Source organism: Corythoichthys intestinalis, chromosome 5 (genome assembly GCF_030265065.1).
Source record: "Corythoichthys intestinalis isolate RoL2023-P3 chromosome 5, ASM3026506v1, whole genome shotgun sequence".
Classification (NCBI taxonomy): Eukaryota; Metazoa; Chordata; class Actinopteri; order Syngnathiformes; family Syngnathidae; genus Corythoichthys; species Corythoichthys intestinalis.
The window spans coordinates 59,735,913-59,857,395 of record NC_080399.1 but is presented as its reverse complement, the minus strand read 5'-3'; the positions used below and the strand labels follow the sequence as shown (position 1 = coordinate 59,857,395).

Here is a 121,483-nt window from a genome sequence, read left to right as displayed (position 1 = left end):
ACTGTATCCCACCTTGATCTCGCTGATACAAGCTCAAAATGCCCACTATATAACTAGTTCAAGTCCTGTATATTTGCACCCCAATAGTTAAAAAGACGCCAAGGTTTTGCGGTGTGTGTGGTTTTTTTAAATAGTATACAGTAGACTTGAGTGTGCAGACTTTACATGAGTTCAGTGAGCTTAACCTAACTTTCCTCACATTAGTGCTTTGAAAAATAATGAACAAATCTTAAAAAAAAAAAAAAAAAAAAAATCTGGCTGTACACTTGAAGTTCCAATATACTGTATATACTGTCACACTGGTGATTTTCCAGATTGGAAAGAATTTCCAGCCAAAGTCCACAATAAAGCTCACCAAATTCAATAAAAAGCAATCAAAATGACAACCTCCCGTTCAAGATAAGATGTTTCCCTCATGCAACTGAATCTATAATTTGATATTAAACCACAAAAAAATTTTGACCAGAAAACAAAAAAACACATTCACGGAAAGCTGCAACACATGTCCATGAAATAATTAATTGAATAGTGAGATAATTATGTTTTATTTTTAAACAATAAATGGATGATTATTTAATAAATAGCTGTAAAATAATTAAAGTATTCATTTAATAATGTATTTATATATTTAATTCTGTCCCATTTGGTCCCCCGTAGTTTTATTTTTTTCGTTGGGGAATAACAGTGAATGTTTTTGCAATTTCGCAGGCAGGGGTGAAAGTGGGCCAGAACCGTCCGGTACTCTGTACCGATAAAAGCTTGAAAACAGGAACGATCCAGTAAGATGCTTCGATCCCGAAGGTCTTCAACGGTCAAAACTTCATGCTAAACCCACTGCCCGCAAGCTGCTACCCTATAAATTCTAACAAGTTAAGTTTACTTAATGAAATTCAGGAAACCGATTACCTTGGGAAATATAAGTAAACAAACTTATTGTGTTAAGTAGTGTCAAATTATTAAATTTAAGTGAGTGGTACTTTTTTTCAAATTGTGAGAACTTAATGTATCTTAGTAAAGTTAAATTCAAATCAAATTGTTACAACTCTATTACTTTGAGTCAAATTAACTTAATACATTCTGCCAAACCAAGTGGGCATCACTTGAAATTTGTGTTATCCTTTACTTGAGGTATCTTAGTGTAATCCACTTCAATAAAATTGACAGGAACTTAATAAAGATATGTCACATTAACTTAATATACTATGCCAAAATTCGTGGGCACGAGTCGCGTTGATGTGCACTTGAGTAGCATGGTGCAGATAAATTAAAAAGATTGAGTCTTTGCAACACATTTAATTGAATTTTGTTCCTTTTCTGTTGCGCCTGAAACACTCAAAAAGTTTTTACACTCGGTGTCTGTTTGGCATGGCTGCACAGACGTGACTGTCATTACCTGATCTGGTAGCCAGTCAGGATCGGGTAATGACAAGCATCACGCCACCATGCCCGCCAAGCAGCGAACGCTGCACCCTGCTGGTTCAAAACCGTCATTAGATATTGTTTCTGGATGAGACTTGTATATTTTTGCCAACAAGGACACAATAAATGGAATGAAAGGGAGACAAACTCAAATGTAGGCTGGAGAAAAACTCGCAGACAAATATCTGTGGATGCGACATAATACTATATTATTATCATTTGGAACTGTGTGCCATGCACATGTGTTTTGTGCAACAATAAAAAAGAACAAACCAGAGAGGTAAGAAACAAGTTGTTGAGTTAATGCAATAAATAAGGACAATGCAATGGAAAATCGATCACAAAAAAATAAGTGGCTTATTTTATTTGCTTTGATGGAAGGTTCAGAACATCTTCCATGTTAATGTGTACATTTGGACTATTTTTGTTCACTTATGTTGGCTACTTATTTAGTTCCTTATAATTTTAAAAAGTCAATGTTGGCGTCATCTTCAAAATATATTCTATTTAAATGTTGAGCTCAGTTTATTTACACATCATTCAAATTACACAATACATGTATTATACAACCAGATAGAGTATACACAGGAGTTAATTTGCGCTGGATCCTGCTGGAATAAGATCCGGCACCTTTTGATTTGGCCTCCCTGTGTTCCGGGACTTATTTGGGCAGATCCGGCACCTGTCGTGTATAGAAAATCATAATAATATGTGGACTGGTGATTTCCATGGCTCGTTCTTCGTCGTTCTTACGTCCGGTTCTTCTTCCAGGGAGGTGGTGTAGTGTATAAAAACACAGAGACGCCTGGGATGGCTGTTGCATGGAGACTTTTATTAGCCAAACAAAAAACAGAGGCCAGTAACAATGTTGTTTATAAAAATTTAACTTCAAGAGTTGGAGACTTGTTGATGCACTGACAAGCTGGACCAACAAATCAAGCCCCTGACATAAAAACAAACAAAAAAACTTTAGAAATTTGCAGCATCTGGTGAGCAAGCAGCCAGGATCAAACGGTATTCCAACATGCCAAAAAGACAGTTGCTTTACGCTTTTTTCATAAAGAAAGAAGATGTATTAAAACCAGTCAGAAAAGCAACAACCAGCGATGAGGGCAGCTGCAGCGATCATGCTAACGGGCGGGACCAGGGGCAGGATGAGGCTAGCGCTGCAGCAGCTAAGCAGGTTCACGGACAGCCAGCCAAGTCGGGGCTAGAGGTTGCTACCATGGCAGCAGCTTGTCAGGTTCAGCACCACACGGAGTGGGGGCCAGCTACAGCGCCAGCAGTCAGCTGGAGCAACAGGCCCTTATGGGAAATTCGGGTTTGGGCTGCACAATTTGTAAGGCGGTGGGAACTTTGGGGCCAGAGAAGACGGGGGCGGGGTGGGGGGGTTGAACAACGCAAAGAATGACTTTGCGTTATGTATTGTAATCGCAGATTTTTTTTTTTATGTTTTACAAGTTAGACCTGTTGAGAAACTAATTGCTGCTTGTGTACTGTAAGTCCCACCTGAGGTTATGTGGAAAATTGCTCGTGCTGTGCAGAGTATAGCCTAAATAATTGTAAATTGTTGTCATAACATTTATACCATGGATATTATTCGAAATTGAGGCTTGTAAGTGGGCATTTATTGTTTTCAGCACCATTTTCTGCTTATGTTCCGGGACCTGCACTAACTACAGGTTTGCTTTCCAACCAATGAAGAGGACACTTTTCACCAGTCAGATCTTTTACATGTGTAATCAGTTAAACTTTGTCAGGTGCTGCTTGTTTCAGCAGGAAGTTCATTAGTTAAACTCTCTGCACGGTATCGGTTGGAACAAAATCCAGCACCCACTTGGCCCTTTCTGGAATCGGTTTGACACCTGTGCTTTAAAGGGTAGAACGAATAGAAAGACATGTAGTTCTTAAAAGATGAATGTTAGTATCAGTTATAATAATTTTATGTAAAACCCCTTTTAATGTTTTCGTTTTAATAAAATTTGTAAAATTAGTTTAACTAGTAGGTCGCCATTGTTGATGACGACGCAATGCACTCTGGGCGCTGACGTCACTGGGCCCCGCTGCCGGGCTTCTACAGTTTCAGTCTTTAACTACATAAACATGTCGTTGGTTCTGACCTTCCAATTTGAACCCAAGCGGAACATTAACGAGTAGGACAGCCCTGTCGATATTCCACACAACGAGCAGCAAAAGCAAAATGAACATGAAAGACAGGATGAGATGAGAACTGCACAAAACCGGTGTGTCAAGTTCGCTAGTGATAGCACTCTTCTGCTCTCGTGACAAAGCAGGATAGTGTTTGATGTCAAAAAATGTTTGCAGACCTTCACATTATTATGGAGATAGTTAGCATCCAGAGCTGTTGTGTGCTTTACGTATGATTAGGGTATAGCCAACAGTAAAACACGGCAGTTTAATTATTTTTGCAGATAGCCCGTGTATCACAGGACACAAAAATGTTAATGCAGATTGTCTCTAATGAAACTGTGAGCGAGAGCATGCAGCCTTACCTTATTTTTGTCACATAAAAGCGCTACGCTGTCCAGATTGCTGATCATTCTGTTCTTGGATTTATTAGACCTATCAGATGTTGCTCCAGGGTGGTCTATAGGGTGGCCAGGACTCAACGTGATGTCACAACAACACCCCCACCCCTTGATCGTACTTGATGGTCCTGCTGCCTTTAAGCAGCAGGACCATCAAGTGATGGACAATTCCCATAAAGGAAGTGGTTGTAACCGATGGTTCGTCTTTACCTGGGGGTTGCCTAACATGGCGCTAGTCCAGTACTCTTGTGTACAGAGCATGTTGGCTGCATTTGACTTGGGGTAGTGTCATACCATCCCATCTTCTTGGGCAAGTCAAGGTCAGAAGAAAATATTACATTACAAAGATGGGAAACCAACCCGTTGGTGGCAAAATCCAAGGTTTTGAGACTAGATTTTTTTTATATAGGCATTCTCACAAGACCTGCCAAATAACTAGAAAATGAAATTTCTGCGAAATTGCATGGTAGCATTGCTGTGATGGTTTGTATATTAGGTCACTTCCTGTTGATTTTGAGGCATCTCAGACTTCCTAGTGATAACAGTTCACTTCCTGTTGATTTGGGGCCATTTTGGGGTTCACTTTCTGTCAATTTTGAGGCATTTCAGGGTCACTCCCTGTTGATTTGGGGGCATTTCAAAGTCACTTCTTTAGAATTTTGGTTCACTTGGGTTGGAAATTAATTCAAGTGAATGGAAGTTTTTGTGCTATTGAAAAGAAAGGGAAATGTTGGTCATTAGAAATAAACGGGAAAGTTTTCTGCAAATTTTGGCCAAACTGTACGTTTTTAGCAAAAACTGTATAGCCCTGTCTAGCGCTTTTGTGCCCCTTAGATTCAGTTTTTTTTGGTGTATAAATGATGTGATTTGGATAAAAAATGTAGGACAAGTTGCGTTTTGGGACCCAGATCCTCATGGGCCTCTCGAGCCCAAACAAAAGTAACCGTGCAATCAGATTCGTTTATTTGCGTGACGTGATCTTAACGAGCAACATCACTCCTGCGCGTCAGAAGTTGTCTCTGCAATAACACAGATGGCGAACGGGAGAGCCGAAAGTATGTTCCAAAAACACATCGAGTCGTTAAAACCAACAGTCTGTCTCGCGCTAGCCATGTTTAATAAACTTCTCCGTTCTCCACTCTCCTTGTGTGTTTATTTCCTCGCGCTAGAGTTTCTTGTCGCCTTACCAACGTCACGTCTGCCCGGGCTGATTGGTCCACTCCGCTGTCTGTTTGCTGTGGCTTGCTCCGTCTTGGAAATTTGATCAGCGGAACGGTCGCCGGACTCTATCGCTGGAACAGCCTTGAGTCTGGAGTTCCAGGTAAGCGTTTTGAAATGTCACTTTTTTCAAAAAACCTGCGTTTTTGGGGGAACTGTGATTTTTGGGGTGTCAGATAAAAGAGCCTGCATCACATGGAAATTTTGGTCGTTTCTGTGTATGAACAGTGTTGGTGGGCCAAACGAATTTGGCTGGCTGCACGCTAAAGTAACACCATTGAAATAAAGGAATGTTATAGATGGTAGCTTTTGCATTACAGCACATGCAAAGCTACCATCATTTAGTAAGTGAGTAATGATCAACCCCTTGTGAAGAATATGAGAGAACATTACAGGCAATCCTTGCTCTTAGTCCAAAGGGCTCTATTTAGCATGGAAGATCCATTCATGACAGGAAACTATCACAATGATGAGAGATTAATAGTATGTCTGATTATTATTAGACCTTGGACATATCGGTGCAAATACAGTGGATTAAAAGCAAGGTTGTTTATTTTAAGCAACAGACATAATCCCAACAGTGATTGCCTAAAAGAAGCCAGTGTCTTCTTTCCTTGAATGATCGTTTTAAATCCTGTGGCTGGAGGTTTGAATCTGTTAAGCCTTTCAAAATGATTGAACTATGAGACACATGTTTAGGCACTTTGGCAATGTAACGACTAAGACACCCGTTGAGACAGAAGACAGAAGTAGTATCTGATTATATTGGAGTTTATTTTAGTATATTGACCTTTTCATTTCATATTTAGGTAGCTGTATATCTCCAGGGCTTCTAATGACACCATTCGAATAGCAGAGATCTTTGGCGGACTTAATCAGGACGGTGTTTTATAAATCTGTCCTAAATTTCATAAATTAATTATAGGCTAAGTACTGAAGGAGATTCTCGTGGCACCTTCTAACTGTTTGCATTATTCAAACACAATATAATCAAACGGAATAGTATCGTTTCTCGTATTTAGTGTTTGACTTTGTATCACTCTAACACACCCATTATAATATAAGTAGCACTCATACCATAGTTTAAGGAAAACAAGCAGAATATAGGGCATAAAAGATACATGACACCTTCTTGGCACGGAAGCCCAACGTGTGCGTCATGAGCAGGATTGACGCTGACAAGCCCGCATCTGCGCCACCAACTCTCACAATCAGTTCTCCCGGACAGTCCAGAACAAATGTCGGGACGCCTTGTCCCAACACAAGGAACACCGGAGAACGGCCAATGATAAGATTCGAGGAGCCCCTTTGACGCTGATTTGGCAAAATCCACAACCCTCGTTGCCCTGACAACAGTAAATCTCGAATCCTTCTGTCCAATCCACAAACAGACAATAATCCCAAACACACCCTTCCTCCTTGCCTCCCGGCCTGAGAGTTTGTTTCGCCTTGCCGTTTTGATCTCTGTTCGCCTGAATAAATTGTCAACTTGTTTTAAGTGAGCCTTTTTTAAACCTTTCAAAATGGAGTCAGTAAAAAGGGTTAAGACGCGTGGAGTTTGGCCTTCTGGCCGGTTTGTTAGAATCTTGCCGGCCCGGGTCGTTGGAGCTGCGCCAGCGCGGGTCCGGTGGTTCAGCTGGTGCGATTCCGGCGGTCTGGCCAGAAGGTCAAACTCCACGTGTTCACCTTAGTCTTAACCCTTTTTACTGACACAAGCACTGTCGGTAGGAAAAATAAAAAAAAAATATTATAGCTTAATATTTAGTCATGTGTTTGCATTTTTAATACTGCTGCTAAACAAAAACTAATAAGAATTTTAATGTGGCAACAGTACAGTAAATAATAAAACAACAGTACAGCAGGCTCCTGAGAAGCGCGACCACTATCACCAGTTCCCAGCCTGTTCTCTGTCACTTTACTGACTCGCTTCCCCCTACGTCACAGCCTACAAGTCGCGAGGGTCTCTTAAAGGGGTTGCACATAGTTACAGACATTGCAATATGTACGAATGTTTGAAACTCACCTGGAAGAAGTGAAACTAAAACCCTTTTCACACACATATGCAGAGAAATTCCCGTCAGGCATGAAAATCTCTGTTTTCGGTGAAATTCGCCGTTTTGAAGTCAAAAAGGGTGACCTTCCTTGTGTAGATCTGTGGAGAAAATTTATAAGGGGTGGGGGGGGGGCTCGTAAGTCGATCTAACTCACTAACGACATGCTTTATTGAAGTTGCTAAGCCTGTCGCGATATGCAATGAGTCCATTTATCACAAGTTGAATAAAAATGAGGGCGGTCATTTTCACGGCTGCGTTTTATCACCGCGTGCGTGCGCGCATGCATACATTTGTGCGTGCGTGTAGATGACTTATGAGACTCCAGTTCTTTTCGCAGATGTTTATTCGTCATCAACACGCCGTAGAATTACAGTTCAGACATACAAAAAAAGGAAACACAACTATATTAAACGCTGTACGTTAGCATTGCTACATTGAGACTAATGGGGGGAAAAAGACAATCTACTTTAGCCTGCTATAAAACATTGGCAGTCTTCTCCAAAACGCAAACTTGCGGTTAAAAGGTGACACTTCAAACGTAAAAAATTGGCGGTTAATAGCATCTGCAAACGAAAAAATGAAAAAAAAAAAAAAAAAAAAATTCCACTAGTGCTATAACAAGCAAAGACGAAAAGCGCTTTTTTGCAGACTGTAAAGCTAACGGTTAGCGGTTTAGCGAATGTACTTCCGGTAAACATTTCAAAATAAAAACACGTCATGTTCAACATATAAATAACGACTTCTGGAGTTAATCCCACATACTTCAGCATTAATTCTATAATATGTAAATACTATAATCAGAGGTGAAAGTGGGCCAGAACGGTCAGGAACGCAGTTCCGGTACAAGTTTCAGGGCCAGAACGCAGTTCCGTTATAAGATTCAGGGCCGGAACTCTGTTCCGGTATACGGATTCTGACAATATGACGTCAACTGTCAAAACGCTATGAAAAATAAAAATATACAAAGCTGCCACACATGCATTTCATCTCCAAGAAGAAAACAATCTACCAACATCAGATTTACATACACAAGTGTTAACAACAAGCATAATAGGGCTTGTGTAGCGTAATCCGTTTCCACCAATATTTATTATTTATTTTATTCCACGGACGGCATGGAGGTTTCCCCTGCTGCTGCAGTTATCTGAGTCTGACGATGACGAGTCACATCAATGTGCGAATGCACGCAGCAAAGCAAAACGCCTGGACTCATTTATCCATTCAGTTGGCTGACATACTGACATGTGATCACCAGAGATAGTTAACTCTGATTGGTTCAAATATGCATGTTTTCTCAAACATTAAAAAAAAAGTTTGTTGAATTAATGCGACAAAAAAAATGCAACAAAATGGATCAAATCTTTAAGAGCAAGGCCAGCGTTAAGGAGTCTTATTTATCATATTTAGTTTTATTTGCTCTGATGGGGAGGTTCAGAACATCTTAGCTGTCAATGTGCACTTTGGACTTATATTTGTCCTTTTATGTTAGGCTACTTATTCATTTCCTTATGATTTAAAAAATTCAATGTTTGCGCGATCTTCGAAATATATTTTATTTAACTCTGCATAATATAAGTCATTTGTACTTATTTTTCTGAATGTATGTTACTTATATCTTTATTATTAAAAATCACAACAAAAAGTAAATGTTTACATTAACTTCAATTTTAATATACATCCTCTGTTCTAAAGTAGTTAAGATTTGGCATTTAGTATGTGATGAAATGAGGGAAAATAAAAATTAGGAGATGGAGGTTGGGGTTATTGCTGTTTTTGTCAACTTTTATTCTGCAAATCATTGAAAAAATGCAATTTTGAATGAAAATCAGTTTTTGTATGTGTTATAGAAATAACAAAACAGTTTTCTTTGCATTTCAGTAGTTTTGACCCCCCCCCCCCCACACACACACACCAAAAAAAAAAAATAATAATAATAATAATAATAAGCCTAAATAAAATTTCTGGCTCTGTGGCGACCTCCACATCGGGGAGTTCCAGAAAGAAATTCCACTTTCACCCCTGACGAAATACTACAGAATTCAGATTCTACACTAAGAATAGCTTTAAAATGACACCCTTTATGAAAATTATGATTGGCAATTAATAATTATTATAATTATTATAATATTATTATATTTAGTAGTATAGCTACTATAATAATAATGCTATATTTTTTAAAGAATTGTTTTAAATAATGTTGGAAAGGCGAAGTCACTGTTCTGAATCTGTTGGCATTTCATTCTTTTGCACTATGCTATCAGCATTTTACCTCATTGTTTATGTGTGATTAATTATTGCTATTTGTTTATTTGCACTTTAATAAAGAATTTAAGTGTTCCAAAATGTTTTTCTGAACTAATAAGCGTTAACAAAAATTTCATTGCTAAATTATTAAAAAAAAAAAAAAAAAAAAAAAATTATTAGATTAGCCGACTAAATTAGTCGGCTGACTAATCGGGAGAAAAATGGTAATTTTGGACAGCCCTAGTGTCCCGGAACATATTTCCTCCACACCCTTCTCACCTTTTTTAACCGCTGACCCATTTTCATGCCTGCCCGTGGAAGGTAACGCGGGATTGACTCGCGTCATTGCTTTCACGCATGTAGAGCTGTCCCGAGAATGACGCGGGTTGGACACTTTCACAGACTTGTCCTGTGTTGCCCACTGCCGGTCTCTGTGCAGGGAGGACATTACATCATTTTTGGTCGGCACCGGCTGTCACAAGGTTGTTTAAATCGTGTTTTGTTCCAGACTGATCTTTCCCAAAGTCGTAACTGCAGCCAATTCAAGCTCATCGATCGCGTGTATTTTTGTATGTGGGGCAGTGGCGGGGAGAGGCTCACTCTCTCCCGGCGCCTCAGGCCTCTCCGTGTAGGAAGGCCGCCGCAGTGCACACAGAAGTTCACAATGTTCTGTTGTTGACAATGACAATACAGACCTATTCTATTCTATTCTATTCTAGTAGCAAATATGTATCGAAAAGGTTCAGATACTTTTTCTTACCACTGTATAACGTCACCTCTGATGGGGGGGCCAACATTACGGAGGTAATGCAGTATCGTGATGGGCATGCGGCATTCAAAAGAAGAGTGCTGTTTGGATAGGCTGTTCATGCAGGCGAGCATAGCTCTTTAATCCTTATTTTAAAACCATACGTAACTTAATTTCATGTATTTTGCCAAGGATCCTGTGAAGACAATCACAATGAGCAAAGCTCAGATACATAGGGAAACAACTCACTTTAAACATCTTTACTCAGCTCTGTACTTTGCTGTGACTGTGTCCAAGCTGACCCACATGCCATTTTATCTAATCCATTTGAATAGGATCCAGTTCAAGTGATGAAGTACAAGTATTTTCAGTCAGGACTGAGTTACACTAAAGTCTATTTAAAGCGAAAGCAACTGTATCTTGCTGGCACTGACTTCTATAAATGAGTGGAAACAAGGAGAACATTGAAAAAAAAAAGTGTGACAATCTATTTCAGTATCAATTCAAACGTTCATAACAGGCTAAGTTAAAATTGAAAAGATCTCCACAAAGGAGCACCTGATGAAACACTGGCCTGCAATGGCCAATGAAACCTATTTGAAATGAAAATATGTGCTTTGAGCATCCTAAGGTCCTAGTGACTTCTTTTGATTTGTTTAACTTTCCTGATTTCTTGGATGATCAAAAACCTTAGACCTGTGTGGTAAGTCATGTGTCCATGCAAAGAGGCAACCTCCTGCAAAAACATCTGTGTAGCCCCTTTCAGACATATAAAGTCCCGTAACGTACCGGTATTTACCCGGCACGTTCTAAGCGTAAATGCAATTTGCTGGCTCAGCTGACATGGACATTAGCCAGAACATGACTGGCTCGCGACCTACACTGCTGGCCAAAAGTATTGGCACCTCTGGAATTCTGTCAGATAATTCTCAATTTCTCCCAGAAAATTGATTGCAATTACAAATGCTTTGGTAGTAATATCTTCATTTATTTTGCTTGCAATGAAAAAACACAAAAGCGAATGAATTTGTTAAAAAAAAAAAAAAAAATCATTATCATTTTACACAAAACTCCAAAAATGGGCCGGAAAAAGTATTGGCACACTCAGCCTAATACTTTGTAGCACAACCTTTAGACGAAACAACTGCAAACAACCGCTTCCGGTATCCAATCAATGAGTTTCTCACAATGCTCTGCTGGAATGTTAGATTTTTGGAGCCAACTGTTCCAGGTCTCTGAGATTTGAAGGGTGCCTTCTCCAAACTGCCATTTTCAGATCTCTCCTCAGGTGTTCTATGGGATTCAGGTCTGGACTCGTTGCTGGCCACTTTAAAAGTCTCCAGTGCTTTCTCTCAAACCATTTTCTCGTGTTTTGAGTCATTGTCCTGCTGGAAGACCCATGAGCTCTGAGGGAGACCCAGCGTTGTCACACAGGGCCCTACATTATGCTGCAAAATTTGTTGGTCGTCTTCAGACTTCATCATGCCATGCTAAGCAGTCCAGTGCCTAAGGCAACAAAGCAACCCCAAACATCAGGGAACCGCTGGCATGTTTGACTGTGCGGACCGTGTTCTTTTCGTTGAAGCCCCCCCCCCTTATAAACTGTATGTTGATGCCTTTTCCCAAAAAGCTCTACTTTTGTCTCATCCGACCAGAGAACATTCTTCCAAAACGTTTTTGGCAAACTCCAACCTGGCTTTTATATGTCTCTGGGTCAGAAGTGGGGTCTTCCTGGGTATCCTACATTAGAGTCCTTTTCATTCAGACGCCAACAGATAGTACAGTTTGACACTGTTGGACCCTTGGACTGCAGGACAGCTTGAACTTGTTTGGATGTTAGTCAAGGTTCTTTATCTACCAGTCGCACAACCTTTTGTTGAAATCTCTCGTCAATTTTTCTTTTCCGTCCACATCAAGGGAGGTTAGCCACAGTGCCATGGTGTTTACACTTATTAATGACACTGCGCACGGTAGACACAGGAACACTCAGCTCAATGAAGATGGACTTGTAGCCTTGAGATTGCCCATGCGTCCTCACAATTTTGCTTCTCAAGTCTCAGACAGTTCTTTGGTCTTCTTTCTTTTCTCCATGTTCAATGCTGTACACACAAGGACACAGGACAGGTTGAGTCAACCTTTATCCATTTTAACTGGCTGCAAGTGTTATTTAGTTATTGCCACCACCTGTTATGTGCCACAGGTAAGTAACAGGTGCTTTTAATTACACAAATTAGAGAAGCGTCACATAACTTTCAAAGGGTGCCAATGCTTTTGTCCGGTCCATTTTTGGAGTTTTGTGTAAAATGATAATGATTTATTTTTTTCCCATTCTTTTTTGTGTTTTTTCATTGCAAGCAAAATGAATGAAGATATTACTACCAAAGCATTTGTAATTGCAGTCACTTTCTGGGAGAAATAGAGCACTATCTGACAGAATTGCAGGGGTGCCAATACTTTTGGCCAGCAGTGTATAAGGATGAGCGAGTACACCATTATCTGTGTCTGTATCTGTTCAACTGTCTAAAATATATGTACCCTTGTCTGTACTCAGAGGGGGAGGGGAATGGCCTAAACCAGACATGTCCAAAGTGCGGCCCAGGGCCAAATGCGGCCCGTGGTCATGGTCTGTCATAAGATCAATATTTGACTGGAGAAATCATTGAAAGTGAGTCCGGTGGTCTTCAGACATGGTTGTGGTCACAGATTTGACTGGTGCCATTAGATTGACAATTTCTTTAGCACCACAAAAGTCTTCGTCTGTTATAGGGTTCACCTCTCCTCTTTTTCTGAGATCCCTGGACAGGAGTGTAGCAGAGATGGCAGAGTGTTGCCCCAAAAAGGGTTCCCGAATGTCGTATGAGCTGTTCCATCGAGTTGGCACATCTTGGATCAGCTTGTGGGAGGCCAAGGCCAGCTGTTTCTGTTTGTCTTGTAGAATGTCTGCTATCCTAGCAGTGTAGTGAAAAAAAAACAACAACTTTCCTCCCTCTGGCCAGCAATCTTGCAACAGTGTCCACTTTGGCGGCTTTCTGTGTGACGAGATAGATAGTGTGTGCAAAGCACATGAGGTGAGGGGTCATCTCGGTTTCTCCTCCAACTAACACCTTATTACTGACATTGTCAGTAACCAGGGCTGAATCCTTATCAAGGAGGTCCCAGTCAACACATGGCTGTTTAAGCAGGGCTCCTATGTTCTTCCCAGTGTGTGATCCTTTAAACACCCTTGTCTGTAAAAAATGGACCGTTAACTGCCATTCTGAAGTGATGTGGTGGGCCATGATTGCCACATTGGACTCGGTTGCACGTGATGTCCAAGCATCAGTCGTTATTGCAACTCGCTTTGCATTTTCTAGTATATGAACGTGGCTCTTCATTTATGCATACAACGCTGGCTTACATGTGTTGGTGATATGCTTTCGGGACGGAACTGTATAGAGTGGCTCTAAGGTACGCATCAAATCCTGAAATCCTTCCCACTCAACTATACTGTACAGGCATAAGCCCTTGACAATGAAACGGGTTATAGCTGCTGTTATTTCCTTAGCTCGTGCTGAATTGTGGTCAAGTTGCCCAAAATAGTGTGAAAGTTTACCCGTTTTCTTGTTGCATGGAAGTTAAGATTTGTTGTACTACCAGTGTACTTCAGAGCTGCTCGGCACAGCTTGCAAATGGCATGGCTTTTATCGAGTTGTCCATCGTTGTTGAAGAATCCAAACACGCTCCAAAGTTTTGACTTTTGTTTTCCTGGTGCGTTGAAAATCGGTCGCTGTGATTCACCACTTCCGCGAGCCAGCTGGCGTCAGAGCTCATGCTGTTTTTCCATTGTTTTAGCATGCTGCTTTGTTGACAATACTACATTTAGCTTTGGGCTGTGAAGAGAATGCAACGGAGCATGTGCGACTGTCGTTTCGTCAGCTCTCAAGTTATTTTTTTAGAGATAAAACATGTAAAGCCTTGGGTAACCAAATGTTATTGTCGCGATAGCCGGTTCATAGCTCTACAATTGATTCATGCAAGGATTTGTGGCCGTTTACTGCCGAATGGTTAGTCTGCTACCAATACAGCTGTGTTCAAGGCAAGATAGGCGCTAACAGACAAGTGCACCGCTACCGTAGTGCGCGTCTCTCTCGCTCTTTGATGACGTAATTGCTGCATGATTTGGGAGACTTGCCAGTTCAGACCGCCACAACGTTCTGGAAAAATGTGGCCCAGATCGGATTTAAACCACATACAAAAGTGACCCAGATCGGATTTGAAATGGTCCACTTCCATCCGACTTGTCCCGTTCAGACCGTCAAGTTAATGCCTCACTAAAGTCGGAAAAACAGGAAAAAGTCGGATTCTTGCATTAAGACCTTCAGTATGAACGTAGCCTTAGAGTCTCGAGCCTTTGTGTGTGTGTGTGAGCAATTCATTGCTACACATTGAGATGGCATGACGAATTTCGCGAGTAAAACTCAGGAAATGTATGCAAAATGGTGAGCATAGCGAGGTGCTATACTTTCGTATTAGAGTGCTGGCGGGGTCCTCTAGAATTGACGTCGTCGGGTAACGGCCGGCAGCGAGGCGCATCCCTTGTTGCTAAGGTGTTGTTATGGACCCCTTAGTAACTTGAGGCCATAGGCAACTGTCTCGTTTTGCCTAATGAGAAGTCTGGGCGAGCGGAATGCAGCCTCATAGTGTGCAGTGATAAGCAGAGCGACTTCAGGTGCGATGTACTCGATGCATGAGAGTCGAGAACCCTGTAATGACCGCTGCCAAAAAAGTATAGCTAAAGCAGCGGGCAAGCAATAGTCTGTGTGGATGTGGGGTTGTCTGTGCATACGTACAGTATGTGTGCACTGTGCATATGTTACCGGTGCCAAACCTAAGTACTTAGCTATTAATCCTCCGTGAATGAATCCTACCACTGAATATAGTTTGCTCTGCAGCTGCCCCACTGGTCTTGTCAAGCCTTTTTTTAGTGGCAGACCTCTCAACACCACTGCACAAATGTTTTCTAGAGCTCTTTATCCTGGAGGGATAGAGTTACATATGCACATGCATGCGTGTGGACCGTGACGGACGACGCACGTTCAATCGACATGGTCACGGTCGTCGAAATTCCGAAATATAACGGCTCTTTATACACGTTATAAACATGCACTTACGGGTTAGCACTGCTGCTTAATGCTCATAAATAATTGTAGCCTCCTTCTTGATTACAGTATTCCCACTCACTCATGTCTGGAAGAGCTGCCCTGTATATGTCTGCATCTCTCTCTCTCTCTCGCTCGCTCTTTCTCACTCCCTCTCTGAAAAACTACAGACAAATGCTTTATGTCCGTCAGTTGTGTTTGACTGTGGACACACATCGGATTTCCACCACGTACCACTTTGATTACCTCGTTTCTTGGTGCCGTTTGCAAAGCTGTCGTTTTTGTTTGTTTTGAATTTTCCAACACCTGTCTGTTCCCATTTTTATCCTGCTGTTTGATGACGGGCACAGAGCAGGGTCAACCAAGAATGTCAGTCTCTCAAAACTCCTCCAGTGGCTTTGAAGCCATTTTTTCAACTCTACAGGTAAGGGACCTGCGGTGCAAGTTATGATATGCTATTGTAGTGCTTCAAAAAAATTGTTTTTCATATAATTGATTGATCCCATTCATAAATGTAATATTAAATCTTTCAATGTTTGAGTTCTTCCAATTTTGACAATATTTTTTCATCCAAATCCAATTGATGGAAATGTTTGAACCATTGTTTTTTCAAAATGTCATCTTTTTAGTAGTCTTCATAGCTGCTGAATTGACCAAACACTGGGGCATAGCAAATTAAACAATTTGGAACATCATGAAAACAAAACAAACAAAAAAATCTACCGGTTTAATGACCAGCATGTAACAGGTTGGCTTAGAGTATCAAAAGCAGTTGGTGACAGAAACATTTTGAGATCTTTGAAGAAACACCAAAAAGACTGTCAGTGACATCACTGCAGGTAGAATTATAACAGTACACTGTTCAAAGAAGACTGTGACATGAGGAATAAGAAAGGCAAATTACAGAGATGAACCACAAAGGTTCCCTTCAAACCAAAGGTGCTCTTACCCTGAGTTATTGGTCACACCAGGATGTAAATACTAAAGGATTAATGTGATGAAAATTTCACCCTTGATCTGTAAGCTGAGCAAATCAAGCCTTTGATCAATTATGACGATTAGTATTGATGCATATGTAGCAGAGAACCTGAAAAGTGAAGGCTTATTTTCCAAGAGTTTGAAGCTAAAATGTCCTCCAATTCTGAATTGACACATACGCTAAAATAAAGAAACAGATCAATGAATAAATGGTCCCTCGCAGCCAGAGTTGGGTAAGTAGCTAAAAATTGTACGCAGGTAAGGCAGCGTTACTTCAAAATAACATTACACAAGTAAAAGTAAGTCATCCAAAAAACCCAAGTACAAGTAAATATGTATTTTGTGTCAAAACATCGTGAGTAACTGCTTACGATGTTTGAATTTTTTTTTTTTTTTTTAAATTATTAAACAATGGTATTTTTCTTCTCAGCACAAAGTTATAAATATGAACTGTTATTGTTATACTGTACGATAAGCCACATTAAGCCCCAAAAATACAACAACAAAAATTCCGGTGAGGGAAAAAAATCAACAGAACTGAAGCATCATTCGTCCAAAGAGAATTAGTGCCCTCTAGTGATAAAAACATTTCCTTGTTTAAATATTTGAATAGTGAATAGTTTATTCATATTTCCTATAATGAAATTAAAAGGATCATATCTCCGGTTTTCCATGGTCAATCGGTGCCAAATAAAAACTAGGAGAGGGACATAGACTTCATATTGATATTGACGGGTCAGATTCGACCTTCAGTGTGCCATGCCTTCAAGTAGGGGGCCATCCCATAATCCGTTTCAGTTATTCGCAAATGGTTGCAGCAACAAATGCAGCGATCCAACGTTGGATTTTTGTTGAAAAAGTATAAATCTAAAAATATATTTAACAAACTTTTCCAGCATTATTTCCTTGTGTAAATGCATTCATAATGATCATAAAAATATGTAGACTATTTAAACATTGAGAAAAAATTTATCTGATAACTTGAAGAGATTAAATTAAACGTCAAATCCACTATTTGCCTAATGGAACAGAAACACAAATATAAAAGATATAAATGTTTATTGAATATCCATCTTACAGTCTTGTTTAACTGGGAGAATTTGTTACAAAAGACAGGCTTTAATTGGTTATCATTATGCATATATGCACCAGCATCGTCACAAACGTGATCACAGAAAACACAACCACGCATCGCATCCCCGCATTTTCTCCTTTTCCTGAGTCCTCACAAATAAAACATAAAATTTCGTTTTTTTTTTTTTTTTCTCGGGCTCGTGCCTACAAATAAAACATAAAATTTGTTGTTTTTCATGCTTGAAGCAAACAAATCAAGTTAACTGAATGGGCTCGGGCTGGGTCTGGCTTTAATACCCGCGGGCCGGTCGGGTCGGGCTGGATTTTTTAGGCCCGGTCTAACTTCTAGCCTCATGTATTGTTAGCATACCGTATACCTATTCAGCCTGTTGTTCTTTATTGTATTTTAAAGTGCCTTTCAAGATGACATGTCTGTTTTTGGTGCTGGATTCTATCAAATAAATTTCCCCCCCAGTGCGACTTACACTCCAGTGCGACTTACAGTGGCGCCACCAGAGGGTGGCCAGGGGTGGCCACAGCCCCCCTATAAAATTGTTTGGCCACCCCACTGACCACCCCACTTTTGCTAAATTTTCACTTTATGCTTAATATATACATAAAACAATAAAACAGAATTCTTGTGGAACTCAAAATGTTGACTGGACTGTTATGGACTATGCACATGAAATCATTAGTAACATTAAATTAGGGCTGCAGTTATCGATGATTTTAGTAGTCGATGAATCGATGAACTAGTTAGTTCGAATAATCGAGTAATCGGATAAGGAACATAAAAAATTAAAATAACTGAGCTGAGCGTCAAACGGTATGAAAAAAATAAATGAATGAGGATATAAGTACAACAAGAGAACCCCTAGCCAACTTTCATAGCAAAAGTCTGCTAGCTTCAATGCTATAAAAGACTAACTTTTTTTTTTTTTACAGTGCTCTTAACAAATGGTTCAAACACATATTCCCACAAAAATGGATATACCTATCAACTAAATTACAAATGGATTAAAAAAAAAAACAGCTCAAACAAAAAGTTAGCTTATGTTGGTCTTAACAGAGAGCATCTAGATTCAGCCATGTGAAATGAGTTATGTCATAATTACTGTTGCCGCTGGAGGGTAATTTATCCACCCAAATCAATAAAACTAAATGCAAACACTTTACTATCGAATACTCGAAGCAGCAAAATTTAATTTGAATCGATCAATTAATCGATTAACTTGAGTAATTGTTGCAGCACTACATTAAATATAACACAATACACCAAAGTATATCAGTAGGCGTGTCCTTAAGCCTTTCTGATAATTTTCTTCTGGCCTTTTTACTGCAACAACATAATAAAAACCTGAAACTATGGCTTTTTGTTTTGGTGTGCCACCCCAAGATTTTAAGTGGCACTATCTGGCCACCCCTATGAAACATTTCTGGAGGCGCCACTGACGACTTATCGTCCAAAAAATATGGTACTTAATTTTAGTATGGTGTGTTAGAGACACGACGTGATTGAACAGGCCAGCGTGATCATAGAACGGCAAGTTTGAGTCTGATTGGTATAATGAGTCATGTGATTATTGTTGCCATGACTCATTAGTGAAACTGGTAACGCTACTGTTGGCGTCATTTATTATTAAAAAAAAAAAAAAATTCTGAAATACTTAAGTTATCAACATACCCTTAAATCAACTGAAACACTGTACACCCGAAAGCAGGGGTGGAAAGTCTGCAGCTCCGGGCCGCATGCGACTCTTTGAACACTTGGATGCGGCTCAGTTCAATATTAAATACATAAATATTGGCTCAAATTTATTAAAGTTATTCTTCCATTCTGTAACTTTCCTTTAGTAGGCAGATCAAGTCAGGCTTATCATTATATGCGCTTGTTAACACAAATCACAGGCACAAAGATTTGTGGGTACACCTTCCGAGTTGCAACCATGACTTTATAGTTGGTGAATTCATGAGTTGTTCTGTGCATAAGTGAATAAATAGTGAGCACCTTTTCTGCTCACTAAAAGGAGGCTAAGTTAGCACCTTTCAACAGCCAAATGGTGTACAAAGTGCTTCACAGAGTAAAAACAAGAACAACAATTAAAAAAAACAAACATACAAGAAAGCAAGTTCAAAGGATCAGGACAGAGCTAAGTGAAAAATGCTAGCTTGAAAAAATAAGTTTTAAGATGTGACCAGTGGCATTCCTATACTACATGGTGCCCTGGGTGACATTACGCTTTGATAACAATTAACCAACGATAGTGAAAATTTGTCCGCTATTTCGCCAATAAAAAACAAGCAAACAACTATGAATTTTTTTGTGTGAACGATAGAAAAAAACGTTTAACACAACTATTCCTCCACCTACCATTGTGAGGAATGTTCACGATCGATGCGAAGCACCTCTAATTAACTTTACAAGGCATACTCACATTATTATTGAAGAAGCAGACACATCAACTGGGAAACGCACAACTGGAAATAAAAGCAAGAGCAGTTTCCAAAATTAAAGTGCCGCTCTAAATTGAAAGTAAATTAGTTTAACGGCTAAACTATTAAATGACTTGAAGAATTTCTGAACAGAAAGAATACATACATCATACAGTTAGGTAAAATATTAAAGTTTGAAAAAAAAATCTTTGAATATTGAGAATCAACGTCAACCCTAGGTGAGTTAACTGGTAACTGATCCCATCCGTGCTCCCACCTCCTTCTCCTTGTGGCGTTGCATGCATACAGTGATTGCGGTCTGCAGGGGGCATCATTGCAACACTAGCGGCAAAAAATGTGTTCGTGCACCTCGCATGCATGTGCCCCAACAATTTGCCGCTAAGGGCGACCGCCCGACCCGACCATGCCAGGTATCACAATTGGATGTGAATTACATACCTGTCAAGTTGAACAGTTTCGGCGTAATTTGTACAAGTGAGCACAGATTTTTAAATGTGTACGTTCAAAATCTGTACGTTTTTCGAGCATTATGTGTTTTTCCTCCGTTCGGATTTTGTCACCGTTTCGGCAACGGGACAATGTGCGTTACTATGCATTGCTACATTGGTTGAATGACGCGGGAAAAGTCAGAGACGGAGAGGGAAGAAGGAGGAAAGAGTGTTGTGGCGCTGTTGCAAACGCGATGCTAGGCTAGGTGGCTCCAATATTTCCTGACTGTAGCTGACAGCCTACAATCCTCGCCCACTTGATGCTACACTAGATATCACATGCATATAGAACTACAAGCGAAAGTACAGACTCGGCGACGTTAGTAAAAAGCCGCCATTTTAAAGCAGTAGACTTCTCAGAAAGGCTCTGTTGTAGTGAACCTTCCTAGTGAACCTAAATACTTTTTATCTAAAATACTTCTAAATCGGCAAAATCTTGCATTGAATCCATCTTTAAATTATGAAACAGTTTTAAACTTAGACATGTCGGAAGTAGGCAGAAGGGTACTAATGCAAAAACGGCAGCAATTCTAACAACTTTAACAGTTGATTCACAACATTAAATGACTTCCAAGCATAGCAAAGGTTACTATGTTTTTTTTGTTTTTTTTTTTTTAAATGAAAGAAAGAAAAAAAGAAAGGTAACACCAGCTACTTTGCCAGATAACTAATTACTCTTACATTCAGGTAACTGGGTTACTAACTCAGTTACTTTTTGGGAGAAGTAATTTGTAACTGAAATTACTTTTTTAAAGTAAGATTAACAACACTGGTCATAAAGATGAAGTTTGCAGAATGAAAAGTGACAAAAGTGGAGATTTTATTCTGCCAATTTGTTGCCGAACACAGTTTGCCTGCAACTATGATGACTTCTCAGAATTAGCAAAAGAAATGTTCCCTGACTCAAAGATTGCATCGGTAAGTTCATTTTATCAATAGACCTTTTTAATTTATAATTTGACACACTAACGAACTTCCTTCAAGTCAAACTGAATTGCGAGCTGAAGTGCCATGAAGTGCAGCCATCAAAAGACATGATAGAAATTGCCATAAGTGCTTCATACAATTATAACAAAAGTCACTGTTAAATTTTAGTAAGCATGATGTAGCTGAAAATATTGTTCTTTGATTGCACCAGGTTATATGTGACACCAATAAATTCATATTATTTTAAAAATCAAGTTTTATTCTTGTTTCATATTGCACGCTATACAAAACGTAAGATTAGTCACCAATGTGTAAGGGCATACGTCACTATTTGTAAGATTGCCAACGGCCTCGGGTTGACAGGTATGGAATTATAACAACTCAGACTACACTGACAGTCACTGATGTGTGTCAATCACTGAGTGTTGTCACTCATGTTCTTGGTAAAAGACCTTGCAGGGCTTATCTCTCATGCAATTTACTGTCAAAAATTTTGTGGCCTGTCTGGCAACTGGATGTAGTCACCTTACACGGCATATTTTGAGATCAGAGTGGCACTTTTCTTTATTTTTCCAGAATGCAGGAGATGCCGACAGCACCTTGAATGTCCTCAATATCCTGGATGAACTATTGTCAGCAGGTAAGATTGGGCAAAAATGAGACTTCGGTTCCCACAAAGTCCTCCAACCAATTTTTGTGAAGGAGCAATACAGTGATCCCTCGCTACGTTGCGCTTCAAACTTCCCGCCCTCAGTCCAACGCGGATTTTTTTTCAATTAATAAAAAAAAAAAAATACAGATGAGCGGTCCCGAACCGATCACGTAGTCTCACTCTCCTTCCCTCTCCCTGCGCTTTGTTGGTCAGATAGTAAGTGCACTGTAGTTGCTTATTAAGGTAAATGATGATTGCCAGATGTTTAATGTTTGAAGTTTGGTTCTCTGGCAAGATCAAAGCGCAGCATGCGTCAATCATTGTTTAACTTGTTAAAAAGTTGCCGCGGCAACTCCTTGTGTGTAAGTAAGCAGCTGGGAGAGGTAAGAGTGTCTGTAGGGCTGACCACTGCTTTCTTCAATGAAGCATGTAATAAAGCCAAGTCTTTTTCTGCTTTATTCTTGTTTAAAAATAATTCGGTGGGACAGTAACATATACTGTATATATGTATGTATGTATGTATATATATATGAATGTATGTATATGTATGTATGTATGTATATGTATGTATGTATATATATTAGGGCTGTCAAACGATTAAAATTTTTAATCGGGTTAATTACAGCTTAAAAATTAATTAATCGTAATTAATCGCAATTAATCGCAATTCAAACCATCTATAAAATATGCCATATTTTTCTGTAAATTATATATAGATTCTGTAAAATAATTTGTTGGATTGGAAAGATAAGACACAAGATGGATATATACATTTAACATTCGGTACATAAGGACTGTAGTGGGCATTTCACTCTACTGTCATTTAAATCTGTCTATGCTGTCCTCACTCCGAAGCGTCTACTTTTTCCAAAGCTAGACAGCTAGTGAACGACGCCTTAATAATCAGACTTCTTCCTTTTTCATCTGATTTATTAATAAAATGGCCTCAAACCATTGTCCTCTTTCGACTGTAGTGAAACTACAAAAAAAAAGTACACAAGCATTGCATTAGCAACAACGTTAGCTTAGCACGCTATACAGGTTCACTAAACATAAACAAAAAGCGTCTCATACAAAAAATATAACATTTCGCTTACTAACATAATATGTACATTCTTTACAACAACCATACTTACGGACAAATCTTGTCCAAGGATCATATAAGCACAACATTACAACGTAGGCGTCAGCTCGAGACGTCGTGCAGCCATATTGAACTGGCAAGAAAGCAATAAACCATGTCGCAAAGCGACCACAAGAGTTCGCTGTTAGACAGCACAAAAAACCTTGCTGTAAAACTTACCAAAAGGCAGAATACTGTCTGAGCGGGACATGTGCGTTAATTGCGTCAAATATTTTAACGTGATTAATTTAAAAAATTAATTACCGCGCGTTAACGCGATAATTCTGACATATATATATATATATATATATATATATATATACATATACATATATACACACACACACACATATATATATATATATATATATATATATATATGTATATATATATTTATACATACACACATACATACAAAAGTTTTGTTTTAAATTATACTTTGGGGGAAAAAAAGTGAAAAACATGTCTTGCATATATATCTCTTTCCAACGGTGAACCTGAATAAATACATTGAAAAAAAAAATAAAATATATATATATATATATATATACATACACACATACATACAAAAGTTTTGTTTTAAATTATACTTTGGGAAAAAAAAGTGAAAAACATGTCTTACATATATATCTCTTTCCAACGCTGAACCTGAATAAATACATTGAACAAAAAAAAAAAAAAAAAAAAAAAAAAAAAAAATATATATATATATATATATATATATATATATATATATATATATATATATATATGTGTGTAGATAGATAGATAGATAGATAGATAGATAGATAGATAGAAATATAAAATATATTAGGGCTGTCAAAATTATAGCGTTAACGCACGGTAATTATTTTTTGTAATTAATCGCGTGAAAATATTTGACTCAATTAATGCACATGTCCCGTTCAAACAGATTAAAATGACAGTACAGTGTAATGGACACTTGTTACTTGTGTTTTTTGTCTCCCTCTGCTGGCACTTTTCTGCGACTGATTTTTATGGGTTTAAGCATCATGAGAATTGTATAATTATTGACATCAACAATGGCGAACTACTAGTTTATTTTTTGATTGAAAATTTTACAAATTTTATTAAAACGAAAACTTTAAGAGGGGTTTTAATATAAAATTTCTATAACTTGTACTAACATTTATCATTTAAGAACCAAAAGTCTTTCTATTCATGGATCGCTTTAACAGAATGTTAATGTTAATGCCATCTTGTTGATTTATTGTTACAATAAACAAATACAGTACTTATGTACAATATGTTGAATGTTTATATCCGCCTTGTGTCTTATCTTTCCATTCCAATAATAATTTAGAAAAAATATGGCATATTTTATAGATGATTTGAATTGCGATTAATTGCGATTATTTACGATTAATTACTTTTTAAGCTGTGATTAACTCAATTAAAAATTGACAGCCCTAATATATATATATATATATATATATATATATATATATATATATATATATATACATACAGGGGTGCACATATTTTTTTTGCCCAGGTCCTCAGAGGAGGACCTGGAGATGTGACTTGGTCCTCATTGAGCTTGAGAGCCGACCCGCCTGATGCGATAAAATTATGACAAGCTTTAGTTAGAGCCAAATACCTTTTATTAATTATATTAACAATTAATGCCTGATTAACATCAACTGGCACAACAAATTTGCCATTACTTTGAAGTGAAATGTAAAGAAATCAACATAAAAGCAGTACTAATTCAAAATAAAGGGCATTATGCGGCACCCACATTAACTCCAAGCCTTTGTAAAAGTGGGATGTCCTCCTCCTCATAAGAGCTCATTGAACGTGCATGTTTAGCTTTGTGAAATGCGAGCAAAAACAAATTTGTCAGTGCATGGCGCTGCTCTTCATTAACTTTATTCCGCCCCTTGTCCATAGGGCGAGTGGGGTGCTGCCTGACATCGATAGTTTGCTTAATTGTCACATGCTCTGTTTTTTTCGTGCATTTCAAAGTTTGGATGGCTGAAATTCTTGGACCCAACATAAAATCCACTGCCGTTATCAGCGATTCTCACGGCAAATTTTGTACCACATATCCGTGCGAGCATCATTTGCTTCTAGCTATGGTACCTCCTGCAGCCACTTTTCAGCAAAAGTCCTTTTTTCGGTAGCTCCGGTGACGTCTCTGTCGTCTGTCTGTCCTTTGACGGGGGTGTGGGAACACGGAAATAATTACTCAGTAGGGCCTGCCTCCGACATTTTGAGAAGTGATTATCTTGTGTCCGCCGCAAATACAGTGGTCAGCCATCGGTACGCAAAAGCGTATGGAAGCCGTTGAGGGCCAGCGCGTTTGTATACGTGCAGTACGCATGCGCGCATGCGGACCACTTATGTGCACCCCTGCATATACATATATATATATATATATATATATATATACACAGTGGTACCTCTACATACGATCGCTTCGACACACGAACTTTTCGACATCCGACGTAAAATTTGACTCGCCATTTGTTTCTACATCCGACGACATGCTGGAAATACGACGACAATGGCAGCACCGCAGACGAATGCACGGCGGAATTTCTTGTGTGACAAATCAACACAGGTTTCAGAAAAGGTTGGTACAGGTGGTGAAACAAGGAAAAAGTTGATGCTTACCTTCGAAATGAAGATGCAAATGACAGAAAAATATGAGCGTGGGGTGGGCATCCGTGAAATGGCTCAACAATACATCTCCACGGTCCTCCTCCGACCATCGTTCGCCAGTCTTTATAAATTAAGCTGACAATTCTTATTGTCTCCAAAGAAATCGCCAGCTTTCATCATTTCTTTCACAACTTATTCAACACAAAACGCCTGCTGTCTGCCGCAATTGACGGTGTTCTCAAGAGAACATTCAAAGTGAAAGTGAAACTCAAGCTCACCGGTCCGTCTCTGGCACGCGAGCCCCGCGGTGCGTTCAGGTACACAAAAAAACGTCCGCCTTATTAGAACCCGATTCGTTACACTATTACAGGAATTATTATTATTCTTTTTATTACATTATTCCAATTTTGATTTATAATTTATTTGTTTTGCTACGTGTAATTGCCATTTGTAATAGCACCAGCAGTATTTTTTAAGGATTTAGTGCAGGTTTTGGGGCTGTGGAACGAATTAATGGAATTATAATGTATTCCAATGGGAAAATCCTGCTCGACATACGACCATTTCGACTTACAAACAAGGTCCTGGAACGGATTAACTTCGTATGTAGAGGTACCACTGTATATATATATATATATATATATATATATATACTACTTCCTGGTTTTTCATGTATCGCGGCAGGTTCTGGTCTCCATTAGCTGCGAAAAACAAAGCATCACTGCATAAAAGATTTGCCGTTTGATTATCCATTAAATGGCCCAAATGTTTCAATAGACATTAAACTTTTAAATTTTAAAAGTTGATTTTCAGCCCGTAAAAGTTATTGTTTTGATTCTATGTTCACAACGCCAATTACGAGATAAGTAAGATAGGCTCCATAACTAAGGTTGCAGAAATAAGACAAGATACTACAAGTACACTTACTTATATTACGAGAATATGCACCTAATTTCACTCAACTATGGTTACTTTTACTACAAATATGTGTTTTCCATCTACTTACAAGTATGTGTTCTTGTAGTACATGCACGGGTACTTGCGTGTACTTGTACTACAATTACATTTACTTGAGTGTACTTGTACTGCGAGTACGTGTACTACAAGTATGTGTGCTTGTACTAAAAGTATGTGTACAATTATATGTACATGCGTGTACTAGCATTGCATGCGCGTGTACCTACGTATACTTGTACCAACTACAAGTATGTGTACTTGTTAAATTGTACAGTATTTTCAAATTTATGATTGAAATGCAACATTGGTATGATAACGCAGCTATATAACACTTGACATGCTTGGTTTGATTAAATTTATTCAGGTTGTGATTGCCAGTTCAGTTCATTTGGTCAAATGTGAACAGTCATTTAAACCCAGCTTAGCATCAAACAAGAGGACCAATTTCACTTGAAGGAGTGATGTTGGTCCCTCTGCAACTCTGGTTTGGTTCAGGTTACATGCGTGCAAATGTGAACGCTTCATGGACCAACGTTAAAATCAGAGCAGAAGACAAAGTCTCACCTTTGAAATTAAAGCTCAGCAAGTATATCAACACTAAAGTGCTTACCTGTAGATAAAGCATATGCAAAGCTGTACTGTTTTGTTCATACTTTTTAACCAAGGTTTATAATTTAGAAGGAAAAAGTACAATTGAGCAACATTATTTTTTTGTGTTTTGAAAAAAATCAAAATCTTCACATTGTGCATCATTGCGGTGTGGTGGTTCGGGTTCTTCCGATGAAGCTTGTTATATTAATTGAGATGTTGGAGAGGTGCTATGGTTCGTAGTTCGCAAATCTGGCTGACCACCTGTCCTCCAATTTGCTGGTGACGAGTATAGGGTACAGCCATTAAAAAATTAGGACACCCCATTAAATATTTAGTTCTTTGTTCAGAAATGTTAATATATCAATTTCTGATCTTGTTTTTCTCTATCTCTGAAAAAGAAATAGATTAATTGCAGGTAAACAACAAAAATTAACGTTGTTTTACTCAATAAACCAAATATATCAACAAAAATGGATATTCTAACTGAAAAAAAGGTTAGGACACTCAAACACCCAATAGCTAGTGTTACCCCCTTTTACCCCCTTAACATCAGTAAGATGCTTTTTGTAGCCATCTACCAGTCTTTGACATCAGTCTGAAGAAAGTTTGCCTCACTCCTCAACGCAGAATACTTTTAACAGTGACCGACTGTTGACACGAGAAAGAAAATCATGGTGAGATCAAAGGAGCTGTCTGAGGCCTTCATAAATCAGCCATTCCACTGTCCGTAAAATAGTCTACAAGTGAAGGACATTCAAAACAACTGCCAACATGCCCAGGTCTGACTGTCCAAGCAAGTTCACCCTCAGAGAAGACCGCAAGATGTTAAAAGAAGTCTCCAAAAACCCTAAAATGTCATCACGGGACCTACAGCAGGCTCTTGCTACTGGTAATGTGAAAGTGCATGCCTCTACAATCAGAAACAGACTTCACAAGTTTAACCTTCATGGGAGGTGTGCAAAGAGGAAACCTTTGCTCTCCAAGAAGAACATGAAGGCCAGACTGAAGCTGGCAACAGCGAATGTTGACAAAGACCAGGAGTTCTGGAAGAATGTTCTTTGGACAGATGAATCTAAAATCGATATTTGGTCACCAGAGCATAGGACGTGTTTGGCGTCAACCCAATACAGCATTTGAGGAAAAGAACCACATACCAACTGTGATGCCTGGAGGTGGAAATGTCATGGTTTGGGGATGCTTTGCTACAGCAGGACCTGGCCAGCTCACCATCATAGAATCCACCATGAATTTGTATCGTGCATCAGAGGGTGCTTGAGGAACATGTGAGACCATCTGTGAAAAAATTAAAGCTGAAAGTGAAACTGGACCCTGCAACTTGACAATTAGCCAAAAAATACCAGTAAATCCACCAAGGACTGGCTGATAAGAAATGGAGAGTCCTGGAATGGCCGAGTCAAAGCCCAGATCTTAATCCCATTGAGAGGCTGTGGAGTGACTTGAAACGGGCTGTACATGCAAGAAACCTGTCAAACATATCACAGCTGAAAGTATTCTGCATTGAGAAGTGGTGAAAACTTTCTTCAAACCAATGTTAAAGACTGGTAGATGGCTACAGAAAGTGTCTCACTGAAGTTAAGGGGGTAAAGGGGGTAACACTAACCATTAGGTGGTAGGGTCTCTTAACTTTTTTCTCATTTTGAATATGCATTTTTGTTGATGCATTTAATTTATCCATCTTCTGCAAGTAAAGCAGTAGTGCCCAATTAACGATGACGCTTTTGTTTCAGGTACAGATCGGCGTATTGACCACATGATCAGTAAAGGTGGAAGCGAGGCCTTGCTAAATGCACTTGTCAAAAATGGCAGCAGGTCCAGTCCAGATTTCACCATTCTGTTGCCTATACTATACCTGGTGGCCAAAGTTGGACACAAAGGTAACACCATGTGAAAATGCTGTACATTGGAACCCCCACAGAAAACAGGCACCGTGATCCCATCCTCCATATGTAACTAATGATCCCATGAAATTTGATCACAGTTGCTTAATTAGTTAATAGTTTCAGTTTAGTACAGATGTAGTGTCCTTTTTGCCGAAGTCAGCTGGAATAGGCTCCAATATCCCGCGCCCCTGACAAGGATAAGCAGTGTAGAAGATGGATGGATGAATTTCTGAAATGTGCGAATATACATGAGGAAAAGTGCGCTGTTGTCTATTTTTTAAGAACATGGGTTATAGGTGTGTGTGTGTGTTTTTTCTTAATAGACGGTGCCATAGGCAAAAAAGCTGAGGAGGCTGGAGCAGTCATTCTGATTCTAAACCTGCTCAAAAACAACATTCAACATGCCAGGAGGGCTGAAGCATGCCTATTAGTCATACAAGTTTTTGCAGCATCAGGTAAACCTACTTATTTTACTTTGTATTAATTTCTTGGAACATTTCCGAAAAATAATCGCTGATGTTGTGCTCAGTAGCCACGTTTACATGCTGACTTTTATTCATACCGATTCAAATCATTCCGAATGGAAATTTCACATCAGCTGTTTACATGTCACTTCATCTATTCCGATCCAGCGTTTACACGTGACTGCCTTTATTCCGAAAGGACGTTTGACAACTGCCGTCTGACATGCGCAGATTAATCAAAACAAAGCGTCACGTTGCAAAACATGGAGATCGATCGTCAGATCAGCTGCTGTTTTAACTTTTCGAGTGGAAACAAAACTTCAGAATGATACGCCGTTCATTTAAAAAGTTGTGTGGGTGCGCTGTGCGTGTGCTTGGAAGCCATGTTGCAAGTGACGTTACTTATATCACCAAGTGTCGTCACCACGTCAGTACGGAGCATGCGCAGAAAGAACGCAACCAGACACCATTCCGCTTCCCTGTTTACATGATATAATTTTACTTCTAATCGGTTTGGGAAAAGGAATATTCCACCCCTGTGAATCGGAATGAAATTCCATTCGGTTTGGGCCTGTTCATTCCGAATGAGGTGTTTATATGGAACACATTTATTCGGTTTGAACAAATATTCTGATTGTAATTGGAATATTTGGCTCCATGTAAACGTGGCAAGTGTTGCCATATTGGACGGGTTCCTCAAAGAAATTAGATCCAAAATAGACTTCCCTTCTCAGCTCCGTTGGCTCCGCCCACTAACAAATCTCCAAACAGAAGATGATGTCACACCCAGAGTGAGCTGCAGATGTTTGTCGTCTGTTAGCATGCTATCCATAGGCTTTCTATTTTCCTGTTGCCATGTGACTGTTCTATCTGTACACATGTGCTAGCTCATGCATCGCTAGAAAGCTAGACATAATACTGTGACATCACAACCAGAATTGCTGAATAAAATGGGCGTTCCATTGCTTAGGGTTTAATTAATGGTACAAAACAGCCTCATTTTTAAACTTTCGGTTAAAGGACCGAAGGTTTATCACCGGATAGGGTGAAGAACTGTAATCTTCTTGTGATGACGCAATCAAAACAAGACAAGAATCAACGTTGCTTCTAGTCCCGCGTCACCTCGAGTACAGTGCAGTGCATTTGAGGTCGTGTGTGAGTAGTTTGGTGTTTAAACAAGCGAGTAGTATACAAATAAAGTAGTATATCAATGTGCATTTGCTGTGGTTTAGTACAATAAATAAAGGCCGAGTTATACTTCCGCGTCAGACCTGCGCCGTCAAGGAAGACCCTGCGCCGTAGCCTGACGCGCTCCTCTCGAATTTTCAAACCTTCGCGTTGCGTAGACGCGTATGACGTGGCAGAAACGGACTGTGATTGGTCCGCTCAGACTGTTGTTTCCGGTTCAGCACAAGATCGCCACCATTGTCAAAAATCAAACATTATTTTCTACACGCAAAAATGGACCAAGCCTACGCGAGTATCATCGAAGAGCAAGTCTCGTCAAGACATTATTGTGATTGCCAAATGGCAAGGTCGGCGATTAAAAAAAAAAAAAAAAAAAAAGTGGAAGAACCACCGAGACGTGTGTGTTCGGAATCGAGTGGCCACACGAAGCGGTGACCCACTTTTTATCACTTTATGTCGGATTTTTGCTTGGTGCACTTCATCATTTATTGTGTACATGTTTGCTATGAGTCTGTGACTTATTTACGTGTCACACTTCAAGTATATTAAGAAAAATACAGCACAGATTTGGTGTCAAAAGAGTTGTTTTGATCTTTAATTTTCAATAACAGACAGTTCACACACGATACATCATCACTGATTGAGAGTGCCTCGGCGCATTTTTATGATAACGTTAAGATCAAGGCTCCCAACGCAGTTTGGAAAGTTCCATAGATGCCAGAAATCTGCTACGGCTTCCCACTGGCTGGTTGTAGGACACAGCAAACAAATTGGGCTGGAGGGCTTTGCAGACCTTGAACGCAGTGCTCGACGCCAGTTTGAAGCTAGCCGCCACAGCTAGCTCTCTCCACCCGAGTCTAAAACTCTCTGTGTGGCATCAAAAGTCGGCCAGACCGCCTCGAAACAGTTTTCTGCGGCGCCTGCCCCTCAACATTAGTATGTTCAATATTTATTCAATGTTGATGAGCAGAATATTTACTTTCAAGAGTTCCATCTTGCATTGTTTATTTTTTCTCCCTTAAACTAGACTAGCGGAAGTCAACAAGCATGCCCCAAAACCGTACAAACATAACGCCTAGTGGCTTGGCGGTGAATTACAGAGCAACGCGTTCCCTCACCGCAGAACTATCGAATGTCAAATGACGCCGTAGTCACTGCCGCCGTCACCGCAACGCGGGAGTATAACTCAGGCTAAGAGCGACTTCGCTCGGCTTTGACGCCGCAAGGACTCGTCCCACTCGCCTGACTCTCGATCGATTCCACTTCCACAAGAAATCAGTGAATCTTATTTTAAGGAGCACAAGGGATTGTAATAACCTTGTAAAGAGCGTTACTAGTTTCGTCGAGAACAGAATCGTTTTTTTGTTGTGTTTGTAAACTACAGTTCCACACAACGTACATCAAGATCTCATTTAGCTTTGCAATTGAAGGCATGAGACCAATTTTTTGAGTGTCCCAAACGTCCAAGAAAGCACATTTATCAAGGTTTCATCAACCGTGAAGCCAACCAAACAGAATGCTACGACGACGCCGGCACCTCTGCTATAGGACGTGATCAGAGTTTGCCACAAAAAGGCTCATTGATGCCGGGAAAGGACCCTCCCAAGGTGTTTCAATCTATACCTTTCAAACTAAATTTCTCGAGCCTCGGGGGTCGTAGAACCTTTTGGAAGATGTTTGCGTACATTTGAGAAGGGACCATATTTTATTTCCGCCTGATTGTAAAAACAACAACAAAATAAAACAGAAAAACAAAAGGCTGGGCAAAGGGCTTTAATCATAAAATAAAGATTTTTCTTTTTTTTAATGAAATTTTAAAAATATTATTCGGCCTTTCATTTTTTCGGGCAAGAATTTTGTTTTCGGTACATTTGTTATGGATACCAGTATCTTTTGTTTGTTTGTGTGCTATATTTTGTTACAGTTTCCACAGCAAAACTTATCGGATCATTAAATGGACAGGATATCATCTACCATTTCATCCCTCATTATACCACAATGAATCTGCAAGTGATTAAGTAAGTATTGATTTAATGAGTTGTGCATTCACGGTATTGAATTGAAACACTAATTCGATGAGATCAGTAACCAACAATGGAGATCGGTAACCAACAATGATGCCCTCTGAACTGAAGTGAACTCGGCAGTGCGACTCTAATATATGTGTGTATGTATATACTGTATATGTACAGTGGTATGAAAAAGTATCTGAACCTTTTGGAATTTCTCACATTTCTGCATAAAATCCCCATCAAATGAGATTTGATGTTTGCCAAAATCACACAGATGAAAAAACAGTGTCTGCCTTAACTAAAACCACCCAAACATTTATAGGTTTTCATATTTTAATGAGGATAGTATGCAAACAATGACATAAAGGGGATATAAGTAAGTGAACCATCACTTTTAATATTTTGTGGCCCCGCTTTGGCAGCAATAACTTCAACCAGACGCTTGATGTAGCTGCAAATCAGTCTGGCACATCGATCAGGACTAATCTTGGCCCATTCTTCTCTACAAAACGGCTGTAGTTCAGTCAGATTCCAGTGATGTCTGGCATGAATCACTGTCTTTAGGTCATGGCACAGCATCTCAATGGGGTTCATGTCTGGACTTTGACTTGGCCACTCCAGAACGTGTATTTTGTTCTTCTGAAACCATTCTGGAGTTGATGTACTTCTTTGTTTTGGATCATTGTCTTGCATCCATCCTCTTTTTAGCTTCAACTGTCTGACAGACGGCCTCAGGTTTTCCTGCAAAACATCCTGATAAACTTTTGAATTCATTCTTCCATTAATGGTTGCAAGTTGTCCAGGCCCTGAGGCAGCAAAACAGCCCCAAATCATGATGCTCCCTAAACCATGCTTTATGGTGAGGATGAGGTGTTGATGTTGGTGAGCTGTTCCATTTTTTCTCCACACATGACGTTGTGTGTCACTCCCAAAACATTTAACTTTGGTTTCATCAGTCTGCAAAATATTTTGACTAAACTTCTGTGGAGTTTCCAAACGCCTTTCTGCGAACATTAAACGAGCAGCAATGTTTTTTTTTCAGATAGCAGTGATTTCTCTAAGTCTTTAGCAAACACTTTAGGGTTCTTTTTTTACTCTCTGAGTAGTCCGTGCTGAACTCTTGGCGTCATCTTTGGTGGACGGCCACTCCTTGAGGGAGAAGCAACAGTGCCAAAATCTTTGCATTTGTAGACAACTTCTCTGACTGTCGATTGATGAACATTTAACTTTATACAAATCAACAATCCTGGTTGCTTTTTTTAACGCTTCCCCTGTGGCTCTTACGCCCGCCAGGTTTTCCCCGTGGTCCTAGCGCCCTTCCCATTACATAATGGAACTTTTTTTTTTTTAATAATTGAAGATTTGTTTGCGAGCCAGATGCAGCTGTCTAAAGAGCTATATCTGGCTCGCGAGACATAGGCTCCCGACCCCTGCTCTAGCCACATAAGGTCTGGCATTGTCGTGGACCAGGAGGAACCCACACCCAAGTGTGATACACTTGTAGTCAATCCGCAGAAAATACCGTTTCTATCTTGTTCCGCATGAGAAGCTATCAGATTTTAAAATGTTGGGTACTGTAGCATTAATCCTTGCAGTTGCCAAAAAATAGTGTCGACAGAGAGACCATGGATATCATATAGCCTATTTATGGTTAGACATCTGATGCACACTGGGAGCCAATGGGCACGGATGTTGACACTTGTTGGCCATTTTGCATCGAGGCCATTCCATAAACATTATATAAATAATGGATTTTTGAGTGCAATGAACAGAATATATAATGAGGAAGAAGATGAAAGTAACCATTCAACGAGACAAAGCCGAGAAATCATCATTCACCAAATAAAATATTCTTTCCATTGTATGAATTAAAAAAACATCAATTATTTTATAATATCACCTCTGAAAATAGAGAGATTGATACAGCTAGCTACAACAACATAGATGCTAGTGCATAGATAGTGCTGAGCGCATGATTGTTGCATGCGTGCTGCAAATACAGGACAACCCCAAAAAAACAGGAATTTATGAAGTGGCAGACATGAGCGGAGAGGGAGAGGAAATGTCAGTGTTGGGAAGCGCCAGGTGCCAGAGCGGATCATGACTATAAGGAACTAGGGTGGAAGCGCCGCCATTGTTATCAGTTGGGCCATTATAACGAGCACCTTGGGTGTCTTTGAAGTCGGGAACATGTAAGACGAGTCAAAGATCCTGAGAAGGTGCGTTTTGAGCACCGTATACTTGTTCCCCTTCGTATTGTACAAGCAACGCTGGTGTTCTAAAGACCTTTTCACATTAGCGGAAGCCTAGTGTGAAAGGGTTCCGCGGCCCGTTGTGGTAGTAGGTGGTAATAGTACTGCTCTCATCCCACGCACGGAAGTGTTGAACTTTCCAATGCATGACATTTCTCATTTTCAGGAGGAAGAGAAGGTTATAGCAGCCATAAAAAGGGGCTATACTAGCTTTGACGAGAGCATAGTTTGTCATTGTTGTCGGCTACATCAGCACTCCTATACCCAGCCCATACCTTAAAGTTGTGAAAATGCACATTGGCAAGCGTGCCCGTACGCTCCCCCCACCCCAAATGGTGACCAGTTATTTACGCTGCCAAATCCGCCTTTAGATATCTAGCCTTATATATGCAATATCTATGGCAGAGACCCCCTGAAGAGACTATAGGTTCTTCCGTAAACAGGTGGCAGGTGCGTATGACATCTGTTCACACTGCGTTGAGTTTTGCAATTGTAACCAGTCTCAATGGTGCTGACGACGCAATCCAACCCCCACTACCAGGGGGCCGGAGAGCATGAAAGCACACTAACCACTAGGCTAAAAGCCCAGACTAGCAGCTCTAGCCACCAGCATGCATTGAAGGTATCAGGAATGGGGTTTTCTCAGCATGCACAGCACCTGCTCTCATCTATTACACAATATGAACCCACACATTTTGGACACATAATCTACACCACAGTAACAAGGAATTAAGGGCTACAACTACATTTCCACATCTTCAAGTTAAGTTTAATATTAAATCATTTCAAAATGATGTTTGTCTGTAAGGGAGCAAGATTTGGACAGTTTTTTTTTCTGTTTTGCAGGGCATCCATTCATGCATTTGCTGCTCTGCTTTCCTCAAGTAAGTTTGACTGTCATTTTCCAGCTGACAATACAATGTATGACTTACACAGTACTATATGGTCATGAGCAAAGTAATCAACCTTATGCACTTTATTTTTTTTATGGTTTATCAAACCAAAGATGTCTACACAGCATGGTGTTGATAAGTAATGCAAGATATGCAAACTTTTTTATTTGATTATATGTAATCATCCATAGCAAACGTGTGCGACTAATTTGAGCTTCTCATTTGTTCATTTGTTGATCATTTGTTTCTAAATTACTTTTCCTAATGGTACCTTAGGATCAAGAGATGAGTTAAAATAGAGACAAGACATCATTGAGACAAATACGATGGATTTGAGAAAACCACATTTGAGTAGCAGGAGAAACAGATGAGACCTCATTGTCTTACTGCTGAGACAAATGAGATGGATTGGGCAAAACCAGATTTGACCAACACTTGAGAAGTGGTAGAAACTGATGAGATATCTGTGTCTCCTACTGCTCAAAACTGGTTGTGTCAAATCTAGCTCATTTATCTCAGTGGCTATGTTTAAATGGACAAAATTTTCTTAATCCGATCAGTTGGGGGATTAAATTTATGATCGGTTGCACTGTGGTTTTTAACAAGCGGCGCAAATCATCAATTTAATAACAATACCATACCATATACTGTAGATTCTGAGGGAAATGATTCAGTAATTGGCTAGTTTAAAATATCTGCCATGATTCAATGGCATATGGCATATGGCATATGGTGTTATACTTATATAGCGCTTTTCCATGAGTGAATAAGCTTTCGATAGATGTATCAGTCCTTGTCACGTGTGGACTCGAAACTGTCAACAAGACAAGACAGGATTTTGTAACCGTTCATGCATAATTCAAGGGCCTCAAATGCTTATTCTGTGTGGGGGGTTGTGGCCCGTCCCCTCATCCTTTCAGGGGACCGCCCCGTGTCCCAAGGCCCTTTTGACGAAGCTGCGGGAGGTGAAGTGGGCCGCGCTGATTTGAACAGTTTTAATGTATCACATAGGAGTATGACATACATCCATTGTGATCATTCAACGTACCTCGCTTATTATGAGAAAGCAGCAAACAGGAAGGGGTATGGGGGAACAAAAGAAAAGAGGGAGAGAGAGAAAAAGCACAAACAGCAACAAGAAATACATTAAACGCCTACTTCAACTAATTATGATATGTGAGTGCTATCATTAGCTAGTTGATAACCAAGGAAAGAGGGGGAGGAGTGGGGTCTGAGAGACAAGTGATTGGGAAGGGGTGAAGTGTACCTAAATCAGCCATGTGGTCTTTGTGTGAATCCCTTGCGAGCGTGAGTAAGTTGGCATCCTATTCTATGCTATCTCATCGCTATTCCTGACAAAGAGGTTTTCTACTTGAGTGTGTCTAATTTCACCAAGTCATTCGGGAGTCGCATCTAACATGTGATAGTTCCAGAGATGAGTGGAGATGCCGCGTGGGTGCCACCCCAGGGTCATTCCCAAGCCAGTCTGGGGGGTCAGCGCAGCCTATACCTCCTCCCGCAGCCCAGCAAAGGGGCTATCGTCATCCCCCTAGGATCCAGGGTGGTCCCACGGGCCACCCTCGCCCCCATCAACAGGCCTTCAGGGATGGGATGGGATGAGGGGAATCACCACCAACCCCCACGCCTACCATCACCCCCGCCCGCCCACTCTGCCCACGGGCCACACCCGCAGCACCCCAACCGGTACGGCATATCGCGACCCCCAACGGCCCACCAAGCCCGGGTCCGGGCCCCCCGCCGGCGCACGCGACATCCAGCTGACCTACCGGCATCCAGCCAGCGACCCGTGCCGGAGTGTAGCTCGGATACCCAGGCAGAGAAGAGAGGGGAAGACAGAAGCAGGAGAACGCCGAGGAGCCACCGAGGGGTGATGCGAGATCGGAGCCCCGACCTCCCCCCACTCCCGCGGCCTGCAGTTCAGGCAGAGAGGAGGCCACGCCCCGGGAGCCATGCCATAGTGAAAAAATGTGGGACTCATCTACCACCTTGTTACTGTGGCTGCCAGGTCCCCGACTGGCAGCCATTACCCTGCACTGTGATGGGATTGTGTGGGGAGGGTTGTATGCATTAAAATTAGGAGAGCTCGGCTTGGGGCAGTGGGAGTGCTGCATGAAAATTCTACCCAATCGCCCTTCCCACTGCCCCTTGCTAGAGCTCCCTCTTGGAGTATGATGTGTGTGATGCTTTACAAGAGGTGCGGGAATGGCGGGGCCTGCCATGAGGAGGTAACCGTGATATCACCCCTTCCCCTACCCCCATCCATCCCACAACCTTGATGTGTGATGCATTAAAATCAAGGGGGAGCCGGCACAGGACTGTAGGCCCTGGCCCGACTCTCCCCAGAGGCATGAATGGGTGTATCGGTGCCAGGGTGAAAGATATTCACAGTGCAAAGTGAAGAGTGCATAAAATTTGAGGCAGGCTCCTGCTGGCGTGGCCCCACTGCAATGGGAGTATATTCAACTCTCATTTGATACATTAAAACTGTTCAGACAATAAGGACACAGATTCCTATTCTCCATTTCTAAGCAGCTGAACAAGACAGGCTTAAAAGGAAAAGAAAAAAGTTTGTGTAATGTTGAGTAATTTACCTGACAAGACGAGATTTCCAGTAGGACTAACAACATTCATTTGTAAGTTTCAAACAAGTGTATTGCTGGAAAACAATAATATTTACAATGTCGTATTTCTCCGTTTCTGTCCTCAACAGAAGATAACATCTCCTCAGCAGTGTCCAAGGGTTATGTGTCTGGCCTCTTACTGCTGTATGAGGAATGGCACAGCAAGGACACTAAACATTCTGCCATTGACGTCCTCCTGGCACTGCTTCATTGCTTTTATAAAATTACACGTAGTGCTGTTGGCAGAGACACTTTTGTGTCACAAGGAGGCATCCAACTTCTTTATCATACAACTCAGGTATTGTTTTTGCTGCTGCTGCTACTACTACTAAAACTACAACAGACATGTTAAATTTTACTCATTGCCTCAAAGGTCCTATGAAATGGTGACCATGTAAAAAAATGAAAATAACTGCAATAGTGTAGTTTTAAATGCAGAAAACAAAACTGGCACTAATATCTGACTGTCTTTTACCAATTCATGATGATTCCATCCAAATCAATGCATCAGGGAACGCCCACATTTTTTTCAGTAATCCTGGGTGTGACATCACTACCAAAATTCATGATCATGGCTAGCTTTCCAGTGATGCGCTAGCTAGTACATGTTGACAGAATGACAGAATGGTCACACGGCATCATACTAGCAGTGTAGGTGTGACATCTTCTGTTTGGAGATTTTTTTTTTTTTGTAGGCAGGGCCAAGGCACCTCAGAAAGTAAGACTAAATATGATCTACTTTCATTATTAAGACTTTTCTATCCATTTTTTATATATTTGTGTCAATAAAATGGGCTTCTTTCGTTCTAACGTCACTTGTAGCATTTCATAGCATCTTAATTAAGATATCATTTTTCACACAATGAATCGTCTTGAGACATAGGCTCTTACCAAGACAGAATTACACAACCCTACAATGAACTCAAAGATAGGGACAATAAACTGATTCGACTGGATTCTACGGGATGTCCTTTCATAAAGGTTGGAAATACAAACATACAGTGGTATGAAAAGGATCTGAACCTTTTGGAATTTCTCACATTTATGCATAAAAACACCATCAGATGTGATTTGGTCTTTTTCAAAATCACACAGATGAAAAAAACTGTCTGCTTTAACTAAAACCACCCAAACATTTATAGGTTTTCATATTTTAATGAGTATAGTATGCAAACAGTGACATAAGGGCGAAAAATAAGTAAGTGAACCTTCACATTTAATATTTTGTGGCTCCTCCTTTGGCAGCAATAACTTCAACCAGACGCTTCCTGTAGCTGCAGATCAGTTCGGCACATCGATCGGGACTAATATTGGCCCATTCTTCTTCACAAAACTGCTGTAGTTCAGTCAGATTCCTGGGATGCCTGGCATGAATCACTGTCTTTAGGTCATGCCACAGCATCTCAATGGGGTTAAAATATGGACTTTGACTTGGCCACTCCAGAACGTACATTTTTTTCTTCTGGAACCATTCTGAAGTTGATTTACTTCTGTGTTTTGGATCATTGTCTTGTTGCAGCATCCAACCTTTTTTTAGCAGGCGGCCTCAGGTTTTCCTGCAAAACATCCTGATTAAGTTTTGAATTCATTCTTCCATTAATGTTTGCAAGTTGTCCAGGCCCTGAGGTAGCAAACAGCCCCAAATCATGATGCTCCCTCCACCATGCTTCATGGTGGGGATGAGGTGTAGATGTTGGTGAGCTGTTCCATTTTTCCTCCACACATGACGTTGTAAGTTACTCCCAAACAATTCAACTTTGGTTTCATCAGTCCACAAACATTTTTGCCAAAACTGTCCAAGTGCCTTTGTGCAAACATTAAATGAGCAACAATGGGGTTTTTTTAGAGGGCAGTGGCTTCCTCCATGGAGTCCTCCCATGAACACCATTTTGGCAATTGTTTTACATATAGTTGATGTGTGCACAAAGATATTCGACTGTGTCACTGATTTCTGTAAGTCTTTAGCAGACATGCTAAAGCACTGCACTGCACTGAACTCTTGGCATCATCTTTGGTGGACGGCCACTCCTTGGAGGAGAAGCAACAGTGCCAAACTCTCTCCATTTGCAGACAACTTCTCTGACTGTCGAATGATGAACATCCAGACTTTTAGAGATGGTTTTGTATCCTTTCCCAGCTTGAGACAAATCAACAATCCTTGATCGCAGGTCTTCAGAGAGCTCTTTTGACCAAGCCATGATGCACATCAGAAAATGCTTCTCATCAAGACAATTCTTACCAGGTGTGTGTTTTATAATGGGCATGGCAGCTTTAAACCACTCATCAGGGATTGGGCACACACCTGACTTAAATTGTTTGGTAAGAATTGGTTTCAATTGCTTTTTAAGTCTCCTTAGGCAGAGGGTTCACTTACTTAGTGTCCCCCCTTCTGTCCTTGTTTGCATGCTGTCCTCATTAAAATATGAAAACCTATAAATCTTTCACTTTTTGTAGTGTTAGAAGGTGCCAATTCCTGCTAAAAAAAAAACATAAGCATCACCATCACCATAGAGCTTGTCAGTAAAAGTGCACTTGAATTTCTTGTTTGATGTCTGCATTAAATTCAAATGTTAAAAACACAGTGCGCCAACATCTGTAGATGACAGGACACCCTAAATCATCACTGACCTTAGAAAATTCAAATCAGATTTTAACCAATCGAATTTATTCCTACCCATTCATCAACACTGTGGGACCTTGATTTCCACATTAACTTTCCAATATTTAGCTTTTTCCACACCATTGTTAATTATTGAGATGCTATCTATGAATTAAGGATGTCATCAATCTGGTTACGTAATAGGAAGTCGAATCACAAAATTTATAGAGGATCGGAATCGGATGAAAAAGATGTATTTTTATTTTTAAATTTTAACGGTTGCAAAGAAACAAAGTATTCCAGATGTACAAGTACATTGCCAAAAGAAGCAAAAATATGTATGTTTTATACTGCGTAATATCACAATAGACACGCCCCTTTAACATTGCGTGGAAGTTCGGGACACTACTGAAAGTGTGGCAGACTGGGGAGGTGGTTTCTCTTTTTGAAAAGGGAGACCAGAAGGTTTGTGCCAATTACAGGGGTATAACACTCCTCAGCCCTCCTGGGAAAGTCTACTCCAAGGTACTGGAAAGGAGGGTCCAGCCAGTTGTCAAGCCTCGGATTGAGGACGAACAACGGACCAGCTCTTTACTCTTGCTAGAATCCTGCTCATCCAGTCTACATGTGCATTGTGGAAAAGGCATATGGCCGAGTCCCCAGGTATATACTGTGGGAGGTACTGCAGGAGTATGGGATGAGGGGGCCACTCGTTAGGGGTATCCAATCCCTATACACCCAAAAGTGAGAGTTGTGTCCTTGTCCTCGGCAGTAAATCAGACTTGTTCCAAGTGGGTGTTGTCCTTCACCAGGGTTGCGCTTTGTCACCAATTCTGTTCGTGATTTTCATGGACAGGTACCGAGGCTTAGTCGTGGCGGAGAAGGTTTACAGTTTGGTGGACTGAGGATTGCATCACTGCTTTTTACAAATGATGTGGTCCTGTTTGCATCATCAGCCTGTGACTTGCAGCACTCACTGGACCGGTTTGCAGCCAAGTGTGACGCGGCGGGGATGAGGATCAGCACCTCTAAATCTGAACCGAAAGGCAAAGCTCTCTATCTACTATTCAATCTTCGTTCCTACCCTCACCTATGGTCATAAGTGATGGGTCATGACCGAAAGAACAAGATTGCGGGTACAAGAGGCTGAAATGGGTTCTCTCAGACGGATAGCTGGTGTCTCCCTTAGAGGCGGTGTGAGAAACACTGCTACTCTCTAGAGGTTCAGAGATGAATCGCTGTTCCTTCACGTAGAAAGGAGTCAGTTGAGGTGGTTCGGGCATCTGGTGCGGATGCCACCAGGGCGCCTCTTTTGGGAGGTGTTCCTGACATGTTCAGCTAGGAGGAGACCTTGAGGCAGGTCCAAGACCAGGTGGAAGGATTATATCTCGACACTGGCTTGGGAGCGCCTCGGGATCCCCCAGTCAGAGCTAGTTAAAGTGGCCAGGGACAGGGAAGTTTGGGGCTCCCTGCTGAAAGTGCTGCCCCCCCGACCCGACTTCGGATAAGCGGTTGAAGATGGATGGAACATGGCAACACAGTTGGAAACAGCGGAAGTGGATGTAAACAGAAGGCAAACGTTCTGGTAGCTGTCGTGGGAAGCTCCTGAAGATAGCATTGTGCAAGAGTGCTAAAATCTGCAGTATGGAAATATTTCGCATTTGTATGCATTTTTGTTTCCCTAGTATTTTGCCGAGGTATTAGATTGGGACTCTGTATCGACAAATCTTTAAAATCAAGTGACCCAGTATTCAGGATTCAGGTAAAAAAAATATGTGATTGGGACATCCCTGCTATGAACAATCAAAAATATTAGATTAAAAAATTTTAAATCAAAATATTTCAATGTGCTATGTAAGTAAGACTTTGGGTTGCAGACAACCATCTAAGCTACGCTGCCCAAATGTGAAAAAGTGCAATAAAAAAAAAAATCCTTTCCAAGAAGTTTGGTTGAATTGTACAGTTTAAAGTTCAACTGATATGAATTTGTTGGACACAGAGAAACCATTGTACTGTTGCATACAGTATGAGTATTAGTCACACATCACATAAATATGTACACAAAAAAAAACCATTTTAACACTGTTTCCAGTGTAAAAGGGGCTAATGGTGATATGACTTTAACAGAAACCTAGTAAACTGCCTAAATTTAAAATGAAATTTAATGTTGGCCTCTCCATACTGTTTGTTTTTTGAGTGTTTGTACTGTATTTTTGCAGATAAGTTTGTTGAATAAATGTTTGGAGTCATTGGTAGAGTCATCCATTCAGCTGATGAGATGTTGCCTGCCTAGAACCCCTCTACCACTGAAATCAGATCTATCCGCTTACTGCTTCCCCTTGCCAGGAAGACAACATGATGTTTTTATGGTTGCAACTTCAGGTAAAGCATGACAAGTACAGATAGTCCCCGGGTTACAAAAGAGTTCCGTTCCTCTGCTGGCGACACAACCCGAATTCCTGTGTAAACCGGAATTAACCATTTAAGTACCCCTACATACCCCTCAAATCTCAAATAATTATCCAAAAACATGTATTATACATCACTGTACAGTCCTCGCCAAGCCGTTGGAGCTAAGTCCTAGCTAGACAGCGAGCTAAGCTCCAAAATGACGATGACAGACGTCGGTTGGGTTTGCTGACTTTATTCAGCTGCTCATGACATCAACACTTGCAGAATGAAACTAAAATAAAAATGAATTGAAAACAGTTTCGTCTTCGATAACACGAATTCAAATGTGCATTTATAACTTCTAGCTCCTGATACAGCAATAACAATCCACACAAATGATGTATCAGTTAGCGTCCGCACATCATCAAAAACAATCACATAAACTTGCACAATGTAATTGAATTCAAAACGCACAATAACCAGTACAAAAGTTGGATGCTTCCCAAGCAACAAATGTGCACCCAGGCTTGCAGGCTTTCCCCTCTCGCCCTTACACGACTGCGCGACTTCTTTGTCGGAACAAATGCGCTCTTCCCTGTGTGTGCGTGTGCCTGTGCGTTCTTCTACTTGTGCGCCAATACGTTCTTCTTCTTTGTGTGAACATGCACTCCTAAGACCAATTTATACTTCTGCGTTGCGGGTTTAGGGTTAGGGTTTAGGGCCGTTAACGTAGACCCGACATACAACCTTACGCCGTAGCCTGACGTGCTATTCCAAAAAATCCTGACTACGCGTCAGGTCAACGCGCTGTGACGTGAAGATCAATGGACTGTGATTGGTCTGCTCAGAACGTTGTTTCGGTTCAGCCAACAACACTGCAATTTTCAAATCTTCAAACACTTCCACAAGCGTCTTCTGTGTCGCTAACGCCTCAACATTTATATTAACAACATTTGTTGTCGAATTTTAATTAGCTGCTGCTCAAAATACACGCATTCCATCTCCGTTGCCATTGCTGTCTATGGCCGGAGGAAAACTAAAGGAATTTGACAAAAGTTCTCCAAAACCATACAAAGACAAAGCCACACACCTCTAGTGGTTTGGTGGGGATTTTCAGAGCAATGCGTTCCTGCCGTGACGCAGAGCTTCGAATGCTCAATAACGACGTAAGGTAGGCCGTCAACGGAGCGCAGATGCATAAATCAGGCCATACTCGCGTGTCATTAGTACTACCTACTCTATGCTTGTAGCACCAAGATGAAAGCACGCATTACAAAACAAAAGTCAACATTATTAAAATAAAACAAACAAACAAAAAAAAAACGAGACTCGGGCGTCATAAAGTCTAAAATCTAAATCACGTAAGTTGGGTATGTCGTAAACCGGGGACTACCTGTATTGTAAAACCAATTAAATATGGTGACTGTTATTCTGATCATGGAAGAATTTTGTGGACATGATTAAAAAAAAACAAGACAATGCACTGCTTGCCAAAAGTATTGGCACTCCTGCAATTCTGTCAGATAATGCTCAATTTCTCCCAGAAAATAATTTCAACTACAAATGCTTTGGTAGTAATATCTTCATTTATTTTGCTTGCAAAGAAAAAAACAAAAGAGAATGAAAAAAAAATTTAAATCATGTAATTTTACAAAAAAACACCAAAAATGGGCCGGACAAAAGTATTGGCACCCTCAGCCTAATACTTGGTAGCACAACCTTTGGACAAAATAACTGCGAACAACCGCTTCCGGTATCCATCAGTGAGTTTCTTACAATGCTCTGCTGGGATTTTAGACCATTCTTCTTTGGCCAACTGCTCCAGGTCTCCGAGATTTGAAGGGTGTGTTCTCTGTTGGAATTCGCCCCCCGGCCAAGCCGCACGGAAATGGCAACAGCCGAACAGAAATGGTGCTCCGCTGCTTACCGCTTCCGTGCACTAACAGGGAAGGCGGATATTCCGCGTGTTCACCTCTTGTGTTAACCCTTTGTACTGACTCCATGTTCCAAAAGTTTGAAGAAGGCTCACCGAAAACAGGTTGACAATTTATTTGTCGACAATGGTCAAAAACAAGGCAAAAACAGACGACGGGGGAACAATGCTAAATCCAAAACAAGGCTACATAGAAAAGTTTCCGAGCCGCGAATCACTTGTTATCTCAGTGTCCTGTGTTTTTTAAAAGGCTAGGCGGTGTGGGTCAGGCCGAAGGTGTGGCTGAGTGTTGTTTCGGGACCATCCCTCTGTGTCCGGTTTTGGGTGGTTAGGTTCGTCCGTGGATGGGACGTGGTTGCCACAGTGACCGACGCTGGTCTTGACGTCCCAAGCGCCCGCTATCAACTTGTTATCCGGGAGACGCTACTTGTTTTAAGACAGAGCACCCTGGTTTTTGTCCTTGCAGTGGCCAGGAGTACTGATTGCGACAGTTAGTGCGTCAATCTTACTCGTGACACACACGTTGGGCTTCTGTGGTAAGATGGCGTTGTGTATCTATTCTGCTTCTTTTCATTAAACTATGGTGTGCTATTTACTTAGGTGTTTTAGAGTAGTACAAACAATCCTACAGTCCATATGAGAAATGATACTATTCCCTGATTGATTGTATTACGTGTGTTAGAGTAATGCAAACAGTTAAATGGTGCCTACGAGAAACGGTACCATTTTTCCAATTTCCCCCTCATGAGCCCCGATAAGGTGATTCACTTTACTGCGTCCAAGGGCATGGCGTGAAGTCTGGCTAAACTATAGTTAGATGAATGTGTTAGACTAATACAAACAATTATATGGTGTGCGATAACAGTACCTATTCCCTTCACCTCCAAACTGCCATTTTCAGATCTCTCCACAGGTGTTGCATGGGATTCAGGTCTGGACTCATTGCTGGCCACTTTAGAAGCCTCCAGTGCTTTTTCTCAAACCATTTTTTAGTGCTTTTTGAAGTGTGTTTTGGGTCATTGTCCTGCTGGAAGACCTCTGAGCTAGACCCAGCTTTCTCACACTGGGCCTTACATTATGCTGCAAAATTTGGTGGTAGTCTTCAGACTTCATAATGCAATGCACATGGTCAAGCAGTCCAGTGCAAGAGGTAGCAAAGCAACCCCAAAACATCAGGGAACCTCTGCCATGTTTGACTTTGGGGACCGTGTTCTTTTCTTTGAAGGCCTCGTTTATTTTGCTGTAAACTCTGTGTTGATGCCTTTTCCCGAAAAGCTCTACTTTTGTCTCATCTGACCAGAGAACATTCTTCCAAAACGTTTTTGGCTTTCTCGTCAATCCATTTTAACTGGCTGCAAGTGTGATTTAGTTATTGCCACCACCTGGTATGTGCCACAGGTAAGTAACAGGTGCTTTTAATTACACAAATTAGAGAAGCATCACATGATTTTTCAAAGGGTGGCAATACTTTTGTCCGGTCCATTATTGAAGTTTTGTGTAAAATGATAATAATTTAATTTTTTTTTTCCATTCACTTTCGTGTTTTTTCATTGCAAGCAAAATGAATGAAGATATTACTACCAAAGCATTTGAAATTGCAATCACTTTCTGGGAGAAATAGAGCATTATCTGACAGAACTGCAGGGTTGCCAATACTTTTGGCCAGCAGTGTATAGGGATGAGCGAGTACAACATTATCTGTGTCTGTATCGGTTCAACTGTCTAAAATATATGTATCCTTGTCTGCACTCGGAGGGGGAGGGGAATGGCCTAAACCTGTAAGTTGGGTTGGTTTTACCAGAAATGGGTGGGGCTTACATTGGGACCTTATTTATGATGACATTTAAATGAATTAATCAAAGGTTGCGGTATTTATTGTTTAATGGAAACCTTTGCAGAACAGCCTCTTTTGGATTCAAATGAATGTTTTTAATCATAAATTGTTTTGTAAATAGTCCTGTAGTACAGATAAAGAAAATTACTATTATTCTCAAGATATTTAAGCTCGTGAATAGAAAAAAGTCGTTGTTATATGGGCAAGACGTGTGGAAATTTTCACAAAAACTTTCTTTGCACAGGCTTGATTTAATGCACTATTGGCATCATAGGTTTGTAATGCAGTTCGGCATATCATTCAACATTTTCTTTTGATTGTTTTTTTTTTCTAGATGAGCGGAGTGGTGAGATTGTTGATGATGATGATGATGATGATGATGATAAGTTGGAGGAAGCTTACCAAGAGACTCAGAGTAAAGACAATGTACGTTTGGGGATTTACTATAATTGACTGTTTTCAATTCTATTATTTAAAAAAATAACTAAATAACACCTTACTTAGAATAACAGTCTCTAAAGAATGATTATTTTCACACTTTGTTATTGAACACACAGACATAGGTTAGAAAGTTGACTTGACCAACTTGTTTATTTGGACTTTGGCAGAAAACAAAAAAAAATCGCGAGTGCTTCTTTTCACTAGCCTTGTCTCACTTAACCTGGCACGCGAGACTGATTGTTCCACATATCTGCTATGAATGTTTTACACATATCAATCTGGGAAAGATCCAATCGAGACCTGTTGCATGGGACAAACCTTCAAAAATATGGCTGCTGATTGGATGATTGCTCTTCTCGTTTGTGTCAAAGTGTCATTTTGTCATTGTTGTCCCATGAAAAGATATACTTAAATATCTGCAGAAATGCTAGGGGTGTACTCACTTTTGTGACACACTGTAAATGATATATGATATATATATATATATATATAGAGAGAGAGAGAGAGAGAGAGAGAGAGAGAGAGAGAGAGAGAGAGAGAGAGAGAGAGAGATTTGAGCCAATATTCGAACAAAGAACCAGAAACTTCATTTGCAGCTGAATTTTATTTTAAACTGTGTAGAATGGAAAAAAAACAAGCAATAAAATTGACAAAAGCTTAACAAGTTAAAAAAAACTCCAAAACATAGCTTAATGGCAGGTGCATACCCCAGCCTACTGTACAAGAGTGTGCAGCACCCATCTTGGTCACTTGCGGCGGAGGCATTAATGATGAAAACAAAACTATCAATTCACAATGTCAAAATAAATACAATAATTGATAAATAAATAAATGAATAAATAATGTGTAACGCAGGCGACAATTTGAAAAGTAGTGGAGTAAATAGTACAGATACGTTCTATAAAATGTAGGGAAATAAAAGTAAAAACTACCACTTAAGTACAGTAACGAAGTACTTTTACTTGATTACATTCCACCATTGTCTGGTTGAGAAATCACGACCAGAATTAATGATCATTTCTAGCATTCTAGTGCTGCGCTAGCTCAGCCATGTTGACAGAAAGACAAAACGAATGACAAATCTGCAGCTATTTCTGAGTGTGACATCCAAGCTAAGATAATATCAAGGAATATGCCTATTTAATAAAAAATGTTCTTGTTGCAGGATGATGACTTGGAGACTGACCTGAACAAACTTTGTCTTCGTCCTGCTCCTGACAGACCCAAAGAGCTACTATTACAGTACAGCCGCCTCTGTCCTGAACTCGCACATGATTTCCTGGTACCGTTTATAACAGTGTGACATCTGGAAATCTATACAGTTACTGTGGGTCTTGAATTAGTTGTATAATGATAGGTTTTATGACACATTAGGTTCGAGTGACAATTATTTAAAAACGTAAAGATTTTAAGCTTTGAAATAATGACAATGCATTCAGGGTTTCCGACCATTTGAAATAACTACACTACCGTTCAAAAGTTTGAGGTCGCTTTGACCCCAAATTTTTGAACCGGATTGTACATAATGAAAAATCCTATATGATACACTATGGTTCAAAAGTTTGGGTCAAAGCGATCCCAAACTTTTGAACGGTAGTGTATCTTAATACCTGAACAAAATCCTTTGTTGTCAGTGAAAACCTGGAGAATGGAAACGGTAGACATTCAGTTTTTTTAAAATTTCCAAATCCGTTGTGGCAGCGTGTATAGGAATACCAATGTCAGGAAAACAAAAGAAAATTGCCTAACAGGACCTACAGTAGGTCTAACCCAATAGGATGTAATGGATTAATGTTAAGAAAAACTTTTTTATAATTTTAATCACGGGTTGCAAATCATATATTTTTTCTGAGCAAAAATAATAAATCATTAAAACCATTTAACTCAAAATACAATTATAGCAGAATGCACTAATTTGGGAACCCTTCATCATGTATAAGGTGGTACCTCGAGGTATGAAAGATTCAGTACATAAAGAATTCATTTTACAAAACGTTTTTGAAGCTTTTTTAGCTTCCTATTACAAAAAAATTATTCATCATGCGAAAGATAATACGTGAACAATGCGATAATGTAACTACGTTTCACTATAAATGTAAAGAAAGAAAAAATACAAAACACTATGTACTACACACTGCTAATGTGTATGAAACAATAGAAGAATATAATTTATAAGCGATGCTTTATCAAGGCGGAAATAGTGAGATGAAATAACAAGCAATGGCTGCCTAAGTTAGCTTGTCTTTTAGCACTTCGTGTTGCTATGAACTCGAGTAGTCATGTGATAGCGTCTGTAGAACGAGCCATACAAACTATTTCCACTTAAGCACCACAAAGGGGCGACAAATAAAGACAGGCAATCAGATGACAAGACAGTCACTCGGTGTTTGTACATGCTAATCATAAAATGCAGCAGTGAGTGATATTATAAGCCATTTTGAATATTAGTAGTTGTTTGTTGTAGTTTGTTTCATTTATTCATAATGTATTGACGGGGCGCGGGGCCGATAAATAGGGTGCATGCATTGTCGTGAGTGACCGAGTGGAATCACAGACAAAGAGCTTTTTTCGTTGAAAATTCTTGTGAGTAAATGCATAAATCCCTGAACTCTTTATAGATATGGACATAAAACAGTCTCGATTCTTGGTTAAAAGCAAAAAAAAAAAAAAAAAAACATGCAGTGAGCATTTATTTTACGTAAATATGTCGAAGTATAATGCCAGTCTGTTAGTAAATGTAGCTAGCGGCCGCCTTATGTTAACAGAGCTTTTCCGGTGAAAACGCATGTGCATAAATGCTTAGATGCCTGAATTATTTATAGATATGGACGTAAAATTGTCTTGATTCTTGGTTAAAAGCAACAAACAAAAAAAAAAGTGTATTTCAATTCAATTCAATTTTATTTTATTTGTATAGCCCTGGATCACAACAACATTGTCTCAAAGGGCTTTGCAGAGGCAATATGATACACAATCAGAAACAGGACCACTAATGGGAATTAGCAGGCAAAGTTACAGTTCGTAAAGATGCAGTGGAGTAAAGGAACAAGAAGCGGTCCATCTAGCCAGATAAGACGGGGGTAGTAACGAGGACATCCATCCAGCTTGGGGTCCGGACAGTCAGGAGTCTGCAGCTGAAAAATAGCCCCTCCCCAGAGGGGAGGGGGGAAAGGGGACACCGAGTGACTAGTGATGAAGAGACTAGACTACTAGATATTAACATTGGAAAATAGAAATAAAGTAAGATAAGTGGTAGGTAGCGTGAGAAACAGGAGATAGAACTCAGTGGCTGTACTTCCCCCAGCTTTATAGCTTCCAGTGCAGCTTAGACTAAACTTTGAGTCTACTCCGACTTCAACTAGCCTGACCATAAGCTTTGTTGAATAGGAACGTTTTTAATCTAATCTTAAATGTGCAGACTGTCTCGGCTTCTTTAATATTAGCTGGAAGCTGATTCCATAAGACAGGGGCTTGGTGGCTAAAGGCTCTAGCTCCGACAGTACTTTTAGAAACCCTGGGAACTACCAGTAGACCTGCATTCTGAGAGCGGAGTGTTCTGTTGGGGCGGTATGGAACAAGAGCATCGGTGAGATAAGATGGCCCCAACCCATTAATGGTCTTAAATGTAAGAAGGAGGATTTTAAATTTAATTCTACACTCGACTGCAAGCCAGTGAAGGGCCTGGAGCACAGGGGTGATGTGCTCTCTTCTATTGGTTCCTGTTAAAAGTCTTGCTGCTGCATTTTGGACAAGCTGAAGACCTTTTAGAGAACTTTTAGGACAAGCTGCATGTAGGGAGTTACAGTAATCCAATCTCGATGTAACGAACGCGTTAATTAATTTTTCTGCATCGCTTTTAGATAAAATATTTCTAATTTTGGCTATGTTGCACAGGTGAGAGAAGGCCGTTCTGCAGGTTTGTTTAATGTGAGCTTTAAACGATAAGTCAGGGTCGAATAAAACTCCTAGGCTACACTTACATTGTCCAGAGTGACTATCTGGGCAGCTAAAGAGTCTCTCACACTTTTCGGGCCTATTATAAGGACTTCTGTCTTTTCAGGATTAAGTAGAAGATAGTTAGTGCTCATCCAGGTATTTATATCTCGGACGCAGGTGCTTAGTTTGTCCACTTGCCTGATCTGCTCAGGTTTAATTGATAAATACAGTTGTGTGTCGTCAGCGTGACAATGAAAGTTAATGCTATGTTTTCTGATGATATTACCTAGAGGAAGCATATACAGCGTAAACAAGATGGGCCCGAGGACCGAACCATGCGGCACACCATAACTAACTCTAGAGTACGGTGATGATTGCTGGTTTACATTGACAAACTGGTACCTATTAGATAAATATGATTTAAACCAGCAGAGGGCTGCTCCTCTAATGCCATGTCACATTCTAATCTCTGCAATAAGATATTATGGTCGATTGTGTCAAAGGCTGCCCTCAGGTCCAACAGAACCAGGATTGAGACTAATCCAACGTTGGCGGCTAGTAACAAGTCATTAGTTACTTTGACTAATGCAGTTTCAGTGCTATGATGAGCTCGAAAGGCAGACTGGAAATGTTCAAATAAACTATTGTCCTGTAGGTGCTGACAGAGCTGTTTAATTACCACTCTTTCAAGGACTTTGGAGAGAAATGGTAAATTAGAGATAGGTCTATAATTGGCCAAAATATCAGGATCAAGAGTGGGTTTTTTCAAAAGCGGTTTAATAACTGCATATTTAAAGGACTGCGGCACGTGGCCAGTAACTAATGAGGTTCTTATTATATTTAAGATAATATCAATAGTTAGAGGCAGGGTCTCTTTAAAAAGTTTGGTCGGGATCGGGTCTAGGAGGAATGTTGATGGTTTGGAGGACATTATAATTGAAATGAGATCAATTTGGTTTACAGTGGGAAAGTTATTTAATATTTTAGAGGGGTTTATAAGAGATTCTGAATTTTTAGTCTGCACTTTATCAGACCTAATAGTTGGAAGTAATTCATTTATTTTATTCCTAATAGTTGCGATTTTATTGTTAAAATTTTTTAGGAAGTCATCACAGCTAAGGGTGGTTGGGATAAAAGGTTCTATTGAGCTGTGACTGTTTGTCAGCCTTGCTACAGTGCTGAACAGAAACCTAGGATTGTTTTTGTTTTCATCTATTAAGGATGAGTAATATCTGGTTTTAGCCATATGCAAGGCCTGTTTATAGGTCACTAAACTGTGTTTCCAGGCAGAGAGAGTGTGCTCTGTGTTGGAACAGCGCCAAAGTTTTTCTAATTTACGTGCCGGTTGTTTAAGAGAGCGTGTTTCAGCATTATACCAGGGAGAGGCTCGTCTCGGGTTGACAAACTTTAATTTGGGGGGAGCGACAACATCGAGCGTAGTACGAAGAGTAAACATAACACTATCAACAAACTCGTCATTAACAGCAGGGCCGGACATTGTTCCATTATAATCAGATGACATGGAGGCAAATATTGGCTGGATTATCTGTTTATATTCTGAAACAGAGAGATCACATAATGTCCTTTTCATCTGAGTTCTAGTCACTAGTGACGGATTATCTTGAAGCACAAACTGAAAGGTAATTAGAAAAATGATTAGACAGTACGGGGTTGTGGGGATGGACACTAAGATCACTAATCTCTGTACCGTAGGTTAAAATCAGGACCAGGGTGTGCTTGTGACTATGAGTTGGTTTATTTACATTTTGAATGAAGCCAGTCCCATCTAGTAGGTCATTAAAAGCCTTACCAAGCGAGTCACCATCATCATCAACATGTATATTAAAATCCCCTACAACTATAATTCTATCCCAGTTTAGCAAAATACTGGATAAAAAGTCAGAGAAATCTAACAAAAACTGTGAGTAGGGAACAGGGGGACGGTAAACCACTATGAAAAGAACTGGTTTTTGGTTCTTCGAGTAAGCATCTATAATTGATAGTACTAGACTTTCAAAGGAGTTATAAATGTAATTAGCTTTACTTTTTGGGCTCATACCTAAACATGAGTGTGATATTACTGCCACCCCCCCTCCGCGGCCCGTGCTTCTAGCTGTGTGAAAGTTCACGTGACTTGGGGGTGTGGATTCATTAAGCCTAACAAAGTCATCCTGCTGAAGCCAAGTTTCAGTCAGGGCCAAAATATGAATATTATAATCCCCAATTAAGTCATTAACTAACAGAGATTTGGGCGAGATTGACTTGATGTTTAATAATCCGCATTTTATATATTTATTAAGAGTTATTTTATTTTCACTGCTATCAGGGACTATATGTATTAAATTCTTTGGTCTCGTCCCTATAATACTCTGTTTTCTCCTGTTCACTATACGAGGCACGGACACAGTCTCTATCTTCTGTCCTAAATGTTGGATTTGTGACAGCTCGGAAAGAGGCGAGTGATCACTCCTAACAGAGATGTGTTTTACACTACAACACTGCGCCCGGGCCCCCACTCTGAAGAGTCACTTTGGGAGACTAAGTTTGGCGGCCAGGTTTCGAGTTAAGAGAGCAGCACCGTCCCAAGTCGGATGAATGCCGTCTCGGCGCATGAGCCAGGACTTCCCCCAAAATGCCCGCCAGTTATCAATAAAGACTATGTCGTTTTCTGGGCACCATCTAGACAACCAGCGGTTAAATGATGAGAACCTAGAGTACATCTCATCATTGACCAAATTAGGCAGAGGACCAGAGAAGGCTACGGTGTCCGCCATTGACTTAGCAAGCTTACACACCAAGGCTACGTTTAATTTAAGCACCTCAGACTGTCTCCGTCGGGCGTCGTTACCGCCTGCGTGAATCACGATACGGCGGAACCTCTTCCTACTCTGCTTTAAGAGCCTGAGGTTTCCTTCGATGTCACCGACTCTGGCCCCTGGGTAACACCTGACAGACACCGCCGGGTGCTTCACGTCTCTAACTATGGAGCTTCCAATTACGAGAGTGTCTGGTTCAGCCGGTGTGTCGCTGAGGGGGGCAAACCTATTGCTGACGTGAAGCTGCTGGTGCACTAAGGTTGTGCGTTTACCACTACGCTTCCCCCGTACAGTCACAAATCCGTCCTTAATTTCCCCCGGCTGCATGGGGCTTGCTGGGGGGCTAACTGCGGTAGCATTCCTACTACTGCAAGCACGACTTGCGGGCCCTGCTACTACCTGGCTATAGCTCGGATTAGCTTTCGTCTCTAGAGTGCAGAGCCGTGCTTCTAGCTCAGAAACCCTGGTCAGCAGCCCTGAGACTAAGCTACACTTCCTACAGCTACTACTGTCCTCGACGAAGGAGCCAGGGTGCTCGCTATACATACAGCACACTGAGCAGAAAAGGCGGGAGGGAGAAGGCAGAGGGCTAGCCATGGCTCGGATAAACTAGGATAGCAAGATAGCGCTACTGAGGAGAGTAGAGTTGTTTTAATCCACGAGCAGGCGTTTACGCTGTTAAATCGTGGGATAAAACAAACTGAGGAGCACTAGGAGAGCCGAACCTGCCTAGGATCGATTCTCCGATGTGTCCGTGGGATAAAACAAATTGAGGAGCACTAGGTGATTAGCGACTAGTAGCATTGCTAACAAACAATACACTCACCGGATGTGACGTCCCACCGGAAGAAGCCACTCTATAAATTATTTATTTATAGTGTATTTATTTTACGTAAATATGTCGAAGTATAATGCTAGTCTGTTAATGAATGTAGCTAGCTTATGTAAACAGAGCTTTTCCGGTGAAAATTCTTCTGAATAAATGCTTAAATCCAGAATTCTTAATACATATGGACTTAAAAAAACGGGCAGTTAGCATTTATTTTACGTAATTATTGCAAACTATTATGCCAATGCTGTAGCGGCTAATTTCTCCTATTGATTTTTTTCACGTGAATAGCTCCTCTTGATGTGGGCGACCCCCTACTTTAAGGCGAAGCGCAGTGCATGACCTATCTGACCTGTCAATACCATTATGAAGTCTATGCATTTATTGTTACTAGGGATGGGAATTGATAGGATATTTCCGATTCCGATTCCATTATCGATATTGCTTAACGATTCGATTCTTTATCGATTCTCTTATCGATTCTAATTTGAGGAAAAAGAAGAAAAAACGTTTTGATTGGCATCGAGTTTGTTTAATCAGAAGTCTCAACCTTACAAACTCACAACAAGATCAAAAGAGGCTCAAAGCCTCAATGTTAACTGTGGCAATAAGTGGCAAATACACAAGAATGTGTAACATTTTACTGAAACATTTATCTAATAGAAATAAAAAATATTGGTATATATTGGCAGATAGGTTGTTTTTCTGCCTTTGGCAATATGTGTTAAAGCAGGGGTCCCCAAAGTTTTTCCTGTGAGGGCCACATAACTTTTCCCTTCTCTGATGAGGGGCCGGGGTCAGTTTGTAACAGAAAAAGTGTGACGATTGCAGAAGTGCATAAATGTAAAAAATTATTGTTTTTCAGAAAGCCACAATCAAATAACCCTTTCTGGATTCTTCACGGAATGAAAGTAAATAAAATAAAAATAATAATATAATATAATAATAATAATAATAATTAATAATAAAAACACTATTAATTAAATAGATAATAACCAAATAACCCTCTGTGAATTCTTCAAGGAAAAGGCCAGGAAATAAATAACCGGATTGAGAAAAAAAAAAAAATTCAAAATGGCCGGACCAAATGTGGAGGCGGGCCGTATTTGGGCCGTGGGCCGCAGTTTGGGGACTGCTGGGTTAACGTGTATTATTTACCATTACATTAAAATGCATGCCTTTTAGTTTTTGTGGCGCTTACACGCTCAAGTGGGGGCGCCCTTGCACTTCCTCACGCGAAGAAGAACGCACTTACGTGAAGAAGAGCGCGCTTACACCCGAAGAAGAAATGCCGCATCCAAGCGAGTGAGCGAGTTAGTGAGAGAGGGAAAAACTTCTACGAGCCTACATTCTTTGTTAATGTTAATATCTACAGAGGCAACGCCTGTATGTATCATCTTTTGTGTTGTTGTTGTTGTGTTTCCACTCGCGATCGGACACTTAAATCCAGTTTTGTAGTGGTTTGAACGATGTGCTAATGCTAGCGAACGAATGCTAACCATTTGTTATTACTGTTATTAGCAGCTAATCATCGCTGATTTACGTTGATGCAAACCTGTTTGTTATTGGGGACGAAATTGATTTGTTTCATTTCTATTCTTAGTTTCACTCTTCAAGTGATGGTTGAATAAAGTCAGCAAATTATACCAACGTCTTCTGCATCGTCATTTGGGAGTTTAGCTAGCTGTATAGCCAGGACTGAGCCTTAGCCTCTCTGTGAGGACAGCGCAGTCGTATTCCCTCCCGATGCAGTTATCTCCACCTTGCAATGACTGCAAGTCGCTTTGTTGTAATTTTTCCTCGTGAAGTGAAGACACACTTTCGAGCGTTTGAACCTACGTGCTGTCATTGTTATGTTTATGGCTGCAATGCTCGTGCTTAAACGTCCAAACCTTTCATTTTCACACTCTTTCCTGGTGAATTGTAGTCAAACATTGGAGCGAGTGGTTCTTGGCGCCATGCTAGTTTGATGCGTCTGGACAACAAGACACGTCACGGCGCAATACGCGTCTTTAGGAATCGTTAAAGGGATCGTTAAGGCTTTTTCATTGTGATGTCGGGGCCTCGAAACACTCGGAACCGGTTCCGAATTGGAATCGGATTTCGATTCCCATCCCTAATTGTTACTAACAAAACCAAAACTTGATTTATTTAACCATGTAACCAATGAAACTAAATAGCAAACATCTGCCCCGCCCCCAGGAAGAGCTTGATTTGAGTTCACAAGAGAGTTCATCATCTTCATCAGATGACGATGAAGCAGAGAATTGCAACAGTTTACCTCCTCACTCTATGAGGGAAAAAAACAATAATGAGTTTATCTCCCGGACACAAAAAGGCATGCCGGGTCCGACCAAATCAGGTTAGGTTTTGATTACAGTTTGCACATACGTACCTTATTACAAAAAATGCCATACACTTTCATTTGTTCTTTGCCACCAGAATATTAATGTTACTGGACAACCACCAAATTTGGTATAGAAAATATAAGGATGTAATTTTTGTATTCCAGGAATCATAATGATCACATAATGGAAGTCAAAAATAAAATATGTCGCTATTACAAAGTTGTCCTTTGTTCAGAAGACTCAGTCCATGAAATTTTGATGAATTAAAATAAATTCCCTAACATCCTTTATTTTCTCTGTGACTATAAAGGTGCTTGCTTATTAAAGGCAAAAGATTTTAACAGTCGTTCTGGTATTCTAAACACCTGCTCTCCGGTTGGAAAGGAAGCGACTGTGGCAAGGTAAGATAATCATATTTGGCACATAAAAGTATATTTTTCTGATTGAAAGGGATTTGGTGGATGACCAACCCCGGATTTCACTGGTTGGGAAATACATGCGGTTTGCTCACCACGCGTCAAGGTGAAAAATGACTATAAATACAAGGATAAGAAATAAGATTTAAAGGTTAAAAATAAATATAGAAATACATAAATAAATTGAAGTGAAAATAAAAAATCTAAATCATTTTGAATTGGATTTACATCTCCATGTTTACGCTGACAATTTAATGAATACCAGAGCAAAGCGCTTTTGTTTATTGACATATAATTCAATGTATATTTTTTTAAACTGATTTCCACATATAATTTTTTATTTGCTTTATTTTTACTTTACATTATTTATTTCAATATTTATTTTCATCTTTGAATTTCTTACTTTTGTATTTATTGTATAGTCATCTTCATTTTTAAAATTATATTTATTTCTAATTTGGCAATTTTGGTCCTCCGTAGTTAAAAGGGGTCTCCAGTCCACAGGGGTACTGGCCCCCTCTCTAATTTGAATAGCCCCTGAAGTGCCCCGGTTCCCATTTTATTACAGAGCATGGCAATGGGCAAATCAATCTTTTCTGAAGTGAGAGAGAATGAGTGAATTTTTCTAGAGCATGGTAAATATCAATGCTATTGTATCCTGACTTGCACCCATTATGATTAAACTGAAATTATTACAAATATTACAAACTTAACTGGTTTTTACCAGTAGTAGTATTTCCTTGTTGACCAAAACCAACACTGAACAAAGATGGCAGCGACACTTGCACCTGGAGGGTTACATGGGGCCCCTTCTTGGCGATGGTTATAGAAAAATCCTAGAACCGCCACCTCACTCTCCCATGGGGTGTCCGAATCGGCGTCTTTCAAACTAAATTTCTCGAGCCTGCGGGGTTGTAGAACCAATGCCAAGGCAAAGGGCAGTAATTGGAAAATCATGGAGAAAAAAAAGAAATAAAAGTAGTTTCGGCCAATTATTTTGCTTTCAGTACATCTCTAATTTCTATATAAATTAGTAGGATAACAAAAAATATCTCAGGTCAAAATGTCATTTTAGGGCTTTTTTATTATTTTTTTTCTAGAACAGTATTGACTTTTAATGGTGAAAAGAAAACAAGTCTGAATGAAATGCACATGTTTCTTTTTTGGTAAAACAACCACAATTGAGCAATAATGCTAATTTAAAAAAAAACTAAACTAAAACTCCAAGTACTGATGTAATCAGTGTACAAGTAAATATACTGTAAAGTGATATATAGATAGGGAGAGCGACAGTCGGTTTTATTTAACACATTATATTTGGTTTTCAAAATTTGAGAATTTTTATTTGAATGATACTGTAGTTGTGAGCTCACCTGTTTTTGTAGACGTTCTGTTTTTGTGATCACTGCCACTTGGCGCTTGATTTCTTGTCCTAGGATGGAAGCCAAGTCAAGTCTGACAAATGATAAGCAGAAGGATAAGGAGGAGGGAAATGGAAAATGTTATAATGCTACCATATTAGACCATTTAATCGACATACACGGTGTTGCCATCCCCTACCATGAACCCAATATGTATCGTGCTGCAGCAATCAAAACAAAATCTGTTCCAGGATTCAGCACTCTTGCTTTTCCTGATATTTGGGGTCAGGTCTCACCATCAGGAAATGAACCCATGGAACCTCGCAAGCCCAATGTCCAAAGGTACCGTGGATTTTGCCGACATCAAGCCAAAAACTTCCCATGTTTTATTCGGTCAATTCCATATAGTGCATGGTTGTCTGTTTCTAGAGGTGGGTAGAGCAGCCGAAAAATGTTACTAAAGTAAAAGTGGTCAACGAAAAACTGAAGTACAAATAAAAAAAAGTATTGGTGAAAATAATTCCCTAATGAGTAACTGCTTTTAGTGTCTGATTTTTTTTTTTTTTTAAACAATGACTTTTTTTTTCTTAGCACAAGTGTTTTCCCATTTTTGTCAATTTTTCTCTTAGTCTTTTGGATGAAAATACTTATTAGTCTTAGTCATATTTTAGTCATTTCAAAATGTTTTCATCTTCGTCGAATTTTATTCGACGAAATTTCATACAAATTTCGTCTAGTTTTAGTCGACAGTTCATAGACTTCATAATGATATTGACGGGACACAGCGCCACACCTTCAAGTAGGGGGCCATCCCACACTCCGCTTCAATCAGTCATAATCAGTAGCAGTTATTCTCAAACACATGCAGCGATCCAACGCCAGATTTACGTTGAAAAACTATGAAATGTGTACCGCATACAAACAGGAAGGATTGTCTCAGGGGTGATTTGTTGAAGATTCAAGGTAATTATTATATTTTTGGTACCATGCATGCATTTTGAAATGTTGTGAAAAAAATAAATGGGAGAAATTTAGCACTGGCATTATCCTTCGCAATATTTACGTAAAATAAAATGGTACCTGCACGTTTTTTTGCTTTTAACCAAAAATCGAGACTCTTTTACGACCATATCTATGAAGAATTCAGGAATTTAACACATTTATTCACATGAATTTTCAACGGAAAAGCTCTGTTTACAAATGGCGGCCGCTAATTTCCTTACTGACGAGCCTCATCGTTCGCAATATTTACATTAAATAAATGCTACCTGCATGTTTTTTTTTTTTGTTTTTTTTTTTTAACCAAGAATCAAGACTCTTTTACGACCATATCTATAAAGAATTCAGGAATTTAAGCATTTATTCACATGAAATTTCAACGGAAAAAGCTCTTTGTCTGTGTTTCCACTCGGTCAGCTTTGACGGAGATTGGCCCAAAATGAATCGGCCCCGGTCAGCTTTGACGGAGAAAGGCCCAAAATGAATCAGCCCCATGCCCCGTGTCCCATCAATACGTTTTGAAGTCTATGTTTTGCTTTAGACTGGCCAGTGTTTTAAGAGAGCGCTCGCCATTCTGAAGCTAATGCAAATGTTACGCTAATGCAAGGATTCATATTTAGCATCTGATGATCACTCAGCACAGTCCATCAAAGGCTAAAGCAATATATTCTGTATATTCTTTCTTGCCAAGATAAGAAAACAAATCTTACCGTGTTTCCAAACAAGCTAGATGGAGCTCAGCCTAGCTTAAGGCAAGGCAAGGCAAGGCAAATTTATTTATATAGCATAATTCAACACAAGGCAATTCAAAGTGCTTTACATCACATGAAGATCATAAAAATCACATTTAAATCAACACAACGTAGAAACGAAGACAAAAGATCGCATTTAATCACAGAATAAAAATAAATAAATTAAATAAAAATAAAACAAAAACTAATAATAATAATAATAATTGAAATCAGCAATGGAGATAAAAACAAGAGGAATAGAAAGCAGGTAGATTGAAATATATAGACAGTTATAGATATGCAGTGCTAAACAAAAGCGTTTTTAGCCCTGATTTAAAAGAGCTAACAGTTTGAGCATACTTCAGACGTTCGGGTAACTTGTTCCAGAGGTGAGGAGCATAATAACTAAATGCTGCCTCACCCTGCTTGGTTCTTGTTCTTGGAACATGCAGAAGACCGGTTCCAGACGACCTTAGGGGTCTAGATGTCTCATAGGACTCTAACAAGTCAAGCATGTATTTTGGTCCAAGGCCATTAAGTGTTTTGTAGACGAGCAGTAGTATTTTATAGTCTATCCTTTGACTTACTGGAAGCCAGTGTAGCGATTTCAAAACTGGTGTAATGTGGTCCAGCTTCCTTGTATTTGTGAGGACTCTGGCTGCAGCATTCTGTACCAGCTGCAACTTCCTGACTGATTTTTTATCAAGACCTGTAAATATACCGTTGCAATAGTCCAATCTGCTGAAAATGAATGCATGCATAAGTTTTTCCATGTCTCGTTGAGTCAGAAGCCCCTTAATTCTGGTTATATTTTTTAGGTGGTAATAAGCGGATTTAGTGACGGACTTTAAATGGCTATCAAATTTTAGGTCTGAGTCAATAATTACGCCAAGGTTTCTGACTTGATTTGTAGCTGTAAGTGACATTGTGCTAAGTTGGCTGCTTATCTTTGACCTTTCTTTTTTTGGCCCAAAAATGATCACCTCTGTCTTCTGCACATTTAACTGGAGAAAATTCTGGCACATCCATTCATTGATTTGATGAATGCATTTGCTCAGGGTGACTAAGGGACTATAATCATGTGGGGACACAGAAATGTACAGTTGTGTGTCATCTGCATAGGCGTGATAGGAGATGTCATACTGTTCCATTATCTGAGCTAACGGAAGCATATAGATGTTAAATAAGAGTGGTCCAAGAATTGACCCTTGAGGGACTCCACACGTGAATTTGGTTCGTTCTGACTGATGGTTTCCGATTGACACAAAGAAATCCCTATCATGTAAATAGGATGTGAACCACTGAAGAATAGTGTCAGTAAGCCCTACCCACTGTTCCAATCTGCTGAGTAGTATGTTGTGATCAACCGTGTCAAATGCGGCGCTGAGATCCAATAGTAGCAGAACAGATTATTTGCCTGCATCGGTATTCCGACGAATATCATTTAGGACTTTGATAAGCACAGTCTCGGTGCTGTGTTGTGGTCGAAATCCAGACTGAAATGAGTTAAAAAGATTGTTTTGCATCATATAATTCTGGATCTGTTCGAACACAACCCTTTCGATAATTTTCCCCAGGAATGTCAGATTTGATATTGGCCTGTAATTACTAATGGTTGAGGCATCCAGATTAGGTTTTTTTAGGAGAGGTTTTATTACTGCAGTTTTTAAAGTCTGAGGAAACTCTCCTGTTTGGAGAGAAGTATTTATAATCTGAAGTATGTCTGGGGCTATGCAATGAAAAACAGTTTTGAAAAAGTTTGAAGGAAGGATGTCAAGGCAGCATGTTGTGGGCTTTAATTTCGACACAATTTCTGTTAAAGTGGCATAGTCCAAGAGGCTAAACTGTCTAAGATTGACGTGGGGGACATTTTGGGAGGCATTTAGTGTAACATTTGTTAATCTGGAGTTGCACACAGTCTGTCTAATCTTTAGTACTTTGTGTGTAAAGAATGCTGCGAAATTAGTACAGGACACCTCAGATGCCAATTCCTGAGGTATTGATGCTTGTGGGTTTGTCAGTTTGTCAACAACAGAAAATAGTGTGCGGGTATTGTTAGTGTTTCTACTAATGATCTCTGAAAAATATGACTGTCTAGCATTTTTCAGTTCCTGGTTGTATTTGCGAAGACTGTCTTTGTAGATATCATAAAAAACTAGGAGTTTGTTTTTTCGCCATCTGCGTTCTGCTCGTCTACAAACTTGCTTTTGTTTTATAGCTAGTATGGCATTTCTCCAGGGTGACCTCTTCTTTCTTGACAAGGATTTTGTCTTAATCGGGGCAATAGTGTCAATTACAGTCATCACACTGGAACTGAAACTATTTACTATTTAAATTTATAAGTTCTTCCACTGGAGCTATTGTAGGGGTTAATGGTGAGGCATAGGCCTGTGTGAATAACGCACAAGTGTTATCACTTATGTAACGCTTCCTAATCACCTCTGTTTCCCTTTTCAGAGGATGGACAGGGGTGGTCATTTTAAACATAATGCAATAGTGATCAGACAGAGCAACATCATTCACTGTGACCTCAGAGATGTTAAGACCTTTGGATATTATTAAATCCAGTATGTGCCCTCTGTTATGTGTTGGAACTGTGACATGCTGAGATAAACCAAATGTATCCAAAATATTTAAAAGCTCTATAGCACATCCTTCTTCAGGATTATCAACATGAATGTTAAAGTCACCCACTAGAACAACACAATCAAAGTCCATGCAGACAGAAGACAGCATTTTGGTAAGACACATCCTTAACTCCGGTGAGGAGCGTGGGGGAGAAGTGCAGCCACGCAGCACATATCACATGTGTACACGACCTAAAGACTGCCACGATGCAAGTTGCCATACTCCACATACAATATGAAAATGTCACGCATTGTGAACATATGACAGATACGTCGTCTCGTCAGAGGAAAACTGGCATTAGTCTCATTATGTTCTTGTCCCCCAAACCACGTTTTTAGCTCGTCATCGTCACGTCATCGTCCTATAGACTTCATAATGATATTGACGGGGCGCGGGGTCGATTAATAGGGGACCAGTATTGTTGGCGTGGCCGTCAAAGCTGACCGAGTAGAATCACAGACAAAGAGCTTTTTTCGTTGATAATTCTTGTGAATAGATGCTTAAATCCCTGAATTCTTTATAAAAATGGACGTAAAACAGTCTCAATTCTTGGTCAAAAGAAGAAAAAAAAAAACGTGCAGTTAGCATTTATTTTACATAAACATGTCGAAGTACGATGCTAGTCTGTCAGTCAACGTGGTGGCCGCCATGAGTAAACAGAGCTTTTCCGGTGAAAATTCTTGTGAATAAATGCTTAAATCCCTGAATTCTTTACAGATATGGACGTAAAACAGTCTCGATTCTTTGCTAAAAGCAAAAAAACGTGCAGTTAGCATTTATTTTACGTAAATATGTCAAATTTGATCCTAGTCTGTCAGTCAATGTGGCGCCCGCCGTATGTAAACAGAGCTTTTCCGGTGAAAATTCTTGTGAATAAATACTTAAATCCCTGAATTCCTTATAAATATGGACGTAAAACAGTCTCGATTCCTGGTTAAAAGCAAAAAATAAATAAATAAACGGGCATTTAGCATTTATTTCATGTAAATAGTCTGCAAGGCTGTTAGACAATGTGGCGGCAGCCTTACAACAAAGAGCTTTTACGTTGAAAATTCTTGTGAAAAAAACAAAAATGTAATAATTACCTTGAATTCTCGAACAAATCACTCCTGAGACAACCCTTCCTGTTTGTATGCGGTACAGGTTTCATACTTTTTCAACAAAAATCCGGCATTTGATCGCTGCATGTATCGCTTTGACCGACTGCGAATAACTGAAGTGGATTGTGGGATGGTTCCCTACATGAAGGCGTGGCGCAGTGAAGGTCGAATCTGACCCGTCAATATCATTATAAAGTCTATGATCATCATTAAAAAATTATTTGTCGACAAAATATTTTCTTTATCGTCATTGTTGACGAAAACAACACTGCTCAGCTAAATATGAATTGTTATTACACTGTATCATTCCCGATTACATGACCAAATTTGGCCAAAAGAATGCACAAAAATCATCGAAAGAATCTACAGGAATGAATCATCACCTGCCCAAAGAACATGCATGCCCTTTAATGGGGAAAACATTTTCTATCATGAAATTAAAATGAGCATATCTCCTGTTTTCCGTGGTCTATCAATAATAAAAACTTTCAGAGATGTTGAAATCGGCGCTTTCGAGTAATGTTGATGACACGGCCGTGTTCATAGGACTTCTAACTACAAGGATGTGTGTTGTCATGTGAATGTGATGTCATGTCTGAGTGGTATAATGGAAGAATGTGATTATTGTTGAGACATGTAATTGGTGAAACTGTGGGTATATCTGGAAAAAGTCAAATCTAATATGTCGAATAAAGCGGAAAAATGTATCGACTCTAGTGTTGCCCAAATTAGTGGATTAGGACTAGCGTTTCTCTTTCACAAATCTACACAAGTAAAAGTTAAAAGTAAGGCATGGTAGAATTACATTTTTCTCAAAAGAATTACTCAAGTAAGTGTAACAGAGTAAATGTAATGCGTTACTACCCACCTCTGGATTATACACATTTTATACAAGTAAATACAGTAAGTAAAATATGTCAAAGTAGGATTACTGGAAGCAAGTCTGTTCTTGATTTGCAGGATGTCTGCATGACATCATTCAAAGATTCTATTATAATTAATTCTAACATTGCAGAATGGGATCTCCCATCTTCATAAGAGGTGCTCTGATGAAGAAAGGAAATTCCTAATGAATTTATAACTCAATGTATAGACACAATGAATCTCTATGGATTATTTCAGAAGGACAGTTTGTTGACTTGTTCCTTCACACATGCATGTGAATCCAGATTAAAGCACACATTTTACATTTGAATTTGACTGCATAAAGACTGCCATCGTTTTGGAATCTTCAATTATTTACCTGGTTTTTCATTATTATTTTGGCAGACAGAAAGTGCTTGAAGATATTCGACGTTTCTTGACATATTCTGATATCATTAACCAGGTAGTTTTTGACCTGGAAAACAGCAGGTAGGTATGAAATGCACTGATGCAGGAAGTCATTTTATGTATACAGTGGTATGAAAAAGTATCTGAACCTTTTGGAATTTCTCACATTTCTGCATCAAATCCCCATCAAATGTAATCTGATCTTTGTTAAAATCATACTGATGAAAAAACTGTGATTTAACTAAAACCACCTAAACATTCATAGGTTTTCATATTTTAATGAGGATAGCATGCAAACAATGACAAAAGGGGGGAAAATTAGTCAGTTAACCCTCTGCCTAAGGAGATTTAAAGAGCAATTGAAACCAATTTTTACCAAACATTTTAAGTCAGGTGTGTGCCCAATCACTGATGAGTGGTTTAAAGCTGCCCTGCCCACTATAAATCACACACTTGTTTAGAATTGTCTTGATGAGAAGCATTGTCCGATGTGCATCATGGCTCGGTCAAAAGACTTATCTGAAGACCTGTGATCAAACAAAATATTAAAATGTGATGGTTCACTTATTTATTTATTTATTTATTTACTTTTACTTATTTTCCCCCATCTGTCATTGTTTGCATACTATCTTCATTAAAATATGAAAACCTATAAATTTTTGGGTGGTTTTAGTTAAAGCAGACAGTTTTTTCATCTGTGTGATTTTGACTAAGATCAGATCACATTTGATGGTGAATTTTTGCAGAAATGTGAGAAATTCCAAAAGGTTCAGATACTTTTTCATACCATTGTAGATGAGCTGAGTTGTCACTTGTACTGTGTATCACAATGTTTTTGTATATGTGACACATTTAAAAAGAATAATTTTTTTGTTCAACGCTTCATAAAATGTCTAAAAGTGTTTCTTTCTTTGTTAGTTTACAGTTTCCACATGACAAGCCAGGCCCATTGAGATTCTTTTCCAGTTTTGAATGTGGTAACCTCAGAAAGGCTATTCAGGTCCGCAGGTATGCCCACTTTTCAATGGTAATAAGGTTTAAAAAGCTAAGAGACCATCATGGGTAAGCAAAAAAGATGTGACTGAGGAACAAACATAATATAATTGATAGGAATGGGCATTCAAACGATTGATGAACATAAATGACATTAACCTTTAATTGTTAATTATTTTATTAATTTTGATACCTCATACCATGTCGGCGTAATCATTTTTTTTACCTTTTAAAAACACTCCAAATATGTGTTTTTAAATGACAGACGGAACAATGTTTAAAATGTAGTCAATCCTCTGAGTTTTCACTGAGCAGGCTTCAAAAATTGAAAGAAAGAAAGAAAGAAAAGAAAGAAAGAAAGAAAGAAAGAAAGAAAGAAAGAAAGAAAGAAAGAAAGAAAGAAAGAAAGAAAGAAAGAAAAACGGAGAGAGAGAGAGAAAGAGAAAGAAAGCACAGACTTCATAATGATAATGACGGGACACGGGGCGCTCGGCCAGCTAAAATGCTTAAATCCCTGAATTTTTTTTTAGATATGGACGTAAAACTGTCTCGATTCTTGGTTAAAAGCAAAAAAAAAACCTCGCAGTTAGCATTTATTTTCCATAAATATGTTGAAGAATGATGCTAGTCTGTTAAAAATTACAACAAAGAGCTTTTTACGTTGAAAATTCTTGTGAAAAAAACGAAAAATGTAATATTTACTTTGAATTCTCGAACAATTCACTCCTGAGACAATCCTTTCTGTTTGTATGTGCAGAGGCGTCGCGTTCCATTAGGCAAACCAGGCAATTGCATAGGGCCCCCAGCCAGCAGGGGTCCCCAGAGGGCCAACAGATTTAACACACGCAGCTTTACTGTACTGTCGCGGCAACTAGTGTAGGGAGTGTTTCAATACCATGGAATCCTTTGGCAGATTATCTAACGATTCTGTAATCAATCCCAATCAGCACTAACCATGTCACGTAGATTATACATGTTTAAAAAAGTCCAATCAACTATTAAAACCACATGATTGTTTAAAGAGTGACTCACCAAGTACTCTCTGGAAAGTCCTTGCCGAGTTGTTTTTTACGTTGATTTTCACACGCCACCTCAGTATTCAAGTGATTACTTAAAGAAATGGTGATTTTTCCAAAAAAGTCTATTAATTAATGGGTCTATCGTATTCCTCGTTGAATACTCTATAAGAAAAATATAACATATATGCATCTAAAATAATCCTAAACAATTATATTAGCAAATTTAATACTCATTTCGGTCGGTAGTCCACCAATCAGTGGTTTTTACGGAATAATTTGAATTTAGTGGGTCGTAGGGCCAATCTGACAACTGATTTCACACAAAGGTATATACCTCCGCATTCGATGGTGTTTTTTTTGTGTTGCTACCCTTTCTTCTTTTGCTCCAAGTGCAACTGTCCCCCTTACTTGCACAGGCTCGAAGGGCTCCATGTTGCTTGTTGCCTTGTTGCTGTCTGTGTATGCAGTACAGCTTTTATACTTTTTCCAACATAAATCCGTCGTTGGATCGCTGCACGTTTCGCTGCGACAGATTACAAATAACTTATGCGCATTGTGGGATGGCCCCCTACTTGAAGGCGGGGCACAGTGAAGGTCGAATCCGTCAATATCATTATGAAGTCTATGCACTTAAAAAAAAAAAAGCGAATGCAATAATTTCTAAATTCATGAACCACATTAAATTATGCATGACACTATGAAGTGAAGTGGGACGGTATACAGTAGTCTCATATAAATGGCTGAAATCGGAATTACAGTATGTGTAGGACATGACTATGGGTAGTCCCAGGGTTACGAAGGAGTTCCGTTCCTACACTGGCGATGTAACCTGAATTTTCCGCATAAATTGGAATGAACCCTTTAACTACCCCTAAATCCCAAAATAACTATCCAAAAACATGTATTATACGTCTTTGTACTGTCCTAGCTAGATAGTGAGCTAAGCTGTAATCTTTCCCCTCTCTCTGGACTCTCACTCAGCTTTGTGACTTTTTCGTGGGAGCAAATGCACTTTTCCTCGTGTGTGCTCGTGCACTCTTCTTCGTCCACGCAAATACGTTCTTCTTCGTGTGTACATGTGTTCTTACTCGCAAACGGAAGCACTACTTGGTCTACACTTCCTCCGCCAAAATAAAAGCATGCATCATAAAACAAAAGTCAACATTATAATCAAATACAAATTTCGCCAGAGGGCAGAACACTCATATTAATGAGATAGAGTAAAAAATAATATACTGTGAGGTACAAAAAGGTACAGTTTACACACACACACACACAAAAAAAAACCTAAACACTGGAGACAAAATGGCAGGGACGAGACTCCGGTGTTGTAACGTTGAAATCACCTAAGCCATGTACGTTATAACCCGGGGACTACCTCTACTCAAGAATTATTGTGGTCTAGTGGTTATTTTATTACTATTTGGTCAAAGACAACCCACGAACGAACCCTATTTTTACGTTTTTTTTTTTCAGATTCTATTGTCTAGTTATGTTTCCTTATTTTGGGTTAAGAAAAACAGTTATCCATAATGCCTTGAGTTTTGATTTTAACATAACTAAAGTTTAACCACTGCAGCCATAGCACAGTGAATGGAACAGCCGTTGAAAGCTGTGCGTGGTATTTGCTGTACAAACACCGTATGCTCGTAAGCCTTAGTACCCCTGTTTTAATGATTTGGCTGCCTTTGACAGCGAGAGACGTCCAATCAATTTTGACTGCGAGAGATAGCGGAGATCATTTGCCGCCAACCACTCCCACTTTAAATGGATTTGACATCTATTGTCGTTAATGGATGTACATTTTCTTATTCTTTTACTAACTACCGCAACACATACGGTACTTTTTGAATATATACATGTACTGTACCTGGTCTGACAGTGAACAAGTTCACCAAAAGAAGAAACCCCAGTAGTCAAAAATAACTCAAAACTTTTAAATATCAATGTCAGGAAAATTAATCCATTACAATCAGACATTGTTTGAGAATTTTGGTTCAACAATTACAAAATACCGTAGATAAAGAAATTAGTCAACCTCATGAAATAAGCTGCAACAAAAATGATGGTATACCGACAAAATGACGCTGATGTTCAACCAAGTTGTTCTTGAATTAGTCTCCAAACCTTTTATTAGCCACGCGGCCCTTTTAAAGGCTGCCAACAAGTCACTTTGCTCTTTTACTTTTTATATTATTTTATCTGTTTTTTATTTTATGACTGTCATGTTTTCTTTAATTGTTACCAACACTTTTGAGCACATGTTTAAAAGCTATTTTTAAATGTTTGAAATTAATTCTGATGTAAATGCAACTCCTGCAGTATAGTTGGGTAGCGTGTCTTTATTTCACAAGAGGCAACATTGGAATATTGCTTTATATATACTACATTTGGTGTGGGACCTACAGCTAAAACATTGAAATGGACATGACTGAGATGCTCGCGGCAAACTGCTGCATACTGTATATTTTTGTGTTTGACAGTCAATGGACAATGCTGAGTTGAGAATGTGATGGTCATTTTCATCAAAAATAATAAAACCATTGTATAATCACTGATTCTAATCTGTTCATAATGGGTAGTACTTCTCAGAGTAGTTTTGCATGCCATACTTTTTACTTTTACTTGAGGCAAAGGCAAAGGCAAATTTATTTATATAGCACAATTCAACACAAGGCAATTCAAAGTGCTTTACATCACATGAAGATCATAAAAATCACATTTAACAACGTAAAAACCAGGACAATCAAAATAGGAAATACAATTATACATAAAAATCGCATTTAATCACAAATAGAATAAAAATAAATAAATAAAAACAAAACAAAAACTACTAAATAATAATTGAAATCAGCAATGGAGATAAGCACAAGAGGAATAGAAAGCAAGTAGATTGAGATATATAGACAGTTATGGATATGCAGTGCTAAACAAAAGTGTTTTTAGCCCTGATTTAAAGGAGCTAACAGTTTGAGCATATTTCAGATGTTCATGTCACTTGTTCCAGAGGTGAGGAGCATAATAACTAAATGCTGCCTCACCCTGCTTGGTTCTTGTTCTTGGAACATGCAGGAGACCGGATCCAGACGACCTTAGGGGTCTAGATGTCTCATAGGAATCTAACAAATCAAGCATGTATTTTGGTCCAAGGCCATTAAGTGTTTTGTAGACGAGCAGTAGTAATTTAGTCTATCCTTTGACTCATTGGAAGCCAGTGTAGCGATTTCAAAACCGGTGTAAAGCTTCCTTGTATTTGTGAGGACTCTGGCTGCAGCATTCTGTACTAGCTGCAGCTTCCGGATTTTTTATCAAGACCTGTAAAAATACCGTTGCAATAGTCCAATCTGCTGAGAAGAATATGAAGAAGAAACGCTACTCTTACTCTGCTGATTTGGGCTAGTGTGACTAGTGACTAGTGTCCTTACATCTTCCCCCTTTATTGTACATATTAGACTTTTTTTTTGCCAGAGATGCCCACAGTTACTCCATCAGTTTCACCAATCAGATGTTGAAACAATATTCACATGACTCCATTATGCTAATTTAGATGGAACAATACAGTCACATGACCATGCACAATCTTGCAGTCAAAAGTCCCATGATCACGTCAGACTGTTCAATGATGTGGTACAAAAAAATAATACTAAAACTATTTTACATAGAGCGCTGCCTTCAACATTACTCAAAAGCTCTCTTCCAGTTTTTATTTGGCCCCGATAGACCATGGACAACCAGCGATATGCTTGTTTTTACTTCCATGGTAGAAAATATGATTTATCGATTTGAAAACACTCTCGGCTCTTTTTGACGAGTAATGCTTCAGGTCTGTAGATTTTCCCAGTTGGAATTCATGGATTTTTTTTAGCATTTGTTTGGCCAAATATTGTCATCTAATAGGTTATGTACAGTATAATACTAACAGTTCATATAGATAATGTTGTGCTGATGAAAAATATACCATTGTTTAAAAAAAAAAAATCGGACATTACTTGAGTATTTTTTTTCCTCTGAATATTTTTTTAATTGAACTTGAGTAAAATCTGTGGGTTACTACTTTTATTTAAGTAATATTGTTTTGAAACTACTACTACTCTTACTTGAGTAAAATCTTTGGCTACTCTACCCACCTGTTTATTACATAACACTTTCCTACTAAGTCATTTCATTTCTTTACCTTCAACTTTTATCTACTGCTCACTCTATCTATCTAGTCCTCCACTCCTCTATGCACTATAGTCTAATTTCACCTGTTTGCTTCCCACTCATTAATGCACATACAGTATCTTCTGATATACTTCAGCGAATATTCATTCATTCCTTCAAGTGCATACCCCCACCTTTCTAAAATTTCCTCCATCTGATTCCTGCTTTACCGGCAGTTATCTATGAACACCGTGATCCATAGAAATTCCAATCTGACCTTGACTGCCAGGCTACAGTGTGTATCACTACTGCAATGAAAAATGACCCTTGAACTGATCTTTCATGTAGTCCTACCTTAACCTTAAACTCTGTTCTGTTGCCCTCATACACTTCGTGTACAATTCTAACATGCACCATAGACTTCATAATGATATTGACGGGACAAATTCCCCAGACATTGCGCCACGCCTTCAAGTAGGGGGCCCTCCCACACTCGGTTTCACTCGGTCGAAGTCGGTCGCAGTTATTCTCAAACAGATGCAGCGATCTGACGCTGGATTTAGGTTGAACAAGTACAAAAGCTGTACCGCATAGAAACAGGAGTGATTTATTTGAGGATTCAGGGTAATTATTATGTTTTTTGTACCATGCATGTAATTTTGAAACGATGTGAAAAAAACAATGGGAGAAATTAACCACGGCATTGCCATAATTCGCAATGTTCACGTAAAATAAATGCTAACTGCCCAGTTTTTTGCTTTTAACCAAGAATCAAAACTATTTTACGTTTATATCTATAAAGAATTCAGGGATTTAAGCTTTTATTCACAAGAATTTTCAACGTAAAAAGCTCTTTGTGGTGATAAGGCGGCGCCACGGTGGCTTAAAGACTAGCTGCACATTCTATATATTTACGTAAAATAAATGCTAACCGCCCGTTTTTTTTTTTTTTTTTTTTTTTTTTTTTTTGCTTTTAACCAAGAATCGAGACTGTTTTACGTCCATATCTAGAAAGATTTCAGGGATTTAAGCATTTATTCACAAGAATTTTCTCCGTAAAAAGCACTTTGTGGCGATAAGGCGGCGCCACAGTGGCTTAAAAACTAGCAGCACATTCGACATATTTACATAAAATAAATGCTAACTGCCGTTTTTTTTTTTTTTTTTTTTTTTTCCTTTTAACCAAGAATCGAGACTATTTTACATCCATACCTTTAAAGAATTCAGGGATTAAGCATTTATTCGCAAGAATTTTCAACGTAAAAAGTAAGGTTGAGAACGATAAACCGATACGACCGGATATCCGGTTTTACAGGTGAGAGATACAGCTGTATCGATAGTAAAGTTACCATTCGACAGTAATTAGCCATTAAATATTCAGTGAACCGATAATAGAGATAGAATTCGGCTATTACAAGCACAAGAATCGGCTTCTAATGCCTAGTTCAATGCATTGCTTGATAGGATAATAATTTAGCTTTTACTTCACATGCTGCGCTTGTGTCATTCACCACACAGCGCACTTAGATTGAGACCGCATGCACGATATAATATGGACAAGCACAACTCACGGTCGTGGTTGCCTCAGAAAAAATGCTACTAGTCGCCGTCATTACCCGATCGTCACGGGCCTGTCATAACAACGCGGGAGCTAACAAAACCACTGTAACACACGCTCCGTAGCGTTTTTTCCACAGCCCAAAACAAAACTAGTAGTGGCAATGAAGCAACATGCTAAAACAATGGACAGTTTGCGCACCACGACAGCGACGAGCAGCGATTGATTTTCAACGCACCCCGGAAAACAAAAGTCGGACTTTGAAGTGACGAAGGCAGCCAGATCTGTTCGCATGGGACAGAGCTGGTGTGAAGTGGTACAGAGATCGTGAGTTTTTAACCCTGAAAAATAACCCACTACAATGGTGGAATGGTGGAAAGGGCAGCACGACCCTCTGAAGATTTTGTTTCCACGAAACACAGTCTACTTAAACATGAACATGTGGATTAGTTGATCTTCCTCAAGGAAAAATCTGCCCTTCAAAAAAGATATGAACAGTGATGAGGAATAAAAAATGTGGAAGTGCAGGCATAAGTGAATGACTTTAATGTGTATAAGGTTAAAGTAATGATTATTGACCTGTCTGTCTAAAATGCCATGTTTTTATTCTCCCCAATAATACCAGTGGTAAAGCATAATTTGTTATTTATTTATGGTAACATTGCAGGTTTATTTATTTTTTTCTTTTTTCTACAGCTGCTACATATAATTAATATTTTTTGTTTATAACATGTTTACGTTGAAAGTTTGCACTTACATTACTTACCTCTTTTGTTCAAAACACCAGGAAATACAGTAATTGAATTACTGCACTTTATTGTTGTCTGTCACTGGAGTTTTATTTTATTATCAATCCCATTCAACAAAATGGCAGTCATATAGTAAGTTTTTTTTTTTTTTTCATTAAAAAAAAAAAACATAACATTGGTATGAAATTTTGTTGTTTAATTTTGTTATTAGAAATGTGGTCTTTTTTATGTTTAAAATACTGTACGAACACACACAACAAATGTTTACTATCGTATCGTTTTCACTCTGTATTTAACCGTATCGTTCTTAAACTGTATCGAATCGAATTGCTCGGCCTAAAAAATGTATCATTTTTTTAATCGAATCGTAACCTGTGCATCTAGATACATATCGAATCGGCTTCATGCCAGAGATTCCCAACCCTAGTAAAAAGCTCTTTGTCTGTGTTTTCACTCGGTCAGTTTTGACGAAGATAGGCCCCCAATATATTAAGAAGTGAATGCAGTTTCTCTCCACATCTATGGAGACACAATACACCTCCTCCTCAGCATTTTTGTACATCTCCATTATCTTAGTTGTTACGTTCTACTTGAGCCTATCTGGTTCTTTTGTCTTAGATATTTGTTAATCTTCAGAGTCAAACGAGCACAAACATAGCATAAACGAATGACACCATTTCTGCTCCATTTTTCAATAAATGGGGGGGTCTGCGTGACATCATCACTTGAAATTAATATCTCAAAAACAATAGCAGCAGAAATGACAAACTTTATAGCATAAACCAGCACAAATGTAGCACAAACGATTGACACAAATTTTAGCCATTTTGAATCACAATGGGGGCTAGTTGACCTCAGATTGACCTATAAAAGAATTGTTAATAACTCAAAAACGATAGCACCACAAACGAAATTTTTTTCAGCAAAAATGAGCATAAACCTAACACGAATGAATGACACAATTTTTCTATAAAATTGCGTCGGATGGGGGGCCAACTTCACAGAGGTCCCATTGTTAATTGATTTATTGGTGGTTTTGAGACCGCCAACTGCCATAAAACTTAATGGAAGAAGACGAAAATGATTAAAAAGCTACGAACTTCTAAAATGGTGACGCGACACACCTATGAAAACTCTATATCGGACATGAGTTACCCATGAACTATATCAGTAAGAAGTATGAATGTGGTTATTTCCCTTCCCAAAGCTAAAAAAAAAAACAACTGGAATCCAAGGAATTTAAAAAGTATGGCATCACTCCCAGCTAAATGTCTCCAAAAAATCCTACATACATATTGTACATGTTCTCTTTAGGTAAGATTAAGCTAACGGCAAAGGTTAACAACGAGCTGCCTTGCTTATTAGGATTAGCAACTAAATATACAAGTAGCTGTTTAGTTAGCTAAAGTAGGTTATCTTCATTAGCACCCCGTTCCATGCGTGTGCTAACATTAAAGCGGTGCCTCCTCTATTTAGGTAAACAAAGCCTCAACTGCGTATTGTATACTCTTTTGCCTCAATCTGGAGTATGTTGCACTGGTATTGCTTCAAAATAAATCACTTAAAACACTTCGTTATACATCTGCCTGCAATGGCTTGTGTAATTAGAGTCATGAAGCTGGTCGGCCTAGCAACCGTATATAAGGGGGGTGAGGTGCAGCTTTTGTGAAAGCTCAATTCCGCATTTATCAAATTTAATACAGGAAAGATTCCAAAATGGCTTCCCAAATATATTCCCTCTCTTCAGCCAATCCCAGGACAGTGCGTTGACCATACATATAATTAGTTACTATGTGTGACCATATGCTCCCAATAGTGCATTGGCATAAAAGTGTACCGTCGCTCATTTTTAATTTATATTATATTAGGAAATACAAATATGGTTGTGTTGCTGATGTGTTTATTATTTGTGATGATTTAATCTCTTTCCTTCTGTAGATATGAATATGACCTAATATTGAACGCAGATGTCAACTGTTCCCAGCACACTCAGTGGTTTTATTTTGAAGTCAGTAACATGGTGCCTGATGTTTCCTACCGTTTCAATATCATCAACTGCGAGAAGAGCAACAGCCAATTCAACTATGGTGAGAACAGTTGTGATGCAAACACTTACAGTGAGGAGAATCTGCTGAACTGCACTTGCTAAATTGCTAATTAAGGGGGAAACTTAAAATTTTGATTTAGGGAAAAGGAGAATGGTGGCCAAATACTGCCCAATACGTGATACTGCAACTAGGATAAAAATATTCAAGCACACAACATCCCCTACCTCTTTGGTCTGACAGAAGTCAGAAGTGCTTTGCAATGGAGAATGAAGCTATTTATTCTGGTTATCATACCAATGTTCCGTTTCAATCAGAAACTACATAATGAATTGCATGGGTAGCTTTGCTGTGCTAGTCAGTTTACTTGTAGGACAAGTACACGCAATTCCACGTGCTTGTAGTACTAGTACACATATTTTTAGAACTAATACACATACTTGTAGTACAAGTACAGGTGCTTGTAGTATAAATACATGTACTTGTAGTAAAAGTACAGGTTTTTAGGAGGTGGGTGTTTGCAGTGCATATGTATTGGTTCAGGTGATACAGCATATATTCAAACCTTTGTTTTCAAAAACTACTAAAGAAACATTTTGAAAACTTCCAGAATAAATACCTGGATTTTATTAGCAAATTTAAGGGAATAACAAAATAACAAAACTAAATAAAATAAATTAAAATGGAGCCTTCCTTCAGGAAAAACACTACTGCTTTTGTGCACAAGCACAGCCAAACTCAGTAAAAATGAAATCCCCTTTGAGCTGCTTTAAGAACACATAAGCAAAATAAAAATGAAAACTGGGGAGAATGTGGGTAAAACCTTGGTTAACTATATTTCTTACAGCCAAGCAGAGTTCAATATATTTCTCACAGTTTAATTAACGTTAATATAGTAGAAAACACATACAGGAGGACACTTCCCCTAAGCAGCTTCCTACTCAGCAAGTTCCTAGTTAGCAAGTTCACACAGTATAATGTTATGGTAATGCTAAAAAGTGATGCGAGACGGACTTTCAGTAGCAAATGAATTAGTGGTGCGTTTCCCACCTTGACTACTAATATCCCTCCTCTTCAAAGCGGGCGGAGGATGCGGCATGTCGACATGTAACGTAAATCTTTACTGTGAGAGTGCGAGTGTGTGTGTGTGGAGGGGGGGGGGGCAAGTCATCAGCCAATCAAAGGTGTATTTGAGGAAAAAAACATAGAATGGCTCATTCAGCAAGTGAAAAAGGGGTATGTGTATGTAATGTGAGTATGAAAAAAAAATGAAAATAATTCACTTAATAATGGTAGGGTCAATTCTATCATTACAGCATATGGGAAGACAATCTAAATGACCTATATAACTGAACACATTATATAAACAACAAATAAGGTTGCTTAAAAGTTGGTGGGGACAATATGAGCATCTTGAAAAGTTGGTAGTGTTTTGTCCCTACCGTCCCTATGCAAACCTATGCCCTGGCTGAGAACATATTACTTAGAAAGATGCATGAGCCAATGTTGTGGCTTTAGCAGTGCAATGATTAACTTAGATCTATGACTTCTTTGTTGAGCTTCATGGTCGTGACACGTGCCTGTACAGATTAGTGTTCAAAATAACAAACAAACAAATGAATCTCTCACTTAGACAATTTCCCAGTTTAGTTTCTTCTTCTGTCTGCGTACTTTTAGGCCCACATCTTATATTTATGCCCAGTTTATCCTTGATCAGTCAGATACTCAGCTATACGTAGGCATACTTCTATATGTATACTTGTTGTTGACTGTGTAGCACAACAGCTTCACAAAAAATTCTGCCCTGGGTTTTCGGGCTTTCTGTTGAGCTTATGTTCTCTCCCTGTGTCTGCGATTGTTTTCACTGGGTACTACGGTTTTACTCCAACATGCCAAAAATTTGCAAGGTTTTGTTTTTAGCTCTGAAAGTTTTTTTTCCCCGTACGTGCCATTTGATTGGCTGGCAACCAGGGTACAACTTACCTCCTGCTCATAGTCCTCTGGGATATACTACAGCACCTCTGCGACTCTCGTGATGTACAGTACAGTTCAGTATATTAGTGTTGCCAGGATTAATGTTTCTATGTTTGTCTTACAGTCAACTCGGACTACATTTCACATATTTGACACATTTAAAGGGAACCTCGGATTTTTAAGACAAGTAATTCTTAATAGATATATGTTAGTATGAGTTATAATAATTTGATATTAAAAGCCCTCTTAATGTTTTTGTTTTAATAAAGTTTGTAAAATTATTTTAAGTGATAGGTCGCCGACTGTCTTGTTGTCCAAACGCATCAACCTAGCATGGCGCCAAGAACCACCCGCTCCAAAGTTTGGCTATACTTCACCAGGAAAGAGGGTGGAGATGAAAGGTTACGATGGTTTAGCACGAAGCACGAGCATTGCAGCCGTAAACATAACAATGACAGCACGTAGTTCAAATGCTCGAAAGTGTGTCTTCACTTCACAAGGAAAAATTACAACAAAACGACTTGCAATCATTGCAAGGTGAAGATAACTGCATCGGGAGAGAATAGACTGCACTGTCCTCACCGAGACCGCTAGCAGATAGCTAAACTCCGAAATGACGATACAGAAGACGTTGGTATAATTTGCTGACTTTATTCAACCATCACTTGAAGAGTGAAACTAAAAATAGAAATGAAACAAATAAATTTCGTCCCCAATAACAAACAGGTTTGCATCAATGTAAATCAGCGATGATTAGCTGCTAATTCAGTAATAACAAAACAGTTAGCATGCGTTTGCTAGCATTAGCACATCGTTCAAACCACTACACAACTGGATTTAAGTGTCCGATCGCGAGTGGAAACACACAACAACAACACAAAAGATGATACATACAGGCGTAGCCTCTGTAGATATTTTACAAGCATGAACAAAGAACGTAGGGTCGTAGCAGTGCTTCCCTCTCTCACTAACTCGCTCACTTGCTTGGATGCGGCATTTCTTCTCCTTCGCGTGTAAGCGCGCTCTTCTTCACGTGAGCGCGTTCTTCTTAGCGAGAGGAAGCGCAAGGGCGCCCCCACTTGAGCATGAAAGCACCATAAAAACTAAAAGGCATGCATTTCAATAAACTGGTAAATAATACACTTTAACACTGGTCCCAAAACTATGGCCCGCGGGCCGAATACGGCCCGCCCCAACATTTGGTCCGGCCCAAACAATACCAGGGAGCATTTTGATTTTTTTTTTTTTTTCTCAATAGTGTTATTTATTTTCTGGCCTTTTTCTGTGAAGAACTCAGAGAGGGTTATTTGGTTATTATCTATTTGATTAATAGTGTTATTATTATTAATTATTATTATATTATATTATTATTTTTATTTTTTTTACTTTTTTTCCGCGAAATATCCAAAAAGGGTTTTTTGATTGTGGCTTTCTGAAAAACAATAATTTTTTACATTTAGGCACTCCTGCAATCGTCACACTTTTTCTGTTACAAACTGACCCCGGCCCCTCATCAGAGAAGGGAAAAGTTATGCGGCCCTCACTGGAAAAAGTTTGGGGACCCCTGCAAGTTTAACACATATTGCTAATGGCAGACCAACGACCTATATGCCAATATATACCAATATTTTTTATTTCTATTAGAAAAATGTTTCAGTAAAATGTTAAACATTCTTATGCATTTGCCACTTATTGCCACAGTTAATATTGACGCTTTGGGCCTCTTTTGACCTTGGTGTGAGTTTGTAAGGTTGTGACTTCTGATTAAACAAACTCAATGCCGATCAAAACGTTTGTTCTTCTTTTTCCCCAAAATAGAATCGATAAGAGAATCGATAAAGAATCGAATCGTTAAGCAATATCGATAATGGAATCGGAATCGTAAAAATCCTATCAATTCCCATCCCTAGTCTTAAGGCATCTTTAGTATGTTCTATCTGTATGCATCTAAACAAAACAAGCTGAAAGCACACGGTAGTACTTTGGGTGTCAAATTCGCCTATTGTAGGACGTTTCATCGGTGTGGGACATTTTGGCAGAACAACACCGTTCTATTTTCTACCCTTGTCTCGTCTCATAACGTCTTTCCTGTTCATTTTGCTGCTTGTTTTGTGAAATATCGACAGTGCTGTCTTGCTCAATACTGTTCCTCTCGGGTTTAAATTGAAAGGGTTGAGCAGATGACATGTTTATGTCGCTCGAGTCATATTCTGGAAGCCCATGTGACGTCACCGCCCTGCAACGTCAACAACAATGCCGACCTACTGTATTAGTTAAACAAATTTTACAAAATGATACCAGCGTTGTCACGGGAGAAAATGAGTCTCATTATGAAAGCAAATGTCCACCCTACGGCATACTTTGTGTTGAAATTCGCTTCCCCAGTCAAGCCGCACGGAAACAGCGACAACCAAACAAAGTGCCGCTCTGCCGATGCTGCCTCACGCGCGCCAACCAGGAAGGCGGAATTTCGCGCGTTCATCTCTGATGTTTACCCTTTGTACTGACTCCATGTTCCAAAAGTTTGAAAAAGACTCGCCGAACGCAGGTTGACAATTTATTTGTCAACAATGGTCAAAAACAAGGCAAAAACAGACGCTGGAGGGATCATTCTGGATCCAAAGCAAGGCTACATAGAAAATATTTCCGAGCAGCAAATCTGTGTTATCTCAGTGTCCAGTGTTTTTTAAGTCCGTGGTGTAGGAGGGCCGGGCCGAAGGTGTGACTGCGTGTTGTTTCGGGACCATCCCTCTGTGGCCGGTCTTGGGCGGTTTTGGTTCGTGCGCGGATGGGACGTGATTACCACAGCGACCGACGCTGGTCTTGACGTCCCAAGCGCCCGCTATCAACTTTGTTATCCGGGCTGGCGCTACTTGTTTTAGAACAAAGCGCGCTGGTCTTTGTCCTTGTTCGTTGTCGGGAGAACTGATTGCCAGAGTTGGTGCATCAATCTTGCTCGTCACGCACACGTTGGGCTTCTGTGATAAGATGGCGTTGTGTATCTATTCTGTTTCTTTAAACTATGGTGTGCTATTTATTTTACATTAGGTGTGTTAGAGTAGTGCAGTCCTACAGTAAATATGAGAAATGGTACCATTCCCTGGTTAATTATATTACGTGTGTTCAAGTAATGCAAACAGTTAGACGGTGCCTACGAGAAATGGTACCATTTTTCATTTTCCCCCACAGGAGCCCCGATAAGGTGATTAACTTTACTGTGTCAAGGGCACTGAGGGAAGTCTGCCTAAACTATAGTTAGATGAATGTGTTAGACTAATGCAAACAATAATATGGTGTGTGCGAGAACGGTACCTTTTCCCTTCAATCCCCCTCAGTTCCCTTCAATCTCCCAGTGCCTTGGCATCCTGCCCGGTGGTATGCAAGCTCTCTCTTGCTTTCTCTCATCAAGTGTCTCAGCACTTCGCAAGGGAGCATACGAGCATGTGGCGTCAACAGAATCCCCTACCTGCCCACCTCTCGCTCATTCTCATTGTCTATTTTTTTATCGGAGTGCATTCGAATAATTTGCGCTTACAAGTGAACATTAACCATATCACCCAGGAAAATAGCATTTAAAGACAGTGGTGAGTAAAACAAAAGACAGCTTGAAATTGAGGCAAAACAAAACAATAATAATAAACCATGATGAGTGTGCGTGTTAGCGTTCTTTGTAAAAAAATATGAGTTCCAAGGTGTATAATCTGGTAAGTACTTGTATATAAATAACACTGTTTTTTGTAATGGAATTCAATTATTTATTATCGAGAAAATAGATTCATGATATGAGTACATTCCTATTACAAACTTGATCGTGGAATAGATTGTGCTTGTGTAATGAGGGTCCACTTCATACAGGGAGTCCTCGAGTTACAAACGGGTTCTGTTCCTACGCTAAATAAAAAATACATTAAATTAAATATAAGATGTTGTACTTACCATTATTGCTGAGAGGTAGATGGAAAGTTAGGGTTTTGAATTGGTTGTTTATGGTTGTTTCAATCCATTTTTAAGGAATATTAAGGAAAGTTGGCCAAACTGTTGTCTACAGTACAATCTGCGGCTTGAAATTCAAAGTTCGACATTGTGTATCCAATCTGTGGAGATGTTTCTGTAATACTGTTAATTATTCCTGGAGTTTCTGACCAAAGTACCTCAATGTTCACCTGTTTTCTCATTATTCTTAATATAGTAAAATGTACATTTTGTCCAAGTGTTTTTTGATTTAGTTGGTTATACCATAACACTTTCAGCGTGCTATGAACTAGTGACCATGTCAAAAAATGAAAATGACTGCACTAACACTAGAAGTCCCAGAGAATTCTGCTACTCCTAACAGTCCCAAGCGATGGCCAATTTGGCCTCTCCACCGAAAAAACCCAGAGGTGGCCTAAATGACCCAAGTGCTTTTGAATTAGCAAGTCGTTGTCCGACAGACAACAGCCGTTCATATGGAAATGCAACCACTTGTGTTGGTATGCGGCTCAAATGGAGGGGAACACACAACAGTAGTACTATTCATGTAATATTATGTGTCAGTTCAAGTCAAGCTACATTTATGGGGTTTTGCACATTTTAATAATGTGTATTGTTTTACGATTTTACTGTCGGAAAAAATATCTCTGACAGTGTATTTGTGGGGCCTTTATATGCTAGCAATATTTGTTATAACAGTATATTTGTGATGCCTGCAGAAAATAGAACATTGAATCAGTATCAAATGTAAAACTGAAATAAGAGTCTGACGAAGTTAATTTTTGTCTTTTCTTCCTGGTATTTATTGATGCACAGGATTCAAACATTCACAGCAAATCAAAACTATCAAGTCAAAACGATGAAATACTATAGAAAACACACATAAATGTACCTCTTATACACCCTCTATCCTCTATACTGGACTTTTTGAAAGGTTATCAAGATTTTTTTGTTTTCCTGGGACTTCTTGGTATACAATGGGGAGCAATTATTTGCACTCCTTGTGATTTTGCAAGTTCACTCACTTTGAAAAGAGGTGGAGGTCTGAAATTTCAATCATAGATGCATTTCCACTCATAGAGACAATCTATAAAAATCCAGAAATCACATTGTATGATTTTTAAAATGTATTTGTTATATATTTTTATCTACTGGGATTCAGTTCAGTATTTGCACCTGAGAATCAGCAATAATTATGACACTCAAAGAGTTGTCATTCTACCTTTAAAAAAGTCCACCTTTACCCCACCCGTTTGAGCTCATCATTGTCACCTGTGCACCCCACAGTCAGTTATAATCCACCCGCTACCATGGGCAATACCAGAGAGATTTCAAAAGGCACCAGATAAAAAAATTGATTAGCTCCACAAAGCTGGAAAAGGCTACGGGACAATTGGAAAGCAGCTTGGTGAGAATAAATCAACAGTTGCAGCAATTGTTAGAAAATGGAAAGGGCTAAACATGACAGATAATCTACCTTGGACTGGGGCTCCATGTAAAACCTCTCCTCGTGGGGCATCACTCATGATGGGAAAAGTGAGGGCTCAGCCTAGAACTACATGGCAGGAGTGAAACCTTGCTGAGTGAGGCTGCTTTCTCTTTCTCCCAACCCCCTCCTCAGCTAAAGTAGCCTGACTTGAGCCTTTTTCGCCCAACCCCCTCCTCAGCTAAACACTTCTTTCTTACTTGCCTACTGCAGGTTGATAAATTTGTAGGTAGATTTGTGTATGTCTTAGTCAATCCAAGAAAAAAGGTTCTTTCAATCAAAATATATATTTTCAATCGAGAAAAAAAGTAACTTGAATGAAAGCAAAATGTGTTTGAATGCAAACGTAAACAAGTCAGGCTGCTGTTTCTGTACTTGCAACCAGCCATTAGCTGTGGAAGGGAAGTTGGGGGAAAATTTTCAGCCATTATCTGTGGAAGGGGGTTGGGCGTCAGGCTACTTTCATACACTTTTTACTTGACAATAAACTGCTAAACTTTTGAGGATATTTTGACAGTATTTTGATCATTCTAATTTATTCGGATGTATTTGTTTGAATACCCTCTACATGTTAAAAAAACATTTTTGAAAAGATCAGTTAACAATTTGCTGTCGATATACATTGATATACATAGATATTCAGAAATACTACAACTAAGCACACCAAGCAACAGTGGTAACAAGAAAAACACCTCACATGAAATGGCTGGGAAAAAAAATATGCAAGACTAGTAAATACCACTCTTGGTTCAGAAACAAGCTATCATTCAGGCAACTTTTGCATTCAAACACATTTTGCTTTCGTTCAAGTGACTTTTGTTTTCGATTGAAAATATATACTTTGATTGAAGGAACCTTTTTTTTTGATTGACTAAGACATACACAAATCTACCTACAAATTTATCAACCTACAGTAGGCAAGTAAGAAATAAGTGTCTGAAGTAGCCTGACTAGTAGTCAGGCTACTTTAGCTGAGGAGGGGGTTGGGCAAAAGAGAAAGCAGCCTCACTCAGCAAGGTTTCGCCCAACCCCCTACTCAGCTAAAGTAGCTTGACTTGAGCCTTTTTCGAGTCTTGAGTCCTACTTATGAAGATGGTATGTCCTGTATCGGAATTTAAACAAATACATATAAAAACAAATTTCCCATTTATTTTCAATGGCAAGTAATCAAGGTCCCTGTGTTTTTTTTACCATTTATCATGACAGCCCAATGAGATTTTATACCGCTAACTCTCATATAGGTGAATTTAAAAAAAAAAAAGTAAAAAATCTGACCTACGTTTTTTGGGGGAGGAATGAAAAAATCAATTCAATCAGTTAACATAAACATCTTTGATGTGAAATGTTTTATATTGTATATTTGTAATAACGTGTAGAAGATGAAAAGTAACATCTGTTACTTTGCTGAGTAACAAATTACAATGAAGTAACTGAGTTACTTCTCCCAAAAAGTAATTTAGTTAGTAACTTGTAACTAATTACTTTTTGAAGTAAGATTGACAACACTGTGCAGTACATATTCCCTTCATAATAATTAGTAATATTAGAACATTCAGTCATTATTTCAGTGTGTTCAAAGAAACTGTTCAGGGCCGCTCCCTTCCACCTTCTCATGACACAAATTCTGTTTCTGTTTTTCTCAAAGGTTTTCACACGTTTTCTCGTACTAACTTCAGACAAAATGGCCACAATTCTTGCTCCATTAGATCCAGTCATTCTAAACTATATACATGATCTTGCTTTAAACTCAAATTGCAGTTCTAAAACATTTTTTTTGCAAAAACAATGTACACATTTGGGCCATTTTTTTCTGTTTTTCTGTGTGGAGTATAGGAGAAGTAAGTTAAAAGTTTGTAAAAAGCGTAAAACTCCATAAATAAATGTAAATTAATAAATGTAGCTTGACTTGAACTGACAAAAACTTTCACATGAAGTGTGCAACCGTGGTGTGTTCCCCTCCGTTAGGCCGCATTCTAACACAATGTATGTCTAGTGGTTGCATTTACATATGAATGGTTGCTGTCTGTCGGACAACGATTTGCTAATTCAAAAGCACTTGGGTCATTTGGGCCACCTCTGGGTTTTTTAGGAAGAGAGGCCAAATCGGCCATTGCTTGGGAATATTAGGAATATTTGTCTTGGGGAAGGGCCGAGTCGGCCTCTGCTGGGTTTTCTAGTGCTAATATCATTTTACATGTAGAAAACGAATTTGGCATTCAAATCTGACTGTTTTACCATTTCACAGTTATTCCATTCAAAACAATGCAACAGGGAATCACAACTAGAAATGATGATCAATCCTAGCTTTGTAATGCTGCGCTAGCGGGTACATGTTAATAGAATGACAGAACGGTCACATGGCAACAACAAAATAGAAAATAGAAATGGATAGCATCATAGCAAACTGCAAAAACTTGGTGTGAAATCATCTTCTGTTTGGAGATTTTTTGGGTTGGCGAGGCCAAGGCAAGGCAAGGCAAGGCAAGGCAAATTTATTTATATAGCACAATTCAACACAAGGCAATTCAAAGTGCTTTACATCACATGAAGATCATAAAAATCACATTTAAATCAACACAACGTAGAAACGAAGACAAAAGATCGCATTTAATCACAGAATAAAAATAAATAAATAAAATAAAAATAAAACAAAAACTACTACTAATAATAATAATTGAAATCAGCAATGGAGATAAAAACAAGAGGAATAGAAAGCAGGTAGATTGAAATATATAGACAGTTATAGATATGCAGTGCTAAACAAAAGCGTTTTTAGCCCTGATTTAAAAGAGCTAACAGTTTGAGCATACTTCAGACATTCGGGTAACTTGTTCCAGAGGTGAGGAGCATAATAACTAAATGCTGCCTCACCCTGCTTGGTTCTTGTTCTTGGAACATGCAGAAGACCGGTTCCAGACGACCTTAGGGGTCTAGATGTCTCATAGGACTCTAACAAGTCAAGCATGTATTTTGGTCCAAGGCCATTAAGTGTTTTGTAGACGAGCAGTAGTATTTTATAGTCTATCCTTTTACTTACTGGAAGCCAGTGTAGCGATTTCAAAACTGGTGTAATGTGGTCCAGCTTCCTTGTATTTGTGAGGACTCTGGCTGCAGCATTCTGTACCAGCTGCAACTTCCTGACTGATTTTTTATCAAGACCTGTAAATATACCGTTGCAATAGTCCAATCTGCTGAAAATGAATGCATGCATAAGTTTTTCCATGTCTTGTTGAGTCAGAAGCCCCTTAATTCTGGTTATATTTTTTAGGTGGTAATAAGCGGATTTAATGACGGACTTTAAATGGCTATCAAATTTTAGGTCTGAGTCAATAATTACGCCAAGGTTTCTGACTTGATTTGTAGCTGTAAGTGACATTGTGCTAAGTTGGCTGCTTATCTTTGACCTTTCCTTTTTTGGCCCAAAAATGATCACCTCTGTCTTCTGCACATTTAACTGGAGAAAATTCTGGCACATCCATTCATTGATTTGATGAATGCATTTGCTCAGGGTGACTAAGGGACTATAATCATGTGGGGACACAGAAATGTACAGTTGTGTGTCATCTGCATAGGCGTGATAGGAGATGTCATACTGTTCCGTTATCTGAGCTAACGGAAGCATATAGATGTTAAATAAGAGTGGTCCAAGAATTGACCCTTGAGGGACTCCACACGTGAATTTGGTTCGTTCTGACTGATGGTTTCCGATTGACACAAAGAAATCCCTATCATGTAAATAGGATGTGAACCACTGAAGAATAGTGTCAGTAAGCCCTACCCACTGTTCCAATCTGCTGAGTAGTATGTTGTGATCAATCGTGTCAAATGCGGCGCTGAGATCCAATAGTAGCAGAACAGATGATTTGCCTGCATCGGTATTCCGACGAATATCATTTAGGACTTTGATAAGCGCAGTCTCGGTGCTGTGTTGTGGCGAAATCCAGACTGAAATGAGTTAAAAAGATTGTTTTGCATCATATAATTCTGGATCTGTTCGAACACGACCCTTTCGATAATTTTCCCCAGGAATGTCAGATTTGATATTGGCCTGTAATTACTAATGGTTGAGGCATCCAGATTAGGTTTTTTTAGGAGAGGTTTTATTACTGCAGTTTTTAAAGTCTGAGGAAACTCTCCTGTTTGGAGAGAAGTATTTATAATCTGAAGTATGTCTGGGGCTATGCAATGAAAAACAGTTTTGAAAAAGTTTGAAGGAAGGATGTCAAGGCAGCATGTTGTGGGCTTTAATTTCGACACAATTTCTGTTAAAGTGGCATGGTCCAAGAGGCTAAACTGTCTAAGATTGACGTGGGGGACATTTTGGGAGGCATTTAGTGTAACATTTGTTAATCTGGAGTTGCACACAGTCTGTCTAATCTTTAGTACTTTGTGTGTAAAGAATGCTGCGAAATTATTACAGGACACCTCAGATGCCAATTCCTGAGGTATTGATGCTTGTGGGTTTGTCAGTTTGTCAACAACAGAAAATAGTGTGCGGGTATTGTTAGTGTTTCTACTAATGATCTCTGAAAAATATGACTGTCTAGCATTTTTCAGTTCCTGGTTGTAGGCAGCTAAGAAAGGAAGACAAATTAGGATTTATTTTCATTATTAGGCCTTTCTTTCACTTTTTGATGTATTTGATGTGAAAATATGGTCTGCTATCCTTTTAAAGACACTTGTAGAATTTCCTACCACATTTAAGTTTTTTCAGTGAGTCGAAGTATGAAAACGTTTACTGCCTTGGAAGCCAAATGCTTCAAGTCAAACCCTATAAGGCCTCTTTTTTCTTTGTGTACTACAGGAATGCAGCCAATGCTTTATTCTGTACGAGATGCACTAGATGGTAAGCCCCATTGGCAGAGATCTGGAACAGAAATTTGTTATTTCAGGTAAGACTGGACTCATTCATTGATCTTTATTTCTTCTATTTATCCCATGCAAATTGCTTGGAATTAACCCTATGCAAGAAAGGCAAAAATTAAATCAAAGGCTTTATGTAAAAACAAAGTCTGGCAGGTCCTTAAAAAGTCTTAGAATTTCTTAAAATCAAATTCATGTAATTACGTTCTTGAACTGGCTTAAATTTACTGTAAATTCATTGTATTACTTTTCAGGACTGTGCATTTACTGTAGGTATGTTACAAAAAAACCTCACAATGTTTGAATATGTTTTATTTAAGTTTGACAACCTTGGAAAGAACAAGACACACTGACACCAAGATTTTGAAAATCTGTTGGAAAACCCAAAAGTTCGACTGTAGTGATTTTACTGGCAGTTTTTGAGGGAATGACCAATCAACTGAGTTTTATTGTGTTCCAATTGAAAACTGTGACAGCATGCGCTTACTTGGAAAATAAGAGGTAATGAAAATATCATTGTCAATTCCGAATTTTTTGTCATCACTGTTTTTTGGCGTGCCCGTTCTGACTGCCTTTGTCCATTGAGCACGTTCAAGTATTACGCATGTGCATTAAGTCGCAGTCCGACACACGCGCTGGGCAAACTGACCCGCATGCGCAGAAGCATAAAAAAAGATGACATGCTGGCTCTGGATCATTCTAGGGTGATCATATTTTGGTCCTCAGTGTGCTCAGGGAGCTTGTGTGTCTGCTCAGACACATGAAAAAATTAAAGGGAACATTGCCTGTCGCCCTTACACAAGCAATTATCTTAGTTTTGTAAACCCATCGCACGACGAGAACAAAACGCAGCTGGTGTGAACGCAGCATTATGACACCATCTTAGGAAGCATTAAAATAGTGTTACCGATATTTCATGAATTTTTGCTCTATGCTACATACAAATGAACGTAAGAGTCCGTTGTTTCAGCACACGCCTTCACTAATTTTCTTCATTTTATCCCACAGAAACTATTTTGTCCCAGTTCGTGGAAGGCCAAGAACACCATTTTATACATTGACATTCACCATCACCTTCAAATACAATGAAGATGTCTGTTATCTGGCCTATCATTACCCTTATACATACTCTGCTTTAAGGGTCAGTGAACTCTGTTTTTTCCCTTATATTATTTATGATAAAAACATCAGCCACTTGTGATTTAGTTTCTTTAATAAGACGGAGCTTGAATCATGTTGAACTCATCCGAAATGTAGTCCTTCCTCCAGAGTGTTATATTTTGCCATTATTTGAAAGCTGTAAGGAAAAAGGCTTTCTAAATGGTTCATGATTTATGAACATTGTTCATATCATCCATTAATATGAAAAATATGTGTGTGCTTGAAAGAAATAACCAGTATTTATTACAGTATGATAACTTACACATTCCTTTTGTATTCATCAGGCTCATTTACGTTTGCTGCATCGATCAATTGATCCCCGCAAGGTGTATTTCCGGGAGCAGATTCTTTGTCCAACTCTTGCTGGAAACTCCTGCCCATTTGTCACCATTACTGCATGTCCTCCTAGCAAGTGCTATAAAGATATTCATCAGTTGCGTGAGTAATAACAATTGACAACAAAAATCTTTTCGTTGAGTTTTTCAGCTGTAACACTTACAGCAAAACTTGTTTGGTTGGGATGCTAGGGTGTCTTTTCACAAAACGTTACGTAAAGATTAAAAACAAGTAAAGGTTTTAAAACTAAGTTGAAGGTACCTGTTAGGTTATGTCGTTCTGGTAAAAGATTTGAGGCCTAAAGGGCGCGGAACGGTGCTTCGATCCCGAAAATATGACAGCATCTGTCAAAACCCCATGTTAAAAAAAACAAAAACTGACAGGCTGCCACACACACCTCCAAGAAGAAAAGCATCTACCAACATCATATTTAAATACTCAACTGTTAACAACAAGCATTTTGAAGTGCTTGTGTAGCGTAATCTGTTTCCACCTATATTTATTATTTATTTATTCTACGGATGGTACAGAGCACTCCACAGCTGCTGCAGTGATGCAATGAGACTGACGAGCAGTGTTGTTAATCTTACTTTAAAAAAGTAATTACTTACAGTTACAAATTACTTCTCCAAAAAAGTAGTTGTGATAGTAACTCAATTACCTGATTGTATTAGTAATTACTTACTCAGAAAAGTAACTGACGTTACCTTTCATTTTCTACACGTTATTTCATTATACATTCTATAACATCTTTCACATCAAATATGTTTATATTTACTGATTGAATTAATCTTTCCAATTAAAACAAGGTCAGATTTTTTTTTTCCTTCTTCTTTTTAATTTCACCTATAAAGGAATGTAACGGTATGCACACTTTAACTTTTAAGTGCTGTAAGAAAATTGCTTTTTTTTCCTGTTGTACTGAACCCACACCAAACCTTGACCCCCGTACCGAGATACATACTGATTTGTGACTTGTGTGTAATGTCACACACCTAATACATATAGATTAGGGCTGTAAAACGATTAAAAATTTTAATCGAGTTAATCACAGCTTAGAAATTAATTAATCGCAATTCAAACCATCTATAAAATATGCCATATTTTTCTGTAAATTATTGTTGGACTGGAAAGATAAGACAGAAGACATACTGTTATTGTTATGTTATATGTTATTGTTATACATATATTCAACATACTGTACATATGTACTGTATTTGTTTATTATAACAATAAATCAACAAGATGGCATTAACATTATTAACATTCTGTTAAAGCGATCCATGGATAGAAAGACTCGTAGTTCTTAAAAGATAAATGTTAGTACGAGTTATAGAAATTTTATATTAAAACCCCTCTTAATGTTTTCGTTTTAATAAAATTTGTAAAATTTTCAAACAAAAAATAAACTAGTAGCTCACCATTGTTGATGTCAATAATTACACAATGCTCATGGTGCTGAACCCCATAAAATCAGTTGCACCCAAGCGCCAGCAGAGGGCGACAAAACACAAAAAAACACAAGTAACAAGTGGACATGACACTGTGCTGTCATTTTAATCTGTTTGAGCGGGGCATGTGCGTTAAATACGTCAAATATTTTAACGTGATTAATTTAAAAAAGTAATTACCGCCTGTTAACGCGATAATTTTGACAACCCTAATATAGATATATTTTTCAATATGCGGGTGAGGCTCTGAATCTCTGAATCTCCTCTCAAAAAAAAAAAAATCACACTAGGTTCATGGATACGTCATTCAAAAAAGGTTTAGGGCAAGTGACTATTTTTAGTGATAAAAAAAAAAACAACAACAACAAAAACAAAGTATTATTATATTGTAGCGTCTACAATACAACTCCAACTTGGTGATGATAATGCACACTCATCATAAACACAGTACATTATTTTCAATCAATTGTACTCGCCTGAACGCCACAAAGTCTATGTAAAAAAAGTTGCCCAAGAGTTTCAGATGACACTCACCACGCTAAATGCTAATGCTAACAAGAACATGAATGCTATGCTAATGCTCCGAGCCATCTAGCCAATCATCATCACGTTTGCAACGGCACCCCCCCCACTCTGCTGTCACTAGGGCAGGCAAGCTGGCGAATGTGTGACATAATCACACATCCTCAGTAACGGTAACGACTCATTACTAAAAAAAAAAAACTGCTGTTATTAACAACACTGCTGACGAGTCGCGTCAATGTGCACATGCGCGCAGCAAACCGCCCTGGACTTAGTTGTCTGTTTAATTGGCTGACATACTGACTGGTGATCGGCACAGATAGTTAGCTCTAATTGGTTCCTCTGCATGTTTTCTGGAACAGCAAAAAAGGAAAAGAAAGGATAATCTGGTTTAATTAATTGGATAAAAAGGGTTGAAGAGGCTTATTTATTTTATTTACTCTGATGGGGAGGCTCAGAACATATTTCATATAAATGTGCACTTTGGACTTATTTTAATTCATTTATGTTAGGCTGCTTATTTATTTCCTTGTCTTTTACAAAAAGTCAATGTTTGCGTGATCTTCAAAATTCCATTTCACTCTGCATAATGTTTATGTATAATTAATGTTTGTGACTTATATCTGTATTATTTTAAATAATGAGTAAATGTTTACATAATCTTCCATTTTAATCTGCATCCTATGTTCTTAAGTTAAAATGTATGTTTTGCATTTACATGTAAGGAAAATAAAAACTAGGAGATGGAGGTTGGGGTTACTGCGGTTTTTGTTTTTGCTATTTTGCAAATTATTGAAAAACACAATTTTGAAGGAAAATACGTTTCTTGTGTATGCTTTGTGACAGTATATGTAATGCAGTATCTTAATGCATGTGTAAAACCAGTTTATTTTGTGTGTATGTGTTTTAGGTATAACTGTGCCAAAAGCATTTTTGTCTGCATTTCAGTGGTTTTAGATTTTTAGGAGTAAATGTAACGCTTTAGTACCCACCTCTGGCGAACACACATTTTAGCTAAAATGTTTCAGTCAAATTTTTTGCATAATTTGCACAGTAGATGCGTGAAGATAAAAAGCAGACACTGACACAAATGTCTCTCTTTAGGTAATCGCCCCTGCATTGTGCTGACATGTCGTGTCCATCCTGGTGAATCCAATGCAAGCTGGGTAATGAAAGGCACACTAGAGTTTCTGTGCAGCAGTGATCCAATAGCCCAGGCACTGAGAGAAACATTTGTCTTCAAGATCATCCCGATGTTAAACCCAGACGGAGTCATTAATGGAATGTGAGTTAATATTATGGCTCATCAACTAATGACAATTAAAATAGTTGGATTTGAGGTTTCTGTGTGATTGACTGGTGATCAGTCCAATGTGTACCCCTCCAACTCATAATGACCTGGAACAGGATTAATGATACTTAATGGATAGATAAAAGAATCAGTTGAATTTGAGTACCGTATTTTTGGGACTATAAGTCGCACCTGAGTGTAAGTCGCACCAGCCAAAAAATGCGCAATGAAAAGGAAAAAACATATATAAGTCGCATTTTTGGGGGGAAATTTATTTGATAGAATCCAGCACCAAGAACAGACATGTCATCTTTAAAGGCAATTTAAAATAAAAATACAATAGAGAACAACATGCCAAATAAGTGTACAGTATGCTAAAATGAAATGACGCTAGAAGTTAGATCGGCCTAAAAAATCCAGCCCGACCCGACTGGCCCGTGAGTATTAAAGTTCAACCCGGCGCGCCGATTAATTAACTTGATTTGCAGGCCCAAGCCCGAGAAAACCCTGCAATTTTATGTTTTATTTGTAGACACGAGCCCGAATCCCCCCCCCCCCCCTTAAATTCTATGTTTTATTTGAGAGGATTCAGGGGAAAGAGGAAATGCAGGGATGCGATGCGTGGTTGCGTTTTGTGTGATCACATTTGTGACGATGCCTGTGTATATAAGTATGCATAATGATAACAAATTAAAGCCTGTCTTTTGTAACGAATTCTCCCAGTTAAACAAGACTAAGATGGATATTCAATAAACATTTATATCTTTTATATTTGTGTGTCTGTTCTGATAGTGGATTTGACATTTATTTTAATTTCTTAGAGTTGGCAGAAAAAAACAAGTTTTCTCAATGTTTAAATGGTCTACATATTTTTATGATCATTATAAATGCAATTGCAAATGCAAATTTACACAACGAAATAACGCTGGAAAAGTTTGTTAAATATACAGTATTTCTCGTATGAGACCAAAGCGTCACATTCGTTTACATTCAGCGAAACCGACACAGGTTTCTGTATAGCATCTTCAACAATTTGAATCCTTTCCATACCCCACTCCTACTGCAGTTGTTTGCTTTTCAATTCCCCCGTCTTTAGTTTGTTTTTCACTCCTAGCTGATGCATATCGAAAAGGAAATACCAGGATGGACTCGCGGAGGGTGCCATGGTGGTAGGAGAAGATTGAAAAGACAGCTGGGCCACGGCATTCACGTACGCAGGCATACACAGCGCCTTCTCTGTTTTATCCAAATTATTATTTTATTTAACATCCATACATCGTTTTAGTATAAACATATGAATATATATTTATTTTCTTAAAAAGTTAGCGAGTGAGAAGTCCGGCCCGACCCGACCGTAAATCATCACACATAAGTCGCTCCAGAGTATAAGACGCACCCTCTGCCAAACTATGAAAAAAAACTGCGACTCATAGTCCGAAAAATACGGTAAGCAAATGAGATGCTTTTCCTGCTGGTTGGTGTTTCATTCATTAGTGCATCAGCAAGGATCAGGGCGTCCCGTCCCTGTGCATTGAGCTGACCAAATTAACCAGGTTTTTCCAATGCTGGCGTGTTGTTGGAGGTCCCCCTCCACGATGTCGAGCTATCGGGTGCGGGGCTTTCCTCGTGGTTGTCTCCGGCCTGTGGCCTTTAGGTAAACTGGAGGCTCATGTCTGATGGTCAGAAGGCAGACAGAGGACATGGCCAAACCACTGGGTGCGTCGTTGTTCGACCAAGGAAGATGCTTGGAGCTGGCGTGTGCATTCTCTAAGCATTTCAGAATATGTTCACCTCACTCCTGGGAGATGTCAACAGTCTCAGCTATGAAGCAATCATCCATCACCATTTATTGCACGCAAAAAAAATTGGCTGTTGAAGAGAAGTCATATTATATCTCAACTAGAGTTCGCTAAAAAAAAAAAAAAAGTAAGAAGAAGTAGAATAAGATTCTTTGGTCTGATGACACCAAATTTGAACATTTTTTTTAATGTTATGTTTAGCGGAAACCAAACACTGCACATCACCAAAAACACCAAGATAGAAAGCAGAATGTATGCTTCAAAATACACTGAAATCCTGGGGGGCAATCTTCAGAGTTGTGAGAGAACTACAGCTTAGGAGAAGATTTATTTTCCAGCAAGACAATGGTCCAAAGCATACTGGAATAGCTACACTGGAATGTTTAAAAAAAGAACCAAGTAAATGTTCTGGAGTGGCCGAGTCAAAGCTCAGACCTCAACCCTGTAGAGAATTTGTGGCTAGACTTGAAAAGAACTGTTCATGCACAATTCCCGTGCAACCTGACAGTTTGAGCAGTTTTGCAGAGAAAAATGGAGCAAAATTGCAGTGGGCAGATGTACAAGACCAAATGAGACTTATCCACACAGACTCAGTGCTGTGAGTGCAGCCAAAGGTGCATCTACAAAATACTGACTTCAAGGGGGTGAATTTGTATTTCATTAACATGACTCTGTAGAAATCTGTTTTCACTTTGACAGTCGAACATTTTTCCAATAAATTGTTTTGTTAAAAATGACAAATTGTTTTGACCATGATTGATTTATGAATGCAATAAAAGGGAAAAACATCAAAAGGGGTGAATATTTACGATAGGCACTGTATATTTATTTTCTCCATCAAGGAGCAATCAATATAACCTCATCCCCGTTTCAACACTTTGTTTTACTGCAGGAATCGCTGCGACCTGAACGGAGAGGATTTGAATCGTCAGTGGTGTCAACCAGACCCGATTCTCTGTCCAACCATCTACCATACCAAAGGTTTCCTCTACTACCTCAACAGTATTAAACGAACTCCTTTGGTAAGATGAAAATATTCCTACATGTGTCCTTGAACAGACATGGGACACATATAGGCGTTGAATCAATTAGTCGACGCTTCGACTTTGCCACGCCACCACGCCGGTTACTGTGTGATAATTGCCCATCACGCCAAACACGTGGTTAGAGCAGCTTTAAGCCAGACCTCCAATATTGTCCGATTGATGGGTGTTTGGAGAAGAGTGCATTTCAATATTAAAACTACACTGGGAATGCTTTAGATCAGGGGTGTCCAAACTTTTTGCAAAGGGGGCCAGATTTGGTGTGGTAAAAATGTGGGGGGCCGACCTTGGCTGACGTCATTTACGTAGAACAATATATTTAAGCAAATGTTAGCAAGCCATTCTGTATATCACATTTGCTTTATTATTTTTTTTAATTAATAATTTCAACAATCTCGCAACTATCCTTTGTGGCGTTCTCTTTCGATTCTCGAGCTCTTGCGAAATACTGCTGCTGTGAAATTAAACTAGCTTCAAGTTGCTTCAATTTCTCGCTGCGTATCTTCCCTGTAATCTTGTTGTACACGTCAGAATGTCTTGTTTGGCCTCACATTTAACTCTTTAAAAACAGCGACTGTCTTTTTGCAAGTGAGGCAGACATAGTTGTTGCGTATTTTAGTGAAGAAATAGTCCAATTTCCACCTGTCCTTGAAGCGTCGACCGCCGCAGTCAACTTTCTTTTTTTAGTTGATTGTCGCCATTTTCGGAAATTGGAAGTAAAAGGTCACACGGGGTAATGTTGCTTAGAGTGCTGCTACCTTTTAATGGGTAAATAAGGAGCAACATTTAGTGTGTAAACTACTTCATATGCTGGTAGCAATCCTGCTGACCAATTTAATAAGTCTGTGTGCGGGCCAGACGTTATTGATTTTATGACAGAGGCTGGGGGCCAGATGAAATTTGACCACGGGCCGCATTTGGCCCCCGGGCCGGACTTTGGACATGTCTGCTTTAGATTAAGCTCCTAGTAATAAGCGTATAGGCAAAGACATAGGGACGGTAGGGACATAACATTCCCAACTTTTCAGGATGCTCAAATTGTCTCACCAAATTTTAAGCATCCTTATTCGCATTATATAATGACTTCGGTTATATAGGTAATTTAAATTGTCTTGCCATACATTCATTCATTCATTCATTTTCCATGCCGCTTCTTCCTCACAAGGGTCACGGAGGTGCTGGAGCCTATCCCAGCTAACTACGGGCAGTAGTCAGGGTCACCCTGAACTGGTTGCCAGCCAATCGCAGGGCACAAGGAGACATACAACCGTTCACGCACACACTCTTAGCTACGGACAATTTAGAGTGTTCAATCAGCCTACCATGCATGTTTTTGGGATGTGGGAGGAAACCGGAGAAAACCCACGCAGGCACGGGGAGAACATGCAAACTCCACACAGGAAGCTCGGGATTGAACCCTTGATCTCAGAACTGTGAGGCAGACGTGCTAACCACTCAGCCACCGTGCCACCATCTTGGCATACAGTCATGGATAAAATTATTGACACCCCTGAAATTTTTCCAGAAAATCCAGCATTTCTCACAGAAATTAATGCAATTACAAATGTGTTCAGTATGAATCTGTTTATTTCTTGGATTTGCAGTGGAAAAACACAAAGCAGCTGAGGAAAAAAGTCAAAATTGACACTATTTTAGACAAAACTAAAAAAAATAGGCAAGACAAAATTATTGGCACCCTCAACTCAATACTTGGTTGCACATCCTTTAGAAGAAATAACAGAAGCATTCGCTTCCTATAACCAACAAGTTCTGTGTAATTGACGCAGTGGAGCACTTGAAACCAAGTTTTACCAAACAGTTTAAGTCATGTGTGTGCCCAATCACTGATGAGTGGTTTAAAGCTGCCCTGCCCACTATAAAAAACACACCTTGTAAGAATTGCCTTGATGAGAAACATTGTCAAAAGAGCTGTCTGAAGACCTGCGATTAAGGATTGTTGATTTGTATAAAGCTGGGAAAGGATACAAAACCATCTCTAAAAGTCTGAATGTTCATCAATCGACAGTCAGAGAAGTTGTCTACAAATGGAGAGAATTTGGCACTGTTGCTTCTCTCCCAAGGAGTGGCGGTTCACCAAAGATAAGGCCAAGAGTTCAGCGCAGAATACTCAGAGAGGTAAATAGGAACCCGAGAGTGTCTGCTAAAGAAATCACTGGCACAGTTCAATATCTCGGTGCATACATAAACTATAATTAAAACTATGGTCAAGAATGGTGTTCATGGGAGGATTCCACCTAGGAAGCCACTGCTGTCTAAAAGACATTGTTGCTCATTTAATGATTGCAAAAAGGCACTTGGCAAAATATTTTGTGGACTGATGAAACCAAAGTTGAATTGTTGAGAGTAACACAAAACGTCATGTGTGGAGGCAAAATGGAACAGCTCACCAACATCAACACCTCATTCCCACCGTGAAGCATGGTGGCGGGAGCATCATGATTTGGGGCTGTTTTGCTACCTCAGGGCCTAGACAACTTGCAATCATTAATTGAAGGATAAATTTAAAAAATTATCAGGATGTTTTGCAGGAAAACCTGAGGCTGTCTGTCAGACAGTTGAAGCTAAAAAGAGGATGGATGCTGCAACAAGTCAATGATCCAAAACACAGAAGTAAATCAACTTCAGAATGGTTTCAGAAGAACAAAATGCACTTTCTGGAGTGGCCAAGTCAAACTCCGGACTTGAATCCCATTGAGATGCTGTGAAATGACCTAAAGACAGTGGTTCATGCCAGACATCCCAGGAATATGACTGAACTACAATAGTTTTGTAGAGAAGAACGGGCCAAGATTAGTCCTGATTGATGTACAAGACTGATCTGCAGCTACAGGATGCGTCTGGTTGAAGTTATTGCTCCCAATGGGGTCGGGGGGCACAAAATAATAAATGTGATGGTTCACTTACTTATTTTTCCCCCTTCTGTCATTGTTTGCATACTGTCCTCAATAAAATATGAAAAGCTATACATTTTTGGGTGGTTTTAGTTAAAGCAGACACTTCATTTCATCTGTGTGATTTTGACAAAGATCAGATCAGATTTGATAGTGATTTTATGCAGAAATGTGAGAAATTCCAAAAGGTTCAGATACTTTTTCACACCACTGTAGTATAGGTGAGAGCTCTACTGAGTGCAGCTGTTGACAAACCAGTTAAACCAGTTTTTGAATTTGTAAAGCCTGTATGCAATTTAGGGAGCGACAGCCAGAGGGAGAAGGGCATACGCAGGAATTGGTAGGAAGATGGGTAGAGGTTGAATTGCATTGACCTGCCCTACTGGTATGGGGGTACGGGTCATTTGACCCACCTTGGCTGAAAATGACAATTATCTCACCCAGAGCGCCGTGGGTGTTACAGCTATTGTGAACCCTTATGTAGACTTATAAACACATATTAAAGTTAATAAGTATCATATATAGGACTTATTAAAACTTTATAACTCTCTTTAATGGTTATTACTAGGACCTTAATTTAAAGTGTTACCAAAACTCTTATTAAATGTTGCTTCAATGTTGGTTTATTCTTTATTATTTCTTCCAGGTCTTCTGTGACTATCACGGACACTCTCGAAAAAAGAATGTTTTTCTGTATGGCTGTAGTGTTAAGGAAACCTTATGGCAATCAGGGTCTACTGTTGACACTGCAAGACTGAAAGAGGATCCTGGATATAGGGTAAGACGTGCATGCGGCCAAGATAGTTCGGCAACTACTATATAACCGAGTGGGGGTCATCTGTGTCACCATTGACTTTATAGAGGGATGTTAAATTAAAGGGAAATTATTATTTAAGTGTTTGAGTTCAATTCAATTCAATTTTATTTGTATAGCCCTCAATCACAACAGAAGTCTCAAAGGGCTTTACAGAGGCAATATGATACATAATTAGAAATGAAGCAACAAAGATGAATAGATACAGTTCAAGTCCTGGGTATCCCCTATCCTTAAGACCCTCCATGCCGGCAAGGAAAAACTCCAAAATCTCCAGAGTCAATTGGGAGAAAATGAGAAACCTCGGGGAGTACCACAGTCAGGAGAGATCCACTCCCAGGACAGATAGACAGGAACCCCAGAACTGCTAATGGGAATTAGCAAGCGAAGTTACAGTCCGTATACAGTGCCTTGCAAAAGTATTCGGCCCCCTTGAACCTTGCAACCTTTCACCACATTTCAGGCTTCAAACATAAAGATATAAAATTTTAATTTTTTGTCAAGAATCAACAACAAGTGGGACACAATCGTGAAGTGGAACAACATTTATTGGATAATTTAAACTTTTTTAACAAATAAAAAACTGAAAAGTGGGGCGTGCAATATTATTCGGCCCCCTTGCGTTAATACTTTGTAGCGCCACCTTTTGCTCCAATTACAGCTGCAAGTCGCTTGGGGTATGTTTCTATCAGTTTTGCACATCGAGAGACTGACATTCTTGCCCATTCTTCCTTGCAAAACAGCTCGAGCTCAGTGAGGTTGGATGGAGAGTGTTTGTGAACAGCAGTCTTCAGCTCTTTCCACAGATTCTCGATTGGATTCAGGTCTGGACTTTGACTTGGCCATTCTAACACCTGGATACGTTTATTTTTAACCATTCCATTGTAGATTTGGCTTTATGTTTTGGATCATTGTCCTGTTGGAAGATAAATCTCCGTCCCAGTCTCAGATCTTGTGCAGATACCAACAGGTTTTCTTCCAGAATGTTCCTGTATTTGGCTGCATCCATCTTCCCATCAATTTTAACCATCTTCCCTGTCCCTGCTGAAGAAAAGCAGGCCCAAACCATGATGCTGCCACCACCATGTTTGACAGTGGGGATGGTGTGTTCAGGGTGATGAGCTGTGTTGCTTTTACGCCAAACATATCATTTTGCATTGTGGCCAAAACGTTCAATTTTGGTTTCATCTGACCAGAGCACCTTCTTCCACATGTTTGGTGTGTCTCCCAGGTGGCTTGTGGCAAACTTTAAACGAGACTTTTTATGGATATCTTTGAGAAATGACTTTCTTCTTGCCACTCTTCCATAAAGGCCAGATTTGTGCAGTGTACGACTGATTGTTGTTAAGGCAAACTTGGAAAAGTCGATGCGGACCAAAGTGCGACCAGGAAACAGAAGTGGAGTGAAGGGTTTTTATTAAACAATGGCTGTGGCTGTGGCTGCGGCTGTGGCTCAGACTGTGGCTGCGAGGGCTTGGAGTGTGGGTGTCCTGATGGCAAAAACAAGATTAGTCAACAGTTCAATGAAAGATCGTCAAAAACTACAGACTAGTTGGCCGATGTACCAATGGTCACTGACCGAATCATCTGGCACCTGCTTGCTGCCCAGGCAGCGCCTTACAAGCAGGGTTAATTGCGATGAGCTGCAGGTGCACTCCCAGGTCTGCCACACCCAGCCTGCCAAGGTTGAACTCATGCCACATAACAGGAAGTGTAACAACAATAAAAGCCAGTAGAGGGGAGTGTGGGCTAGGACCACCACAGTACCCCCCCCTCAACGGACGCCACCGGGCGGCCTGCCCGGTTTCCCAGGGTTAGCAGCATAGAAGTCCCTCAAGAGGGACGGGTCTAAAATGAGACCACGGGAGATCCACGACCTCTCCTCGGGCCCATAGCCCACCCAGTCCACCAGAAACGAACCCACGGCCACGAGGCCGAACATCCAGGATCTTCGAGACCGCAAACGCGGGATGGCCGTCGATGAGAAGGGGTGGGGGAGGGGCAACAGCCGGAGGGGAGAGGTCACTGGAAGAAACAGGCTTGAGCAGGGAAACATGAAAGGTGGGGTGCACGTTCATGGATGCCGGGAGGTCCAACCGAACAGCGGAAGGGTTAATGATTTTCGTGATCTTGTAAGGGCCCACGAACCGGGGGGCTAATTTGCGCGACTCTACCTGCAGGGGAAGGTCCCGGGCAGACAACCAGACCTCCTGTCCCACCTTGTATTCAGGGGCTGGTAAACGGTGGAGATCAGCTAGCTTCTTGTTTTTCTCGGCGGTACGAGTGAGGGCAGCCCTTACAGTCCTCCAGATGTTCCTAATCCTGCTGACGTGGTCCTTCACAGCAGGGACAGCAACTTCCTTTTCCTGCTCTGGGAACAAAGGAGGTTGAAAACCATTACAGGCCATGAAAGGTGACATACCGGTGGCAGAGCAGATGAGTGAGTTATGAGCATATTCCACCCAGGGAAGGAAAGTGCTCCAGGAGACTGGATGATGGGCGGTGACACAGCGCAGGGCGGCCTCCAGGTCTTGGTTGGCCCTCTCGGTCTGGCCGTTGGTCTGAGGATGGTATCCCGAGGAGAGACTGGCAGCCGCTCCCACCACCTTCCAGAACTCTTTCCACACCAATGAAGAGAACTGAGGACCACGGTCTGAAACAATATCTAGGGGGAGGCCGTGAAGCCGGAACACGTGCTTGACTAAGAGGTTGGTGGTCTCAAGAGCAGATGGCAGTTTGGGAAGGGGAACATAGTGAACAGATTTTGAAAAACGATCGATGACTGTAAGGATAACTGTGTTACCTTCAGAGGGAGGCAGACCAGTTATGAAATCAACTGCAATGTGTGACCAAGGTCGACTGGGAATCGGAAGGGGACATAGCAAACCAGCAGGAGGCTGATGTGAGGCCTTCCCTCGAGCACAGATTGCGCAGGCTTTGACGAAGTTACGGGCATCTTTGGCCATGCCTGGCCACCAGAATGATTGGCGGAGGAAACCGAGGGTCCTATGTATACCAGGGTGACATGTTAGTTTGGACGAGTGGCTCCATTCCAGGACTTGAGAGCGTGCAACAGATGGGACAAATAGGCGATTCGGGGGACCGTTTCCCGGGTCTGGATCAGTTTCTTGAGCTTCCCTGACCATTGATGTAATTTCCCATCTGGCTGCACCGACCACGCAGGCCGAGGGAAGAATAGTTCCAGGGTCTACAGAGCTTGGACATGGTGAATGGAGCCGTGACAGTGCATCAGCCTTGCCATTGCGTGAACCTGGGCGATACGACAACGAAAAATTAGGAAAAGGAACAGTGACCAGCGGGCTTGTCGGGGGTTAAGACGTGGTGCAGATTGGATGTAGGAGAGGTTTTTGTGATCTGTCCAGATAAGGAACGGGATCTTAGCACCTTCCAGCCAGTGACGCCATTCCTGCAGGGCCAAAACAACCGCCAGCAATTCCCGGTTGCCCACATCATAATTTCTCTCGGCAGGGCTCAGCCGCCGGGAAAAAAAGGCACATGGATGCAATTTCTGGGTAGTGGGATCCCGCTGGGACAAAATGGCCCCTACTCCAGCGTCGGATGCATCCACTTCCACCACAAATTGGCGTGAGGTGTCAGGGTGTTTGAGGATAGGGGCAGAGGTGAAGAGGGACTTCAAACGTGAAAACGCGTTACCTGCGGCTTCAGACCAGGTAAAGGGGTGTTTGGTGGAAGTGAGTTGGGTCAGAGGGAGTGCCACCTTGCTGTAGTCCCTAATGAAGCGACGATAGAAATTGGCAAAACCCAAGAATCTCTGTAGTTCTTTGCGGGTACTGGGAGTAGGCCAGTCAACGACTGCCTTTATCTTTATGGGGTCTGGTTTGAGTTGGCCCTGGGCGATGATGTAGCCCAAAAAGCTTACTGATGACACGTGGAACTCGCACTTCACCGGTTTAACGAAAAGGCGGTTCTCCAAAAGTCGCTGCAGGACCATCCTGACGTGATGGCGATGGTCCTCTAGGGAACGGGAAAACACAAGTATATCATCAAGGTAAATAAACACAAAGCGATTCAGAACGTCTCTGAACAGGTCGTTCATGAGTCTCTGAAAGACAGCGGGGGCATTTGTTAGCCCAAAGGGCATTACTAAATATTCAAAATGACCAAGGGGAGTATTGAACGCCGTCTTCAACTCATCCCCCTCACGGATTCGGACGAGATGATATGCTGTACGGAGATCCAGCTTGGTGAACAACCTGGCGTGACTGAAGGGCTCAAAAGAAGGGTCAATTAGGGGCAAAGGGTACTTATATTTTATTGTTATCTTGTTTAGACTGTGGTAATCAATGCAGGGCCGCAGGCCGCCATCCTTCTTGCCCACGAAGAAGAAGCCTGCGCCGACCGGGGAGGAGGAGGGACGGATGATACCAGAAGCCAAGGAGTCTCTGATGTAGTCTTCCATAGCTTCTCTTTCAGGACCGGATATGTTGTAGAGTCTGCTTGTTGGAAGGGGTGCCCCCGGCAGGAGATCAATGGCACAATCATAGGGGCGATGGGGAGGTAGAGCGTGGGCGAGGTCCTTGCTGAACACTGTCGCCAAGTCATGGTATTCGGCGGGTACGTTGGAGAGGTCAGGAGGCTCTGGAGGATGGGCTGGCTCTTTGACCGATTTGCCAGGGGTATGTGCTGAGCCAAGACGCTCCAGATGGCAGTGATTGCTCCACCCCACAATCTTCCCCACCGTCCAGTTGATGTTTGGGTTGTGAAGTTTGAGCCAGGGGAGACCAAGGATGACAGGTGCCACTGGAGAGGAGATAATAAACAATTGTATTGATTCATGATGATTACCAGAGACCTTGAGCATGAGAGGGACGGTGCGATGAGATACTGAAAACAGTTTTCTACCATCCACTGCTTCCACCACTTTGGGGGCCTTGAGGGGTTCGAGAGGGATTTCAGCTTGTTTCGCAAAACCTTCGTCCATAAAACTGTCGTCAGCGCCAAAATCGATGAATACATGAAGTGGCATGGCGTCTAAACCATGGGAAACACTAGCTGGGAGTATGAGTCGTGACTGAGAGCAGGAATCTGAGGAGGTTTGGCTCACCATGGTGCTCCCTTTTATCTGGTGAGACCAGTCTTTTGGCTGTGCAGGGCAGAGAGGGGGTTTTGGTCGCTGTGTGTCACTGGGGGATGGTTTGATGATATCGGCAGAGGGTGACATGAGTGGCAGAAACAGACGTGACTTGATGGCTTTCTCCCTCTTGCGTTCTCTGATGCGATTGTCAATCTTTATTGCTAGGGAAATTAGCTCCTCCAGGGTGGAAGGCTCATCCCGTATTGCTAGTTCATCCTTTAAGTCATCTGCCAAATTACGGGAAAATACAGAGATTAAAGCTTGCTCACCCCAGCCACTTTCTGCAGCCAAGATACGAAAAGAAATTGAGAAGTCCGCCACTGATTGGGAACCTTGCTGGAGAGAAAACAGACGGCTTCTGGCCTCTCTCCCACGAACAGGGTGGTCAAATACTTTGCGTAGCTCTCCAGAAAAAGCGTCAAAAGAGCACAGCACCGGGGAATTCCTCTCCCAAAGTGCGGTTGCCCACTGACCAGCCTTTCCCCTCAAGAGGTTCACACAAAAAGCAACCTTAGCCGCGTCAGAGGCATAACTGGAAGGCTGCATATTAAAAACAAGGTTGCAATTAAGCAAAAAACGACTACATGAGCCCAACTCCCCAGAATAACACTCAGGAGTTGGTATAAACACGCCCGGCCGAAGTGGGGGTGATGGCCCACCAGTAGGACTACTCACGGGCAAATTAGGTCTGGCCCTGGAAGTGAGGGATTGTGAGAGCTGTGTCCTCACCTGCTTCAAGTTCATAGAAACTGCTTTTAGCGTCTCTTCCAAGCTGCGCAGCATTTGCTCATGATTACCTAGCATGTGTCCTTGGTGTCCGAGGGCCTCTTGGAAGCAGTTGGAGGTCGCTTGGTCCATTCTGTTGGCCAGATGATTATGTTAAGGCAAACTTGGAAAAGTCGATGCGGACCAAAGTGCGACCAGGAAACGGAAGTGGAGTGAAGGGTTTTTATCAAACAATGGCTGTGGCTGCGGCTGTGACTGCGGCTGTGGCTGCGGCTGTGGCTCAGGCTGTGGCTGCGAGGGCTTGGAGTGTGGGTGTCCTGATGGCAAAAACAAGATTAGTCAGCAGTTCAATGAAAGATCGTCAAAAACTACAGACTAGTTGGCCGATGAACCAATGGTCACTGACGGAATCATCTGGCACCTGCTTGCTGCCCAGGCAGCGCCTTATAAGCAGGGTTAATTGCGATGAGCTGCAGGTGCACTCCCAGGTCTGCCACACCCAGCCTGCCAAGGTTGAACTCATGCCACATAACAGGAAGTGTAACAACAATAAAAGCCAGTAGAGGGGAGTGTGGGCTAGGACCACCACAATTGTTGTCCTATGGACAGACTCTCCCACCTCAGCTGTAGATCTCTGCAGTTCATCCAGAGTGATCATGGGCCTCTTGGCTGCATCTCTGATCAGTTTTCTCCTTGTTTGAGAAGAAAGTTTGGAAGGACGGCCGGGTCTTGGTAGATTTGCAGTGGTCTGATGCTCCTTCTATTTCAATATGATGGCTTGCACAGTGCTCCTTGAGATGTTTAAAGCTTGGGAAATCTTTTTGTATCCAAATCCGGCTTTAAACTTCTCCACAACAGTATCTCGGACCTGCCTGGTGTGTTCCTTGGTTTTCATAATGCTCTCTGCACTTTAAACAGAACCCTGAGACTATCACAGAGCAGGTGCATTTATACGGAGACTTGATTACACACAGGTGGATTCTATTTATCATCATCGGTCATTTAGGACAACATTGCATCATTCAGAGATCCTCACTGAACTTCTGGAGTGAGTTTGCTGCACTGAAAGTGAAGGGGCTGAATAATATTGCACGCCCCACTTTTCAGTTTTTTATTTGTTAAAAAAGTTTAAATTATCCAATAAATGTTCCATTTCACGATTGTGTCCCACTTGTTGTTGATTCTTGACCAAAAAATTAAATTTCATATCTTTATGTTTGAAGCCTGAAATGTGGCGAAAGGTTGCAAGATTCAAGGGGGCCGAATACTTTTGCAAGGCACTGTATATACAGTGGAGTAAAGGAGCAAGAAGTGGTCCCTCTAGTCAGATGAGACGGGGGTAGCAGCGAGGACGTCTATCCAGCCAGGGGTCCGGACAGTCAGGAGGCTGCAGTTGAAAAATAGCCCCTCCCCAGAGGGGAGGGGGGAAAGGGGACACCGGGTGACTAGTGATGAAGAGACTAGACAACTAGATATTAGCATTGGAAAATAGAAATAAAGTAAGACTAGTGGTAGGTAGAGTAAGAAAAGGAGATAGAACTCAGCGGCTGTACTTCCCCCAGCATTATAGCTTCTAGTGCAGCTTAGACTAAACTGTGAGTCTACTCCGACTTCAACTAGCCTAACCATAAGCTTTGTCGAATGGGAACGTTTTTAATCTAATCTTAAATGTGCAGACTGTCTTGGCTTCTTTAATACTAGCTGGAAGCTGATTCCATAAAACAGGGGCTTGGTGGCTAAAGGCTCTAGCTCCGACAGTACTTTTAGAAACCCTGGGAACTACCAGTTCTCTGTAATATATTTGTCCATCATCTTATAAGACATGGAATTTGATTAGGTTTTTTTTTTGTATTTCAATCTGGTTTTACCCACATTATAAAACTTAATGTGGTGTGTTTAGTCGTGCTTGGAATGAATTAGGCAATTTAGATGTAAAACGCAGTTCATTATGTGAAAACATTTTGATGCAAAAGCCACACTGGAACTAATTAATTTCATATCTTGAAGTACCATCATAGTTGCCTCTGCAAACAGTGTATTCTCATCAACATATGGATGAATGAATCGATTTTGACCATTTGATGTTTAAAACTTTTCCCTCTGACTAGTCGTTGGCGAGTGGATGTGTAGCAACCACAACATAAACAGGAATTTGCATAATGTGACGGTGTGACGTCACCTTGTCATAGACTTAAAATCAGCTCATTTCAACTTCAACCAGGTCACACACAGATTTTGACACATCTATTGCATGAAGCATCGGGGTGGGGGTGGGGGGGTTTGGGGGGGGGGGGGGGAATAAAATTTGACATTAGTCATCCATAAAAGGCCACTGATGCTGTGACTAAACAATTTTGTTCTTTTCACTTTCTCTTTTTTTAGACTATTGCAAAGAACTTGGATTGTATTGCACCAGCCTTTTCGTTCAACAGCTGCAACTACATGGTAAAAATAATGATTTATTTGATGGTTTCATGTTTTTTCATTTGTCAGTCTAATCAAAAAACAGAAAAAAGAACTTCCCCCTCTGACTTACAAACCCATCAGTCGTATACGTTACAGACTTACGGGGCTGGCCAAAAGTAGTGGCACCCCTGCAATTTTGTCAGATAATGCTTCATTTCTCCCAGAAAATGATTTCAATTGCAAATGCTTTGGTATTAACATCTCCATTTATTTTGCATGCAATGAAAAAACACAAAAGAGAATGGGGGGAAAAAAATAAATCATTATCATTTTAATAGGGCTGTCAAACTATGAACATGTTTAATTGAGTTAATCACAGCTTAAAAATTAATTAATCGTAATTAATCGCAATTCAAACCATCTATAAAATATGCCATATTTTTCAGTAACTTATTGTTGGAATGGAAAGATGGAAAGACACAAGACAGATATATACATTCAACATACTGTACTGTATTTGTTTATTATAACAATAAATCAACAAGATAGTATTAATATTATTAACATTCTGTTAAAGCGATCTACAGATAGAAAGACTTGTAGTTCTTAAAAGATAAATGTTAGTACAAGTTATAGAAATTTTATATTAAAACCCCTCTTAATGTTTTCGTTTTAATGAAGTTTGTAAAATTTTCAATCAAAAAATAAATAAATAAATAAAGTAGCTCGGAAACCCAGCTTTCGCACACTTGGCCCAACATTATCCTACAAAATTTGTTGGTAGTCTCCAGACTTCATAATGCCATGCACGCAGTCAAGCAGTATAGTGCCAGAGGAAGCAAAGCAACCCCAAAACATCAGGGAACCTCCAACATTTTTGACTGTGGGGACCATGTTCTTTTCTTTGAAGGCCTCGTTTTTTTTTCTTGTAAACTTTATGTTAATGCCTTTTCCCAAAATAGCTCTACTTTGTCTCATCTGACCAAAGAACATTCTTCCAAAACGTTTTAGCCTTTCTCAGGTAAGTTTTGGCAAACTCCAGCCTGGCTTTTTTATATGTGTCTGGGTCAGAGCCATAGAGTCCCTTTTCATTCAGACACCAACGGATAGTACAGGTTGACACTGTTGTACCCTCGGACTGCAGCACAGCTTGAACTTGTTTGGATGTTAGTCGAGGTTCTTTAGCCAACGTCCGCACAATCTTTCGTTGAAATCTCTCCTCAATTTTTCTTCTCTGTCCACATCTAGGGAGGTTAAACACAGTGCCATGGGCTTTACACTTATTGATGACACTGCGCACAGTACACATAGGAACATTCAGGTCTTTGGAGATGGACTTGTGGCCTTGAGATTGCCCATGCTTCCTTACAATATTGCTTCTCAAGTCCTCAGACAGTTCTTTGGTCTTCTTTCTTTTCTCCACGCTCAATGTGGTACACACAAGGACACAAGACAGAGGTTGAGTCAACTTTAATCTATTTTAACTGGCTGCAATTGTGATTTAGTTATTGCCACCCCCGTTATGTGCCACAGGTAAGTAATAGGTGCTGTTAATTATACAAATTAGGGAAGCATCACATGATTTTTCCAAAGGTGCCAAGGGTTAGAGTATTGAGATATAAGAGTTTTGTGTAAAATGATAATGATTTTTTTTAATGGTTTTCTTTTGTGTTTTTTAATTGCAAGCAAAATGAAGATATAACTACCAAAGCATTTGTAATTGCAATCATTTTCTGGGAGAAACTGAGCATTATCTGACAGAACTGCTGGGTTGCCAATACTTTTGGACAGTACATGTGTACGTGTGGTTTTCTATGACTTGTTACACTATGATAAAGTGGATAAAATTTTAATTAATTTTGGCCTCACTGATTAAAAATTATACTAAAGGGTTTCGAGCAGGTCTTTGTAGACTTTTAACCCACGGCAGGTTCTTATGTACATACAGTACATCCAGGGATTGCGCCGCAATCATATGAATGGAACGCTCTCGCTCCGATGACGCCAGCTTTCGCACACGTTACTTTGGCCATGCGCAGTCGCCGCTACTAAACATTCAAATCAGCAAACGCGGAGGATTGTCGGCTTTAATTTACTGTTTTTATGATATTTTTATTTTAAATATGTTTTATGTTCGCCTTTTTGTGCCTTTTGAAGCAAAAGAAAAGACTGCGTGCACGCCATTACTTCGAGTGGGCGGGCATGTTGTCTTCCGAGCTGAGGAAGTTGTTGTCAAGGAAGTGCATCATTGGCTGTCGTCTTGTAAAACTGCACTGCCCCCTAGGGCCTGGCATCGATACTACATCATTTACACGCGGAATTGTGACATGACTGGAATGTAGACGGAACCATGTAAATGTAAACATGAAATTTGACTTGTTCACCATGAAAACGGCCCTTAAATCATATATTGAAATTATCTTGCAAAAATATTGTTCAATTTGTTTGTTTGTTTTTCACTTATATCTATATTCTCAGGTGGAGAAGTCCCGTTCCGCCACTGCCAGAATTGTTGTCTGGAAAGAATTGGGCGTGCTGAGAAGTTATACCATGGAAAGCACTTACAATGGATTTGATCAGGGAATATATAAGGTTTGTCAAATTGAAATTTCTTAACTTTGATCTCAGTATTCATAATATTAAATGTACAAAGGTTTTTCAGGCTCAACGAGAACCTGTTTTGGACATCTAGTGGCGTGTTTTGGCAATTATACTCGACGAGAATCTACACCAGGGGTGGGTAAAATGTTCCACAAAGGGTCGCAGTGGGTGCGGGTTTCTGTTCCAACCTATCAAGATGAAACCTTTTGGTATCTTGCAAGCTCAAACAGTTGATCGCAGTCAGGGGCTTCTTGTTTCAGCAGAAACTTCATTGGTTAAACTGTCTGTGCTGGATCAGCTGGAACAAAAAGACCAGGACCTACTACGGCCCTTGAGGACCATTTAACACATCCCTGATTTTTTTGCGCGGCACGGTGGCTGAGTGGTTAGCACGTCCGCCTCACAGTTCTGACATCAAGGGTTCGATCCCGGGCTTCGGCCTTCCTGTGTGGAGTTTGCATGTTCTCCCCGTGCCTGCGTGGGTTTTCTCCGGGAACTCCGGTTTCCTCCCACATCCCAAAGACATGCATGGTAGGCTGATTGAACACTCTAAATTGACCGTAGGTATGAGTGTGTGCGCGAATGGTTGTATGTCTCCTTGTGCCCTGCGATTGGCTGGCAACCAGTTCAGGGTGTACCCTGCCTACTGCCCATAGTTAGCTGGGATAGGCTCCAGCACCTCCGCGACCCTTGTGAGGAAAATAGCGGCATGGAAAATGAATGAATGAATGAATGATTTTTTTGCACTCCGTTAATTGTCCCTTCCCAAGCCCGGAAGCGTGACATAAATTCCTGAATGCAACAGAAGACTATTCCACAGCGAGCATAACAGCAGCAACAATATCAGTGATAGTTCCGCCGAAAGTAACCACTCAGGATCGCTGTTTCGTGACGCTAACGATGGCAAAGTCTCACAGGAAAGATTATGTACAATTAATCCCTACGTGTTAGAACCAGAGGCGTCAGATGACAACGTTTTAATCGTCACAGCAGGTGTTGGTGCTGATGCCGATTGGCAACTCGACACTTGACGAAGGGAAGACAATAGTGGTAGGCATCTAGCATCGTGATGTCTCTCTGAACCTTTCTTTCCCCAGTCATTCTGTGATATACTGTTATTATCAGTAACTGCAAAAACAGACAAGTATTTACATACACTCCTGGCCAAAAGTACTGGCACCCCTGCAATTCTGTCAGATAATGCTCAATTTCTCCCAGAAAATGATTGCAATTACAAATGCTTTGGTAGTAATATCTTCATTTATTTTGCTTGCAATGAAAAAACACAAAAGAGAATGGAAAAAAAAAAAAACATTATCATTTTACACAAAACTCCAAAAATGGGCCGGACAAAAGTATAGGCCGCTTTTGAAAAATTATGTGATGCTTCCCTAATTTGTGTAATTAACAGCACCTGTTACTTACCTGTGGCACATAAAAGGCGGTGGTAATAACTAAATCACACTTGCAGCCAGGTAAAATGGATAAAAGTTGAGTCCTGTGTCCTTGTGTGCACCACATTGAGCATGGAGAAAAGAAAGAAGACCGAAGAACTGTCTTAGGACTTGAGAAGCAAAATTGTGAGGAAGCATGAGCAAACTCAAGGCTACAGGTCCATCTCCAAAGACCTGAATGTTCCTGTGTCTACCGTGCGCAGTATCATCAATAAGTGTAAAGCCCATGGCGCTGTGCCTAACCTCCCCAGAATCTAAAAAATTGAAGGTAGATTTTAACAAAGGTTGTGTGGATGGTGGATAAAGAACCTCGACTAACATCTAAACAAGTTCAAGCTGTCCTGCAGCCAGAGTGTACAACAGTGTCAACCTGTACTATCCATCGGCGTCTGAATGAAAAAAATGAAAAACTCTATGGAAGGATATCCAGGAAGACCCCACTTCTGACCCAGAGACATATAAAAAAGCCAGGCTGGAGTTTGCCAAAACCTACCTGAGAAAGCCAAAAACATTTTGGAAGAATGTTCTCTGGTCAGATGAGACAATAGTAGAGCTTTGTGGGAAAAGGCATCAACAAAGAATTTACATGGGGGGAAAAATGAGGCCTTCAAAGAAAAGAACAAGGTCCCCACAGTCAAACATGGCGGAGGTTCCCTAATGTTTTGGGGTTCCTTGCTGCCTCTGGCACTAGACTACTTGACCGTGTGCATTGCATTATGAAGTCTGAGGACTACCAACAAATTTTCAGCATAATGTAGTGTGAGAAAGCTGGGTCTCCCTCAGAGGTCATGGGTCTTCCAGCAGGACAATGACCCAAAACACACTTCAAAAACCAATAGAAAATGGTTTGAGAGAAAGCAATGGAGAACAGCAATGAGTCCAGACTTGAATCCCATAGAACACCTGTGGAGAGATCTGAAAATGGCAGTTTGGAGAAGGCACCCTTCAAATCTTAGAGACCTGGAGCAGTTGGCCATAGAAGAATGGCCTAAAATTCCAGCAAAGAATTGTGAGAAACTCATTGATGGATACCAGAAGTGGTTGTTCGCAGTTATTTTGTGTAAAGGTTGTGCCACCAAGTATTAGGCTGAGGGTGCCAATACGTTTGTCCGGCCCACTTTTATTGCCAAAAAGCAACATCTGACCAAAGCACAGTATCCCAGTTGAAGCCTGGGACCGTGTGTATTTTTGTGTGAAACCAAGATTGAGCTTTTTGGCAACAAACACTCTAAGTGGGTCTGGCGTGCCACGAAAGATGCGCATGCTGAAAAGCACCTCATACCCACAGTGACGTATGGGGGTGGGTCAGTGATGCTGTGGGGCTGTTTCGCTTCCAAAGGTCCTGGGAACCTTGTCAGGGTGCATGGCATCATGAATGCTTTGAAATACCAGGACATTTGAAATCAAAATCTGTTGCCCTCTGCCCGAAAGCTGTAGATGGGTCATCACTGGGTCTTTCAGCAAGGCAATGACCCTAAACATATGGCCAAATCTACACAGAAATGGCTCACCAGCCACAAAATCAAGCTCCTCCCATGTTCCTGGTACACCAGACTCACCGCTGTTCCAGCTATTGAGTCTGGCCACCATTCAGCGGATACAATTTCCAGGGCGGAGCAAGCCCCAGCAAACAGACAGCGGAGTGGACCAATCAGCGACGGGCAGACGTGACGTTAGTAAAACGACGAGGGCAGGACGAGGGACTTGGACGCGGAAGTAAACATACGAGGAGAGCGGAGTTTATTCAACATGGCTAGCGCGAGACAGACTGTTGTCAATGACTCGTGTTGATGTGTTTTTGGTAATTTAAAACTGATTTTACCGTGGATTGGAACATATTCTCGGCTCTCCTGTTCACCATCTGTGTTGTTGTGGCGACGACTCGTTAAGCACACGTCACGCAAATAAACAAATCTGATTTGTCGATTGATTTTGTACCTGCTCGAGAGGCCGTTAATGGGCTGGGTCCCAGACTTTTCTCTCAGTGTTTGAAAAATACAGGGAGAACAGTCTGGCCGTGCCAGGCAACCTCCCATGGCCATCTCAGTCCCCAGACCTTGTTTTGTTGGCAAAAGGGGGTTGCACAAAGTATTAACACCAGGGGTGCTAATAATTGTGACACACATTATTTGATGTCAAATAATTTTTTTCTCTATGTGGGATTTTTTCCCCACTGAATGAATGCACTTGTATTGAAGGTTGGATTTTTCTCTTTTTTTCCATTAAGGTCCCATATTATTTGAGTTAAAAAAAAATATATTAGAAGCTTAAAAACACATCTTTTTCAGGGGTGCCAATAATTATGGAGGGCACTGTATATACAGTATTTTAGAACAGTTGGTATTTATTTGGATCAAATATATTAGTCTGTTAAGAAAACACAAGTGTAAACTGACCATTGACCTGTGCAAATCTCTGAAACTGTATGGCCTACTGCACAATAAGCATAACACTGTCCATAAATATTCTGTCAAGCAACAATATTAAATACTGAAGAGAATCCAAGTTTGAGAATACTACCTTTGAAATTCCCTGCCCTTTCCCCATGATCGCTGTCTTGTTGTGTTTACCAGAGCGTGCGATGAGACAGCAGGTGACACCCTGGGCACCCTGGTGACATCGCGTTTGCAATGGCATCGCCATCCCCTTCCATCCTCCCCACTCCCGCTCTGCTATCACAAGGGAACTGATATGTGACAAAATCAACTGTCGACAACTCGCGCTTCATTTAACCAAATTGTAGTTACGCACCCCTTCACATCTTCAGTAATGGTAACGGCGTTGCAAAGATGGAAAAAGTAATTCATTAGTTTACTCACTACTTAAAGAAATAACACCGTTAGAAACGCTGTTTTACTCTAATGGCGTTATTAACAACACTCTTAGCTGCCGATTCACACTTTGTTTCTCTTCCTCCCTTATTATGTGTATGTGAATAGGGTCTTCAAATAAGAACCACAGAGCTGGAAGAAATGGGAATGAAATTTTGCCAGAGTCTGCTCTCCTTGACTACAGATACAAGGGCCCTTTATGGCAGGAGTTTGATCAACCACATTCATCTGGGACATGACATCATTGACCATAAGTCACACAAGTAAGATACTGTATCATCATGTTTGGAAAAAAAAACAAATTACCGTAATTTCTACACTATAGAGTTCACATGACGAAACGGCGCACATGCCAAAATTCTCAAAATTTGGTCACGGGACGTTTTTTCGTTTGGAAAAACTCTTGCGGCACACCAGAAACCAAAAATGTTCCAAAATTACTTCTGTACACTCTACTTAATTTTAAAATAATTTCTCAATATTTATACTTATGTGGAACTTGAGCCTGTTTAGATGAACACAAAGCTGATATCATGGCAGGAATCTCGCTGACATTTGCTTTGCAGGGAGGTTGAATTAATGTCTCTTCCACAGTGTGGGACTTTTTGTATTTAGCAACAACAACAACTTGGGGAACTTTTTTTCACATACATCATAGGGTCCAGGTGGGTATAATTAATTGAAAATAATGTACTGTTTACCTGTTGAGTGTGTATTATCACATACGTCCTCGTCTGTCAATGTTCATTCGAAATAGTTGGAAACCATTATTTATTTATTTCAAAAGTAAAAATTTTCAATTTGACAGACGAAAACATTTTTAGTCAACGTCAACTAAAACTTGTCAGGGAAGCTAAAGTTTGAACTCCGAGACAAATGTTACCTAGATAGCTAGATTACAGAAATAAATACGACCACAACCATGGATTGATTTTCTTCAAAGGTTTAGTACAAGAGCTCTTGGGTACAGACACGGAATAATGCACAAAGTGCCTCTCCGCATGTGGACAAAAGAGAGATACAGGACATGCCTCTATTTATGGGTTGACACCATAGAAACGAAATCGAAAGTTAGTAAAAACATCTCAAGTTACAGAAAAAACATCTCTCATAGGGGAAAACTACCTTAAGCTGTAACCTTGATTCACAAGCTGTGGCCAGGAAGAAGTTTGATAAGCCACAGTTGCTATATTGTACTCATTCAGGGCATTTTGCAAACATGACAGTCCATATTTGGGCATATTGACTCTGTCTACAATCGTCAAGGCTATGAGAAGGCCCACTCAAAAAGATTACATCAGATTATTCTAACAATGATACTCTATGCTATAATGTTCTCATGCAAGCATAACAAAAGCCTTCAACATATAATATATAATGGTTGTGTTTTAAGCATGAATAAATTCTCTCACAAAACTAGACGAAATTAGTCTTGAGATTTCATCAACAAAACTAGACGAAGACAAACACATTTTGAGATGACTAAAATATGACCAAGACTAATAAGTTTTATCGTCCAAAAGACAAGACGATAATTAGAAGGGCTGCCAAAAAAAAAACACTGAATGAAAGCGAAGGGTTTTTTTGTCTCCAATTTCAATATGATTTAGTTAGTCTTGTGGACACACAATACGTTTTCAATTAGTTATCATTTTGTATTTTAATTCTAGTTATAGACTTCATAATGATATTGATGGGTCAGATTCACTGCGCCACGCCTTCAAGTAAGGGGGCCATCCCACAATCCGGTTCAGTTATTCGCAGTCAGTCGCAGTGACACATGCAGCGATCCAATGCCAGATTTATGTTGAAAAAGTACGAAAGCTGCAAACAGGAAGGATTGCTTCAGGAAAGATTTTTTTCAAGGAATCAAGGTTATGATTATATTTTTCATTTTTTCACAAGAATTTTTAATGTAAAAAGCTCTTTGTTGTAAGGCTGCCGCCACATTGTCTAACACAGTATTTTTCAATGTTTTCTGAGTCACCGCAAATTTTTACATTGGAAAAAATCTCGCGGCACACCACAAACCAAAAATGTTCTAAAATTACAGCCTGTAAGGTATGTTGATGTATAAAATTAGTGTCTCATTATTTAGACATACTCAGTGTGAAACTTGAGCCTGTTTAGATGAACCCAAAGATGATGTCCTGGCAGGAATCATCATCAAAAGCTCTCAGTCTCTGTTTTTATTTCTTATAGCAGTTAGGCTTAAAAAGCTCAGAATTATCAGACAGACGGACTTTAGCAATGTCTTTAAGCGCATCAGGGCCAAGCAGATCGCTGACAATAGCTTTGAAGGCAGGTAGTATTAAGGTCTCTGCTACAATGTGGGTCTTTGGATTTAGCAACAAGTTCAGCAACAAGAAACTAACTGGCTTTGGGGGCTTTCTCATTTACCTTTGTAGCTTTTCTGAAAAAAGTTGCCTGTTTCTCTGTGTTTTTACAAAGGCGAACAAAATAGTCCATCGACTTGTTTTGAAGCGACAAGTGTTTCGTTTGGGGATGATGTTTAGGATAGCTGCTTGTGTCGTGCTCAAGAACTGGTCAGATTTCTAGCCGTCAGCCACCTTGCTGCCCTTGACAATGTGTTGGAATAAAACACATTTTCAAAATGGAAAGGACACTTTCGTGAATATTGACTCTTGACGAGTGTAATCAAATGATGTACAGTAGACGTGCTAGGGTCCGCATTGTCGCGGACAGCAAGGTAGCTGATGGCTAGAAATCTGAGCAGTTATTCAACGCGACAAGAGCAATACCTCGCCCATCTGCACACGACAGCAACTTTTTACCTCCTCCTTCCTTCCTACTGCAACTCCACCCGACGACGTAAAAAAAAAAAAAAAAAAAAAAAGCGATATTGGATAATTTCTCACAGCACACTTGACAATCTCTCACGGCACACTAGTGTGCCGCGGCACACCGGTTGAAAAACACTGGTCTGCTATCTGCAGTTTTTTTGCTTTTAACCAAGAATCGAGACTGTTTTACGTCCATATCTATATAGAATTCCGGGATTTAAGCATTTATTCATAAGGATTTTCACTGGAAGAGCTCTGTTTACATATGGCACCGCCACATTGACTGATAGTCTAGCATTATACTTTGACATATTCACATAAAATAAATGCTAACTGCACGTTTTTTTGCTTTTAACCAAGAATCGAGACTGTTTTATGTCCATATCTATAAAGAATTCAGAGATTTAAGCATTTATTCACAACAATTTTCACCGGAAAAGCTCTGTTTACATATGGTGGCCGCCACATTGACAACAGACTAGCATCGTACTTTGACATATTTACGTAGAATAAATGCTAACTGCATGGTTTTTTTTTATTGCTTTTAACCAAGAATCAAGACTATTTTGTTACCATATCTATAAAGAATTCAGGGATTTAAGCATTGATTCACAAGAATTTTCAATGTAAAAAGCTCTTAGTGGTGATAAGGCGCCACAGTGGCTTAAAGACTAGCAGCACATTCCGCATATTATGTAAAATAAATTCTAACTGCCCGTTTTTTTGCTTTTAACCAAGAATCGAGACTTTTTACGTCCATATCTATAAAGAATATAACGGATTTAAGCATTTATTCACAAGAATTTTCACAGAAAAAAGCTCTTTGTCTGTGATTCCACTCGGTCAGCTATGACGGCCATGCCAACAATGCAGGCCCCCTATTAATCGGCCCCGCGCCCCGTGTCCCGTCAATATCATTATGAATTCTATGTTCTAGTTTTTATTTATTTTAGTTAATGAAAGAACATTTAAGTTTTCGTTTTCTTCATTTAGTTTGTTTTAGGTAAGGATAATAACCTTTGTCCTCATTGATTAAAAATCAGTTTTTTTTTTTTCCAAATGCCTTTTCTTTGACAGGTAATGAACTTCTGTTTTGTGTCCCATACAGCTGCTTTGAAGATGATGAGCCCCCGTGTGTTGAAGAAATTGAATATTCCACGCCATGTCTTGGTCTCAAAGGCAACAACTTGGAATTGGATATTAATGGATGCATGGCTAACAACAATGCAGACGGTGGTGCTGACGGACAAACAGCAAAGCAAAAAATCTCAAGATAGTGTTCGTCATTTACAACAGTTAATTCACCTGCTCTGTCAACTTAGATAGCACAGATGACCACTGAATCTAGATGAAACAACTGCCCTCATGTGACCTTCACCGACCTGAGATGATCTGCAGTTTTAGAGCACTATCAAATGCATCTTACCTTTCGTTAGTCAATAAGGATTCTCAGTTTTTAGAATCGAATTTGATATTTTGACGTGACCCAAGTGAATAACTCTTAACTGGATACTGTCATCATGTCTCCATTATTGTACTCACTTGTGGTCTGTGGCCTTTGCCCCTTTAAATATTTAAATCATTTTTGTTTCTTATATTAATGGTCATTGTCATATTTATTGATCTACATTAGATTTGTAGGGATATCTTCTTTCTCAGTAACACAAGTTTTTTAGCTATTATGCTCAGTTTTCAAAGGAAAGTTTTGTTTTTTTGAATTTGCTGTTTATTTCTAGCAAGAATAAGACTTGATCTCAATATTACAATTAAGTATATAGTACATGAAGATTTGTAATGAAAAATAAATAGTGACCCTTAAACCTGTACCTAAGGGGAATTGAACAAAAAAGTCGGACTAAGAAAGACATAAAGGATAATCGGGAAGCCGCAGCTTGACTAAGCCTGATTGGTGAGATCTGGGAGGAAGTGGTTGCTCGTTTGCCGTGACAGAATGAAGAGACGTTGTTAATTAAAGCGAGGTTTGGATGACAATGGACGAAGCATGCGCGTACTCATTTTCTCCTAGGCAGGAAGAGCTGCTTCTTCAACAATATTAATCACTAAAAGCCAGTACAGTGCTTGCCACAAAAAACAAAGCAAAAATAAGTGCAGCAATTTTTTTCTTTTTAAATGCTCAAGAATAAATCCTTTCATACCACATAAATAGCAGACGGTTTAATGTGGGTAAGCCCAAACGTGTAACAGTGATCCCTCGCTACTTCGTGCTTCAAACTTCGCACCCTCAGTCAATCGCGGATATTTTTCAATTAAAAAAAAGAAAATTAAGATGAGCTGTCCCACGCCGACCGTGTAGTCAGTCTCATTGTCGCCCTCGCTCCCTCTCTCCCTGCACTTTGTTTCCCCAGGCAAGCAGTGCACGTGCACTGGAGTTGCTTATTAAAGTTAACGATATTGACAGATTATTGTGTTTGATCTTTTCAGAGTCACACGCTTCTGAAGCGCCGCACGTGAATCATCGTTTATCCTGTTAAACAGTTATTTTGGCAACTCATTGTGTATATGCGAGAGGATTTGGTGCGAGGCTCTGTGTGCGCATTGCGGGGGTGGGGTGGGGGCGCTGGACTAATGTGTGTATGTGTGTGGCGACGTTCGAGGCAGCCGGACGTTTTGTGATCGCGGCAATAAACCAAATGTTAAAAGTGATTTTAAACAGTTTGTAATTTCCACATGTCAATCCAAGAGTCACAGCAAGGGAGGTAACAGAAGCATTTAATAAAGCCAAGCATTTTTCGACTACAGTACAGTACTTAATTGTTGTTTAAAAATAATTTGGTGGGACAGTAACATGTTTAAAACTTATCTTGATTATTGCATTTCAAGTGCTTGAAAACCATTTATTACGATATAGTATATATACAGTGGGGAGAACAAGTATTTGATACACTGCCAACCCATTGGCAGTGTATCAAATACTTGTTCTCCCCACTGTATATATGTCTAAATGTGTACATGGCGGAAAACACTCAGGTGACTTGATGTTCCGCTCTGAGACCCCCAACTTGGCCAAATTTCAAAATTGTCCTACATGCATGTGTGATACATCATTGGAAAGCTTAAAATCTCAATTTTCTGGGGGAGGAAAAATTTTGAACGGGAGGGCATTTAGAAAAAAAAAAAAAATTAAACAGCAAAACCCTAACTGGAGGTGAGAGCACGCGAGAGCAG

At 39.9% G+C, this 121,483-nt stretch overlaps 1 protein-coding gene across 3 annotated transcripts; it reads left to right on the top strand.

Moving 5' to 3' along the window:
- The first annotated feature begins 15,813 nt into the window (after window positions 1-15,813).
- LOC130915929 (cytosolic carboxypeptidase 4) lies at window positions 15,814-121,155 on the top strand. 3 transcript variants are annotated; one of them, XM_057836179.1, is made up of 25 exons: window positions 15,814-21,931; window positions 28,991-29,137; window positions 29,467-29,598; window positions 32,720-32,813; window positions 35,906-35,943; window positions 38,684-38,892; window positions 43,413-43,575; window positions 47,686-47,777; window positions 48,958-49,074; window positions 57,576-57,735; window positions 58,032-58,122; window positions 59,574-59,840; window positions 66,226-66,309; window positions 67,147-67,236; window positions 76,629-76,777; window positions 88,972-89,059; window positions 90,039-90,171; window positions 90,476-90,629; window positions 93,605-93,785; window positions 96,483-96,612; window positions 100,192-100,323; window positions 108,584-108,646; window positions 111,086-111,199; window positions 115,602-115,756; window positions 119,406-121,155. In XM_057836179.1, exons 1-25 carry the CDS (start codon window positions 21,763-21,765, stop codon window positions 119,572-119,574), a joined length of 3,321 nt encoding a protein of 1,106 aa, XP_057692162.1. In that variant the 5' UTR covers window positions 15,814-21,762; the 3' UTR covers window positions 119,575-121,155. The 3 variants fall into 3 exon arrangements, with proteins under 3 accessions (XP_057692162.1, XP_057692165.1, XP_057692164.1); XM_057836182.1 differs by lacking the exons at window positions 115,602-115,756; window positions 119,406-121,155 and adding an exon at window positions 115,236-115,471; XM_057836181.1 differs by lacking the exons at window positions 115,602-115,756; window positions 119,406-121,155 and adding an exon at window positions 111,270-111,375.
- The last annotated feature ends 328 nt before the right edge of the window (window positions 121,156-121,483 follow it).

Coding starts and splice junctions, on each gene's coding strand:
- LOC130915929 (XM_057836179.1), top strand. CDS start 21,763: ATGCAATTTACTGTCAAAAATTTTGTGGCCTGTCTGGCAACTGGATGT. Junction 49,075..57,575: donor AACTCGCACATGATTTCCTG/GTACCGTTTATA, acceptor CCCCGCCCCCAG/GAAGAGCTTGATTTGAGTTC. Junction 57,736..58,031: donor GCCGGGTCCGACCAAATCAG/GTTAGGTTTTGA, acceptor GTGACTATAAAG/GTGCTTGCTTATTAAAGGCA.